The following is a 133466-nucleotide window of genomic DNA, read 5'->3' as shown; positions in this document are numbered from 1 at the left end:
CGACGAGGAAAATTAGTCAATTTTAAACACTAATTGCTTACATCGCGATACTCTGTTACTAGCAATATGCACAATGCGTGCAACATCTTTTCTTTAGACTCAATTTCAAAGCGTATTTAAACATGTGGGCTTTTTTTCTAAACGATGAAGACAATTGGTCATTTTTCAACATCAATTGCTTACATCGCAGTATTCCGTTAGGTTTTGATTGCTGTTCTGTGTTTCTGTGTAATTCAAACAAGTTGCATATTCTAGAACTACACAGGTTTCTAATAAAACCAGCAAAAGAGGACTCAATCAATATGCCAATATTTTACATCCAAATGTTTCGACCATTTGGTCCTACCAACTCAGTGTTAATTACAGTTCCACTGAAATAATACACATCAGGCCCCAAGAAGCGGCATTTCAAAGACTGGCTGAAGTCGTAAATTTTACAATGACCTCCTTGGGAATCAACTCGGAAATCTTTGATATGAAATCCACATTCCTTTGATGATGACTCGTAGGGGACGGTCGTTGTATTTTCTATGCCCAGGGAAATTGTTCGTCTAAAAGATGATTGCATTTAATATTTATTTTGCTTTTAGGAAAAACGTATGTTACACACAGACCGGGATAGTGGTTTTAAAATTTGGTGCTTTTGGGGAGTATAAGTAAGTGATGCTCCGTTACGCCTCGGGAGATGGCATATCCTGGTGCGATTGCATGTTATAAACTAGCAGGTCTTTTGTCTTGTCCCTTGCTGTTAGGCGCCTATTGTTCGCTTTTATCTTATCGTACCTCTGATCCCAGTCGTGATTACTCCCCAAAGCTCCTGAAGACGTGGGGGATGCTCGGCATTTTATTAGCACAATGCGAAAATTGTTCGTTACTGTGACTGTATTGTAAAGGGCCACAATACTCGTTTGCACTTGTTTGATATCCCGTTTTACTTCTGCTCACAGCGGAAGAACTATTCAATATTTACTCTGCCTGAAAGGGGTTGTGAAAGGGTGAACCATAGCAGGCATCCCACCGACCCCACCCCCAGAACCAGGTTCACTGAAAGTTCATGAAAAAAAATTAACCAGATCGATCTTTACTCTTCAAGGCTTCCTATTGTGATCACTATTTCTCAGTCTTTTTAAAGTCAAAAATAACCTGTACGAAACATATGATTATCTTTATTTAATGAGGTTTTTTTTTGCTTTTAATGCTTAAGGTAAATCAGTAAATTAAGGCGACGCGTTCATCTTGTCTTTAAATAGACTCATGGGTCAAAGTTCACTGTGGCACTGCATAAATGAATATTTAACCTTATTTTCGGGCTGACGCACAATTAATATGCCGCCAATTCATTGCGTTGGTGGAAGGGCGTATCACATGGGCTGTTCGCTAATTTCGATTAATTTTGAGGTTTGTAGTCCATCATAAAATATTTATCTAAATTGCTGTATATTGAAAGGTTAATCATTTAATACTAAAGTTTGTTACAATTAACTAATATCACATGGAGTGCATATTTCAGTCAGCGCTGGAGGGATTCCAATGTTTCTGCGAAATTTACTGCTAACAAAAATAATGCAATAAAGGAGCCCTCTGGCAAAGAAAGATTTGTCGCAGTGAAATATTGGATAGCCTCAGTCTACGGCAGTCATTCTCCGTTTTGATCTGAGTTAATCAGTGTGCCCGAATATAAACATGGTCCGCACATTCAAGGGCCCATCTTTTGTCGTTTTTGCCACCGGGTGCAGGCGATTACTAACAAACGCGTCTCCTTATCCTCCTCCTCCTTGGGCATTTCCGAGGGAACCTTTCTCATCGCAATCTCGCCAGCCCATTCTCCGGTCATTCGGGTCCTTGTGTGGCATCATCTGCTAAGATGGAATATCAGATATCGTGTATCCTGACTTCTCAACTGTCAAGGAGCAAACATGAGCAAAGATTTATCGCTACTTGTTCCAGATTCGATCTGTGCACGTGGCCCTTAACATGGTTGATGGGCCCAAATGGTGCAGTTCAGCTCTTATGTGTAATGTTCTTTTCTACATCATGGAGAATAAACACCTTACAGAGTACCTGTGCCAGCACTCTGAACTCTATATCGTCAACTGCAAACACTGCGCCCGCAAGATTCAGGATAAATGCCAAAGACTGGCATAGCCCCTCGCGTCCTTGCCGACCATTAAGTACCCATCCATACTAATTGGATTTCCCACATTGACCCTTTGCCTTCTATGCTATGACAGCTCAAGCGCTTGTCGAAATACTCCTTAAATATTGAGAGACTCTCTGTTCCGAATAGCTCCCCCACCCTTTTCCCCGCAGGCTCGCCCTCCTGACGGTCTGCTTTAGATTTTAATGCTTGCGGAGTGAAAGAGAATTTTCATGCAGTTCCATTTCAATCTCCTGCCCTGACATTAAATCCTCTGGTTTTAAGGGTAAGGGGAAAAGGCTCCTCCTTATCTACCCTCGTAATTTGGTATAACGCGGTTATTTTCCCCTCAGCTCCCTAAGTTCTATGTGAAACAAGGCCAGTCTATTCATGCTGGAATGCTTCATCCGAAACAAAATATATTGGAGAATACACTACACCTTTCACTTAGGCACTTATGGACTGTCCACTGAATTTAACAATTTCCCGTGAATCCTGTCCAATTGTTCTCTACTTAACAAAGATTAGTAATAATTCTACTTCATAATCATCATTTGTTTCTTTTATTCTTTCACACTGGCTCGTTCCTTTTTTATTTTAAGGTATTCTGCCTTGGACCCATATCTTCCTTCATTTTTTCAATGTTGCCTCTCTTTGCATCTGCACTTGTTTACAAGCCGTTACAGTTCTGATATTTCCCAGTTCTGATGAAAAAACATAAACCTAGAAAAATAGGTGTACTTCTCCTTCCAAGATACTGACTGACCGCTGAGCATTTGTGGCATTTTTGTTTTACTTTTATGAACACGTCAGTGTGTTTCTCAGAATGAAACCATTGGCTTGTGAGTATTTGATATCAACTTCGCCCGGGAACGAGCAGCAGAAGGTCCTCATTGGGTGCATAGTGTTTTAACATATAAATTATCCGCGTGACAACTGCTGGCCAATAACGCTCAGCGCTCGCTTGTATTGATGTTCATTGGAATATAATACTTTTTTGGGCAGTCCTTCAATACAATTTACCTCATTGTTTTCCTTTATGATTTATTTCACATAATACGTACAGAGACTGCAGGAAATTCAATGTTTTGACAGTTATTACATTATTTTTGCTCGTCGTCATCTTACATTTTAAATATTTTGAGGATGTAAAACTTCATGCAATGCTTGGATACTAGATAACATGTATGAATTAGAATTATGCGAATTTTAACCAAATATAAACCATTACAAAATGTATAGGCAAGGAGATCATAGCTTTGGAAAAGTGAGTTAAGAATGGCCATTCCCTTTAGCACGACGAGGATTTACAGAGGCGAAGTGTGCGTATTTTGTTGAATGTGACCCGTTCATCCTTTAGTTATGTGCTCAGGTATAGGAATCTGAATCAGGTTTATTATGAATAACATATCACGAAAGTTGTTGTTTTGCGGTAGCAGTATCTTGCAATACATAACATTTACTATAAGTTACAATACAAATATATGAAAAATAGTGCAAAGAGAGGGCAACACTGTAAGGTAGTGTTCCTGGGTTAAGAAATCCACCGTTAAGAAATCTGATGACACTTAACGGTCGTAAAGAAAACATCGATCGTACTGAGGTTTAAGCCACATTACTAAGCGAAGAACGCATTATTTTCCTTCTCTAAGATGCTTTCTAATTTTAAAAAAACACGGCCAATAATTGGGGCCGATTATGGAAATCAGTGAGGAAGTCTTCAAGCTTCAGTTGTTTTGGTCACGTTATAATAAATCAAAAAGAAGATTTGCTTTTAAGATTTAGCTAAATTTAAGAGGAGAATCAGATAAAGTAACAATGAATATTTCTGTCTTTGAGTCGCAATTTTGTTTAGATTCCTGGAAGGCTGACCTAACGAATGCTCCCGCTTATGCCCCCATTTCTCCCGCTTATATTTGACTTGATTAGAAAAGTATTAATTGCAGATTAAATAACATATTTCAAATGATAAGCAATATAACGCTGATACTTTAAAATAATTTTAGTATCCTAAAAATGTTGGAAGATGATTGAAACTTAAACGGGTGGAACTGTTACATTCCATGTAACTGTGTTCAATATGCTTGCAAACGCCCGTTCTTTCTATTCCAAATGTTCCATCAGAAACTTACATCTCAGAAATTCATTAGTATAAATCACTAGATTGGATCGAAAATTGAAAAATCAAGCTTGAAATAGACAATGAATGGGGGGGGGGGAATCACTGCATGTTTTCTGCACACTGCAGAATATTAGAAGACCTCTTGTGCACCAATCAACTTTTTTTGTGCTCCCGGCGCGTGTAGGTATGTACATCAGGTACCGAAGAAAGCCGCAGAAAAATAGTACAGTACAATGGAAATGCCGCAGAAATGGCGGCTCGTCTAATCGTGAATCCTAGAGCACTATTAATAAAATTCTGCCTTCAATAAGTTTCATATTTTCTTGAGCAAATTGTCTCTTTGGGGAATCGAAAACAGCGCCATTATTCGGAGAAAACAGGAAAGTCAACCAGACCTATTGTATTTGCCACTTGATAGTAGGGCTTAAATTACCCATCTTCCTTTCCCTTTTGGGGGAAGATGGCTTGATAGTTGAATAACGACATTTCCCTAGAATAGCGCGCCAATCTACAAATAAACGGTACATCAGAATATATTCTTATATAACTAGACACCTTTAAAAATTGGCCCATAAATTATCTTGAATTATATAGTCTGTCATTAAAGAGTTGTTATATTAAACAAGATCAAACAATGCCGGAATAGCCTACATTTGGTGAGAATGCCGTCGAGTTTTCGTTTCTAAGGCACGGTTAATATTTAAAAGTTAAATAGATTGAATGCATTAACTGCCGATTCATATTTCAGTTATAGTCTATTCAATGAGACACAACACTTTGGGTGAAAAAGGACTGCTTGGCGTACTTGGATAGGGTATGACTTACCGCCGCTAACACTGGTTGAAATTCAGTGCTGACAGAAGAAATGAATTTGTCAGTGTCAGTGCCCTAAGTGAGATTGGGCAGCCTCAATCTAGTAACTAGCTAACGTGGGCCTGCGGCACCAAACTCTCCAGTTCGGTACTAATTGACAGCTTCTCTCAGAGAAACCACATAGCTGGTGCGGTACATTTGTAAACAAATCACGTCACTACAACGCCGCATGTTGTTCGGGCCAAATAGATCCGAGCTTTGTACACGACCTGGAAGTGCTCGATGATGACGCCGGACGCCAGAAGTGGAATCAATTTAGTACCTCATCTGAAAGATCCGATTTATATCCGCAATTCTTAATAGCAGTAAGAAATGTAATTTTCCCCAGTTTACATTTCGCCTATTGCTTCAAATGCGCACTTTAATACATTGTCCATCATACAAAAATATTCCAGTTCTAAACTGTGCATTAAACGCATTTTACCATTACAGGTATTAGCGTCTTTTCGAATGTTTCAGTAGTTCCAGCTTCTAATAGATTGAAGATTTACATTCCTAACTACATTTACACGTTATTTTCTCAACGAACCAAAAGTTTAATGAAAGTAATTTCCAAATACACGAAATATAAAGCAGTTCGTGTAAATCATAGAATTACATATAAAATATGCTGGTTACTGTCACCTCTGAAATGTAATTATTTTTGGTTTATATGGCCTAATCTTAAAATATATCCTTTACCCCCCCCCCCACCGACACCCGGAACGTGTAGTCATGGGTGGATCGCCACAATTCTGACTGGTTCTGTTTAATACTATTTAATGCGTTGAGTTTAAATACTTGGAGTTTCGAAATGATAATAGCTTTAACAAATTATAACTAATCATTATTTACTCGTCATGAAATTAGTATGACACAAGGCCACTCGGCGCCGTCTCTAAGAGAACAATTATCGAGCCCCCTCCCCACCTCCACCCACGCCCATTCCCCAAAGACTTGCAAATTCTCCTCCACCTTATTACCTCTTGGAGGCCAAAATGTAAACACGCCAGACTTTTAGGTAGTGGATTCCTGATTTCAACCCTACGCTGTGTATTTTCTCATATCAGTTCTCTTCCCCTTTAGTTCATATGTATTGTCACTAGATCTGTATCCCTCTACCAACGGGGAAAGCCTCCCTCTATTCACTGTGCAGACCCTTCATCTTTCTATGTGCTTCTGGGTGGACTCCAAGCCAGGCTGAAACATAGAACATAGAATAGTACAGTACAGTACAGGCCCTTCGGCCCACAATGTTGTGCCGACCCTCAAACCCTGCCTCCCATATAACCCCCCCACCTTAAATTCCTCCATATACCTGTCTAGTAGTCTCTTAAACTTCACTAGTGTACCTGCCTCCACCACTGACTCAGGCAGTGCATTCCACACACCAACCACTCTCTGAGTAAAAAACCTTCCTCTAATATCCCCCTTGAACTTCCCACCCCTTACCTTAAAGCCATGTCCTCTTTTATTGAGCAGTGGTGCCCTGGGGAAGAGGTGCTGGCTATCCACTCTATCTATACCTCTTATTATCTTGTACACCTCTATCATGTCTCCTCTCATCCTCCTTCTCTCCAAAGAGTAAAGCTCTAGCTCCCTTAATCTCTGATCATAATCCATACTCTCTAAACCAGCCAGCATTCTGGTAAATCTCCTCTGTACCCTTTCCAATGCTTCCACATCCTTCCTATAGTGAGGTGACCAGAACTGGCCACAGTACTCCAAGTGTGGCCTAACCAGAGTTTTATAGAGCTGCATCATTACATCGCGACTCTTAAACTCTATCCCTCGACTTATGAAAGCTAACACCCCATAAGCTTTCTTAACTACACTATCTACCTGTGAGGCAACTTTTAGGGATCTGTGGACATATACCCCCAGATCCATCTGCTCCTCCACACTACCAAGTATCCTGCCATTTACTTTGTACTCTGCCTTGGAGTTTGTCCTTCCAAAGTGTACCACCTCACACTTCTCCGGGTTGAACTCCATCTGCCACTTCTCAGCCCACTTCTGCATCTTATCAATGTCTCTCTGCAATCTTTGACAATCCTCTGCACTATCTACAACACCACCAACCTTTGTGTCGTCTGCAAACTTGCCAACCCACCCTTCTAACACCACATCCAGGTCGTTAATAAAAATCACGAAAAGTAGAGGTCCCAGAACAGATCCTTAGGGGACACCACTAGTCACAATCCTCCAGTCTGAATGTACTCTCTCCACCATGACCCTCTGCCTTCTGCAGGCAAGCCAATTCTGAATCCACCTGGCCAAACTTCCCTGGATCCTATGCCTTCTGACTTTCTGAAGAAGTCTACCATGTGGAACCTTGTCAAATGCCTTAATAAAATCCATATAGATCACATCCACTGCACTACCCTCTTCTATATGCCTGGTCGCCTCCTCAAAGAACTCTATCAGGCTTGTTAGACACAATCTGCCCTTCACAAAGCCATGCTGACTGTCTTTGATCAGACCATGGTTCTCTAAATGCCCATAGATCCTATCTCTAAGAAGCTTTCCCACCACAGACGTAAGGCTCACTGGTCTATAATTACCGGGACTATCCCTACTACCTTTTTTGAACAAAAACGCAGAGGAACGAGACCCGTTCTATGCAGCATCTTGTTTGCAAATGTACAGTCGCTGGAGAACAACATTGAGGACCTAAGGGCAAGATTGCTATATCGGAAAGAAATGAGGAATTGCTGTATTCTGTGTTTCACGGAGACATGGCTCACTCCGGACATTCCGGATGCATCGGTAAGACCCGAAGGCTTCTCGATAAACAGGATGGACCGAACTGCTGATTCGGAAGAAGCAAAAGGGGAATGTGTGTTTGCCTTGATAAACTTTCTGTGAGACGGTTTTGTCGTAATACACATAAAAATTGCTGGTGAACGCAGCAGGCCAGGCAGCATCTATCGGATTTTCCCCTCCCCCTCCCACTTTCAAATCTCTTACTATTTCTTCTTTCAGTTAGTCCTGACGAAGGGTCTCGGCCCGAAACGTCGACTGTACCTCTTCTTATAGATGCTGTCTGGCCTGCTGCGTTCACCAGCAATTTTTATCTGTGTTGCTAAAAATTCCAGCATCTGCAGATTTCCTCGTGTTTGCGGTTTTGTCGTAGTCGTGTTCCCCTGATCTGGCATACCTAACGCTTAATTGCCGACCATTCAATTTAAGAGAGCCCCCCCCCCCCCACAGTGATCTTGACCGAAGTTTACATAATACCAAAAGCCGACGGTAATCAGGATTCGAGATATTCAATGCCTCCATATCCAAACAAGAAACAGTCCAGCCCGATGCATTTCATATCGTAGTAGGGGGCTTCAGTCAGGCTTATTTGAAGGAATCTCTACCCAAGTACCATCATCATAGTCCCAACACACTAAACCACTGCTATAGTACGATAAGGAATGTTTGCTGTTCCGTGCGCGGACCGCATTTCGGGAAATCTGATCACTTGGCAGACAGGCAAGACATTGCTAGAGAAAGACATTCTCCTACTTGCATATAGGTAGAGGCTAAAGAGCAAGGTTCTAGAGATAAGGTAGGAACAACAAGGAAGTGTTCTCGGAAGGCAGAGGAGCGGTTACGGGATTGCATCGAGTCGGTGGACTGCGACGTGTTCAAGGCTCATCAAAGGATCTGAATGAATACACCACAGTTGTCACAACTTTATAAAATCAGTCGTAAACGAGTGTGTCCCCACAAAATCATTCAGAGTGTTCGCCAACTAGTGCCGCGGATGAACCATGAGATCTGCAATATGCTGAGGGCCAGATCGGAGGCATTCAAATTTGGTGACCAATGAAGTTATAAGAGGTACGACCTCCGGAAGGCTATCTCACGGGTGAAGTGGCAGTTCTAGTCTAAGCTTGATTCATTGAAGGGCTCAACAGCTGTGGCAGAGACTCGAATGCTACTACCTCTTACAAAGTGCAACCAAATGGCATAGGCGACAACTGGGCTTCACTTCCAGATTAGCTCCATGCCTTCTAAACTCGAGTTAACCGTCAAAACAAAAAGGAATCTTCAAGACCTCCCTTGCCCCCGATGACCCTATGATTTTAGCCTCCGAGGCCGCCGTGAGAGGATAATTCAGGAGGATGAACCCCGGAAAGCATCCGGCCCAGAAGGGGTAGCTGGCCGAGTACTAACGACCAACGCTAACCAACTGGCTGGAGTGTTCACCGATACCTTTAACCTCTCGCTTCGGCAGTCTGAGGTACCATTCGGCTTCAAGCAGGCTTCGATTATTTCGGTACTTAAGAAAGTTATAGCTTGCCTCAACGGTGATCGTCTACCAACACTGACAGCCGCCATGGTCGTGTTTTGAGAGGTTGGCAAAGAAAACATAGCAACTCCTGCCTGAGAAGGGAATTGGATCCACTCCAATTTGCCTATCGGTACAACAGGTCCACAGAAGATACCACTTCATTGGCTGTTCACTCAAGCCAGGGACATCTGGGCAGCAAAAATGCATTAATCAGGATGATCTTTATTGACTTGATGGCCTGGCATTCAATATCGATACTGTATCGGCATTTCGATGCTCGGCATTCAATACTATCATCCCCTCAAACTAATCAATATGCCTCAAGACCTTGACTCAATACCTCCTGGTGCAATCGGTTCCTCGATTTCGTCACTTGCCGACCACAAGCCGTTCAACGACATCTGTGTTAGCCCCCCTGCTCTGCTCGCTCTATACCCCTGCCCGTGACGCTAAATGTAGCTCCAGTGTCGCAATTTAGGGTTGCTGATGACACTGCTATCGTAGGCTGCAACAGAGGTTTCAGCTTAAAGGAGGGGGATTGAAAATCGGTTTGAGTGGGTCACAACAACAACCTTTCACTTAATGTCACCAAGACCAAGGAGGAGGTCCAAGAACAAGTCGTCATCGGGGAAATCAGAGGAGGAGCAGGTCAGCATCTTGAAATTCCTCGTTGTTATCATGTCAGCGCATCTCTCCTGGGCTGAATGTGTAAGTGTAATTGCGAAGAAAGCACGACAGCGCCTCTGCTTCCTCAGAAGTTTGCTAGGGACTCGGCATGACATCCAAAACTTAGACAAACTCCTGTGGATGTGTGATGGAGAGTATATTGACAAGTTGCATCACGGCCTGGTATGAAAACACCAATGCCCCTGAACAGAAAAACCTACAAAAAATAGCGGATAGGGCCCAGTCCATCACCATCTGAGCCCTCCCTACCACCCGAGCACGTCTAGACAGAGCGGTGTCCCAGGAAAGCAGCATCCATCCAGATCCCCCACCACCCAGGCCCTGCTCTTCTCGCTGCTGCCATCAGGAAGATGGTACGGGAGCCTTAGGACCCGCACGACCAGGTACGGAAACAATTATTACCACTCAACCATGAGGCTCTTGAATCAGTAGGGACAATTTCCTTCAGCTGCACTCGCCCCATCTCTGAACTGTTCCCACAACCTACGGATTCACTTTCAAGGATACTTCATCTCACGTTATCGATATTTATTACTAACCTACGTATTTATAATTATTTATTTCGTTTTGTTTTGTTATAATCATTATTGTTATTTCCTTTTTTCTCTTTTGTATTTGCAGTTTGTTGACTTTTGCACACTGCTTGTCTGTCCGCTCTGTTGGGTGCGGTCTTTCATTGATTCTATTATATTTATTAGATTTACTGAGAATGCCCGCAAGAAAACGAATCTTGTGGTTGTATGTGGTGACGTGTATGTACTTCGATAATAAATTGATATTGAACTTTGAACTTCTTTCATATCTCTCCACAGACTTCTTCTTTGAAGGAAATACAACCCAACTTCTCCAAACTGTCTTGGTATCTGTACTCTTTCATTCTAACAACCATTCTTAAACCTTTTCAGGGCTCTTAAGACTCTTATGTCTGCAATAACGAAGTGACCAGGTTGGACACAAAGTTGAGACCGGTCCAAGTGTTTAAATACATCAGCAGAACTTTCGTACGTTTTGTATTCTATTTTTTTTTTGGTAAAACACTGAATTGTGTATATCTTATTAACCACTTTCTCAAACTGCTCTGTCATTTTCAATCATTTGAGCTTTCATAATTCCGGATTCTTCGATTCGCATCCTCTTTAGAACAATGCCTATCATTCTATATAGTTTCTCATCATGCTTCGTCACCTCATTTGCCAGGCGTCCTGGAAATTATGGTTTGTACTTCCAGTGGCTTTATCACTGATCTCTGTGCATTGCCGCTGTTCTTCCTCCCCGAGTCCGTGAAACATCGTGCCTCGCTGTCGTCAACCACTTGCTAACTTTGTACTCATGCTGTCAATTTTCCAGTTTTGTATGAGTTTCAACATCTCTTATTGTGACACCTTACCAAAATGAAAAAAATAAGCCACTGGAAGCCGCTCCCCCCTCCTCCTCCCCCCCCCCCGAGATAGTAGGGTGAGGGTTCATGTCTCACTGCAGCATTAGCAAGTTGCAGTACGGAGGGAACGAAGGATTATCCACCATGCATTCGTTTGGATTCACCAGTTAACAATGTACAGTGCACACAGCAAGTTCAATTCAAAAATATCCCCGTCTTCCCGGGCTCACTTGAAATAACTTTTGACACAACGTAGGCGCATTCTCCTGATTATCAACAGTCAAGCATTGGAATTAACTCATATATTTCAGAGCAAAGCACAAAATAAAGTTGGCTGTTGTTTATGGAACCTAACAATGACTATATTCGTTATTGATGTTCCTCACTTTACAACTATACATCATTAGGTTGTAGAAGCGCCATTAAAAACATTGCGTAAAATGCACATGAACAGCTCTTTTTCATATGTAAATATGGTACCTTAATTTGCAATGATTAATTCAAATTGGCGATTTATTGTGTAAAAATTCTTTTCTAGAACATTTTCGTGTCGTTCATCCTGAATAGAGTAGGTTTTGATGGACTACAATCTTTTGCATTTATATGAGATGAAAACTAATCCCTAAACATTTTACCATTCATTTGCTCCCTTTCCGTGAATTGCAGAGTATGCAGAAATGAAGTTTGCTAATTGGATTTTTCCCCTCTGAAACAAAAAACCACTTTCTTTCTATTACCCTCCAACCTGATGGCATGAACATCGATTACTGTATCTAGCTTCTGGTAATTTTCCCCTACCTCTTTCCTCTTCTTCAATTTCCTATTCTATCCTCTTTCCTCTTCTCCTCACCTGCCTATCACCATCCACTCTCCTCTCTTATCTGATTTCTTCTTCTCCTTTATCTTTTCCACTTATCATCTCTCAGCTTCGTACTTTGTTACCATTTCTCATTTTGTCATCTTTGAGCTCCTTTCCCTCTCTCACCTTCTTATTTGGGCATCCTCCACCTTTCTTTCCGGTCCTGACCAAGGCTCTCAACCTGAAATGTCAGCTGTTTATTCATTTTCATAGATGCTGCCTGACCTGCCGAGCCCCTCCATCATCTTCTGTGTGTTGCTCTGGATTTCCAGCATTTGCAGGGTCTCTTGTGCTTGTTCTTGCTATTAATTAAGGCATCCGTTAGTCTTGCAAGATCATGGATCTGCACTGGAAAGTCTTCACTCTCCAGCGCGCAGGCCTGGGCAAGGTTGCATGGAAGACCAGCAGTTGCCCATGCTGCAAGTCTCCCCTCTCCACGACACCAATGTTGTCCAAGGGAAGGGCATTAGGACCCGTACAGCTTGGCACCAGTGTCGTCGCAGAGCACTGTGTGGTTAAGTGCCTTGCTCAACGACACAACACGCTGCCTCAGCTGGGGCTTGAACTTAGGACCTTCAGGTCGCTAGTCGAATACCTTAACCACTTGGCCACGTGCCCACACGTGCTATTATTGCTATTATTTTTGCAATATCCCTTGCATTTGCCAACTATATCTGCAATGATTAACTCGTCGGCCACATTAACTGCTCACTCATATGAATGCAATTCACTTTGTGGACTTGCAGAACCCAGCTTTAAACCTCTCAAGTTGAGTCAGAATCAAAGTCTCAATCATCAGAGTCCTTTTCTCCAAGGTGGAAATGCCAAATACTAGTGCGCATAGAATTAAGGTGAGAGGGGAAAAGTGTAAAGGAGATTTTTGAGGCAAGTTGTTTTGCACAGTGGAGGTGGTTGGTGCTTCTCAGGTGAAGCTGTGGAAGCAGATATCACAACAAACTTTAAGAGGCATTTAGGTTGGCACATGAACAGACAGCAGATGAAGGGACAAAGGTTATGTGCAAACAGATGTGATTAGTTTAAAGCAACATTATGATTGGTTCAGACATCATGGGCTGGTGGTCCTGTGTCTGTGTAGTGTTGTTCTATGTTCGATGAAAGAAAGGTGTGCTAGTATTTTTCGCAGTAATTCTATTGAATTCAACTGTGTATTTCTCCTTTACTTTTTTAGGGCATATTCTGGAGTTAGTGTATATGGCAAATATTAATTTCAGCAGCAAACAATCTTCAGATTTGAATGTGAATTGCAGATTGAATTTAAAATGCAGCTCAGATCAATGAGCTTCCTGGAGCTGAAGGTTGGGGTCAATCGCAAACAAAGAAACACTCCACTTTGACTTCAGATGCCTGCATATGCATGGATGTGGCCTAAAGTCGGTGGGGATTAATATTCATTTTGGGTGTCTGGAGTGTGGGTGTGAAGAAGGAGGTGTTTGAAGACTATATGTAATTCAAAGGAAGCATTGTAGATACATTGTAACTATAGAATGATCCTGCTGTTTAAAAATGTCATGTAATATTGGGTCTAGCAGGCCTCTTCTTCCAACAGTGTCTCAAATATGACGCCTGTATACTCATTTTGCTAGAATAATGGCTTCTACATTCACTAGCTTCAGTGCCTCTCTGGTGACTTAGTTCACAGTTAAAACAACTTCAGAAATCAATATTAGAAAATTCAAATTTATGCACACAGTAAAGTTAGAAATAGTAAAATCCATTGCGGTTTTGAAAACATATTTATGTGTGTCCGAGCATATCCCTCACACTACCATTACAATCAAGCCAAGGGATCAATTCTAATTCAAAGACAAGTGCAGAAGGGCATGCTGGCAGCAGCAAAAGCATATCTACTGAGGTGTCAACCTACTGAAACCACAACACAAGGTGGTGTGTACCAAACAACAAAAACAACATGCAAAGCCACCTCACAATTAAATAATCAGATCAATCCTCAACAGCCCTACCATAGCTAATTACGAATGATCATGAACTGTCTGCAGGAAGATCCTCAATCCTCCAAGGCACAGCTGAAGAATCCATCAGAAGTACTGAGTAGACAATTCACCTCTGCTTTTTGTGAGATTTTAAGTATCAACCAAATTGGCCTGCAAAGAAATGACATCTAGAATTGATTGAGAATGGAAGGTACAGGAGTAATAATGGAACCAGACAGCATTGGCACTGAAGTGAGAAATTCCAGAGCAACATACTAAAAATGGTGGAGCAGGACAACAGGTTAGGCAACATCTATTGAAATTAATAAACAGTCATTGTTCTGGACCAAGATCTTTAATCAGGACTGGCTTTTCAGCATCGACAGAATCTCTTGTGTTTACAATATTTTTTTGCACTCCAGAACTTGAAAAGTCTTTGTTTAGCTGTTCCACTACAATTACAATATCTGCCTCCTCAGGCAGACTGGTGACACTCTTCAGGTGTGCTTCCCTAATTCTTTACTATTAAGCTTCAGAAATAAAATGCATATTTAAGAAAAAAGGTACGAAAAAAGAAAAAAAGTAGAGCTAATTCAATCTGGATGATTGCTGCTCTATCAGTCCACTGTCAGCAAAGTTAAAGGAGGTTTCACAAAACAGTACTGTAGATGGCAACCCTCACAAAACAGCTTACCAATGCTTACTGTATCTCAAAGGACCCCTTAATTGTAGACATTATCACACTCTTTAACTGAACATGGATTAAAGAGTTAAATTTCAGATTTCAGGTGAGAGTAACTGCCCTTGATATTAGGATAGCATTTGATGAAGTGTGGTATCAAGAAGCATTTGCAAAACCATAGTTAATGGGTTTCAATAGAACAACATTCTAATTGTCAGAATCAGAAATAGCTGCACTTACTGGAGATCAATCGTTCTCTGAACATCACTGCAGGAACTCCTCAGGGCACTGTCTTTGGCCTAGTCATATTCAGCTGCTTTATCAATTACTTTCCTTCCAACACAAGGTCAGATATGTGGATGATTTTGCAGCTCTCAATTTCATTTGCAAGCCCTTTACTTGCAAATGAAGCAGCCATGCCTACATTCAGAAAATCTAGGCAACATTTAGGTACTAGCTGATAAGCAGCAAGAATCATTTATCACACACACTTGATAGCCATTGACCATTTTATCAAGATAAATTTCTAATCACTTATCCCTGACATTCAATAGTATTGCCTGTGTGAAGTTCCCAACCAAGAACGTTCTTGCGGCTGCTAATGATTAGAATCTTAGTTGTATGAGCACATAACTATTTTGGTTACAACACAAAGTGAGTGGTTGGATATCCTGCAGTGATTGACACTACTGACAGCCAAAACTTGCACAAAGGCACAAGTTAAGATCAAGATGGAAACCCATCATAGCCCTGGAAGAGTGCAGCAGCTCTAAAGCACCTGGCGTTATCCAGGAGCTCCAAGCTTTTTAGAATCAGCAACCTGTTTGATCAGTCCCTTATCCACTACCCTAAACACTCATTCTGTCCATCACTGCTGCACAGTAGCTGCAACGTGTACCATCTACAAAGTGAACTGTAGTTACTACTTGTCTGGACTACTATAACTGCACCTCTTGAAGCCATGCTCTTCCTCTAAGGACGACAAGGGCAACAAAAGCATGGAAGTGCAACCACCTGTTCATGTTGAACTCCATCACAACTTGGAAATATGTTTCTGTCCCTGCATCTTCATGGCCAGATCCAAATCTTACAACTGCGCACTTAATGGCACCTCACAAAAAGGACTGCAGTGATAAGAAGATGGTTCATCACATTTTCTCATTGGAGATGAGCAATGCTGGCTTTTCTGGTATTATCCAGATGGTGAAAATTAAAATAAGGAATAAATGATTAAGGGGCTACAGTTAATTTCATAGAGTGTATTAACTGGTGTGCTTTTTCAACTGCTGCTAGTGAACCTATTTTAGGTTTAGAAGTACTGTAGGAAATTTCAGTTAGCTCTCTAGTAGGGGTAGTGAATAAAACTACACACCTGCAGTTCCAAGGAGCTCAAATACCTCATTGAAAACAATCCAGAAGACCTTTGTTATGTTTTGTAACTCCAGAAACTAATCAAAAGAAAAATCACAGGAGCCAGGATATTTATACTTATTATAAATATACACACATACATACATGTACACAGTATACTATATAATACAACTACTATATAGACATCCACAGCATAGTAAATTTTAAATTGTCCCAGCCAGGCCTAAAGATTTTATTGCTGTGGAGGCTTTCTTACTCTGGCGGGATAACGTCTGTCAAGTGGAGATGGGGTTGGGATCACTGCTTGGCAGGCGAACCTTGTGGCTGTGAAACAATCTCTGGTTCTGGGGTCTCCTCCGTGATGATCGTAGGAGTTGACTCTGGAACTGCAGGAAGTGTTTCTGACAGCTCTGGAAACCTTTCTTCTCAAACAATTGACTCTGCTCTCAACTGATGATGTGTCGTCTTCAGATGATATCAAAGACAATCTCTGGTGTGTAGGAGAGTGGTCCAGTGTGTAGTTCCGTCCTTAATTTTTCCAAGGACTTACTTCCGATCACCTCTGTAGCCCCTCACTAGGACTGCTTGTCCAGCAGTGGAACACCGAACCCCCATGTTTGAGGAGCCCTCCATTTCTCTTAGCTCTTTGTCCTGTAAGCACCTTCTGAGATGGGGTTTGAGGAGATCCAAGTATGAGTGCAAGGGACAACCCAAGATCAGCACGGCTGGTGAGTTGTTGGTTGTGGAGTGTGCTGCACTGCGATATGCAAGGAGGATATTGGTGAGCATCTAATTCAGTACTGTGGGTTCTGCTGACACTGCTCACAGTGCATTCCTTAGGATCTTGATAAAACTTTCTGCAAATTCAGATCCATTGTCACTGACACCAGTCCTTGAGAAGAGGCTTCTCAATATGTCTACATTGTGCGATGCTGTTGTGAAGGCCATCAGAACACTTCTAGCCACTTTGCAGCTGATCCACTGCTACCCAGAAATTTGTGCCCATGAATTGTCTGGTAAGATCCAAATGAATCCTCTGCCAGGGTAATGCAGGTCATTCCCAGGGATGGAGAGGCGCTGCTCTTGGCATCTTCTGGATGTGTTGGCATCCCACACAGTGCATGGTGAGCTGCTCAATCTGCTGAACCATCCCAGGCCACCCGACTGAGTTTCAAGCCAAACCTTTCATTTTGACAAGGCGTAGATGACCAGCATGTAGCACCTCCAACACTTTAGCTCTCTGTTTGGATGAATCATCTCTCAATTCCCACATAAGGCAATCCCCATCAAGGTCAATTTCATCCTATTGCTAGTAAAAATGGTGAAACTGGAATTTCTATTGCACATTCCAGACATTTCTTGTCGCCAAGTAGACCTCAGTCAGTGTGGGGTCTTTTCTGAATTCCCTTTGAATCAGCTCTGCCGTAATGGGGAGATTTTCAATTTGCATTGGGGAGAATATGTCAAGAGGAATGTCATGCTTTGTAACTTTTTTGGGTATTTACTTTTCCAAGTTAAACGGGACAATCCATTAGCATTTCCATGATTATTGTCCTCTCGAATATGATCTTGTACCTGCATCCTTTAAGGAACAGTGCCCAATGTGCTGCTGTTAGTGGAACACCCTCCTGTGGATTGAAAATGGACACTGTGGTTAATTATCGGTTATGAGGGTAAAATCTCTCCCATACAGGTACCAGTTGATACGTTTTACACCCCAAACCGGACTCAAGGCCTCTCTGTCAATCTGAGTGTAATTTTCCTCTGCACCCCTCCCCCCTCTCCTTTTCACACTGGCCACCTGTCCTCTCTGCACCCAGCCCTGATGCAGGGATTTGATCGAAAGCATCACAGACTGTGGATTTGCTAAGAGGATGTGGAGAAGGACGCAAGGGTCCTTGTCTCAGTTCAACCAAAGCAGCTGGTGTAACAGAGGACTCTTTGATCGATGTGCTGTTCCCAGGGAGACACAATGAGACAGTCACCAAGTGCCACTTGTAGATCATCAACTCAGTGAAAGGGACTCTTTCATCTGCCCACAAATTGTTGTTCTTCCAGCATAGCGTATTGTCTGTGAGGGAATACTGCTTACTGGCACATTCCAGGCTGAGGACCATGTGTGAAGGATGTACTGAAGCTTGTTGCAGCCACTGAAAGGATCTGTAGGGAAAGACTACAGTCTCGGGTCCTTCTGCTATGGACATGGAAGGAGGGGAAGCCCCTCAGACATTGAAAGGGCAATTCATCCGAGGGAGTAACAAGAGTGATAATGGTGCTATGGTTCGAAAAAAAGTGTCAACATGATTGAATGTATTGTCCAATGTCACAACTTATGTAAAAAGATTTTGCTCTTATATCTGAAAAAAACTCCCCCCCACCCCTCATAGATGCTGCTTGACCCACTGCATTCCTCTAGCAGACTCCTTCCTGCTCCAGATTCCAGTATCTGCTGTCTCTTGTGATAATCTATTGCTTGGCAGTGGATAGAAAGACAGAAGATATTAAATGCCAGGATGGAGTTCTATCAGTTAAGAAAATTGAAAATGACAGACAGACCTCCAAATTTTATTACACAGATTTTGTATGTTAAACTGAAAAGTCAAATGCATTGTCTTTTAAAGTCAATGGAATTCATGTGCATCCCTGTCCTCACACCCAACCCCCTCCCCGGTCAATATGTGGAGATTAACTCCTGTGAGTTCCCAACAAAATACTTGGACCATCAATAGACACGGACAATCCATGCAAAGCCTTGCTTATCAGTGAATTGTTAGATCCCCTGCACTCTTTGTACCTACCACCTGAAATGTTTTTTTAGGTTTTCTCTCGGACTGTAGGTTTATCCCAAGGATATCCCCCACCCTCACCTCGGATACTCAGACCACTTATCTGTTTTTCTAATCTCTGCAAACAGACCACTGGTTAAAAGATTCAAGCCAGTTCACAGGGAGATCAGGACCTGGCTAGAAGTTGCCACCTCAGCACTGCATGACTGCTTTTAAAGCGCAGACTGGAGTGTATTCAGAGAGGTAGCTACCTACAATCATCAAGTCAACATTGACAAATACGTGGAATCTCAGTGCAATGAGGATGTTGCCGTGATTAAACACTACACTACCAAGGACTATGAAACCAGAAACCATGTCTGACTGCAGAGGCTCCTGCACTGCTTAGGGAATGGGACTCTGCCTTCAGATCGAGGGACAGGACGACTCTGAGGTCAGCAAGAGCCATAATCTCCCATGCCATCAGGAAGGCGACGTGTGAGAATGCACAGAAAATCCAGAGACACCTTTGTGATACCAGGGACACATGGCACACATGGCAAGGTACACAAACCATAACTGATTACGAGTCCACCCTGCACGTCAACAGCAGCAGCGCCAACCTTCCTGATGGGCTGAATGCTTTCTATGCATGACTTCACCAATTGAATGATGTGACATTGAGGAAAGCCCCTTCTCTGCCTGAGGAATTGGCACAGCCGAGATGAGGAGGACTCTAGCCAGGGTAAACCCATGCAAAGCTGCAGGGCTGGACAACATAATTGGTCAGGTGCCGAGGGAGTGTGCAACCCAGCTAACAGAAGTCTTAATGTCGATCTCAAAGTTTAAAGTTCAAAGGAAATTTATTATCTAAGTACACATATATCATCGTATACAACCCGGAGATTAATTTTCTTGCAGACATACTCAATAAATCCAATAACCATAATAGAATCAATGAAACAGTCCACTGTCCCTGAGGCTACAAGACAGCCCTAATCATTTCGTGCCCAAGATAGCAGTAGTAACGGGCCTAAATGATTATTGCCCAGTGGCATTGACTTTTAACAATCATGAAGTGCTAAGAACAGCTGGTAATGGATTATATAAAATCTCACCTTCCACCTACCACTCAAACCAGTCCATGGATGACGCCATAGCCTCGGCTACCATTTGTCCTGTTCCATCTAGGAAACTATGCCTTGTACGCCAGGATGTTGTTCATCGACTTCAGCTCAGCATTTAACACGATCATTCCTCAGAGGCTGTTGGGTAAACTGTCTTTGTTGGGACTCAATGCCCCTCTCTTTAACTGGATCTTGGACTTCTTGATGAAAAGGCCTTAGTCAGTCCTAGCTAGCAGCAACATCTCAAGCTCCATCATGCTGAGCACTGGTAGAGAGGCTTTTCAAATAGTGTGAAAACAACAACCTGAGTCTCAACATGGACAAGATAAAAGAGGTGATTATGGACTTCATGAAGACACAGGTCAACCGCTCTCTATTGCATGTCAATGGCTCTGCTGTGGAGAGAGTAAAGAGCACAAAGTTCCTTGGTATGCAGATAATGAATGATCTAACCTGTACCCGTCCTCACTCGTCAAGAAGGCACAGCATGTCTACACTTTCTAAAGAGATTGAGGCATGCAAGGCTCCTCACCCTCATTCTAACAACGTTCTACAGGAGCACCATCAAGAATGTCATTGAGTGGTATAGAAGCTGAAGGGCATCAGACCACAAGACCCTGTACAGGATAGGAAAAAAAACACCAAGAGGATCACAGGGGACTCCCTTCCCCCTGTTTGTGAGATTTACCAGGAGTGTTGCAGATGAAGGGCCCAAAGCATTGTTGAGGATCCTTACCAGCCATCGCACAATCTCTTTGACCCACTACCATCAGGAAGGAGGTACAGAAGCATCAGGATTAGGACTGCTGGAGTGGGTAACAGCTTCTTCCCTCAGATTGTGAGACTATTGAATTATCCTGCTGCCACCAAGGTCTTGTCACTAGGACAGCGAGTTGTTTACTGTTTACCTCTGCTGCACTTTAGTACATGCATTTAAATTACATTCTGTTTATTTTTGTGTAGTAGAATATTTTGGTTTATGTGCTGTGTGTGATACATTGCACCGTGGTCTGGAGGAATGTTGTTTGGTTGCATATATACTGTATACACACACATACACACACAGTCAGATGACAATAAACTTGAACTTGTGTAAACTTAAAATATTTAGCAGAAAGATTATAATTGGTTGCACAGTTGTTTCTGCCATATTTCTGTTTCAAAAGTATATAGTAGGAATTGATATCCAAATTTCAATAATTGTGTCTTTAATATGTGAACGATTTCCTCTGAAAATGCACATGTGGACTTTTTATTCAAATTGGACTCACTGCTTAAGATTCTGTGCTCCCATTCTAAATATTCTTCATAATTTGGCGAAGAAAAAACATATATCAACAGAAACAACAATATTGTATGAAAGTAAACAAACAACCATCAAAATTCTGAAATCAAATGCAGTTAGATTTGACATGCAGTGGATTTGGCACAAAGCCTTCATTGGAGCAAGTGTCAGTTACGCCTGTATTTTTGAAATGCTATGCTTTTGATTTCGTAGTTTGGCGCATTGTCAAGGGATCTATGCTTTGAGGCATTCATTTAAAACTGTAGCACTTAAGATCTGTTCAAAAACTGCATTCTTCCATCTCTGCCCAGGTCAGCACCTGCTACTGCCCATCTGCTGTGGAACCTCTTATGTACAACATTTATTGTCAGCCTGAAACACTCTAATGAACTTATGGCACTCTGAATCCCTACCACCTGTGTCCCAAACCACATTAAGTCTCATCCACTGCATTTTAAAATTGTCATTTTTGTTTCGAAGTCCTTCCGTGACCTAGCTTAATGTTATTTGCATCGCAAATCCAGCAACGTTTCTCTTTCAGCTAAGTCCTCAGCCCCTCCTCCTTCCTTTGCTTCATCACTCCAGTCCTTTCAGCCTAAACGCTGCGCTTCCCTCAGCCTCCTCCTGTGTACCAGTCACATTGGCCAGGTTTTTAGTCAAACGTTCTTAGCCCAGAGAATGAGTTGTGAACTTTTCCTCCTGACTAAGGCATTGTATAAATACAACGTCCTCTCGACCTGATGAAACACCTTCCTTTAGAATCACCGACAACCGCTCGCTAACCGCGAAGGTCAGCTTTCCCCAACCCCAGCCTCCCACCGGGCGGGCGCAGTGCTCATGCGCACTCCTCGCGATAGGAAGTGTCTTCAGGCTTGCCGGAAGTGGCTCGCGCTGCGAAGTTGACATTGTGTGTGAGGGCAGCCGCAGCTTTTATTGGCGGAAAGTTGGACTGAACGGCGTTGCACCATGTCACTAGCAGGAGATGCGTTCGCTTGCCAGATGGCAGGTAATGATTTCAAAGCCTGTTCGGATTGTTACAGAACATGAATCCGGGAGAGTCGGAGGACAGAGGGGTAGTTTGGGCCCATATCAGGGGGGTGCAACAGGTGGACGCAGAGCGCTACCTCTGCGCTTCTTTCTCTCGCGAGAACTGGTGGGAGGTGCCGTGCACTGCCTTTAATTTCCGAATAAGATTGCAATTTTTTTATTGTCCCGTATGATTGCGTGTCAGGTTATCAGGGTCTTAAATTGTGCAACTTATCGCATTTTGCCGCCTTTAGGGCAAGAGAAATTGCTTGCTCGTGTTTTGTTGAAAAGACATTTATCTGTGTGCTATACTCGAAACGTGATAATAGCAGTAGCAGTAAATGTTTGAAATACCTAACAGTCCAGACAACAGCAGAGGAGAAATTGATTCCAGGTCAATGACATTTGAGCTTGGAGCAGCCATCGCAAGGGTTCGGCGCGGAAGGACCACAGTTTCGGGTTCTTCAGCTGCTGAACAGGGACTGGGAGGTTTTAAGAACTGTCATTGAGCGCTACTTAATGCCTTGTATGTGAATATGAGAATGAAAAGACTTTGCAAAGTTACTTCTTAGACACGCTTATTATGTAGTGTTTGTTTTGGTCAAAATGCCATTTCAAAGCAGCTGAGATATGTTGAAAATTTCTGTTTTGAACTCAGTTTTATGTGGAATTCAAAGATCTGAAATAAAAACCGAAAATGTTGTGAATAACAGGTCAGACAGTATTTAAGGAAGGGGAAATAGCTATCGTTTCAGGTCAGAGATCTGTTATCAGAGCAGAGGGAAATTGCCTTGGACATGAATAGTTATACCACTTTTTTCACAGACCTGCTGAGTGCTTTTGTCATTTTCAGTTTGTATTATGTGAGAGGAAACAAGTTAGTTTTGTGTTACAGAGAAGGTGAAGGGATAGATAAAGAAAAGGCAATACCTCTGATTGGATGAGGCTGTGAGGATTGGATGTTGAAGTTACTGGGTCAGTAGAACGTTTTACTTTTCTGTTATTGAGTGTCCAGTGCTTTGTCATCAATGTCCATTCAAAGGAATATTGTTTAAAGATGGATTAGGTAGCTTTATTGCATAACTTTTATAAGAGGTACAGGAAGCCACTTTGTTTCTTTACAATATTGCTAGTTAACCAACATTGAATCAGAATCTGGTTTATTAATATTTCAATAGTAGGCATCTGTTAGTCTTGTGAGACCATGGATTTGTGCCTTGGAAGGTCTCCAGGGCGCAGGCCTGGGCAAAGTTGTATGGAAGGCTGGCAGTTGCCCGTGCTGCAAGTCTCCCCTCTCCACACTACCAATGTTGTCCAAGGGAAGGGCACTAGGGCCGATACAGCTTGGCACCGGTGTCATCGCAGAGCAATGTGTGGCTAAGTGCTTTGCTCAAGGACACAACACGCTGCCTCAGCTGAGGCTCGAACTAGCGACCTTCAGATCCCTAGACCGATGCCTTAACCACTTGGCCATGCACCAACACATCTGGTTTGTTATTACTGATATATGTTGTGAAATTAGTTTTGTGATAGCACTACAGTGTGAGGCAAAATTTATTACGTTACAAAAATAAATACAGCAAAAGTTGAGTGTTGTGGTAGAGTTCATGGACCATTCGTAAATCTGATAGTGGAAGGGAAGAAGCTGTTCTGGAATGGTTCCGGATGATTGGAAAATTGCAAATGTTACTCCAGTCTTTAAGAAGGGAGGGAGGCAGAAGATAGGAAATTGTAGGTCTGACTTCAGTGGTTGGAAAGATGTTGGGGTCCATTATTAAAGGGATGAGTTTTTGGGGTACTTGGAGACGGATGACAAAATAGGCCAAAGTCAGCATGGTTTCCTTGAGGGAGAATTGATCTGACAAATCTATTGGAATTCTCTGAGGAAATAGACAGAATAGACAAAGGTGAGTCAGTGGATGTTTATTTGGATTTTCAGAAGGCCATTAGCAAGGTGCCACACATGAAACTGTTTAACAAGATAAGAGCCCATGGTATGGGACAGATGCTAGCATGGATAGAAGATTAATTCAAGAGGCAAAGAGTAAATAAAACGTGCCTTTTTTGGTTGGCTCTCGGTGACTAGTAATGCGCTGCAGGGGTCGGTGTTAGGACTGCTTTTCATGTTATATGTCAGTGATTTGGATGAAGGAGTTGATAGTTTTGTGGATGATACAAAGATAGGTGGAGGGGCAGGTAGTGTTGGAAGTAGGGTGTCTGTAGAAGGACTTGGACAGATTGGAAAAATGGGCAAGGAAGTGGCAGATGGAATACAGTGTATGGAAGTGTATGGTCATGCACTTTGGTAGAAGGAATAATGGCATGGACTGTTTTCTAACTGAGAAGAAAATTCAAAAATCAGAGGTGCAAGGAGACTCAGGACTCCTGGTGCAGGATTCCCGGAAGGTTAACACAGGCTGAGTTGCTGGTGAGGAAGGAAAATGCAATGCCAGCATTCATTTCAAGAGGACTAGATTACAGAGAAAGGATGTGATGCTGAGGCTTTACAAAGCATTGGTCATTCTGCGCCTGGAGTGTTGTGAGCAGCCTTGGGCCCCTTATCTAAGGAAAGATGAAAGGGTTAATGTATGAGGAGGGTTTGATGGCTGTGAGCCTGCATTTCCTGGTTTAAAAGGATGAGGGGAAATCTCATTGGGCTGAGTGGCCTAATTCTGCTCCTATGTCTTATGGAAATGGCGAGTGTGGGTCTTCAGGGTCATGGTAGTAACATGAAGAAGACCTGATCCAAATGGAGAAGGGTCTTTATGGATGATGTCACCTTATTGAAATCCTCTGTTGTGTGGAGGGTTCTGCCCCTGCACCCTCTTGCAGTCCCGTACATTGGAGGCTCCATACCAGGCTGGATGCAACCAGTCAGAATGATCTTCACTGCACATCTGTAAGTGTTTGCAAGGGTCCTTGGTGACATTCCAAATCTCTGCAAACTCCGAAATAGGGTCAAAACAACAGTTTTCGACTATTGGCTTTCATAAATCAGGGTGTTGGGTTGTTACGTTGAGATTATATACGATGGTGATGCGGCCAAATTTTAAGTATGGTGTGCACTCTGATCATCTACCTCCAGGAGAGGTATCAGTAACCTTCAAAGAGTATAGAGAACATTTATACAGTTGTATATGAGTTTGAAGACCTGAGTTAAGGGATAAGTTGAATCGGTTACAGGAAAATGATGGAAGATCTTGTATATTGTACTAAATTATGAGGGTATAGATAGGGTGAATGTATGCATGCTTTTGCCCCTCTGGTTAAGTGAAACCAGAAACAGTGGCCAAAGGTTTAGGGTGAAAGAGGAAATATTTAAGGGGATCCGAGGGATTGTGGAATGAGCTGCCAGTGGAAGTTGTAGATGTGGTTTCAATTGCAACATGTAAGAGAAGTCAGGTAGGAACATGAATGAGCAGTGGTGGTGATGAGGGGCTATGTTCCGGGTGCAGATAGATGGGACTTGGCAGAAAACAAGGCTGGCACAGACTTGATGGGCTGAAAAGCCTACTTCTGTGTGTAATACTCTGACTGTAATGTAGCGGAGCCACTGGTGTGCCTTCTTTACAATTGCATCAAAGTACAAAGTTCAAAGAAAATTTGTTATCAAAGTACACATGTGTCACCTGAGATTCATTTTCTTGTGGGCACACTCAATAAATCCATAATTAAATAAGTATCATAATAGAATACAGAAAATACTGCACCTTGGGCAAAAGATAACAAACTGGAAATACAAAAAGAAATAGATAAATAAGCAATAATTATCACGAACATGAGATGAAGAGTCCTTGAAAGTGAGTCCATTGGTTGTGGGAACAGTTCAGTGATGGACAAATATAGTTACCCCCTTTGGTTCAAGAGACTGATGGTTGAGGGATAATAACTGTTTCTGAACCTGGTACGATGAGTCCTAAGGCTCAAAGTACAAAGGAAAACTTATTAACAGAGTACTTACATGTCACCAGATACAACCCTGAGATTCTTTTTCTGCAGGCATACTTAACAGTCTATAGGACAGTAACTATAAACAGGATCTGTAAACTGTAAACAAATGGTGCAAATGCAGATAAAAAATAAATAGCAATAAATAACAAGCTTGAAATAGCAAGATGAGAGTCCTTAAACGAATGTAGTTATCCCCTTTTGTTCCTGTATCATCTTCCTGATGGCAACAGCGAGAACAAAGCTGTTGGTAGACGTCCCTGCTGATGGATGCTGCTTCCTGTGACAATGCTCTATGCAGATGTGCTTAGTGGCGAAGAGGGCTTTACCTGTGATTGACCTCATCCTCTACTTTTTGTAGGATTTTCCATTCCAGGGCATTGGTGTTTCCATACCAGGATGTGTTGTAGAGGGTCAGTATACACTACACCACACATCGATAGAAATTTGTCAAAGTTTTAGATGTCATGCCAAATCTTTACAAACTCTTAAAGGAGTAGAGGCACTGCCATGCTATCTTCATCATTGCACTCGTGCTGGGCCCCGGACAGGTCCTCTGAAATGATGACACCGAGGACTTTAAACATGTCGACCCTCTCTACCTCTGTTTCCCCTGACGAGGACTGGCTCGAGAACCTCCGGTTTTCACCTCTTGGAAAAAAAACATCTCCTTGGTCTTGCTGACATTGAAAGAGGTTATTGTTGTGGCACCACTCAGCCAGATTGTCCATCTCCCTCCTATATGCTGATTCGTCACTTCATTTGATATGGCCAGCAATGACAGCAAGTTTGAAAATGGCATTGGACCTGCACTTAGCCATGTGTAAAGTGAGTGGAGCAGGAGGCTAAGCACACAGCGTTGTGGTGCACCTGTGCTGATGGAGATTGTGGAGGAGATGTTGTTGCCAATCCAAACTGACTGGGGTCCTCAAATGAGGAAATCAAGGATCCAATTGCACAAGGAGGTATTGAGGCCAAGGTCTTGAAACTTATTGATTAGTTTTGAGGGGATGATAGTATTAAATGCTGAGCTGTAGTCAATAAAGAGCATCTAGATTTGCACATCTTTGCTGTCCAGATATTCCCAGGGTTGAATGAAGAGATAACATGATTTTCTTCTGCTGAGGAGCTGTTGCACCGACAGGCGAATTGGAGCTGATCCAAGTCGCTTCTCAGGCGGCGTTGATATGTTTCATCACCAACCTCTGAAAACACTTCATTGTTGTGGATGTCAGTGGTATTGGACTACGGTCATAGGGCAGATTACCATGTTCTTCTTAGGCACCGGTATAAGTGAAGCTGCTTAATGCAGGTGCTTACCTCAGACAGCTGAAGTGAGAGGTTAAAGATCTAAGTGAACACCCCAGCTAGTTGATTAGCACAGGTCTTTAGTACTCGGCCAGGTACCCCGTTTGGGCCAGATGCTTTCATGGGTTCGCCCTCCTGAAGGCGGCATGCATGTTGGCCTCAGACTGATATCGCAGGATCTTTGGGGGCTGTGGGAGTTTGTGATGGTTCTTCCATATGCTGACTGTCAAAGTGAGCATTGACTGAGGGCATTGAAGTCGTCTGGAAGTGAGACCCTGTTGTCACCTATGTCGATTGATTTTACTCTATAAGAGGTGATAGTATTCAAGCTCTGCCACAACGTTTGAGCATCCTTCATTGATTCAAGTTTAGTCTGGAATTGGTTCTTCCCCCATGAGATGGCTTTCTGGAGATCATACATGGACCTCTTGTAACTTCCTTGGTCACCAGACTTAAATACCTCTGATCTGGCTCTCAGCAGATTGTGGGTCTCGTGTTTCATCTGGCTGTGGAAGACTCTGAATTACTTAGTGGGAACATGCTTGTCTCCAACTGTTTTTATAAAGTCTGTGCAGGGCACAGGATAAATCCTCTGTGATGTTAATGCCCAGGTGCTTGAAGCACCTTGCCCTTTCCACCACTGACTCTACTATGAGAATGGCATATGTTCTGGTTTTAGTCAGAACTCAACAAATTAATGGAAATGAGCCTTGTCATGTTGTAGTTTATGATTTTAGTATTTAAAAATAAAGATTATTTTCCACCAACATGTGATGCACATATATCTATCCTACAGATCAGTTATGCATTGTTAATTCAGATATTAATCACTAAATTCACAAGTTTCCTTCCCAAGATTGTTTTGTTTATATCAATTATATGTTTTCTTTGTGCAAACCATGTAAATAATCAGTATCTGCAATTGCTATTCCATATTCATTTTTTTTTGCTCTGTGTAGTTGATAGCACTTTTGACTACGGCTTTCTTTATGTGGAGGATGTTTACACGGCAGACATTGCTTGCTGTTCCTTTGGATTAAACTGAAGATGTAGAATTATTGAACAAAAACAATGTACTGGGATTGCTGAAAATCTGAACTACGTACTGTAGTGGAAATGCTCAGCATGTCATGTGGACTGCAGAGAGTTATTAACATTGTTATATTTCATCATGGAATCATAAAAAGGTTATAAAGGAGGAGGCTATTTGGCCCATCATATCTGCATTGGCTTTCTCTAGGGCAGGGGTTCCCAAAACCCTTACTTAATGGTATTGGTCCATGGCATAATAAAGTTATGGACCTCTGTTCTGGCATAACTCTCTAATTTCATTCACTGGCTCTTTCTCTAGTTCTGCACTTTTATCCTACCATATGTTTATCCAATATCATCTTGAAAACCATAGTTGAACTTGCTTCCACATCAGCAGGCAAACTCCAACCACATGGTGTATATAAGTTCATTCCTTGTGTCACTCCTAATTGTCTTCGCCTGTATTTTGATCTTTCACCAGCCTCTTGCAATCCACCCTGTCCAGACCTCTCATTGTTTTGCACACTATCATCTCCCCTTGGAAGCCTTCCTCAATTATACTCCCCGACTCTTCCTTTGCTACATTGACAACTGCATTGGCACTGCTTCATACCACCATGCTGAGCTCATCAGTTTTATCATCTTTAGCTCTGACGTCTGCCCTGCCCTTAAATTCACTTGGTCCATCTCTGACACCTCCCTCTCCTTTCTCGATCTCTCTGTATCCAAACTGTCAACCGACATCTTGTATAAACGTACTGATTCCCACGGTTATCTTGACTATACCTCTTCCCACCCTATTTCCCGTAAAAATGCTATTCCCTTTACTTACTTTGCCTCCACCACAGCTGTTCCCAGGATGCGACTTTCCGTTCCAGGACATCAGCGATGTCCTCCTTTAAAAAATGGGGTTTCCTGCCCTCTAATAAATGTTGCCCTCACCCACATCTCCTCTATTTCCCATATATCCATGCTCACCCCATCTTCCTGCCGCCACAGTAGTGATAGAGTCCCTCTTGTCCTAACCTACTACCCCATCAGCTTCTGCAACTTCTGCCATCTCCAAAGATATCCCACCACTAAACATATCTTTATTTCGCTCCTCCCCAACCCCGCTTTCCACAGTAATCACTCCCTCCGTGATTCCTTTATCCATTTGTCCTCCCGACTAATCTCCCTCCAGGCACTTACCCCTGCAAGCAGCCTAAGTACTACACCTGCCTATAAACTTCCTCCCTCACTTCCTTTCTGGGCCCCAAACTGTCCTTCCAGATGAGGCAACACTTCACCTGCAAATCTGCTTGGGTTGTCTGTTGTGTCTGGTGTTCCCAATACGGCCTCCTTTACATTGGGGAGACCTGTCGTAAATTGGGGTCTGCTTCGCTGAGCACCTGCACACCATCTGCCACATGGGACTCCCTGATGACCAAGGATTTTACTTTGTGCCAAGACGAGGCCACCCTCGGAGTGGAGGAGCAACACCTTGTATTCCGTCCGGGTAATCTGTTTCCCCTCTCCCCCTACCTTTGTATTCTGGTCTCTTCCCCCTTCCCTCTCAGTCCCGAAGAAGGGCCTCAGCCTGAAACATCAGCCAACTGTTAATTTCCATTGATATTGCCTGACCTGCTGAGTTCCTCCAGCATTTTGTGTGTGTTGCTTTGGATTTCCAGCATCTGCAGACTTTCTCATGTTTACATCTCCCCTTTGCTTTCTCTTCTCCAAAGAAGCAATATCAGCTTTTCCAGTCTATCTGTAACTGTTGTTCCTTATCCCAGGAACTATTGTTCTGAATCTTTCCTGGACTCAATGTAATGTCTTCACATCTGTTCTACAAGGTGACAGCCAGAATTGAACATAATACCTCTGGTAGAAGCTGTACTTATATTTTAGAAAGGTACAGCATAATATACCTTGTATTCAATGCCTCTGTTGATAAGCTCAAAACTATGTAATAACCTCTTTAGCAAACTATCTTGCCACGCTCAAGAGTTTGTACATCGATGAACTACTGTCATTCTGGTTCTGTGTCCCTTTAAAATCAATTTCCTTTACTTTTTATTTTTTTATGACCTCTCATTCTTTCTACAAAATCTCCATATTGTACTTCACCTACCATACATTTGCTTCTTTCTCCAGCCCATATTTACCTTGCTATATTCACAGTTCACATGGTGAACCCACACCCCTACTATTGAGTTTAAAGTCGTAGCCGTGTGATTTGCCTGGTTCCTGGTCCCTGGTCCCAGTTTGGTTCAGGTAGAGCCCTTCCTCTCAAAACAGCTTCCTCCTCCGATCCTGGTGCCCATGTTGCACAATTCAAACCTACTCCCATACCAATCTTTGAGCCGTACATTTAGCTATTTGTTCTTATAAACCCTTTGCAAATTTGCACTTCACTCTGGTAACAATCTAGAGGTTATTACTTTTTTTGGATCTCTTTTAGTTTAGTTCCAACTTGCTTAAATTCCATCAGCAAAATATGATCTGAACCAGCAGAGTCTATTCCCTTGTTTTTCCTATGTCATTGGTACCCATATGGACCACAACCACTGTAATCTTTCCCCTTCACTCCAAATTTCTCTGTAGGATAGATGAGATATCCTGAGCTCTGGCATCAGGCAGACAACACAGCCTTCTGGACTATTGATCCGTGTGACAAAGAATTGTGTCTATTCCTCTGACTATACTGTTCCCAATTACAACTGCGTTTCTCTTTTCTCCCCCTCTTGAATGGTTCCCTGAGCTATGGTGTCATAGTTTGGTTGCTCATCCTTCCTACAGACCTCCCACTCTCTTCCTTTCAGGGAGCAGCAATCTCAGATCTGTTAGGCAAACTCTTGGATCCCCCTTCATGACTCACTTGCAATCACATCCTCTTGTCCCTGGCGACAAACTGATTTTGAAGTAGTTTATCTTATGAGTGTGACTGCCTCTTAAAACATAGTGTCCAGCTATCCCTCCCTTTCCATTGAGGCTCAGATTCTAGGTAATCAATTTTGAGCCTGATTTCCTTGAGCAATCAGCATTTGCTATAGATGTGGTCACCAGGAATCACAATGGGGTCCATCAACTCCCACATTGTGAGGGGATCCAGGAGTGCCCCTTTTAACTGTTTGAAGAGAGACAGGGAGAGACATTTATCATTGATGGTTTGTTTGGAAAGGAGAGAGAGACAGAGTTATTTATCACCGATATGTTGCTTTTAGAAAAGAGAGCGAGAGATGAAGATTAATGGTTGGACTGTCACTTTAAGGCATTGGAAGTAACTTTGGATTTCTACTGAGTTTGAAGTTGGAGACAGCACCGAGCAGCTCGAAAGCTGCTATGGTGACCGAAGGCAGTGTTATTTAATGGACACTCGATGTTATGATTTTCAGCTGGTTGTTGATGTTACTTCCAAGGACTTGTTGCCTGCTTGTGCACTCCTTTACAGACAAAGGAGGGAGGGACTCTTTGAATGACAGGTGATGCTCAGCCTGGTGAAATAAATGGGAGGTCAGATGATACAGACCTCAGGGCACATGATCTGGACACTGAATGAGCATTGTTGTGCCCGCAGGAAGAGTTGGTTTTGGAGGATCGATCAGGCGGATTGATCCAAATTGCTATTCCAGCGTAAAGAAGGGGTTGACTGGTGGGGAGTTGTCTATGTGTCCACCCTTGCCGGGGTGATAGCTCCACCACAGAAGACCGGTCCCGACGGCATCAGCTCAGCTGAAGACTCAACTCACTCACTCTCTCTCTCTCTCTCTACTCAACTAAATACCACGAACTGAACTGAACTTTACTCAACATCGTAAGACTGTATCTTTTTACCCCTAGACTTAAAGAAGCTTGGTTTTCATATATATATATATATATATATACATATATATATATATATATATTTATATATTCCACACTTACTTTTATATATAATCATTGCTAACCTGTTTGATTTATCTACATTTATATTACTGTGTTGTGTAGTTACTAATAAATATTATTAGTTTATAGCAATACGAGACTCCAAAGTGTTTTCCATCTCTGCTGGTTCTTTATCCCCGTCATGGGGTACGTGACAACATCATGTAGCTACATTACCTGATCCTGCATCCTTATTTAATTTGTTGTAATTTCGTATCTTTTTCAGTTATCTGTGTGATAGAAAAGAAATCCTTACCTGCTGCTCACCTGTGCCACATTGCCAAAGCCTCTCAAGCTAAAGATTCAAATCGTGGTCTCCTCTATCGGCCTACTCACACACTGGCTCATCCAAAATGTCCTCTGGGACTTTGGCCTCCGCCTTTTCGCTCCAGAACCTTAGGTGGACACTCTAACTTTGCCCTCTCCAGAAAAGGCCACTCCTGTAATGGCTGCTCTTCTTAAATTTTTTGGACCAATTTAAACTCTCACACAACAAGACTTGCTCTTTATAATGATTCCTGCTCTTGGCCAGGTCTTGCTTCTGTTACTCCAAGGGACTGCAATGGCCATTTTCTCCCAATATCTTATCACTTCTGCTGTGGCTGTACTGTCGGTTTAAAAGAAATTGTGATGGAAGAATTTGCAATATTGTTATTCTAAGTCATCATTTTATGTGCATGACTACGTGTGGTTATTGTTTGACTTGTCTGTGGAACAGCTGTCCTAATTTGGCTCTCTTACATGTTTGCAAAGATGATTAGGCTGCCAGCAACTTTGCCTTGTTCAAGCTCAGTGACTAGGGCAATGTCCCATTATATTTCTTCTCTGTGTAAAAGTATTGGTTCAACTAGTTGATTTGCTAAGCCACTTTAGATGGCATTTAAGAGTCAATCACATGGGGTTAATCTGGAATTGCATTTGGGCCAGATGGAGTAGGGATGGCGGATTTAGGAAATGCATGATGTAGGATATTACCAAATAATATTTTACAGTAGTCTGTTAGCTTTTCATAATTGCCATTGCCAACATTAATGTTTTTCATCCAAATTATTAGCTGAATTCAAAATTCATAGTTGCCATGGTGGAAATTGAACTTGTGGATAAAAATTATACTGTTTGGTAAATATACTAACATCTAATAAAAAAAATGCCACAAATTGTCAACAAATTTCTGGTTGTCAAGTAGTATCATTTATCCAAACTCAAAGACCTTGTGTAAAATGTAACTGATCACATCAAGACAAGTTGTCTGTGTTTTATTGAAAATGGGAGTATTTCTAAGCTATTTGGTCCTTTGATCCTCGCTGACGATCAGCACTGGTGCACCTCAGGGATGTGTGCTTAGCCCACTGCTCTAATCTCTATATACCCATGACTGTGTTGCTAGGCATAGCTCAAATATCATCTATAAATTTGCTGATGATACAGCCATTGTTGGTAGAATCTCAGGTGGTGACGAGAGCGCGTACAGGAGTGAGATATGCCAGCTAGTGGAGTGGTGTTGCAGCAACAACGTAGTACTCGATGGCAGTAAGACGTAAGAGTTGATTGTGGACTTCTGGAAGGGTAAGATGAAGGAACACGTACCAATCCTCATAGAGGGATCAGAAATGGAAAGAATGAGCAGTTTCAAGTTCCTGGGTGTCAAGATCTCTGAGGATCTAACCTGGTCCCAACATATCGATGTAGTCATAAAGAAGGTAAGACAGCAGCTATACTTTATTAGGAGTTTAAAGAGATTTGGCATGTCAACAAATACACTCAAAAACTTCTATAGTTGTACTGTGGAGAGCATTCTGACAGGCTGCATCACTGTCTGGTATGGAGGGGCTACTGCACAGGACCGAAAGAAGCTGCAGAAGGTTGTAAATCTAGTCAGTTCCATCTTGGGCACTAGCATACAAAGTACCCAGGACATTTTTAGGAAGCGGTGTCTCAGAAAGGCAGCGTCCGTTATTAAGGACGTCCAGCACCCAGGGCATGCCCTTTTCTCACTGTTACCTTCAGGTAGGAGGTACAGAAGACTCAAGGCACACACTCAGCGATTCAGGAACAGCTTCTTCCCCTCTGCCATCCAATTCCTAAATGGACATTGAACCTCACTTTTTTTTAAAATACTGTATATAGTATTTCTGTTTTTGCACTTTTTAAAAATGTATTCAATATATGTAATTGATTTACTTGTTTATTATTATGTTTCATTTTATTTATTATTTTTTCTCTCTGCTACATTATGTATTTCATTGAACAACTGCTGCTAAGTTAACAAATCTCACGTCACATGCGGGTGATAATAAATCTGATTCTGAAGAGTTAGGTAGGGAATTTATGTGGACCTATCTGAGAGGACCTGCAGAATGCAGAGGAAGTGACAAGTGATGTAAAAGTCATTCACAATACAGTGAGTGACAGTCATCTTCCTGGGACCAGTATGGTGTAAGCTAAGCAATAATTGTCAGAAAGGCAGCGGTGGAACAGTAGGGATTGCTGCAAACTCAGATTTAGTTGGCACTTGTCAACTGTAAATCGATAGTTCCAGCAGGGATTACTAAATAGAGATGAAAGGCAGTTTGTTTTTATTGTCCAGGAATTCCTTGGAGCTGTTCTAGCTCTACACATTAATAAGGTTTCCTTGCTATTGTAATATTCCAACAGTAGAGGGGAAGCTGTTTTAAGAAAATTCCCACCTTTTGTTTTCCTTCATGTACAATCTCGAGGGTGCTAAATTAATTTTACTTGTTGGGCATGTGTGCAAAACAATGTAATGATCCAATTTCTTCTATATTGAGAGATGATTTTGCCAAAGGTAAACAGGGTATCAGAAAATAATGAAATAGAAAAGGATTTAAAACTAGTAAAAGCAATGTTTGATTCCTTATGACAGCACCCCTGAAATAGCAAAATATATCAACTCAGAAATTAGATGAACAAGTAGTAAAGGTACAGTTGTTTTAAAAGCAACTTTAATGTTCATTTAGTTTAGGATAAGCAGGCAACCTGATTTTTTTTATATACATTTTCTTGTGCTTAGTTTTCTGTGGCATTGGATGGCCCTGCCCATTCCCTGTTTTTGCTTCTCGAAGGATGCCCACGATTGCATTTTTCTTAATAATGGCCCTGTGAGCAGCCTTGTTGCTGTGTCTGCAGAAACCTTTTGAAACAGTCGAAAGACATCTGAGAGACAGAATTCTGCAGATGCTGGAATCTGGATAAACACATAAAGTGCTGGAGGAACTTTGCGGGTTAGGTGCTCTCTATGGAGGGAAGAGGATGGTTGATGTTTCAGGTCCGGAAAGATGAAGTTTGTCTCCATCTCGAGACTGTTTATTCAGTAGTATACACTGTAAATGCACTGACTTCTACAATTACCTTGACCACACCTGCTCCCACCCTGTCACTTGCATGGACAACATTCCTTTTTCTCAGTTCATCCATCTCTGCTGCATGTGTTCCACTACAGGACATTCAAGATATCCTGACAACACGCTGGAGGAACTCAGCAGGTTGGGCAGCATCCGTGGAAACGATCAGTCAACATTGACTGATGGTTTCCACGGACGCTGCCCGACCTGCTGAGTTCCTCCAGCGTGTTGTGAGTGCTGCTTTGACCCCAGCATCTGCAGAGTATTTTGTATCCAAGATATCCTCCTTTTTCAGAAAATGGGGTCTTTCCCCATTGTTGTTTTGCATACTTCTGTCTTCACCCTATTATTACCCAATCCTTTCACCATGCCCCCCCTCGCCCCCGTGACATAACAGGGATACAGTTGCCCTGGTCCTCACCTGGATCCCACCAACCTATGCATCCAACATATTCTATGGAACTTCTGCCTAATACTCTGGGATGCTATTACCAGTCATATCTTTTCCTCTGCCTCCACTTTCTGCAGGGATCACTCTATTCATGTCTACTCATCCCTACTGACAAATCTCCCTTCCTAAGCACTCTACCCTGTAAATGTGCAAAAGATACAGCTGTCCCTGCACCTCTTCCCTTACTACTGTGACTTCAAAGTCCCTTCCAGATGAGTCTTTCTTTCACATGTGAATTATGTGGTGTTATTTATTGCAACTGGGGCTCCTGTTGCGTTGTGCTTTACATTGGTGAGAACAGACGCAGTATGGGATACCACTTCCTTGAGCACTTTCATTCCATCTGCTGTACTAGCCAGGATCTCCTGATGGCTAGTCATTTTAATTCCACTCCCCTTTCCCACACTGACACGTCTGTCCACAGCCTCCTTCACTGCCAGGTCAAATTTTCTTTGCTGCCCTTCTTAAATAAAGACACACCATTCACTATGCTCCCATCTTTTGGCACCTCACCTGTGGCTAACAATGATGCAAATGTTTTAGCCAGGGCTTCCACAATTTATTCTGTAACTTTCCATGATGTTCTTGGATATATCTAGTTAGGCCCTAGAGATTTTTTTGCCTTCATATCTTTTAAAACATCTGGCATCTCCATGCCTGCAAGACAGTCTATCCTCAAGACCTCCCTAATTTACTTCTCTTAGTTCTGAAGTTTTCATTGTCTTTCTCCATGGTATAACTAAAGGATATATATTCATTCAGGACCATCTGCTGTGGCTACACACAAAGGTATCCCCTTTGAGGGCCCTATTTTCTACATGGTTGCAGTTTTTCTTGGTGTGCTCATCTCTTTTGGATTTTCCTCAAATTTTCTAGCCAAAGTTATCTGATGTTCCCTTTTCGCTCCCTTCAGAAAAATAAAACCAGTAATGTTGATAAAACTTTTTAAATGGAACCTTAAGTTGTTTTGATTTTAGTGAAAATGTTTTGTTTTGTTAATGTCACATGTACAAAGATACAGTGAAAAGCTTGTCTTTCACACAGTTCATACAGATCAAATCATTACACAGTGCATTGGGGTAGAACAAAGTAAAACAGTAACAACGTAGAGTAAAGCGTGGAAGTTACAGAGGAAGTGCAGTACAGGAAAACTATAAAGTGGAAGATTATAACGAGGTAGATTTTGAGGCTTAGAGCCCACCTTATTGTCATTATTAGTAATTCTTAGGGGCAGGGAGTTTAGATTGAGAATGGCAGAAGGATTACATGTAGAAGTATTGAGAGGAAGTACAGGGAGCAGCTGGCAATGAGTCACCATGTTCTGGCTCCAAAGAGGTATAATGGCACTAAAGAGTGGAAAAATCAAGTTTTGCAAACCTATGGCATTTGTGCACAAGATGGCATGCGCCAAAATTTTGATGGCACACTACATGCAGTGCCACCCCTCGATTCTTTAAACTCCACCCATAAAGATACAGAATGATTATCTTTACTGCTAAATGAAGTAACAAGTGATTTTTTTTTAACAACTTGAGAGTAGGGAAATGTTTTCACAGAAAACATTTCAGGCGAGCTTGCCATCAGTTGGATGTTTGCAAGAGCATGTGACAATGGATGATATGTTTTGAAATCAGAATCAGGTGTAATATCTCTGGCATATGTCATGAAATTTGTATTGCAGCAGAGATACATTGCAATATATAATGAGAACTATAAATTACAATAACAAGTTATATACTTAAAAAAAGTTAAATTAGTGCAAACAGAGAGAAAAACATACTGAGGTTTGTGTTCATTGGTTCATTCTCCATTTATAAATCTGGTGACAGAAGGGAAGAAGCTGTTCCTGCAATGTTGAGTGTGAGTCTTCAAGCTCCTATACCACCTCCTTGATGGTAGCAATGAGAAGCGGGCATGTCCTCAGTGATGGAGATCATTAGTGATGTATCCTGCCTTTTTGAGGCATTGCCATTTGTAGGTGTCCTGAATGCTGGGGAGACTAGAGCCCCTGATGGAGCTGGCAGTGTTAACCACTTTCTGCAACCTTTTCCGATCCTGTGCAGTGGCTACTCCGTACCCACAAACTACGGACTCGCTTTCAAAGATTCTTCATCTCATGTTCTTGAAATTTATTGCTTATTTATTATTATTTCTTTTTTCGTTTTGTATTTGCACAGTTTGTTGTCTTTTGCACACTGAGCTGTGGAGTCTTTCATTAGTTCTATTATGGTTATTGGCAAATTGTAGCGGTCAGGTCCTTAGGCAGGAGTTGATTTTAGCCATGACCAACGTTTCAAAGCACTTCATCACAGTAGATGTGAGTGCTATTGTGCGATATTCACTGAGGCAGCTCACCCTGCTCTTAATGGGCACCGGTATGATTGTCGCCCTTTTGGAGCAGGTGGGAACTTCTGATTGCAGCAATGAGAGATTGACGATGTCCTTGCAACACTTCTATGGAAGTGAATTGACTTTATTACTTAAATCCTTCACATACATGAGTAAAAATCTTTGTTATGTCTCTGTCTAAATATGCAATTTACAGTAATTTGTAATAAAAAGTATGTACGATACGACAGTCAATATAGCATGGAAAATACGATTGTATCAGCGTGAATTATTCAGTCTGATGGCTGGTGGAAGAAGCTGTCCTGAAGCCTGTTGATCCTGGCTTTTATGCTGTGGTACCGTTTCCCACATGGCAGCAGCTGGAACAGTTTATGGTTGGGTTGACTCAGGTTCCCAATGCTTCTTTTTATGCACCTGTCTCTAAATGTCCTGAATAGTGGGAAGTTCACATCCACAGATGAGCTAGGCTGTCTGCACCACTCTCTGCAGAGTCCTGTGATTGAGGGAAGTACAGTTCCCATACCAGGCAGTGATGCAGCCAGTCAAGATGCGCTCAATTGTGCCCCTGTAGGAAGTCCTTAGGATTTGGGGACCCACACCAAACTACTTCAACCATCTGAGGTGAAAGACGTGCAGTTGTGCTTTTTCTCACCACACAGCCAGTATGTACAGACCACATGAGATCCTCGGTGATGTGTATGCCGAGGAACTGGAATAGTTTCTTCCCCCTTAAAATAGCCTTCCATAGGTCGCACGTAGACTTATTATACAGTTCCGGATCACTCTTCTTGAATGCCACAGATCTAGCTCTCTTGCAGACACTGAATTTTCTGGTTCATCTGTGGTATTTGGAGCTTGATCAAGTTGGTGACAACTGTGGTATATTCATTTCGACTCGAAGATAAAGCTTTGAATATTGCCCAGCCCATGGACTCAAAGCAGTCCTGTAAGCACTCCACTGTTTATCTTGACAATACCTTCTTGGCCCTCACCACTGATGTTGTGGTGTTGTCTCTTCCTGTACGCTGGGAGTAGAAATAGAGTCAGGTGATTGGACTTTCCAAAGTGTGGGCGTGAGATGATACAGTAAGTGTTCTTGATGGTGGTATACTCTGGTCAAGTGTGCTGGCTCCTCTGGTTCTAAAAGTGGTAGTTGTTCAGAGACTTCTTCAAACTGTCCTGGTTGAAACTGCCTGCAATGATAGGGAAGGCATCAGGGTGGGCAGTTTCATGCCTGCTGATTATGTTGCTCAGCTCCTCCAGTGCCTACCTGAGGTCGAATGTGCACCCTTATTAGGATCATGTCAGAAAATTCCATTGGCAGATAAAATGGATGACATTTGATTGCTAGGTGAGCAGGAATGAGACAGAACTGCCACGTTTGTGCACCATGATGAGTTAATTATAAATCATATTCTACTTCCTCTGCCTTTAAAAGACTCCGCTGTCTTGTCTTTGAGAATTTTGAAGCCATCGACATGCGGCTTTGCATCCGAAATGGCGAGGGATAGATATGTTTCAGTGAAACAAAGTACACAGCAGTCCCTAATGTCCCTCTGGTGTAGCAATCTTGCTCTGAGGTGTTCAATTTTAATTTCCAGACACTGCATCTGCCACCATGAAATCCTTGTGGTACTGGTGTAAGCATCAGTATTTGGATGGACAGAATAGACTTACTAAAGATATTAGTGCTACATGCATATTTCTCTAAACATCCAAATCCTCAATGAGAGTAAAGTGCATTTATTTTCCTTCATCTTTTATGAATATGCATCAGCTTATAATTTCACGTTCATGTTTCTTATGTTATACGTGAGATGCAGTAACAATACTATATAGAAATGTTATTTTTCAATTGTCTTTTAAAAAGATTGATATTAATTACTTTTCAACAGGTTCACTACCTCTGCCCAACACCAAATGGTTTTGATTCTTACGTTTTACAGGAATTAATTATGACTAATATAAATATCCTGTTTCTAATGTTCCAAAGGTCAGGAATCATTCTTCCAGTGGTGCTAGAAAGTTTGTGAACCCAGATCTTCACGTAAGCCCTAAAACTAGATAAAGAAAAATAAATAGCACAAAAACATTATACTTGTTCGTTTATTTATTGAGAAAAATGATCCAGTATTACATGTATTTGTTGGAAAAAGTATGTGAACCTCTAGGCTAATGCCTTCTACAAAAGTTATTTGGAGTCAGGTGTTCCAATCACTGAGATGAGACTGGAGGTGTAGGTTGTAGAGGTGCCCTGCTCTTTTTTAAAAAAAGACACACAGTCAGGTTACTGACAGAGCCTGCACTTCTTAAGAAAGAACTGTTTATGTGCACCATACCTCGATCAAAACAGCTGTCAGAGGACCTTAGAAGAATTGTAGCGATGCATGAAGCTGGAAAAAGCTACAAAAGCATTTCTAAAGACCTGAGTGTTCATCAGTCCACAGTAAGAGAAATTGTTTACAAATGGAGGAAATTCGGTACTGTTGCTATTCTGCAAAAGGGTAATACCAAAAGTCCTGCAGAAATCTCTAGAACTTGCTAAAGTTTCTGTTTCTGTGTGCATTGTAAGAAAAACACGGAACAAGAATGATATTCATGGAAGAACACCATGGAGGAAACCACAGCTCTCCAAAAATAAAACATTGAACTTTTTGACAGAAATACACATTTCTGTGTTTGGTGGGAAAAGGGCACTGCACACCAACACCAAAACCTCATTCCAACTGTGAAGCACGGTGGAAGGATCATCATGGGTTGGGGCTGCTTTGCTGTTTCAGGGTCTGGACAGGTTGCAATCGTTGCGGGAACAATGAATCCAAAATTTTGTCAAGGCATTTTACAGGAGTAGCAGTCCGTTACCTGAAGCTTAATAAAAGTTGGATATGCAACAAGATATTGATCTGAAAGACAAGAGTAAATCAACAACAGAATGATTTAAAAAGAAGACAAGTTGTGTTTTGGAATGGCCAAGTCGAAGTCCTGAACTTAGTCCTATAGGAATGTTGTGGAAGGGCCTGAAGCAAGGAGTTCATGCAAGGAAGCAGTTTTGTAAGGAGGAATGGCTGAAAATTCCTCCAAGCTGATGTGTAGGACTGATTAACAGTAACCAGAAACATTTGGTTAAAGCTATTGCTGTACAAGGGGACACACTAGTTAATGAGAGCAAAGGTTCACATACTTTTTCCAACATGTACATGAAATATTGGATCACAACAAGAGAGAATCTGCAGTTGCTGGAAATCAAGCAACACACACAAAATGCTGGAGGATCTCAGAAGGCCAGGCAGCATCTAGGGGAAAAAAGTACAGTTGACGTTTCGAACTGAGACCTATCGCAGGACCCAACAGTCGACGTTTTGGCCCAAAACATCGACTCTACATTTCTCCATAGATGATGCCTGGCCTGGTGAGATCCTCCAGCATTTTGTTTGTGTTACATACAATATTGGATCATTCAATAAATAAATGAAGAAGTATAATGTTTTTTGTGTTATTTAATTGGGTTTCTTTATTTTGTTTTAGGACTTGCATGAAGTTCATCACATTTTAGGTCATATTTATACAGAAATAGAGAAAATTCTTGTGTGGGCACGTGGCCAAGTGGTTAAGGCACTGGACTAGTGACCTGAAGGTCGTGAGTTCGAGCCCCAGCCGAAGCAATGTGTGTTGTGTCCTCGAGCAAGGCCCTTAATCACACATTGCTGACACTGGTGCCAAGCTGTGTGGGTCCTAATGCCCTTCCCTTGGACAACATTGGTGTCGTGGAGAGGGGAGACTTGCAGCATGGGCAACTGCTAGTCTTCCGTACAACCTTACCCAGGCCTGCACCCTGGAGAGTGAAGATTTCCAGGTGCAGATCTATGGTCTCGCAAGACTAACAGATGCCTTAGAGAAAATTCTACAGGGTTCACAAACTCTTTCTAGCACCACTGTATATACAGGAACATTTTATATGTTACTCTGCTATTGAAGAAGAGTGAGAGAGTAGAACAATTAATGAAAAATGGGATAGCTCAGCAATTGTTGGGAAATTATTGAATATCACATTAGGATAAATTGACAGAATGCCCTGAAAACTTCCAACTGCTCAGTGAAACTTGCCATGAGTTTAAAAAGGGTAGGTCATGCCTGACAGACCTGATTCAGTTTTTGAATTGGTGACACAAATTTTAAAGAGGGGAATGTCTTTGCATGTTTTAGTATGGACATCCAGAAGACGTTTGATAAAGCAAATGCTGGCTAAAATTTAAAGATCAGGATGGCAAAGCATTGACCTGGTCCAGAGATCATTTCCTGTTCTCAGCTAATGGATTATAAACTGGTCCTGCATAAAGTGTGTTAATTTTTTATAATTTTGATAATCAGCACGGTAACAGGCCCTTCCAGCCCAGTGAGCCCGCTCTGCCCAGTTAGACCCGTGTGTCTTTCGAGTGTGGGATAAAGCTGGGGCACCCAGAGGGAAGCCGTGTAGTCATAGAGAGAATGTACAAACTCATTATAGATAGTGGCAAAATTGAACGTGGATCACTGGCACTGTGATGGTGTTAGGCCAGTTGTCCCCAACCACCGGGCCGCAAAGCATGTGCTACCGGGCCGCGAGGAACCGGTATGAGTCAACTGCACCTTTGCTCATTCCGTCATGCCCACTGTTGAACTAGAACGCACGCGAGATCATTACCCACACGAGGACATCAGTCGGTCATTAACCTACAACTACTAGATGAGTAAAAAACAAACTTCGCTTGCGAGTTTCTTTGGAAGAGATGGTGGAGGACATAAAAGGCCTAACGATGATGATAACGCAGAGACAGCTGAGGCCGAGACTGCAAAAAACAGAAAGCTTCCTTCAACAGAAAATACGAGGAGCCGTACATAAAATATGGCTTTATTGCGACCGGTGACTTGCACGCTCCCTGTGTGTGATATGTGGAGACAAGCTGTCTAATGAGGCAATGAAGCCCTCAAAACTGCTTTGGCACCTTGAGTCCAAGCACCTTGCACTTAAAGACAAACCCGTTGAGTTTTTTGAGCGGAAAAAACATGAGCAAATGGGACAGAAGCAAGTGCTGAGAGCCAGCACCTCCACAGATGCTGCTGCTCTGAGAGTGTCGTACTTAGTGGCTAGCCGTATTACTAAGGCTAAGAGGCCTTTCACTGTTGGTGAAGAATTGATTCTGCCTGCTGCCAAGGACATGTGCCGTGAACTGTTGGGAAAAGCTGCAGCTAACAAGGTGGCACAGGTTTCTCTTTCAGCTACCACAGTTTCAAGGAGAATCGATGACATAGCGGAGGACCGAAGCACAGTTGTTGGAACGGCTTAATGGGCCTGGTTTTGCTACCCAAGTCAAAGAGGTTGCTTCTGAATGCCAGTCTACACACCGTGTCACACCCAGGGAAATGCTGGCTAACCGAAAAATGTCACTTGATCTTAACAGTGTATTGTTACGCAGGTGAGAAACTGCTAGAAAATTCAGCAGTCTAATGAACAAAGGAGGCAATTAAAAGAGAGAGAGGACTCTGACTTTGTTTTGATAACATTTTTAATCCTAGCCTTGAGAGAGAGACAGTACGGTGCAAGCTGTGACACGAGCTGGGAAGTCACCATGGTAACAGCTCAGAGTGATTGAGCTAAGGGACGCTGGAATTTTGGATGGATTATAAAAAGTTGATCCTTTGGTCTGATAACGGCAGAGGAAACACGACACAGAGAACTGCAGAAGTTACCCGAGAAACCACTGGTAGAATTTAAGACCACCACAAGGGTGGAGGCGACGGACCGATTAATTTCAGCCCGTGATTACCAATGCGGGTAAGAGTTTGCCTGTGGGGGGTCTGCTGTTAGCGAACCCGTGCCGTGGGTCAGTAGACTGTTCCCTAGAAGGGGCTCTGTCCATCTGTGTCTGTGTGGGAGTCACACCAAGTGACTCTGAAGACTTCGGAAGCAAGAACAACTAAAGCTGCCAACTTGAACATCATCTCAATTAACTCTCTCTCTCTCTCTTCATCAATTCAACTCGACACAACACAAAGTGAACTGAACTAGTTACAAAGTTACCTGACACCGTAAGACTGATATCTATCTCCTGGACTATTATTTATTTTTGTATCCACACACACATTTTATATATATATATAAAAAATAGTTTATAACCTGTATCGTATTATCCGGTTTAATGATATTAATTCGTAGTAGTAATAAATATAGTCTTAATTTATAGTAAACCACTCCAGGTGTGTTTCATTTCTGCTGGTCCTTTTCAACCCGTCGCGGGGTTCGTGACAGTATTGAATGACATTGTTGAAGTTATCAATCACGTCAAAGCAAAAACCCTTAACTCACATCTGTTTGAGCAGCTTTGCAAGGAAATGGATGCAGAGCACAAACGGTACATACTGAAGTCAGGTGGCTATCAAGGGGGAGAGCCCTGCCCAGGGTTTTTGAGTTAAGAGAGCAACTACAGAGATTTCTTTCAGGAAAAAAGTCACCACTGGCAGCACACTTCAGTGACGAGGAGTGGATAGCAAACTCGCTTATCTGTGTGACATCTTCAATCTGTTCAGTGAACTCAATTTGTCACTTCAGGGGAGAATGACAACTGTCTTTAAGTTGGCAAATAAAGTGTCTGCTTTCAAAGCCAAACTGGAACTGTGGGGACAGTGAGTGGACAGGGGCTTATTTGACATGTTCTCAACATTAGCTGGGAGTTTGGGAGAGACTGAGGCTCACAGCTGGTGCGCGATCACCTGTCTTCACTGTCGACAGAATTCGAGTGTTACTTCCCAACTGCAAATGACCCAAGATGTGCAAAGGAATGGGTCCATGACCCATTTGTGAATGTCCCCGGTGAATCATCCATGTCAGCGCGGGAAGAAGATCAACTCCTCGAGCTTGCAAATGACGGCGGGCTGAAAAGTATGTTTGACATTAGATCTCTGCCGGCATTCTGGATCAAAGTCCAGGCTGAATATCCTGACGTAGCCACGAAAGCACTGAAAACGTTACTTCCATTTCCAACATCATATCTCTGCGAAGCAGAGTTTTCTGCAATGAATGCAACGAAAACTAAATTGCGGAATAGACTGGACATAAGGAACCCCCTTATGACATAATTGACTTATCACGATATTCATGCGAGGAAAATATGCGCTGTTTAATATTAAATTCGTTAGATAGACCTTATTAGAAACAAAATTGAGTGTATTAGCCACTGATAAATGACTTATAGTTGACTTATCACCTATATTCCCGTTGTGATTAACACCCCCCTCCCCCCCCCACCCCCGGTCGGCCAGTCTGCAAGAATATTGTCAATATTAAACCGGTCCGCGGTGCAAAAAAGGTTGGGTACCTCTGTGTTAGGCTAACCGCTATGCTAAAGTGCTGTCCCCTATCATAATAGAATCATAAAACCAGAATCATAGAATGATGCACATAAGGAAGCCCCTTGGACCATAACATTCATGGCAAAAGTTTGTAGAGCAATGTGGATGATTCCATTCCTCTTGGACACTCTGCAACTATTTTCTCTGTAATGCATATTCAATAACATTTTGAAAGTGGCTGAAAGGTATCACAAATGCTTAGGGCCTCAGCTTTTCACTAGTTTGTAAATAACTTTTCACAATTCACAAATGTCATCAGTTGATGGTGTCAACTTGCTCATTGCAGCGTTTCTATCTAACGTGAAGTTATACAATCTATTTCCTATGGAAGCATTGTACTGATGGCCTTTTGTATGCTTGAAGTTAGCAGTTGTTGCAGCAGCACCTTTGGCTTACTGAAGTGTTTTGAAGGAGCTGTAATTCTCACTCTACTTTTTTTCTTTTCCTTTGTGTACTTTAGAAGACTGGGCTAATTTTAAGGTGTTTTCAAACTCCATTTAAAAGGAATAAGTTGATCCACTGCACTATGTGTCTTGTATTTTGAGCAACTCTTTTACCTAGTAAGTGCACTATTTAATGAATCTGTGATTGACAGTTGGCAAGGCTGTGTAACTTTACACAATGATTGTAAGGTTGTAATGATTTGCATAAAATCTGTTGTTAGTAAGGAATAATAGTGAACTGTATTTTCCCCTATTCCAGACATTTTTATTTCATGATTTTTGTGTTAAAATGGCAGTTCTTGCCTATTTGCACATTGGCTTTGGCTGCTCTTTGTCATCACAGTTAGGTGCTGTATATGTCTGAATCAACACATTGAATGGCCATCACTAGGGAAATTGGCCACTTCATTCTTGTCCATTGTTAATATCTGTACACCCAGTTCATTAGGTGTGGGTAAACTAAAATTAATTTTTTTTTACTCCCATTACCGACCGAGGGTACTGGAAGAATTGTAACATGTCCTGTACTACACTTATTTAGCTTACTGAATATTTTTGCCATTCATATGAATAGAAAACAAATCAGCTTGAATCTGTTTGAGTAAGGTGCCAAAACAACCTCTTGTGCAATATCAGCAAAACGAAAGAGCTGGTATTGAGTACAGGGGAAGAAGCTGGAGGTCCATGAGCCAGTTCTCATTAGGGGAGTGGAAGTGGAGATAGTCACTAACTTTAAATTCCTTGGCGTCATCATATTAAAGGATCTGTCCTGGCACCAGCACATATGTGTCATCAAAAAGAAGGCACAAAAGAGCCTCTACTTTCTTAGAAGTTTGCGTGGATTCAGCATATCACCAACACTTGAACAAACTTCGATAGATGCACAGCGGAGAATATCCTAACTTGTTACATCTGGCATGGAGAAGGTGACAGAAAGTGATGGGTACAGTCTAGTTTATCAAAGACAAAGCCCTTCCCACCATTGAGTACATTTACATGGAGCACAGTCACAAGAAAGCAGCATTTATCATTAAAGATACCACCATCCGGGCCATGCCCTCCTCTCGCTACTACCAACAGGTAGAAGGTACGGAAGCCTTAAGTCCCACACCACCCTGTTCAGGAATAGTTATTACCCTACGGCCGTCAGGGTTACCCACCACTGCTCTGAGCAAATACTATGATCTACAGATTCACTTTCTAGGGCTCCTTACAACTTATGTTCTCAGTATTATTTTTATTTGCAGTTTGTCTACTTTTGCACATTAGTGTTTGTCAATCTTTGCCTGTTTATGTACCTGTATAGGTTTTTGTAAAGTTCTATTGCATTTCTTTTTCCTGTAAATGCCTGCAAGAAAATGAATCTCAAGGTAATATATGGTAACATATTGTGTATGTACTTTGATAATTTATTTTGAACATGTTATGTGATGGCTTTAATTGTGAATGGTATGCACATTTTCTATTTCCCTTTGTATTTGATTAGCTAATTGGAAATTGCAGTCTGAGCTTGCATGTGAGTAATAAGTACCTTGGTGGCATAATGAAGGGCTCACTCTGTATATGTGGGAATATCCAGTGCAAAATGACGCTCTGCACAGCATGGAAGATTTAAAGAAAAATCAACTATTTTTAAAGAGAAGTGCATTGGGCAATGGCAAATACTTTAAATTATAAATTACAAAATCAGATTTTGAAATGCTACAGAGACCTCTGTTGGTGATCAGCAGACCTGAGGGAAATCACCTTTTATGTTCTGATGGTAGATGTGGTGAGCTACAAACTGCATACCATATGCTGCGGAAATGTGAACCCCAAGAATAAACTAGGTTTGATTCTACTGGAGATTTTTGCATCATAAATCACAGTGATTGATGAAAACAAGCTTGAGTGGTTAAGCTACATATAATTTTAATGTTTGATGATGTAAGAAATGTTGCACATGTTCAGTATTTTTAAATGCAGTGGATTCTGGTTAATTGTTTTGGGGCAACACTTATAGAACAAAAACTAATTGACAAAATAGCCAGGATTCCTTTTGTTTATTTGAGACACAATAATGTTTAATTCCAGCAGGAGACTGGAAGCATTCTTCTATTTTGCATCACAACCTGGTATGGAAGTGGTCCTGTCCAAGATCGGAAGAAGCTGCAGAAGATCATGAACACAGCCCAGCACATTACACAAACCAATCTTCCGTTCTTGGACTCACTTTACACCACGCGCTATCGGAGCAGTGCTGCCAGGATAATCAAGGACACGACCCACCCAGCCAACACACTTTTCGTCTCTCTTCCCTCCAGGAGAAGGCTCAGGAGCTTGAAAACTCATACGGCCAGATTTGGGAACAGCTTCTTTCCAACTGTGATAAGACTGCTGAACCGATCCTGACCCAGATCTGGGCCGTACCCTCCAAATATCCGGACCAGCCTCGGTTTCTTTTTGCACTACCTTACTTTCCCTTTTCTATTTTCTATTTATGATTTATAATTTACATTTTTACTATTTACTATCAATTTGTACTCCAGGGAGCGCGAAGCGCAGAATCAAATACTGCTGTGATGATTGTATGCTCTAGTATCAATTGTTTGGTGACAATAAAGTAAAGTAGCATCAGTCGCGCACACTTGTGTAGCTGTTAGATGCTACACTGTGCTTAGAGCGAACAGTTTTTAAATAGAGTCAGTGGTATGTGTTTGTGTTTAAAACTAAAACAGTGAATTTTGTCGCTGATAGTTATGAGATGTAAGCAGGAAGACAATTTGGAACTGTTTTGCTCACTGCAGTTTCAAGCATTCAGGCCTGGAGATGTGAGAAACTTCAAGTTAGGAACTACAAAAAATTTGAAGTTATCGATGGTCATCTTGAATATTACAATGAAAATGAAGATTTGGAGAATGCAGGCGTCGACAGCATTGTATAAAGGCAGTTCATTATCTGCACTAAGTGCCTGTGCTCATTTAGTTCATTGCATACATTGGATGAATTCTTTTGTCAATAATTATTAGCCACTAATACACAGTTTTAAAGTACTGTAGTACTATTGTTAATGTTCTAATTTGTTCTGTATTTCATTTAAATACATAATTTGTTACTTAGTTTGTCTTTTTTATACTTGTAACTTTTTCCATGAAATTTCGGCTAATTGGAGCAGCTGCTTAACTGGGCCAAAATTACTGGTCCCAATGTGTCCCAATTAACTGGAGTCCACTATACATGTTTTGAATAAGGCAGTTATTTTCACTGGAAAACAAGAATACAGCTGTAGCTGTCAACTGTAATAGTTACTACTTTATTATTTATTGGCCTTGAACAGTCTGTTAGTCATAAGGCTGTTGGTTAATGTTAAAGCATGGAACTATTTTCAAATTAAATCTCTACTTATGCTATTTAAAAATATTATGCAGTTCTGCAAGTGCAAGTCAAGATTTTATAATAAATAGAAGCATTGTTTTGCTTTATCCTCTATCTGAAAGGTAATGAAGAATTTGCATATAGCTGATGCTTAAACAACTGATGCCAGTTTCAGAATTATTTTCTAAATCTGCAATGCAATTATACCAGTAAATTCTGCCTTTTGAATCCTTTGTGGAAACCATTGCCTCATATTTTATTTTCTGTTGTAAGGGTGGCGGGGAATTTATCATGCCATCTGTAATCTGTTGAGCGAAATTCTTATTTTTGTGTTCTGTTATGTTTAAGCTATCAGAATGTTTTAGATTTAAATATTTACCCTGTAATGTAGAAAAAACTACAAATACATAGAAAATAGAACGTTACAGCATGTGAACACACTTCTGCCAGTGACATTTTTCCGAGCATTTAATAATCAAATTCCAAACCAAACTAATCCCTTCTACTACACAATGTCCAAATTCTTCCATTTCCTACATGTTCATATGCTTGTTAAGTGCCTTGTACAAAGTATTACTCTCCTATCACCCCCACCCTTGGCAGCATATTTGAGGCACCTAGCCATTCTCTGGGGGGGGGGTGTCTTGCCCCACACATCTTTGAGCCGATTCCCAAATAATAGTGGGTGAACAGTTCAACATTTTTAAAATTCTGCTTCACAATAGGAAGAGCCGACACTGAAGCATTAAAAAGCAATGTTTTTGTGAGCACTTGGCGCTCACAAGATAGTTATTACCGAGTACCTTTTCTGACAACTCTTGCTTAAATACAATTTAATGACTTGGGAAATACCAGCCATTTCTTCAAGCTAGCAGGGAAAAAATGCTATTTAAAATGTTGCTTTAGTCAGTGGTATTGGTAAGATGTCTCTTTCATGTGTAGCAAAATCACTTGGATCTACATCCTTGCCAACTTTGAATGTGATGAATTAAATGACTGCTGGTAAAACAAAAGCGATGAAAATCAAGGAAGTTTCCTTGCATTTAGATGTTAAATTCCTTACTCCCTGCCCATTGCAAAATATTTGTCATCTATTCTTATTTTAGATTTGCTTTAACATCAAACTAAAGACCACAAAAATGTGTTTCTTATCTCCTCCCACATCGGCTACAATGAACCATATAATAGGTTAGTTATTTCATTAATAGACAGAAATGTGCCATTTTGAACAAAATAGGTCCCAGTCAGACAAATGGCTAGACAAATTGCTTATGACACTGGTGATGTTAATAAAGGGAAAAAGGTTGGCCAGTCTACTAGGAGAATTTCTTTATCTTTAATTGCTGCTGCTTATCCTGAAAGAGCTAATACATGTGAGTCTTAATATAATCTGTAGGTGTGTGCCACGACAGTGATGCTGTGATCATGTTGTCACAAGCTTTTGTACATGGCTTAGTAGATCAGATATTTGACACGTGACCTCACATCTTCCATTCTCTATAAATTGCATTTCCTCCAGAATTTTGTTGCTTAATGCTATGATGCCAATCAGGATATATTGGCACTTCGGAATGAGTTTCAGGATCTTTACGCTTAATTTCTATTTTAAAAGCTATTTTCACTTTCATAATTAACCTCCAGGAACCTCTGCTCCACCAACACTGGCAACTTCTGCTCTGCTAGTATTATGTTTTTTTCCATTTTGCTCTGCTGTTGTTTGCTCTGTTTCGTGTATCTTCTTCCTTCTCTCAGGTTGTCTCCACAGCTCTTTGCACCATTTCTCCTTTGCTTATTTTTTCTAAGGCTTGTACTTTTTTTTTGATTGTATACCTTAAATGCATCATGGGTACATTCTTCCCTTAGTTTCCATACTAATTTATCCTTATCATAAAAATATCTTCTCATTGTCGAGATTTGGGCATGATTTTGTGCTGTAATGTAGAAGTTCCAACTGCTTTCTAATGGTGCGTGTTGTAGACAAAATAAATGGATAGTCTGCTGATGTATGACAAAAGGTACAATAACCCCTCTTTGAGACATTACACTTAAAAAGCAATTTAAAAATGTAGAAGCTATCATGCTCTTATCCATACATCACATATGTATTTCAAGTTTTTTTATTAAGCATTTTACTTTTGATATTTACCAACCTTTCAACTGAAAGGCCATTGTGATCACAGCAGCCTAAAATTTTATTTGCTTTCAAATTTAGAACATCGAACACAGCCCTTCACCCACGATGTTGTGCTAACCTTTTAACCTACTCTGAGATCAATCTAACCCTTCCCTCCGACAAGGCCTTCCATTTTTCTTTCATACATGTGCCTTTCTAAGAGTCTCTTAAATGTCCCTAATAGCTCTGCCTCTACCAGCATGCATGGCAGCATGTTCTCTGCATTCACCACTCTGTGTATACAGAAAAAAAATACTTCCTCTTTTCACCTTAAAATTATGCCCGCTCATTAGTGGGGTAAAGACTCTGGCTGTCGCACTCTATCTATGCTACTGATCTTGTACATTGCTACCAAGTTGCCTCTCATCTTCCTTCCTCATACAACATGCTGTCTGATCCAGGCACACCCTCCAAAGCTTCCTCATCCTTTCTATAATGAGGAGACTAGAACTGAACACAATACTCCAAATGTTGTCTAACCAGTTTTATGGAGCTGCAACATTACCTCATGGCTCTTGAATTTGATCCCCCAACTAATGAAGGCTGACATATACCTTCTTAATATGCTATCAACTTGTGTGGCAACTTTAAGGGATCTATGAATGTTGACTCCAGGATTCCTCTGTTCCTCCACACTGTTAAGAATCCTGTCATTAATCTTGTACTCTGCCTTCATGTTCGGCCTTCCAAAGTGTATCACTTCATACTTTTCTGGATTGAATTCCATCTGCCATTTCTCAGCATAGCTCTGCATCCTATCAATGCCCACTGTGATCTACAACAACCTTCTACACTATCCACAAAACTGCCACCCTTTTTGACTTCTGCAAACTTACTAACCCACTCTTCAACTTCTTCACTGAAGTCATTTATAAAAATCACAGAGCTGAGTCCCTGAACAGATCCCTGCAGAACACCAAGATTTTCTAGCATCTAATGACACACATTCATTAAGTAGGCTACTGTATTCTGGGTGATCCTCACTCTTCTGTCTCTCTGTCTGAAAAAATCTGAACAGGACTTTTTTTTCAGAAAGGGACAAAACGTACAGTTTTACTCTCCTGTTTCTTTTTATAATTGTCATTTCAAATACCCTAGATGTCTGTGACATGGAATAGATAATAATGGAGGAGTACTGTGAAGTTGATGTCCCTTGTGGTTGGTGTAGCTGTGGACAGTATTCTGGCTGTTGCAATTATCACAGCTAGCACCAGCCAATATAGTAGCACCTCTTAGATTGAAGCATCGTGCAGAGGTACCTGGCATGAGTGGGCTGCACTCAAGTAAGGGGAAAAAAATTGACTATCCTCCTATTGGTGAATATTTACTGCCTGTTACATTGCTGCCATTTAGGGCAGCAATGAAGGTTCTCCATCTATGGTCGGGTTCGGAGCTTCCTTCATCATGTTAGTAGCTTCCTGTCGGTTTTCACTACTGTCAGTTATGCAAGTCCTGGGTGGAGTCTCAGGAATACCATCTTACTCAGATGTAGAAGGATTCTTCATTGCTGTTTCCATTGCAGTTTTTCCAGTCAGGGTTGTTAGCCCTGAGCTGAACCCTGAGCCCGGAAGACTGATGTCGCTCTTAGTCGCTCCTCTACCCTTTAACCTGTTTGGCAAGGGTGACCCTACCAAGAGCCAAAGCATAAAACTCTGACTCCAGCGAACATAGCTCCCTGGGGCATTGAGGCACATAAACCTCCAGTGCATTTTGGAGGCATTGCTGAATGACTGCATGCTGTAAGACTGACTCTGAGGGATCTGTTGTGAACCATGAGAAAGAAATACCAGGGAGAGGGCTATTGGGAATGCATAGTGAAGCACTGAGAATGTTGTCTGATCCCTCAGACTGAGTGTGCAGAACGAATAGGACTGCAGAAATAATAATTTCTCGTGTTTTGAAGAAGGTTCAGCAGACCAGAAGTATTATAATGTACTCAGGCTATGATGTACACTTCTTAATCAGCTACGAGAAACACGCACTGATGAAGTAAGTTTCTACTTCTAAAGAGACATGGGTTGGGGTCCAAAGAGGGCTCCAGTGCAAGGAGAGGAATGGCACCGGATATTGCTGTAGCCAACATGGAGCAGTAGCTGCATTCTAGCAGATTTTTACTGTAGTTTGAGGGTTCTTGAGGCTGTTATCTCAGTAGAATGATCTGAGTTGAGTAGCTCAGTACATATCATCTGGTCCCTTGAAGATTTCCTGTGATAATGTAGAGCTTGAGTAACCTGTCTGTTATCAGGAAGTTAAAATTCATCCTTAGCCCCTTCTTTTGTGGACATTTTTCCAGATTGCAGCCGTACCTGAAAGAAGCAGAGCTGCCAGGACAAGTGATTATTATAATGTTTGGTCCGAATGAATATTTGGGCTAATTTTGATCTAAATGAATGACATTTTATTTTCAGATAAGTCATTTCATACTTGTATACTAAATAAAATATTTTGTTTAATTAGTCTATTTAATATTTTATAACAATGTTTATCTAGAACAGTCTATATAAAGTAGAAATAATGTATGTACAGTGTAGTATCACTTATGGGAATCGTGAAGACAGCGAGCACTCTGATGATGGTGTGTTAGACTGAGTCGTTGCAGGTTGGGTGGTGCAGTGGCCCCCACCCTCCAGGCCGCTGAGCGATACATTGCCGCGAAGAGTGCAGGGGTCCTGCGGTAGCCGGGAGGTACACAGCATATCTTTAAGAAAAAAAGCCAAAACAAACATACTAATTAATTAGGTGCCGCCCGTAATTGCCGGCCCAGATCAGTGCCGATTTCCGATTGCGTCGTCTCTGATCTGGGCCGACAATTACGTGTCGGTGGCACCTAATTAATTAGCATGTTTATTTTGGCTTTTTTCTTAAAGATGTGCTGTGCGCCTCCTGGCTACCTTTGCATTCTCCGCGAATCGGTATCTGTCCGTGGCCTGGGGGTTGGGGTGTCATCTCGTTGCCTGTTTCCATTAGAGCAGGCAGCTCATCTTCTTCTATCTCTGCCCGCCTCGATGTCGAAGGTTGAGGTTCGTCGTCTGCTGTGGCTGATGTGGAAGGCTTGCTTGACTGCTGAGCCTCGCGCATTTTTCTATCACACAATTTTTTAATAAGGACTTAAACCATCCTGCAAATATCCCCTAAACCGACGTACCCTTTCAAAATTAAAGTCGTACTTTATCATTACTCATTCGGTTTTGATTGTTATCCTTTTTTCTTCCAATTGCATCAGTTCTTCATCTGTCAGTTCTTGGTGATGGGATGCCAAAACCTCTTCAACATCATGTTCGTCAGCTTCCACAAGCCAAACTCACGTTATCCTTACTTCGTTCACCACGATCAAGATGCTTAATTATGTCTAGTTTTACTGTAAGTATAACACCCTTACGAGCTTTTTCAGGCTTTTCCGATACCATAAAACTCATCTTGCAAACGCTGCTCACAGGCACGTGTTAAAGCAAAGCATTTCTGAATCCGGGGGAGAGCGGCTGCTCGGGGCGCGCTGCCTTTATCACGCGCTGATTTTTTAATCGCGCGCTGAATTTTTTTTTCCGTAACAGTGAAAATAGCTTCTGAAAGTGAAAACAGGGTACTAATGTAGGTCTTTCGTAACAGTGAGGTTTCGTAAAGCGAACGTTCAAAAAGCGGGGGACACCTGTATATTACAAGATGGCCTGGGATCGCCATCATTTCTGCCTTTGAATTTATGTGCTACCAGTAAGCAGTCTTTGTGTCACGCTTGTTCAGTCATTAACAGTAAAAAAAATTATTCCATACCATTAATATAATGAAAATATAGTGTGTGCAGGGTTTCAGGTGCAGCACAGCACCATCGGGAGATTACCTGAATCAGCTATTGAACAACAACAAGCAATGGCAGGTTTTCAGTCTTCAGCTATGATACAGTGTTTTGATTAAAAGGCTACAGTATTTTACATTTTCTTTTTAGGTTTTATGAAAACAATCTGCATTGTGCCTTTTCTTAATTTTCTGCAACTAGCCTGCTGAAGATTCACAATTACTTTCAATTTTTAGTTTGTTGTGATAGATATTTGCTTGTTTCATGGTCAGCATACTGTTATTTGCACATGTTCACTCTGATGTGAATGAATTCACTCTTTCAATACATAATTGAGATCTTCAGTTTTCACTTTATGCAGTGGTTTTTCTATTTTTCATTAACTTCTGCTTATTACTTATGTGAGGTCATTTCCCGGAACTGTCTGTGGTGTGTAGAGATATGTGTATCACCTGGGTACCTGCCCAGCACCTTGTGGAATTTTTCATTTGTGACGTCATGTCAGTGCTCAAAAATATATCAGAGTTTAAGGATTTTAGATTTTTGGATAAGGGGTACTCAAGATGTAACAATTACGGCTGTGTCTAGGTCTAAAAGCTAGTATTTCTGGTGACTCAAAGTCTATTGATGGAGAGGGAAGGGTAAATCGCTCTACTCGTACTTCTGAACTAGCTTTGTGGAACATGTTCTGAATTCATAGTGGCCTTTGTTTCTATTGTTGAATTAGCTGTTGATAACAGTTTGCAACCTTTTGTTGCCATCTTCATTACTTGCACTTCTACCTAAATGTCATTAGCAAATCTGTAATCCATATATTGTATGACTAAAACTGTTTAATCCATGTATCATTGAAGGCCCTCCTTGATCCTTCTATAACCAATTCTAATTATTTCTTTTTGTAACGAATCCATTAAGGCATAAAAGAGATGGTTTAAAAATGGTAGATGTTCAATAAGTTAAATGTCATTTTTTTTAGTTTGTAAGTTGATTTGTTTTCTGATGTAATTAACTCAGTTCTTTAAAAAGTCAGATAAATAAAGTATTATCATTAAAAAAATCGGTTACAAAGTCATCTTTGTTTCATTATTTAGCTTTATCAGTTGGCCTTTTCAATGACTGAAATCGTGGATGTAGTATAAAATTCAGATCTGTGAGCTTATTCTATGCTGTTTCTTTTAAAAAGATACAGAAATATCCTCAGAAATTAGGTCAAACTGTTTTAAATTCAGATATGTGTTTTGTACCTGCACTTTTTATTTGCTGTAATAACTAAGCACCTTTGTATTTTTGCAGCTGCAGAACCTTGGCCTGAAAATGCAACACTCTATCAACCATTAAAAGGTAGATAATGTGCTTTGTAATCAGATTATGTAATTTAATATTGCAATATAAGAGCAGCAAGTGGCTGTTACTTTCCTTTGTAATTATGACTTAAGTATAAGATCCAGAACTTTGTGGTAAGTTTTAACGTATGGTGTCATTTCATCTTGCTCTGAAGTTTTAGTGACATCATTCTGTCAACATAGACAGTATATTCATGAAATCTGGCTTTCATAATTCATTATTGAGGTATTATATCAGCTGGTATAAGTAGCAGGGTGTAAAATGATGTGATAAGGATCCTATTGTTGGGTTTCCCAACAGTTGAGAAGTGATTTGTGGATATATCAGATATTTAAATGTTATGGCAAACATGGCTCTCATTTTAAAAAAAACTTAAATGCTTCACATTGGCAGAGGCAGTTCAGGTTCCCTTTAGCAGCTCTTCATATATCATCAGCTCATATTATGGCCCCCATTTGGGGCACGCAGCCTGCTCCAGTTGTCAGAAGACTGCAAAGTAATGAAGACTAATAGGTTGCTGCCCCAGTCCTCTAAACCAAGGAATTTTTATTGCAGTGAACTTGTCATCTTTCTTTCTTCTGACAGACTGAAATGTTTTATAATATTAGCTTCACACAGATTTCAAGAACAATATGAGAGACTTTTCCTGCTTCAAGCAGTGTAAAATAGATTGTGGCGTATTAATGAGGAGATACAGGTGATAAAATTACCTTGCAAATGACTTTTGTCTTCTCATTATTATGCAGGGGAACAGATTTTGCTGTCAGACAATGCTTCGTGCCTTGCTGTTCAGGTAGGAAAATAAGATGGTGTTCTTGTTATTAAAGGTCAATTAACCGGATCTGAGGCAAACTCTATGCTTTATTGCATAAAAACAAGATGGAAGGAAAACCAAAATGCATTGGAGTAGGATAAATTTGAGGAAACCCATTAAATCTTGCTTGGATACAAAATAGTGTTTAATTTTCAATGGTTTAAAAAAACAAAGCACAGCAATTAGTGGTGATGTGGGGTATAATAAGAAAGAAAGGTGGTCTCTGATTTGAACATTGTATACAATATCCCAGGTGTAGTTTTACATTTATGAAAAGGGGCATTCATTTCTGGATAATAGTGAAGTATTTGGGATATAAACTATGGTAAATCTTCAGGATGTTTTCTTAGTTGGGTCATTCAGCCCAAGATGAAGTTATCATTAGAAATTTTGCCGTTTTTTCCCCACATTGTCTTAAAGGAAGGTGAGAACATTTTCTGTCATATATTAGTAGGATCTGGATTTCAGTACCTGATAGATTGATAGAAACAGATTTCATTAGCAGTTTTCAAGGAAATTACTTCTATGCACAAAACGGAAATATTTGCACAATTTTCTGGAAGTAGCAGAGAAGTTTACTTACTGAAAAGTTCTTTTCAACAGCCAGCACAGCATAGTGGTCTAAATAGCACCCTTGCTGCATGATTCTAAATATAACTGAGTGTATTTTGCAATCATTGCTTATTTATAAATGTCATACAGTTTATATCATGCAGTTATTTATGTAATGGTGTATTTCTTTTGTTGAGTTTTCTGCTCTGGCAAATCGATTGTTTTGATTTATTTTCTAATGTAAATTGTTTTTAATTCATAAATTTCAAATATACATTTTTTGTTATTATATTAAAGCGTGGACCTGAATGTCCATTGCTTTTGTTCTCTAAGCAAATGATCTTTTTGATCTAGAAAAAATTGTGGTTTTAAGTTCAATCCCAGAATAAAAGATCCTCAAATATCATTCCTTAGGTAGACTGTTGACATTTTTAATATTCCTTTCAGGCAAAAAAAAAGAGAAAACTTTGTACAGTCTAGGCTTCTGGAAAAACTTCCCTTTCTGCTGAGATCTTATTGAATGGAAATCCTCAATTTTAGGATGATACTAGATCTTCTAAAACTTATTAAATCCTTTTGTGCTAAGGTAATAAAAGATAGAATTTGGAGCAGATGAGATGACTTTTTGGAAACTGTATGATCACGGCTAATCAATCCTCTTATCATATATACTTCCCTAACTAAATTGCTTATCCCTTGATCTTCATTAAGCATCCTCCATAATTGATTGTCTATAGACTGCAGAGAATGTAAATGGAAGTAAAAAAAACCACAAAAAATGTAATAACTGTTAAAAGATGTTATAAACTGCCTGTTAATGAGAAATTTAGAAAAAAGGACATATTATGTATTCAGCAACTCATATATTGGATATGGAAGGGGAAACATAGTTAACATGAGCCAGGAAGCACAAGGCCATTGAATGAGATGCATTGGATGCATTTTAAAAAGCTGTTGAAGGGAGATTAGACAAAAGAGGGAAGGCTTGTGGTAAAGCATATTGCTGTGTAGGATAATTAGAAATGATAGAACATGGAGAGAAGTAGTATTATCTGTTTTTACTCAAAATCTGAAAAATGAAGGTAAGCATGCTGGTAACGCCTGATAGCCACAATTATTGAAATGCATGTTGAATCTAGAAGGCTGAAATGTGCCTGGTTAGAAGATGTGGTGCTGTTCCAATAGCTTCTGTTGAGATTTGTTGGCACAGGCTTGGAGGCTTATGGCAGTTTCATCAGTGTGGGAACTTTGAAAAGGCAATTGGATATATCCTGGAAATTAAGTCATTTTCAGGGTTGTCAGGAAAAATCAGGAATTAACTAATTGGAAAGCTCTTTTGAAAAACCAGCACCATGTTCCAAATGACACTCTCTCTGCATGATTCTAATTACAGTTTCAAGTGAATTTATTATCAAAGTATGTATACAAAGTTCGAACTTCAAAGTACATTATTTATCAAAGTATGTATACATTGTACAACCTTAAAATTTATCTCCTTACAGGCAGCCACAAAACAAGAAGGCCAAAAGAACCCATTTAAAAAAAAAATCAACAAGCACTCAATGTGCAGAGTGAAAAAGTAAGCAAAATCATTTAGAATGAATCTGAGTCCTCTGACATGAAGCTCGGAGCAGACCCTCAGCCTCAGTGCAGCGAAGAGCGGAGTAAACATTGTGGAGTAGCGAGCAGGACCGGCTCGACCCTCCCCTCTGGTTGCCTTTTCAATCCATCTGGCCCAGCATTTAAATGGACCTAACACTGAGTTATTCCTCGCTCTAAGACTCTGGTCCTGGACCCTGCCGCCATGTTTCAGCCCGTACCCGCCCTTTCCAAATCAACCCGTATATATATACCATATACAACCTTGAGATTCATCTTCTTGCAGGCAGTCATCTAATAAAGAAGCACAATGGTACCCACAAAAAAAATGCACTGAACGAAGACCAACATCCAGTGTGTGGAAAAAAGAACAAATCATGCAAACAATAAAAGAGTAACATAAGCTGCAGAGTCCCCAGCCACCAAGCCAGTTCAGCACTGAGGCAAGTGAAGCTGGCTACAGGCGACAGCCATGGACCCAGTTCAGCACTTTTGCAATTCATTGTCTCTAACCCATACAGATCATATTGAGTAATTTATGTAATTCTTTTGCAAGTGTCATGAATCTGAAGCTTAGGGCTATCCATGTAAATTGAACAGGGGTGTTTGGCAAAGTGGCCACCCAAGCAATGTGTGATCTTAATGGTGTACTCAGCTAAAAGAAACAGTTGAATGACTGATTCATCTGGAATGTGTGTCTAGTGCTCTACTAGGTGGGAAAGGAGAATACAAAAGGACTGATGTTGTATTTTTGGATGTCTACAGTATTTTCAATTTAAGATTTTAGATTTACTATTCTGTTTCTCCCACACCCTAGTAAATTAAAGTGAATTTTATGTAAACTAGTGGTTAAATATCATTCAAAAATAATGTTGTAATTTTAGTTTGTAAGCATTTTGCATTATCCATTCTTCCAATAATTAATCATTTCCTTTTCTGTTTCAAAAATACAACCTTGTTGTAACTGTGTCTACTGCAGCTCTTGCAGTGTTGAGTTCAGTGGTGCTCATGGCTGGGACCTATGGCTTTCCCAAAGCTACCTTGATCATCCAGGCTTTCCCTTCCGTTCTGTTGCTATGTTAGGCTGTGAATACCTCATGAGAAAACTGACATTCAAATTACCAAAATTCTCATCTTCATATTGCTGGAATCCACAATATTATTTCCCTGGTGATTTCTTAATGCTAACTCTCATTACAGACTGCTTCTCCTTGTGCTCTCATCCTCCACTGTTACGTTCATTTGGGTCGGGGGGAGGGGGTGTTAGCTTGAATTGGTGTCATGTATTTGAAAGAATGAGTTAGAGTAGTAGCTATGTTGTATAAGTGCAGGAACTAGCAAAAGTTAATAATATTTGGATGTAAAGAACTTTGGTAATATCTTGAGACTGTGAAAGACTGCACAAATGTGTGTTGCTTGAAATTCCAGCATCTGCAGATTTCTCCGTGTTCACAAGTTATTTATCTTTGGCCAATAGAAATTAATTTATAAAAACAATGCTGAAATAACTCAGCAAATCAGCCAGCTTGCTTTGTGGAGGGAAATGATGCAAGTTGATGGTTTGGGCCGAGGAACCCACATCAGGACTGCGTCAGCATCTTTTATCTGTGCACATGTGTGGTGGTTCTTTATATTCATAGGCTATTCATGATTACTCATGAATAAGAGAGAGTAAGAGAGAGAAGGTGAGGTATGAATAAAACAACAATTTGGGCAGACACTTATTTAGTAAATGCAGTAATTTGCTTTGAAAGAATTTTTTTAATGCATGTATTGACTCGTCTCTCATTCTCAAAAGCATTTAAGAGAAAAACAATGGAGGAATATTGCACATCCACAGCTAAAAACCTTGAATTGGAAGGGGACAAGAAGCCAGAGGGATTTGTGGAGGAAAAGCAGAAGCAAAGATCAGGCAGCAGATTTTTAAAATTTTATTTAGAGATACAACATGGAATAGGCCTTTCTGGCCCAACAAGCCGCACCACCCAGCAACCTATCTATTTAACACTAGCCTAATCACAGTACACTTTATAGTGACCAATTAACCTATTAATCAGTATGTCTTTGGACTGTGGGAGGAAACAGAAGCACTTGGAGGAATCCCACAGGGCAAATGTACAAATTACTTACAGAAGGTGCTAAAATTGAACCCTGAACTCTAGAATGCCCCAAAATATAAAAGCATTGTGCTAACCATTACACTAGTGTAGCATGTAGATGAAAATAATGGACAGCCATGCTGGCAGTGGCTGCAGCAGAAAGAGATGGAGATTAAACAAACCAGTGGATTGTATTGAAATTTACCTGCAGTTGTCCAGGGCAGGATACTGACAGTATTTCATTTTGTATCCTGGAACATGGCAATAGTGTTTTGAATATATTATTCAGGCACTTGAGATGTCTGGAGGATCATGTTGTGAAAATATGAGAAATGTTGCACCTTCGAATGATTGTGATGTAGATTATAGTTTTGGAAATGCCAGGGAAGACACTTGAACACAAATGTGAAGGAAGGAAGCTCTGTTTTTGGTTAATCATATTAGCACACTTCAGGTTCTGTAAATGTATAACTAGTGAAGTATTGGGCAGAGGAGGGGTGGGGTTCATACTGGAGAGGTGATGGGCTAAAATGGCTTTTGACATCTAGACAGAATTGTTTGATTGCCATTCAGAGGGTCTTTATTAAATTGTGTATATATGGTTGCCCAACAGAAGTCTCAAAAAAGAAGAATGTGCATTATAGGTTGCATTCCATGTAGTGCTAATTGCAGGAATTAATACAGATTTAAAAATCTTGACTAACTTGCAATTTCTTTACTTATGGAATGATAATCTGTACATGTGTACTGCAACAGATGAGAAATGAAACAGAGCAATCCTAAAATTACTGGTGAATGTACAGTGTCTTCATTTATCATTTCAAAACTTCATTTGCACTAATACAGAACAGCATAAAGATTGCATTATACTATTTGTACAGTTCATAACAACATAAGCTAGATTGATTTCAAACATGATTGTAGCTTGATGGTAAATTGCATTCACACATTCAGGAAATTTGTAACATTGTTTAAAATAGCACTTAATGTAATTAGCATCTTAATTTGTGTTAAACTGCAAATAAAGCCATTAGAGTAACCAGATTAGGAATTTATTCTGACTCAGAAATGAAGAATGATGCAATGTGGTTTTCATTTGTAAGCATAAACATATTAGTGTCATTATTGTGCATATAATGGTAAACCTGAAATAAGTTTTGGAGAGGATTACTTGTAAGCTCAAGCTCTAAGGGAAAATAGTTTCAGAATTGAGTTTGATTTCTTGTTATTTTTGTACATCCAATATTCAAATACATTTTACACTTCACAACAGAATGGGTCCTAATCAGAATCAACGATCAACGTTGCCCTCAACTGCATCTCTTCCAATTCGCACTCGTCTGCTCTTACCTCATCCTGCTGCCACCCTACCAGGGATAGAGTTCCTCTTGTCCTCACCTACCATCACACCAGCCTCCATATCCAGCACATAATTCTCCATAACTTCCACCATCTCCAGTGGGATCCTACCACTAAGCACATCTTTCTCTCACCCCCACTTTCTGCTTTCCGCAAGGATCGCTCCCTATGCGACTTCCTTGTCCATTTGTCCCTCTATAGTGATCTTCCTCCTGGCACTTATCCTTGCAACCAGTGCGACATCTGCCCCTACACCTCCCTCACTACCATTCAGGGGCTCAGACAGTCCTTCCAGGTGAGGTGACATTTCACCTGTGAGTCTGTTGGGGTCATATACTGTGTCCAGTGCTCCCAGTGTGTCCCCCTGTATATTGGTGTGACCCGATGTAGATTGGAAGACTGCTTCACCGAGCACCTACTCTCCATCTGCCAGAAAAAGCGGGATCTCCTAGTAGCCACCCATTTTACTTCCACTTTCCATTCCCATTCCGACATGTCAATCCATGACCTCCTCTACTGATGTGATGAGGCCACACTCAGGTTGGATGAACAACATCTTGTATTCTGTCTGGGTAGCCTCCAACCAGAAAGCATGAACATCAATTTCTCGATCTTCCAGTAATGTCCCTCCCTATCCCATTCCCTATCCCCTTTTCCCTCTCTCTCACTTTATTCCCTTGCCTACCCATCTGGTGTTCCTCCCCCTTTTTCTTTCTTCCATGGCCTCCTGTCCTCATCTATTAGATTCCCCCCTTCTCCAGTCCTACATCTCTTCACCAATCAACTTTCCTGCTCTTTACTCCACTCCTCCTCCTCCCGATTTCAGCTATCACCTTATGTTTCTCCGTCCCCTCCCGTCCCCACCTTTTAACTATGACCTTTCTCCAGTCCTAATGAAGGATCTCGGCCTGAAATGTCAACTGTACTCTTTTCCATAGATGCTGCCTGGCCTGCTGAGTTCCTCCAGCATTTTGTGTGTGTTGCACAGGTTTATTATCACTGACATGTGTCATAAAATTTGTTGTTTCATGGCAGCAATGCAGTGCAGACTTAAAAAAAGTTAATATAAATTATGAAAATAGTGAAAAAGAGGAATAGCAAGTTAGTATGGTTTGCTGGACTATTAAGCAATTTAATGGCAGAGGGGAAGGAGCTGTTTTTAAAACATTGAATGTGGGACTTCAGGCTCCTGTACCTCTTCCCCGCTGATAGTAATGAGAAGAGGTCATGCCCCCGATGATGAGGGTCCTTTATGATGGATGCCACCTTCTCAAGGCACTGCCGTTTGCAGTTATCTTCGATGATGGGGAGCGTTGTGCCTGTGATGGAGCTGGCTGAGTCTACAGCCGTCTGCAGCCTCTTTCAATTCTGCACATTGGAGCCTTTATACCAGGTAGTAATGCAACCAGCCAGAATGCTACCTGACATGCATGTAAACATTTTTTTAGAGTCTTTAGTGGGGTACCAAATCTCCTCAAGCTCCTAATGAAGTATAGCTGCTGGTGTGCCTTCTTTGTGATTGCATCAATGTGTTGAGCCCAGGGTAAATTCCCTGAGATGTAGACTCCCAGGAACATGAAGCGGCTCAGCCTTTCCAATGCGACCCCTCAATAAAGACTGGCGCATTTTCTCCCTACTTCCTCTTCCTGAAGTCCGCAATCAATTCCTCTATTTTGGTGATATTGTGAGCAAGGTTGTTGCAACACCACTCAACCAGCCAATCTATCTTGCTCCTGTATGCCCCCTCGTCACCATCTGAAATTCTCCCAACAGTGGTGTCATCGCTGAATTTCTAGATGGTGTGTGAGCTGTGCCGAGCCACACCTTCATGAGGGTATAGAGAGAGTAGAGCAGTGGGCTAGGCATATGCCCTTGACGTGCGACTGTGTTGATTGTCAGCAAGGAGGAGATATTATTTGTGAACTGCACTAACTGCAGTCTCCCGATGAGGAAATCAAGGATCCAGTTGCACAAGGAAGGACAGAGGTCCAGGTTTTGAAGCTTGTTTATTAGTACTGAGGGGATGATTTTGAGTGTGTCTGTCTGTCTGTCTGTCTCTCTCTGTCTCTCTCTCTCTCTCTGTCTCTCTGTCTCTGTCTCTCTCTCTCTCTGTCTCTTTCTCTGTCTCTCTCTCTCTCTCTCTCTCTCTCTTTGTCTCTCTCTCTCTCTTTCTCTGTCTCTATGAAATTGACCTCATTTGAATTTGCTTTGAGTTTCTTCTAAATTTTCTTTGCTTGTTTTGTTTCATTCCACTGCACTGCTTGTAGCCTTGCAGGCAATGTTCAGAACCACCCTGTGAACATTCCAGGCTAATGATCTTTTATCCTCTTCTATTCTCTTTACTTTCTTCAAATGGAGTTGTTGGCTAGATTTTGTCAACAGCACAGGTAGCGTCAGAAACTCATTTAAACTATGGTGTCATTACTGTGTTGTCAAATTGTGACACTATTGATCTTTCAAATTAGTGGACATTTCCATTTTTTTTCTCTGAGCAGCAAGTATTTTGCTAAATTTATTGCACATAAGTGTGTTTCTGTCAGGTTTAATTTCCGGACATATAGAAATTAAATCACACATTTTCTAGCAAATTATTAGTTAAGGTTTTTTACTATATCTGAATTCATTTCTGGAGTATTTACTAGATTTGTTACTAGAATCTGGGATTAACTGGCAAAACTAGTCAACATTTATTATCCATTTCTAATTCCACGTGAAGCTGCCTGCTTGAACCTTTACTGTTCTGTGGTGAAAATTGTGCCTTACTAGACTGTGAAGAATCAAATATATTGCCGTGACACTTGAGTCACATATATGATGGAGAAGGTAAGGTTTTCTTCCCTAAATGTTATTAGTTAACCTGATAACAATCCAGTAGTTTAGTGGTCAGTATTAATGATACTGCTGTACGTTTCTTCCTCGTGTTGCAGTCGCATCCATTCAGTGCGAACCCCAAACCATCAGCCACATCAAGATCAATAGTATTGCTGCATAAGACTTTTATTCAAGAACAAAATAATTCCATCAAGGAATAAGTTGCAATTTTTCAGTGTAATTTCATTTGGGCTTTAATGATTTAAGTCAACTTTGGGGTGCAGGTGGGAAATCATTGCGAACTTGTCATGCGTAAATTACCTGAAAGAAAGCTGGCAGTCTTTGCAAGGAAGGAAGGAGCTATTTTAAATTGGGATACGTTGCCACTCAAGACATAACCTTCCATGTATCATACTTTTAAATCCGGTGCAAAAGAACTATTAGTGTTGCTTGATTGCATTGCCTGTGGTTGTCCTTTGCACGAATGACCTCAAAACTAGGTTTGCATGCAATAGGAGGTGAAAATCTTAGTAATTTTCTCATGTTCATGCTGATTCCAGCTAATATGCCATTTATATGATTGCTATATCCTTCCCTCGAGCATCTCCAAGAAGTAGTTCATTATTATGCCTTACCAAGCACCCTGATAAGCTAATTAGTTGTTGCTTTGATTGTTGCAGTTACTGCATCTCTGTATCTTACTCTTCCCAGATATGGGGGTTGAAGTTGTGTATTTGTGCATGCAAGATTTAGAAGTTCATCAGAAATACAACTTGCTCCTGAGAGTTTGTTGTAAAGTAGGCATACAGCCTTTTGGGTAATTTGTTGGTCAGGGCTGGCTACAAGGTTGGTCTGAATTATTTGCTGCGGAATAAAGAATGCACATTTCAAGCACAGAGTTATCATCAAGGATTTAATGATGTGTTCCCTCCAGCAGGTATTGATGGCTTCTCTATCCTTGAATAGCTAACCTCTGTTCTTGGCTCTAATGAGTGTAGACCCTTAGGTATTTGGTCCATTGCTGAAACATTTGTGCAGGTCATGGTTCATACAGAGTAACTTGACTTGCTGTGCTCATACCACTCATTTGATGTTCTTTAGATCATGGCTTATCTGTTGGACTTTAGCCTGAAGATGTCTCTAGAACTGTTTCTTTTCCCTTGTGGTGTGATGAAATTTCCCTCCAAGAATATGTTGATGTAACATTAATACCTTGCATTTATGGTTAATTAGTTTCTCAGTTTGTCTCCTGAGATACAGGTGAGGGTTTTATTTAAGATTGAAACATAATCCCTCCAGGCCACAGTGTTGGGACTTGTGTGATTATTGTAGTCTGATGCTTCCATGTCAGAATGAGTCAGAGGGTTGTGAGATGTTCACATATCGCACCAGGGCGGCTGCTGAGATGCTAGAGTTTTTCTTTTTCGCTGAGCAAGTGTACCTACAACTTTGCGGTTGCCATTATGTGTCTGTGAGATCACTAAAAACAACTTGAGCTGTCAGTGTGGTAAAGGACTGCCTTGCAGGTCTGTTTCTGTTGGGCTATCTATGATCTTGATACTCTGGGCCCTGAACTTCATATTGTAAGTGGAAATTGGTTCTGTATGATTTTCTGGAAAATGTGGAATGGTTATGACATACCATCTGATGCTCTGACCTAATGGAGTGAGGTCTTGAGACACTGGCCAAGGTGACTGGAGGCCAGGCTTTGCTGCATGACAATAAGACACATTTGCAGATGGGCAAATTAGCAGAGCATTAATAATTATATTATTACATTGGACAAGATTCAATAAAAGCCTTGTTGGTTGTGGAAAAGGATCAGAATGTATATCCAACATTTTTCGAGGACAGTCAAACTGTTGAAATCATTCTGCTGTTACTTAGTTTCTCAATTTTTCCATCAAGGTGGTACATTTTTTAAAACTAGGCAGTGGAATTTTCAGGATAACTAAAAGGTTGGAGTTGGAAAACTTTTTTTTACTGATGAACTTGTATATCTAGTACTTTTTGAATAGTTCAGTGAGATGCTTTGTTCTAATAGAGAGGGCTATGTATGTAATGGATCACATGCACATTTTTACCTGTTGGACTGTGTATGAATTAGATGCGAGATTTGTTTTGTTTCTGATGTCTAATGCAGGACTGCACTAATTGAGGGAGAGGTGGCTGCAGTAATAACTAATACAGGGAAAAGGAAGTGAATTTTAGAGAATGTGGTCTGAAATTCTAAAATTGAAATAATTTTTTTGACTTTGGGTAGTTGTTCTAAATGTGTCTTCTGACAACAATTAGCTTCAATTAAACTCCAATAATTTGTCATTTATTAAGTTTGGTTACACTGATTTCACACAATCACCAATACTATTTACTGCTTGATACTACAGTGGCGACATAAAGACAAGGTTATCTTCACACAATTCGGTATTAATAAGCTGCAGTGCTCCACAAAATTTTTGTTGATTTGAGAAAAGCAGTAAATTAGGTTTTTAATTATAGCTAAAATTGTTTTTGCCTGACATCAGAACGACTTGTATTGTGGCACTCCTTCGTATTCAATGATTAACTCAGTAGAAGTATAAGCCTGGATTAGAGGTATGAAAAATGGACTAAATGAATTTTGGGAGCGTCCTGCTAGGTGCAGTTTCTCCATCTGGGGTGTATAGTTCAACAGTTTTGAAGCCCAAGGCTCCATTCAGAAGGAAGCATTTCTAAAGTGTGTGAATAGAGAAGTAGTTGTAAAGAAGTCAGGTAGTCACCCTGAACGCTTGGTAGAGGGGAGAGAGGAAAGTTCTTTCTGGCATTGACTGATTGGTAGTTCATTCACTTTTGCCAAGTTTCATGAGTGGATTAGTTACCATAAAGTGAGAGTTCCTGATTTGATATTTGTTCTAACTATCTTGAACATATCTACACAATTGAGCTAATAAGAATAAATGTTGTATATTTGCACTCTTTATTTATTTTGTAATTTATAGTGATTTTATGCCTTTGCACTATACTGCTGCCACAAAACTACAAATTTCATATCATGTAAGGCAATGTTAATAAACCTGATTCTGATTCTGTTATTGGCAAAGTTGAAGTGACAGACATATTTGGTGTGCCTCAAGCAAGGATTTTAATAACATACTTGATTTAAGAGGCATTTTTGTGAATTTTGTATTGGACATTTAAAAATTACATATCTTGTAGTTGAAGTAAATGTGAGTTTGTTAATATAAATGCATTTTTTTCCTCAGAAATATTGTGGGGTCTAGCAGTAAACAAGAAACGGCATTATACGAATGACTCTATTTTAGAATGGCTGATAATGTGTGATTAATTACTATGTGTTTAACTGAGGTTATAAAAATAAGTTCACTGGAGATTGGCAAACCATATTCATTTACTGCTTTCTTTTAAACTTGCCGCTAATAATATATATAGTGTAAGCATAATCTGGGAAATTATTCTTTCTGTAGTTTAAGTTATGCCCTTTTTTATTTTGATTTTTGTGTTCATCTTTACATTCCTGGTCTCCCAGCCCACCACATTTGTTGGCTCCATCCTCAATTTCTCACACCAGTAACCAGTCTTACTTTTAATAAATGAGATGTTAATTATTAAACAAGACTGCATGCTTCAGGTTTTAACTGCTATTTTCACTTAGTAGTTTTGAAGGTAGTTTCCCACAGCTCTTTTTAGTCCTGCAATTAATGGGCAGCAGGACCTGTTAGATTCACTCATAAGCACTTTATCCAGTTTGGGTGTCAGTGACCAAAGAAGGTGTAGTTTCCTACTGCACTCTGCTAAGCTAATTCATGTGATCTGCCTCACCCTGATTCTTCCTGATCTGATGGTAGATGCTCTGGTGCTCAGGGTGGTTTCTCACTTCCCATCCTCCGTGGGGTCTTTGCAGGCGTTTCTGCCTGATAGCCAGCCGGTTTCAGATGGCTTCTTGTGGATGGGACACAAAATAAAATGTCCCAAGGTTCTATCAAATTCATGTTGCCCATACTTCAGGGGTTTATTTTCTATGAAAGGTTATCCCTGTTCAATCCTTGGGAAAAACCGGTGCTTGTATGTCCAGCATTGAGAAATATAGAACTGCCCCAGGTCAAACATCATTATTGTAATTTTGTTGCTGTAAATGATAGGACCTCTCACGAAGAATAATCATTCTGCCAGCTATACTCTATCCATCTATTTATCAAAGGTAATAACAAAAATTGCAATCAAGAAGTTAGAACAACAAGTTTTGTTAAATTGAGCATAAAACTCCGTTTCTGGTCAGATAATAACAAAAAAAGTAAAAACTGACAATACTCAGCAAATTGGATAACATTCAGTGGAAAAAAAAGTCAGTTCTCAGGAATTTCCAAGTATCAATGAGAGTTGTACTGCCTTATACCTTTGCAAAATGTCTTGTAGCATGTTTTCTGCCCATCCCACTTTTTTGCTGTTTGTCATGAAGCATCTGCTTTGTTTACAGTAGATTCTTCAAGCTAATTATCACAGCCTAAGTGCTGATATTTATTACTTCCTTATTTAAAAACCTTGACCTGCCAGCAAGCAAATATTCCAGGTAGAAATATAAGAGAAGTCATATAGCCCATTTTCTATTTTTTTTTCTTGCAAGTATGTGAACTAATACAGAGGAGTTTCATTTACTGTATTGCAGAAGAAAAAAATGTGTTCTAGTCCTTGGAGACAGCAAATTGACAATGCATTTATCTTGTAATAATATAAATATCCTGAGAATTCCTTGTTGGCAGTTTAGCACATTTTCCCATCCTCAAGTGTGCCACACAGGGCCAATGCAGTCAGCTGGCTGGCTGGCAGCGTAAATACACCAATGCTGAAACAGTGCTCCTCATACCCGTGGCAAGCAACCTGGTGACATAATTTTGTAAGTTTACCTCAGGCAAGTAGTCTTGAATACAGTTTGATTTCATAGACTGGTTGGTGGAAAAATTGAGACACGGTTCAAGGTTGGCAGCATTCATGCTGAAGCAAAGTGCCAACAAATTGTTTGTCTCTAACATTATGCTCCTGCGAGCCTTTGGGGAGCACACACAACATGCATGCCAAACTAAATAATGATAAATCTGTATGTCAAGCCTATAAATTTTGTTACTTTTACAGTCATATTTTCCTTTTTCAAACCTGAAATTATTTAGGATTGTATTATGAAGAACTATATTAGGATGCACTGTTTATAGTCCCAGCAATTAAGTGGAATTCTCTGTAGCTTTAATAGAAAATATAATCTCTGATTATAAATCTAATTAAATGCAAGGCAATGTTTTGAGTAAAATCTGCCATTGATAACATAATGAAATATGTGTTTCTATTTTTATTGTACATTAATTGTAAAAATACCATCATTGAAAGTGCAAAGGTTTTATTTCAGAGCTGTCAAAGGATTATTCATTAATTAATCTGCTCATTTTAATTATTATTTGTAAATTTATAGTTAATCCATTCATGTCATAAAAATACTGGCGCACAATGAACTTGATGCTCGTAAATTAGGTATTTTATAGAGTTATTTATATTGTTATGGTGGACAAGGGACAAATCTTATGATAACTGGATCTTCTTCAGTTGTTTAAATCCTACCTCTGTTCGCCATAAGTAAGTCGGCTCTTTTTCTTTGTCTATTTTTATACTCTGATTTTGAAAAAAATTGTTAAGATCTCTTTTATAAATGTATTTCAGGCATTTCTACGGATGTGCAATCTGCCGGTCCAGGTGATTTGTAGGGCAAATGCAGAGTACATGTCCCCATCTGGTAAGTCTAAAACTGACTTAAATTCCTGGAGGGATTGTTTTGTGTAATGCCATGGCAACATATCTAATCCCGTAGCCTGTAAAAAGCACTGTTCTGTCATAGGTTTTATTTCCCTTTTAACGCAGTCTTTATTTTCAGCCTTACTTATTTGAGGAATACATGACTATAAAGGTTACAGCTGTTTGGGAGTTTTCTTTCTGATATTTGTGTGAACTGTTACTGATTTGACTTATACATTTTGTAGCATATTCCAATAGATGGTTCTACTGTTAACAATTTGTTTAAATAGCTGACCATAAACTCTTATGTACACCTCCTATACTTGTTTTATTAGCAGAGTTCACAGCTGATTGCTATCCTTACTGCTCTAAATGAGAGAGAAGATTGTGTGGTTGATTCGTTCAGAATTCCTAAGACTGGCATTTGGATCTTAGTGATGTCTATGTGATGCTCTTGGTCTTTATTGAGGTTTCCTTTGTGCCTGAACAGATATGAATAAAAGCTCAGAGATCACTATGTTCAAAGAGACCTGCAATTCTTTTGTGAAACACTTATCGTATGGATGCAGATGAGGCTTTTGTTCATACATTTCACCTCATCTATTACCCTAAGGCTGCCTGCAAAGGCAATGAAGAATGAATCTATTCAAAAGAACCATGACGGAGCCTGCTGTTAGTGTGAACTGTATATGAACTGGCCTTAACAGCAGGTTTCATGCATTTGGGTAAAGCACTATTCCTTATCTTTTTCTTTCCAAGGTATGAAGCACAATATAATTTACATACGTTTGTGTGAAAGCTTAACTGGTATTTTTAAGATTTAGTTCTAATAAATACGATTTATCTAAATCAAAGAACGGAAAAATAGAAATTTACCAGAATGTCCATTTTATCCAACAACAGCCATTGTTCGAAACAAGAAGAAAAAATTGGAGGATGAAATCATTCTAACCGTACATGTATCTCTGAGCACTTGATTACTGACTAGCAAGTAAAGAGATCTGAAAGTAAATCAGATGCCTACCTACTTTCACAAGGAAATACTAAATTATAGAGAGGGCTGTAAAAGAGGAGCTGACAATGTTAGACCAAAGATATTTCGTTCTTTGAAAATATTTTTATGTTGTGATATTGCATTTTTAACAATATTAAAAAATTTCACAGATGTTTTACAAAAACAAATGTGAATTTGAAGGCCAAAGTTCAAAGTAATTTTTTTAATTAAAGTACATATATGTCACCGTATACAACCTGAGATTGGTTTTCTTGCAGGCATTCACAATAAATACAAAGAAATACAGTAGAATCAGTGAAAAACTACTCACAAAGGCAAATAACCAATGTGCAGATATATTAAAAATAATAAATTAATCAATGAAAAACTGGTTGTTTGTCAGTCTTGTTTTGTGCAATGTTCAAAAGACAACAAACTCTGCAAATACAAAATGAAAAAAATATATAATAAATAAGCAATAAATAACAAGAACCTGAGATGAAGAGTCCTTGAAAGTGAGCCCTTAGGTTGTTGGAACAGTTCAGTATTGGGCCAAGTGAAGTTATCCCCTCTGGTTCAAAAACCTGATAGCTAAGGGGTAATAGATAGCTAAGGAGTAATAATTGTTCCTGAACTTAGTGGTGTGGGTCCTGAGGCCCCTTTATCACCTTCCTGATGGCAGCAGTGAGAACAGAGCATGGCCTGGATGGTGGATGCTGCTTTCCTGCACTTAGAGCACTTCATGTAGATGTGCTCATTGGTGGTGATGGCTTTACCCATTGTGGATTGGGCAGTATTCACTACTTTTTGGAGGCTTTTCCATTCAAGAGCATTGATGATTCCATACCAGGCCGTGATACAACCAATCTATATACTCTCCACACATCTATAGAAGTTTAGCGAAGTTTTAGATGACATGCTGAAACTACACTAACTTCTAAGAAAGTAGAGGTGCTGTCCTCCCTTTGTAAGGGCACTTGCTTGCTGGCCCAGGATAAATCCTCTGAACTGATAATACCGAAGAATTTAAAGTTGCTGACCCCTTCCACCTCCAATCCACTGATGAGGACTGGCTTATGGATCTCTGGTTTGCTTGTCCTGTAGTTAATATTAGCTCCTATCAGGTCCTGCTGACATTAAGTGAGAGGTTGTTGTGACACCATTCAGTTAGATTTTCGGTCTCCCTGCTTAGTGCTGATTTGTCACCATCTTTTGATTTGGCCAACAACAGTGGTGTTGTGAGAAAACCAGAATATGTTATTCAAACTGTGCTTAGCCTCACATTCATGAGTATAAAGTGAGTAGAGCAGGGGATTACATACACAGCCTTGTGGTGCACCTGTGCTGATGGTGATTGTGGAGGAGATTTTGTTGCCAATCTGAACTGACTGGGATCTGCAAGTGAGGAAATCGAGGATCCATTTGCACAAGGAAGTTGAGGTCTTGGAGCTTGTAGATTAGTTTTGAGAGGATGATAGTATTGAATGCCAACTGTAGTCAGTGAAGATGCATCCTGATGGATGCATCTTCACTGTCCAGATGTTCCAGGATTGAGTGAAGAGCCATTGAAATAGCATCTGCTCTGACCTGTTGTGACAGTAGGCAAATTGGAGCTAATCCAAGTTCCTCCTTAGGCAAGAGTTGATGTGTTGCATCACTAACTTCTCAAAGCACTTTATCATAGTGGATGTAAGTGCTATTGGGAGATAGTCATTGAGCCAGGTTACCATGTTCTGAGGCACTAGTATAATTAAAGCCTACTTGAAGCATCTCAGACTGCTGAAGTGAGAGGTTAAAGATATCAGTGAACACTCCAGCCGGTTGATCAGCACAGTACTAGGATAGGTACCCCGTATGGGCTGGATGCTTTCTGTGGGTTCACCCTCATGTGGCCTCAGAGGCTGAAATCACAAGGTCACTGCAGGCTGTTGGTAGCTGTGAAGGTTTCTCCATGTTTTGATGGTCAAAGTGAGCACAGAAGGCATTGAATTCATCTAGAAGCAAACCCCTGTTGTCACTTCTGTCTGGTAGTTTCACTTTATAGGAGCTGATAGCATTCAAACTCTGCCACAGCTGTTGAGCATCCTTCAGTGTTTCAGGTTTGGTCTGGAATTGTCACTTTGCACGTGAGATAGCTTTCCAGCGGTTGTACTTGGACCTGAACCCAGGTTCTGTTGCAACTTTGTTCCTGCATTGTCTCTCATCAACCTATAGCACAGCTACTCACCCGCAGTCCATTGTGTTGACTAGTAATGGTTGGTTCCACTTGAGTTTCTTAAAATGTACTGTATTTCACTCACCTGTCCATTGTGTTGGATAAGAATAGTACTGGCAAAGGTACAAAATACAGGTGTCTTGTTCTAGTATTGAAACAAAAATGGAAATGTGCACTGTTGCGATGTACCGTGGAGAGCATTCTGACAGGCTGCATCACTGTCTGGTATTGGGAGGTGGGGGGGTACTGCACAGGACTGAAAGAAGCTGCAGAGGGTTGTAAATCTAATCTTGGGTACTAGCCTACAAAGTACCCAGGGCATCTTCAAGGAACGGTGTCTCAGAAAGGCAGCATCCATTATAAAGGACCTCCAGTACCCAGGGCATACCCTTTTCTCACTGTTACCCTCAAGTAGGAGGTACAGAAGCCTGAAGGCACACACTCAGTGATTCAGGAACAGCTTCTTCCCCTCTGCAATCGGATTCTTAAATGGACATTGAAACTGTGAGTACTACCTCACTTTTTAAATATATATAATTTCCATTATTTTGCACGATTTTTAATCTATTCAATGTATGTATACTGTAATTGATGTACTTATTAATATTATTATGTTTTTTTCTTTTTTATTGTGTATTGCATTGAACTGCTGCTGCTAAGTTAACAAATTTCATTATACATGCCGGTGATAATAAACCTAATTCTGATTTTGATCCTTCCATTGAATATAATAATTGTTGACCATTCAAATTCAATTCCCTATTCTTTCCAAAGGGCTTTCTGTCCAAGTTGTTTGGCATTGGCTGCTAGCACCATATTTAACTGCACCTTCAATATATCTGATGATTTCACTGGACTGTGTTCTGTGCTAGAAGATTCTATCAAAATTTACCCTTGCCTCTGTATCCTTGGGCTGTGAATTGTGACTTTGTACTTCCCTACCTGTGTCTAATCTGTCCAGATCCATCTGATTTTATAAGTTTCAGTGAGGTCTGCTCTTATTCTTCTTGGATTCAGTGTATACAAGGTCAATTGTCCCAGTCTCTCTGAATGTATCAGTGTTGCCATACAATAATAATCTGGGTGAAGCCTCAGTGCACTTTCTTACTAGCAAGAAAATCCTTCACGACACATGCCAGTGATAATAAACCTTATTCTGTGTCTGAAATGGTGAAGAATTTTCATATGAAAGAATTAGACATTGGTTCCTCAATAATTTATGTCGATAAATCACTTAGAGTATTGTGAGCAGTTTTGGGCCTCTTAGAAAGGATGTGCTGAAATTGGAGAGAGTTCAAAGGAGGTTCACAAAAATGATTCCAGGATTCAATGGCTTGTCATATAAAGTGTGTTTGATGGCTCTGGGCCTGTCTTCTTCTTCTTCATGTGCCTTGTGCGTTACACACTTGGGTGATCATGGCTCTCCACATCGAACGATCCCTCGCAGCGTCAGTGATACCTCACACACTTAGATCTGTTAGTTCTTTCACCGTGTCCATATATTTTCTTCTTTGCCTTCCTCTTCCGTGTTTCCCAGGCATACGGCCTTGTAGCGTAAGGCATTCTATTTCTCCCTTTCTGATGACATGGCCCAGGAATTTAAGTTTCCTCTCATTTAATGTTCTCATTAAAGATCTTTTTGTATGGGCATGTTGGAGTACTGTCTCATTAGTTACCCTATCTCTATATGATATTTTCAGCATTCTTCTAAGAAATCACATTTCTGTTGCTTCTAAGTTTCTTTGGAGTTCTGGTGCTATAGTCCATGTTTCGGAAGCATACAACAAAATTGACCAGATGTAACATTTTAGTAGCCTAAGCCTTGTTGTAGTAGAAATGTGTCTGTTGGTAAAAATGGGTTTCATTTTTTGGAAGTTGGTTTTGGCAATGGCAATTCTTCATTTTATTTCTACTTCTAGCATCTTGTGAAGCTACCAAGCTTATAAAGCTACCAAGGTAATTAAAGGTGGTGTTTTGTTCAATCTCTTGGTTACCAATATACAATTGGCAGTTGGGAGTATTCTGCTGTTTTGATATTACTGTACATTTGGTTTTTTTTACAGTTGATGGTTAGACCAAAATCTGCACTTGTTTGTACTACTTTGTCTAGGAGGATTTGTAGACAAATCCTGCAGCACTTGCTATTAGGGTGGTATCGTCAACATATCTTGTATTGTTGATGTTAACACCTCCAATTTTTATCCCATCTAGGTCTTCTATTTCTCTGAGAATCATTTCACTATAGATATTAAATAATTCCGGTGAGGCAACGCATCCCTGTCTAACTCCTCTTTGAATTTTAGTCCAACTGCATATATTATTGTCAATTTTTATTGCCGCCGATTGATTCCAATATAAATTTTGAAGCAGCTGTTGGTCCCTTCCGTCAATATTTAGTTTAGCGAGAATTTGAAATAATTTTTCATGTTGCACTTTGTCTAATGCTTTAGTGAAATCAATAAAATATAAAAAGACAACATTTTGATATTCAGTTGCCCTTTCTGAAAGCATTCGTAGTATGAAAATTTTGTTCCTAGTTCCTCTATCCACAATAAACCCATATTGCAGTTTAGAAGTTTTTAATTTGACTCAGAACAACTCTCAACAAAATCTTTATTATGTGACTCATAAGACTGATTGTTCTATAATTTTCGCATTCAGTAGTTCCAGGAATTTTTGGCAGAGTTACGAGGGGTGATTGATAAGTTCGTGGCCTAAGGTAGAAGGTTCACTCAGAGTTGAACTGCACGTGCATGTAATGAGAGCAGTATAACTCATCTCCTTCTGCCTTAGGCCACGAACTTATCAATCACCCCTGGTATCAATACTTTGTATTCACTGGAATTCAGAATAATGAGGGGCAACCTAATGGAAGCCTATCGAATGGTGAAAGGCCTTGACAGAGTGGATGTGGAGATGATGTTTCCTATGCTGGGAATGTCTCAGACGAGAGAACAGCCTCCGAGTAGAGGGGTGTCCTTTTAGAACGGAGATGAGGAGGTATTTCTTTAGCCTGTGGAATTTGTTGCCACAGGCAGCTGTGGAGGCCAAGTCTGTATGTCTATTTAAGGCAGAGGTTGAGTGGTCAGGACAGGAATGGTTGTGGGGAGGAGGCAAGAGATTGGGCCTGAGAGAAACAAAATAGATCAGCTCTGATGAAATGGCCGAGCAGACTCATGGCCTAATTCTACTCCTCTATCTTATGGTCTAAAATTAAAATGCAAAGCTTGGAGTTGTTCCTGAACATAAAATGTTAAAATAAATTTTGGGAATTTATTTAATGGTTTGTGCATAGAGTAATGTGTGTTATGTACAGTAATGTATTTAGCAATTGTCATGTAGTTAGCATATTTTTCCACTGGCATTACCCATTCCCCTTGCTTGCTGAATGGCTGAGGTTATACTATATTTTAATGCACACTTTTGTCAGTGATAGTAAGAGTCATCTTGTCCATTAATATCAGCACTTCAGACAAATAATTTGTGAAAACATGTTATAAAGGTTATAATTTGGGGAGTTACAGTGTATAGTCATTTTATTATACCTTTCCATGGATGGATTTTTATTGACTGATGGAAGTGCCTAAGGTGGGAGTTTTTGGTGTACAGCTAGTTGATTTTAGCTAGGGGACAGTGTGGTGTAGCAATAGATCAGAATGCTACAGATTGAGGATTTTTCTCTTGATCACAATCCATTGGTATGTTCTGGAAGGTGATAAGTTCAAAGTAAATTTATTATCAATGTACATATACAGTGCCCATAAAAAGTATTCCCCCCCACCCCCGAAAGTTTTCATGTTTTAGTGTTTTACAGCATTGAATCACAGTATAATTTGGTTTTCTAACACTGATCAACAGAAAAAGATTTGTGTTAAAGTGAAAACCGATATCTACAAAGTGATCTAAATTAATTACAAATTCAAAACACGAAGTAATTGATTGCATAAGTATTCACTCCCTTTAATATGGCACATCAAATCATCATTGATGCAGCCAGTTGGTTTTAGAAGTCACATAATTAGTTAAATAGAGATCATCAGTGTTTCATTTGATTGTAGTAAAGATGCACCTGTGGCTAGTCCAACTGCTGGTGGGTCAGTATCCTGGCAAAAACTACACCATGAGGACAAAAGAACACTCCAAGCAACTCCACAAAAAAGGTTATTGAAAAGCACAAGTCAGGAGATGGATACAAGAAAATGTCTAAGTCACTGAATATCCCTGGAGAGTACAATTAAGTCAGTCATCAAGAAATGGAAACAATATGATACAGCTGTAAATCTGCTAAAGCAGGCCGCCCTCAAAAACTGAGTGACAGTGCAAGAAGGGGCCAGTGAAGGAGGCCACCAAGGAGGGGATACAAGCTTCAGTGGCTGAGATGGGAGAGACTGCACATACAACAACTGTTAACAGAAGAGAGCATCCCGATATATGATGCAAGTTGTGACACCGTTTAGCCAGATTTTCAACCTCCTCCCTATATGCTGATTCATGACCATCTTTGATTCAGCAAAGTTGAATATGGCATTGGTCCTGTGCTTAATTATAGTCATAATTGTAAAGTGAGTAGAACAGGGGATTAAGTATACAGCCTTGTGGTGCACCTGTGCTGATGGTGATTGTGGAGAAGATGTTGCCAATTCGAACTGACTGGGGTCTGCAGGTGAGGAAATCAGAAATCCAATTGTGCAAGGAGTTATTGAGGCCAAGGTCTTGAAGCTTATTGATTAGTTTTGAGAGAATAATGGTATTGAATGCCGAGCTGTAGTCGGTAAAGAGCATCCTGATGTATGCATCTTTGCTGTTGAGATATTCCAGGGTTGAATGAAGAGCCAATGCAACAGCATCTGCTGTGGACCTGTTGTGCCAGAAGGCAAGGAGCAGACCCAATTCACTTCTCAGGCAGGAATTGATATGTTTCATCACCAACGTCTCAAAACACTGGACGTTATCTCTGTGAATGGAAGTGCTGTTGGAGAACAGCTATTGGGGCAGGTTACCATGTTCTTCTCGGGCACCAGTATTATTGAAGCCTGCTTGAAGCAGAGAGGTTGAAGATCTTAGTGAACACTCCAGCCAGTTGATCAGCACAGGTCTTTAGTACTCGGCCAGGCACCCCATTTAGGCTGGATACTTTTCATGGGTTCACTCCTCTAAAGGCTGGCTGCACGTCATCCTCAGAGACTGAAATCACAGGATCTTTGGGTGCTTTCGGAGGTTGTGATGGTTCCTTCATATTTTGATGGGCAAAGCGAGCATTGAGCTCTTCTGGAAGTGAAGCCCTGTTGTCACCTATGTTGCTTGATTTTACTTTATAAGAGGTGATAGCATTCAAACCCTGTCACAACTGTTGAGTATCCTTTGTTGACTCACGTTTAGTCGGCAATTGTCACTTTGCCCATGTAATGGCTTCCCCGAGATTGTACCTGGACATTTTGTAACTTTCTTTGTCACCAGACTTGAGTGCCTCTTATCTGACCTTCAGCACACTGCGGATCTCATGGTTCATCCATGGCTTCTGGTTGGAGAAGACTGAATGATTTTGTGAGGACACAGATGTCCACAACTGTTTTTATTGTCTGTGACAACCATGGTGTATTCATTCAGATCCACACATGAGTCTTTGAATATGGCTCAGTCTATTAACTGGAAACAATCCTGTAGCAGTTCCTCTCCCTTCTGCGACCATCTCTTTGTTGTCCTTGTCTCTGGAGTCTTGCTTTTTAGCCTCTGCCTGTGTGCAGGTAGAAGGACAGCCAAGTAATCATTTTTACCAAAATGCATTCTGGGCATGGAACGGTAGGCATTCCATATCTTAGTATTAAAGTGGTCTTGTGCATTGGGACCTCTGGTGATGCATGTTATATGCTGATAGTAATTGTGCAGGGATTTCTTCAAACAAGCCTGGATGAAGTACCTGACTATGATGTGAATTGCATCAGGTTGGACTGTTTCTTGTTTGGAGACAGTATCTGAAGCACTTGATTATAGTCAGCCACTGGTAGTATGTAAACTCCACTGTGAATCACAGATGCAAACTCCCCAGGTAAATAGAACGGACAGCATTTCATCGTTTTGTGTTCAAGATCGGGGGAAACATGAGTTTGACAAAACTGCCACATCTGAGCACCACCACGAGTTTACCATGAAACATACACTTCTAAATCAGCAGTTCAGTACATCCTGTGAATTGAGAAGCGTTTGGGTCTGATCACTGTATCTGCCATGTCTCAGTTAAGCATCAAACACCACAATCTCTTATTTCCCTCCAATACAGCAAGCTTGCCCTCAGGTCCTTGGTACTGTTCTCCAACAATGTCACAGTTGCTAACAAGATTCTGGGTAAAGGGGTCTGATTCCTCAGTGTTTCAGCCTGGCTTAGAGCCTCCCCTTCCAGTAATGGTGATGAGCTTTAGTCCACTTAAAGGTGCTATACCTGCTTGCTTGAGATTCAAGTCTGCTGAGTCCTTGAGAAGATCATGTAATCTGTAGTTCATTAAATCAATTTAAAAGTACTTTGCTTAAAAGGAAATTGTATGCTGCAGATTGTAGTGAGCATAATTCAAAAGGCGTATGTATATTTAGAAGTATTGTGTGTAGCCTGCAGAATATTGCCATGGTTCACTGGTGCCATCTTGCCAAAATGACCATTTTTTTGTCTTGGTGTCCAGTGTGTCCATAAAGAGGTAGGTGGTATTAGTCTACACTGAAAAGTATAACTGCTATTTTTTAAATTATAAACAAATAATTGCCGAGAAATTTAAGTCTGTTTGTCATGCTAAACATGCTATATAGTAACTTCATCACATTCTACGCTGCCTCTGAAATTCAATTCTATTGCAGTCAGTGGAGTGAATATTGGAGACAGAGTTAAATGTGATAAAGTTACTATATAGCACATTCAGTAGTAGTGATGATTATTTCTCACAACTTGTCTAATCTGTTCACAGTGATTTTCTGTAAGTATGAAATAGAAATTAAGTATGTCTATCTTTGCAATGAAAAGTAAACCATAACAAGAATGCTTAAGTAAGCCCAAAAAGCTCACAGTTAATTGAAAGTTGAAGATGAAAACAAAACAAAATGCTGATCCTGGAAATCTAACAAAAACAATAAATGCTTGAAATATTCAGCAGATGGGGATGCATCTGGAGAAAGAAATAATATTAACTTTTCAGACTGAAATACTGACGAGCTTTTGACCTGAAACATGAACTCTTTCTACAATGCTGCCTGATCTGCTGAGTATTTCCAGCATTTTACAGAAAATGCTAGAGGAACTGAGCAGGAAGAGAATGAACAGTCGATGTTTGGCCCAAGTGTAGAGTGCCCTCCTGCTTCAAAACATCCACCTTTGTCCCTGTACCTAAAAAGACCAAGGCGACTGGTTTCCTGTCACACTCACCTCAATAATAAACAAATGCTTTGAGAGGCTGGTCAAGGACTTCATCTGCAGCATGCTGCCATCCACTCTGGACCCTATACAGTTCGCCTACCGACACAACCAATCGACAGACCACGCAGTAGCCACAGCTGTACACACTGTCCTTGCACATCTGGAGAAGAGGGATGCTTATGTGAGAATGCCTTTCTTGGACCACAGTTCAGCATTCAACACTATAATTCCCTCCAGGCTCGACAAGAAGCTCAGAGACCTTGGCCTTCACCCTGCCTTGTGTAGCTGGATCCTGGACTCCCTGTCAGATTACCGGCAGGTGGTAGGAGTCGGCTCCCTTATGTCTGCCCTTCTGACCCTCAACACAGGTGCCCCTCAGGGCTGTGTACTAAGCCCCCTTCTTTACTCTCTGTATACCCGTGACTGTATTCTCCCCCCCCCATCCCCCCGCAGCTCTAATCTGCTAATTGAATTTGCTGACAACAATACACTGATTGGCCTAATCTCAAGTAATAATGAGGCAGCCTACAGAGAGGAAGTCATCACCCTGACACAGTGATGTCAAGAAAACAACCTCTCCCTCAATGCCGCAAAAACAAAGGAGCTGGTTGTGGACTACGAGGAATGAGATGGAATAGCCCCTATTGACATCAATAAATATGGGGTTGAGAGGGTGAACGTTCCTCGGCGTACACATCACCGAGGATCTCACGTGGTCTGTACATACCGGCTGTGTAGTGAAAATGGCACAACAGCGCCTCTTTCACCTCAGATGGTTGAAGAGGTTTGGTATGGCCCCCAAATTCTAAGAACCTTCTATAGGGGTACGATTGAGAGCATCCTGACTGGCTGCATTACTGCCTGGTATGGGAACTTATCTCAATCGCAGGACTCTGCAGATTGCGGTGCGGACAGCCCAGCGCATCTGTAGATGTGAACTTTAGATTAGATTTAGATTTAGATTATGAGGACACGCAGTCCTCTTTTATTGTCATTTAGTAATGCATGCATTAAGAAATGATACAATGTTCCTCCAGAATGATATCACAGAAACACAAGACAAACCAAAACTAAAAAAACCTGACAAAAACCACATAATTATAACATATAGTTACAACAGTGCAAAGCAATACCGTAATTTGATAAAGAACAGACCATGGGCATGGTAAAAAAAAAAGTCTCTCGAAAGTCCGATCATCTCACGCAGAAGGTAGAAGGGAGCAAACTTGCCAATGCAGCACCCTGGAAGCACCTGACTACAGCCGACTCTTGAGTCCGTCTGAAAACTTAGAGCCTCTGACCAGCCCTCCGACACCGAGCACCATCTCTGCCGAGAACTTCCCACTATTCAAGACACTTGCAAAGGCAGGTGTGCAAAAAGGGCCCGAAGGATCTTTGGGGACCTGAGTCACCCCAACCACAAACTGTTCCAGCTGCTACCATCCGGGAAATGGTACCACAGCATAAAAACCTGGACCAATAGGCTCTGGGACAGCTTCTTCCACTAGGCCATCAGACTGCTTAACTTATGTTGACACAGCTGTATTTCTGTTATATTGACTATCCTGTTGTACATAATACCTATTATAAATTGCTGTAATTGCACTTTGCATATTTGAACGGAGATGTAATGTGAAGATTTTTACTCCTCATGTATATGATGTAAGTAATAAAGTCACTTCAGTTCAAGACCCTTTTCCTTCTGAAAAGGAAGGAGAGAGGGGATGAAGGATACCTAGAAGGTAATGGGTGAAGCCAGTTGTGTGGGAATGGTAAACGGGAAGAGATGAAGGAATCTAATAGGAGAGGAGAGTGGACCATAGGAGAAAGGGAAGGAGGACTGGCACTAGGGGAGTTGATGGGCAGGTGAGAAGAGGTAAGAGGTGAGAGTATGAATAGATGAAGAGGGGAGGGGTATTTTTTTTAAACTGAAGGGAGAAATCAGGATTTATGTCATCGGGTTGGAGGCTACCCAGAAGAATACAAGATGTTGCTCTTCCACCCTGAGGGTGATCTCATTGTGGCACAAAATGAAGCCATAGACTTGCATGTTGGAACAGGAATGGAGATCAGAATTAAAAAGTTGGGCCACTGAGAAGTTCCACTTTTGGTGGAGGCTCCAGCATTTGCTGCTTTTGCTTCAGAGTTGGAGGCTACTGTTACTCTTCTTTATGGAATACCAATATTCCTACCCCTCTTGCATCATTTTCCATAATGCTGTGTGCCTTGCATAATGGAGATCCATGGCATTATGGATGCATGCTGTGTCTATACCTGAAACAATTATTTTAAAAAAGGATATCTAACTGATTAATTATTGTGCACTTTCCCAGAACCTGCAAGTTTTTCTTCTTGAGTATACATTCATTCCCCTTTTGTAAGTTACCAACGTTTATGTTTGTAACACCCTTTTGGCCAACTTATTATGACTTCTTTTTAAATTTGATACCTTTTTACCTACCTGTGCTTTCAATTTGCAAATCACCTGAAACCAAAACCATCCGTCAAAGAAGTCCCTCATACTTTTGAGCAACTCTTAAACTGCATAACCTCCTCTGTTTTAAGAGTAACAAAGCTTTCTCATCTCTTCAATGACTATAAAAATCCCTGTATCTTTGTGATTGCATTAGGTTTGCTGACTGCAAGGTTCTAAACTCAAAGACCTTAAACCCTTTCAGATATAAATAGCCATAAGTACTCTCACTAAAGGGAGAATATATTGTCACTACCCAATCTTCAAAGACTAGTTTACTCCCTGTTTATTCTCCATGGTGAGTTTAGCTCCCAATACCCACTATTCAAGTGGTGAGTCCCCTCTTCCTACCAAGAAGATACTTTCAGCTAACAAAGTAGTTTATAACAGTTCATTTATTTTCATTGATACATGTTTAAATCCAAACAACACACTTAAAACACATTTAAGGCTCAGTGGATTTCTATCTTAAACATTTCAAAATCACAAACAGTTTCTAAAACAGAAGCCGTAAAGTACAGAAGACTAAGAACAAACCATGCCCTAAGTGTAAAGCATTTCTAAAATACAAAGGATTTCCAAAACACAGGTACCATCCCTATAAACTAAAAAGACATACCAACAAGTTGCAAATGAACAAGTCATCTGTCGCAGAAACGGAAGCTAGAAGAATGGATTCACCCAATGTTTCTTTCATGTTTCTTGATGTTCCTTACCCTATTCCTGATAAGCCTGAACTACGCCCTACATTTATACCCATCTTCTCCTACTTGGATGACTTCATAAGTATATGATATTTCCTCAGATATCCTTTCAGCACAAATGGTCTAAAAGTATTTTGGGGACAAAGACCCCAGCAGGCTACCATTAATGCTGTAAAAGCTAACCTTTGAGTTCATAAACCTTTCTAACTAAAACACATCAGTTATGAGGGGTGATTGATAGGTTCGTGGCCTAAGGTAGAAGGAGTCAGTTTTAGAAAACCTAACACATTTATTGTTCAACATAGTCCCCTCCTACATGTACACACTTAGTCCAGTGGTCATGGAGCATACGGATCCCTGCTTTGTAGAAATGGTCCACAGCAGGGGTGATTGATAAGTTTGTGGTCTAATGTAGAAGGAGATGAGTTGTACAGCTCTTGTTACATGCACGTGCAGTTCAACTCTTTGAGTGTAAATGCAGAAAGTTTGAAGTTTCTCCTCATCTCCTTCTACTTTAGGCCATGAACTTATCAATCACCTCTGCTGTGGACCACTTCTGGAGGTCCAAGACGCTGACTTCTACAAAGAAGGGATACGTATGCTTCACGACCGCTGGACTGAGTGTGTAAATGTAAGAAAAATAAATGTGCTAGGTTTTCTAAAATTGACTCCTTCTACCTTAGGCCACAAACTTATCAATCATCCCTCATATTGGTATACTAAATCAGTGATCCCCAGCCATAGGGTCGTGGACCGGTACCGGGCTGCAAAGCATGTGCTACCGGGCCGTGAGGAAACAATATGATTTGGCGATATGAAACGATATGAGTCAGCTGCACCTTTCCTCATTCCCTGTCACGCGCTGTTGAACTTGAAATAACCTACCAAATCATACCAAATAACACGTAAAACCTAAAATAACACTAACATATAGTAAAAGCAGGAATGATATGATAAATGCAAACACGAGGATATCTGCAGATGCTGGAAATTCAAGCAACACACATCAAAGTTGCTGGTGAACGCAGCAGGCCAGGCAGCATCTTTAGGAAGAGGTACAGTTGACGAAGGGTCTCGGCCCAAAACGTTGACTGTACCTCTTCCTAGAGTTGCTGCCTGGCCTGCTGTGTTCACCAGCAACTTTGATGATATGATAAATACACAGCCGATATTAAGTAGAAATAATGTATGTACAGTGTAGTTTCACTTAACAGAATCGGGAAGATTAAGCCAAAACTGATTTGTAGAGAAAAAAAATCACACGTACACGCATGCGCACGTCATGTATGCGCACATTACGCATGCGCACACAGGTGCCCACGCAAGGCTTCATGGTCATGGTAGTCTTTCTTGGGGTAAACACAAGTGTCCTGTATTTGCCTGCTACCTTTGTCCCTTATTTGGGAGTGAGAAAGTTGGCAACCCTACTTGAACACACCTTCCCCCCCCCCCGCCACCTTCAATCAGCTGGTCTGCAAGAATATTGTGGATATTAAACCGGTCTGTGGTGCAAAAAAGTTTGGGGACCCCTGTGCTAAATTATACTATCTATCTATTGTACGAGCTTCCTTGAACCAAGCAATTTAAGAGTGAGCTTATCTATTTGAAACAACCTGAATTAAACAACCCATTGTCTTATACTACCTCAAGCTGTAAAGCAGGTGTAGTGACTAACATCTGCTCCTCACAGACAGAGCATCTTCAAAATATAGAGCTTGTTTGCAAACTTGTTCTATAGAAAGTTTTTTTTAATTTCAAACTGACTATTGCTTTCCATTTCCTTTTTAAGGATAGAGGGTTGACTGCAATTTATGTTCAGAAGGTTAAAAAACTGTCAGTTGGAAGTTTACTTCCAGCTGTTTCATCTTACAAGTGGCAGATGCTGCATTTGGAAAACAAGATTTGCAAACATAAGCCGTTAAATGAATACCTATCCCACCCTTACCCATTTCAATAAATTTTCTCTGAAGTATGGTACCCAGAATTGGACATGTTACTCCACCCTAAGACCTAAATGTTGATTTACCAATATTTCTTTATTTTTGTGTTCTTTGTTTCTAAACAATGAGATTGCAATACTTTTCAACATCTGTACCAATTTGTCCTACAATGTTCCAAAAGTTGTGCTGATGAATATTATAATCATTACTCCTATACCGCTTAAGTTGCTAGTTTTTATAGCAGCAAAATGTCAGTGTGGCTGATAAAATCACAATAAAGCAACTATGAATCTGCATATTTCATCAGCTATAAATTTAAAGATTCGCTTTATTTGTCATGTAGATTGGAGCGGAGGTCAAATATATGATCGAGGGCATGTTTTAAGAGCCTTAGCAAGAGAGCACCAATAGTTTAGAAGGGGTATCACTGCTCTTGGGACATAGAAAACTGAAGGCATAATTATCACAGATGAATGGAGGAAAAAAGGTGGAACATAAGAACAAAGTTAGTAGGAGGCAGGCTACTACAGTTGTTGAACAGCTGGGGTAGGATTTTCAGACAATAAGAGATGAGGCAATTAGTAGGTTTGAAGGGGATATAAATTTTAATTTGGATGAGCTGGGCAATGGACTGCTAAAGTAAGTTAGCAATGTCAGAAGTACTGCTCAATCAGCAATACTGCTGTAAAGGAATGTTGAAGTGCCAAACTGAGTATATTCCAACCTATTGATGTTTCATTCTGACAGGAAATACTTCTGAGGAACTTTTGTCTATTAGCATCTGCTAATGAAAATCTAGATTTTCATTGCCTCCAGCAATGTATTCTGAGTCACACAGAATGTTTTGACAGCTTTATTATGTGTATATTCAGACCTTCATGCAAGTGTGACGTCCCTAGAAGCAGTACACAAATATGATGAGAGTGCTTCACAATGCTCATAAGTTTTCTGTGCTTGCATAAATTGTCAATCTCTTCCATAAATATTACAGTTTTTCCTATTGCCTGATTGTGTATTCATAATTGAGAGATTTGTAGTTTTGTTTCTGTTTTGAAATTGGATTTTTTAAAGTACAGAATAAATGATGGAAAATATTCAGCAACTATTTGAGCGAAGCAAATCAAAGCCGTCACCTCAAATTTCATTATTTAGTTTTTTTGGCGAAAAGACCACATTCTTGCCCAAATATGTTCTTAGCAGTGAAGAAACGATTTCTGCTCTTTACCTCAAAAATAATTGCCTGGACACTCACATAATGAAGATTTAGCCAGGATAGATTAAAGGAGAAAGGTGGAAGAAAAAAATAAAGTGTCAAAATATTTCTAAGATCTGCAACATTGATTTCTTTTCCTAAGGAACTCAAGTGCAGAAGAAATAGCTGTTTGGACCAAAATGGAGCATCTCTGTGCTCTGTTTTATATATACATTTCATGTTTTATTGAAAGTCATACAATGTTTTAGAGCTATCTGTATGTATACTATTTTTTCATAACTGATATGGGGTAAGAATAGTACTTGCTAACAAAATTACAGTCTTAAATTAGAGGTTTAAGTTTGTTTTAATTGCTGTAATCATTAAGCATGGTAGCATAGTGGTTAGCACAATGCTTTACAGCATTGGCTGTAAAATTGGGGTGTGATTCCTGCTGCTGTCTATAAGGAGCTTGTATGTTCTCTCCATGACTGCGTTGGTTTCTTCTGGATGCCCTGGTTTTCTCCCACATTCCAACCATGTACAGTTACAGAGTTGTGCCATGTTAGAGGAAATCGTACTTTATACTTTATCACAGTTGGAAAGAAGCTGTTCCCAAATCTGGCCGTACGAGGCTTCAAGCTCCTGAACCTTCTCCCGGAGGGAAGGGGGACGAAAAGTCTGTTGGCTGGGTGGGTCGTGTCCTTGATTATCCTGGCAGCACTGCTCCGACAGCGTGCGGTGTAACGTGAGTCCACGGACAGAAGATTGGTTTGTGTGATGTGCTGCGCCGTGTTCACGATCTTCTGCAGCTTCTTTCAGTCTTGGACAGGACAACCTCCATACCAGGTTGTGATGCACCCTAGAAGAATGCTTTCTACGGTGCATCTATAAAAATTAGTGAGGGTTTTAGGGGACAGGCCAAATTTCTCTAGTTTTCTCAGGAAGTAAAGGCGTTGCTGGGCCTTCTCGGCAGTGAACTCTGCTTGGTTGGACCAAGTCAGGTCATTTGTGATATTGACCCCGAGGAACTTAAAGCTTTTGACCTGTTCCACTTGTGCACCACCGATGTAAATTGGGTCGTGCGGTCTGCTACTCCTTCTGAAGTCAACAACTAATTCCTTTGTCTTGCTGACTTTGAGGGATAGGTTATTGCCTTCACACCATGCCACCAGGTTCTTAATTTCCTGTCTGTACTCAAACTCGTCATTACCTGAGATATGGCCTACAATTGTTGTGTCATCAGCAAACTTATATATTGAGTTTGATGGAAGCTTGGCTAGACAATCATGGGTGTACAGTGAGTACAGCAGGGGGCTGAGTACATAACCTTGTGGGGCACCGGTGCTCAGAGTGATTGTAGAGGAGAGCTTGTCCCTTATTTTTACAGCCTGGGTCCTGTCTGTGAGGAGGTTGAAGATCCAGCTGCAGATCTGAGTGCTAAGGCCCAGGTTCCGGAGCTGGCGGCAGAAGCATTGGAACACTTGTAGGCTGTGTAGCACAATCTTTGCTGATTTGATGTAAAACAATGCATTTCACTGTATGCTTCAATGTACATGTAACAAATAAAGCTAATCTTTAATATGGTCACGAGTTCAAAGTAAATTTATTATCAAAGTACAAATAACACCATCTACAACCTTGAGATTCATTTTCTAGCAAGCATACTCAATAAATCCATAATAGAATAACCATAATAATGTAAGACCACACTAACTGGGCATTCAACCAGTGTAAAAGACAACAAACTATGTCAATACAAAAAGAAAATAAATAATAAATATTGAGAACTTGAGAAGGAGAGTCCTTAAATGTAAGTCCTTGGGTTGTGGGAACACTTCAGTGATGGAGTAAGTGAAGTTATCCCCCTTGGTTCAAGAGCCTGATGGTTGAGGGATAATAACTGTTCCTGAACCTGGTGGTGTGAGTCCTGAGGCTGCTGGTCCTTCCTGATGGCAGCAGCGAAAAAAGAGTCTGACCTAGGTGCTAGGGGTCCCTGGTGATGGATGTTGCTTTCCTGCGACAAATGTAGATGTGCTCAATGGTGGGGAGGACTTTACCCATGATGGACTAGGCCATATTCACTACTTTTTGTGGGATTTTCTGTTCAAGGGCATTAGTGTTTCAATAGCAGGCTGTCTATATACTCTTTACCACACGTATATATTTGTCAAAGTTTTAGATGATAAGTCAAATCTTGGCAAACTCATAAGGAAGTAGGGGCACTGCTGTGCTTTCTTTGGAATTGCACTTAGATGCTGGGGTCAGGGTAGCTCCTCTGAAATGTTTACACTGAGGAATTTAAAGTTGCTGACCCTCTCCACATCTGATCCTCTGATGAGGACTGGTTCATGGACATCTGGTTTCCTCCTCCTGAACCCAATAATCAGTTCCTTTGTCTTGCTGACGTAGAGTTAGAATTTTTTGTTGTGGCACCACTCAGCGAGATTTTCCATCTCCCTCCTATCTGCTGATTCATCACCACTTGTGATTCAGCTGGTGACAGTGGTGTCGTCAGCAATCATGAATCTGGCAAAGGAACTGTGCTGATCCACACTGACATAAGTGTAAAGTGAGTAGAGCAGGAGGCTACACACACACAGCTTTGTGGGGCACCTGTACTGATGGAATTTGTGGATGAGATGTTGCCAATCTGAACTAAATGGGGTCTGCAAGTGAGGAAATCGAGAATCCAATTGCATAAGGAGGTATTGAGGCCAAGGTCTTGAAGTTTATTGATTAGGTTTGAGGGGATGATGGTATTGAATGTTGAGCTGTAGTTGATAAAGAGCATTCTGATGTACGTATTTTGCTGTCCAGATGTTTCAGGGTTGAGTGAAGAGGCAATGAGATGGCATCTGCTGTAAACCTTTTGCATAAACCTTTTGCTTAAACCTTTTAAATGCAGCATCTCCATGTTTGCGGATGACACGAAGCTGGGTGGCAGTGTTAGCTGTGAGGAGGATGCTAAGAGGATGCAGGGTGACTTGGATAGGTTGGGTGAGTGGGCAAATTCATGGCAGATGCAATTTAATGTGGATAAATGTGAAGTTATCCACTTTGGTGGCAAAAATAGGAAAACAGATTATTATCTGAATGGTGGCCGATTAGGAAAAGGGGAGGTGCAACGAGACCTGGGTGTCATTATACACCAGTCATTGAAAGTGGGCATGCAGGTACAGCAGGCGGTGAAAAAGGCGAATGGTATGCTGGCATTTATAGCGAGAGGATTCGAGTACAAGAGCAGGGAGGTACTACTGCAGTTGTACAAGGCCTTGGTGAGACCACACCTGGAGTATTGTGTGCAGTTTTGGTCCCCTAATCTGAGGAAAGACATCCTTGCCGTAGAGGGAGTACAAAGAAGATTCACCAGATTGATTCCTGGGATGGCAGGACTTTCATATGAAGAAAGACTGGATGACTAGGCTTGTACTCGTTGGAATTTAGAAGATTGAGGGGGGATCTGATTGAAACGTATAAAATCCTAAAGGGATTGGACAGGCTAGATGCAGGAAGATTGTTCCCGATGTTGGGGAAGTCCAGAACGAGGGGTCACAGTTTGAGGATAAGGGGGAAGCCTTTTAGGACTGAGATTAGGAAAAACTTCTTCACACAGAGAGTGGTGAATCTATGGAATTCTCTGCCACAGGAAACAGTTGAGGCCAGTTCATTGGCTATATTTAAGAGGGAGTTAGATATGGCCCTTGTGGCTATGGGGGTCAGGGGGTATGGAGGGAAGGCTGGTGCAGGGTTCTGAGTTGGATGATCAACCATGATCATACGGAATGGCGGTGCAGGCTCGAAGGGCCGAATGGCCTACTCCTGCACCTATTTTCTATGTTTCTATGCATCGCGAAGCAAATTGGAGCAGATCCAAGTCACTTCTTACACCGTACTTACACATCTGGAGAAGAGAAATGCTTATGTGAGAATGCTGTTCTTGGACTACAGTTCAGCATTGAACACTATAATTCCCTCCAGGTGCAACAAGAAGCTCAGAGACTCAGCCTTCACCCTGCCTTGTGTAGCTGGATCCTGGACTTCCTGTCAGATTGCTGGCAGGTGGCAAGAGTGGGCTCCCTCACCTCTACCCCTCTGACCTTCAACACAGGTGCCCCTCAGAGCTGTGTACTAAGCCCCTCCTTTATTCTCTGTACCCATGACTCTGTCGCCACCCATAGTTCCAATCTGCTAATTAAATTTGCTGTCGACGCTACATTGATTTGGCCTAGTTTCACATAATAATGAGGCAGCCTACTGAGAAGAAGTCCCCACCCTGATCCAGTGGTGTCAAGAAAACAACCTGTCCCTCAATGTCGCAAAGCAAAGGAGCTGGTTGTGAACTAGAGGAGCAATGGAGACAGGCTAGCCCCTATTGACATGAATGGATCTGGGGTCGAGAGGGTGAACAGCTATAAGTTCCTCGGCATAAACATCACCGAAGATCTCACGTGGTCTGTACATACCAGCTGTGTGGTGAAAAAGGCACAACAGTGCCTCTTTCACCTCAGACGGTGGAAGGAGTTGTTATGGGTCCCGAAATCCTAAGAACTTTCTACAGGGGCACAGTTGAGAGTATCCTGACTGGCTGCTTCACTGCCTGGTATGGGTGGGACTCTGCAGAGAGTGTGCGGACAGCCCAGCGCATCTTCCCACTATTCAGGACATTTACAAGGACAGGTGTGTAAAAAGGGCCCGAAGGATCAATGGGGACCCAAATCACCCCAACCACAAACTGTTCCAGCTGCTACCATCCTGGAAATGGTACCGCAGCGTAAAAACCAGGACCAGCAAGCTCCGGGACAACTTCTTCCACCAGCCCATCAGATTGCTTAACTCATGATGACCTAGCTGTATTTCTATGTTATATTGACTATCCTGTTGTACATACTATTTATTATAAATCACACATTGCACATTTAGTTGGAGATGTAACGTGAAGATTTTTACTCCTCATGTATATGAAGGATGTAAGTAATAAAGTCAATTCAATTCTCAGGCAGGATATGATGTGTTTCACCATGAACTTCTCAAAACTCCTCATCACTGTGGATATAAGTATGTGCTACTAGATGATAGTTATTGAGGCAAATTACCGTGTTCTTCTCAGGCACCAATTAAGTGAAGCCTGCTTGAAGCAGGTGGGTACCTCAGATTGCCAAAGAGAGAGGTTAAAGTTCTCAGTGAAATCTCCAGCCAGTTGATCAGCACAGGTCTTTAGTGCTTGGCCAGGTACCCTGTCTGGGCCGGATGTTTTTCATAGTTTTGCCCTCCTGAAGAATGTTGGCACATCAGCCTCAGAGACTGAAATCACAGGATCATCGGGGGCTGTGGGAGTTTGTGATGGTTCCTCCATATTTTGACAGTCAAAGTGAGTATAGAAGGCATTGAGGACAACTATCAAGCATCCTTCATTGATTCAAGTTTAGCCCAGAATTGCCACTTTGCCTGTGAGATAGCTTTCCAGACATCATACCTGAACCTCTTGTAACTTTCTTGGTCACCTGACTTGATTGCCTCTGATTTAGCCCTCAGCCAGTTGAGGATCTTATGGTTCATTCAGGGCTTCTTGTTGGGGAAGACTGTGAATGAATTTGTGGGGGCACACTCGTCTACTACTATTTTTTACAAGGTTGGTGACAACCATGGTGTATTCTTTCAGATCCACAGATGTCCTTGAATATGGCCCTGTCTACCGACTTGAAGCACTCTTCTGCCTCTCATGACCACCTCTTTGTTGTCCTAATTTCTGGAGCCTTGCTCTTTAACTTCTACCTATTTGCAGGTAGGAGAACAACAGCCAAGTGATCAGATTTCCTGAAATGTGGTCTGGGCATGTAACGTAGGCATTCTGCAAGAAATCTCTTAAATTGAATGGGCTTCAGCCCTATCCTCAAGCAACTTTCAAATTGCAATTCCTGAGTACTGGTAAAGGACACTTGAAGATACTAGTTTAATCTTCATACCGGTTATCTATTTTCAAGAAATGGCAGTTTAAGTTTTCTCTTTGTGCAATAGGTTATCCCACTGATAAGCAACTTGCACAATCTTTTAATGTCCAGGTCATAAAGATGTTGAAAGTGGACATAATTGCAACAAAATTGTAAACTCTGTTGACTTTAATGAAGCGTTAATAAATGCCATATATATTATTGGCAAAAATAATGCGGGTCAAACTATCTAAATAATATATGATACATCACAATTAACAGTATGCTATCATTATTATATGCCCTTTTCAAGGGTCCATTCCATTATGGTGCCTGAAGTGCACAAGACCTTTGGAAAATGAGCCTTGAATTTAGGGGCTTATTATTCCTTTCCTCACATTCCTCTGGATCTTAAGATGTATTCCATTAGTCATTGGTACATTGTGTTCCTTCACTTTTATTAAGTTATCTGAAATAAATTGGTTTAGTCATCATAACTTTCTCAACCACTCAGCAATTCACCTTCCCTTTAATCTCCTTGGTAAGAGACCAATGCAAAGTACTTACTAAATACATGCACCCATGTTTGATAATCATGTATTTGGGTATCCTTTTCACTTCAGAATAATAATTTACTATTGCAGACATTGTTATGTTGTCCTTGGGTATTGAAATGTGTTTGAATTTTTTTTCTCAGCATAATATAGTTTAAATATCTCAATGCCAAAACCCTCCTGACGAAGGGTCTCGGCCTGAAACGTCGACTGCGCCTCTTCCTATAGATGCTGCTTGGCCTGCTGCGTTCACCAGCAACTTTGATGTATGTAGCCTCCACAGACTGTTTATTCTTTAGGATCTCACCCTAATAGTCATGACTTAAAGGGATCAAAAGTATTTTCCACTTATATTTGCTGTTCAAAGCCTTGTTCTGTTTAACTTTGATAGAAATTGGACATAGTTTTATGGTTCTTAATTATTTTGCATGTCTGTTCTAGTAATGAAATTACTGATTTATGGGGTGAATCTGGCATGTGTCAGGTACAGGGAAGCCTACAATAGCAATCACAACTTTTTTTTTTGAGCATCATGTATAGACTATGGCTTTAAAACATTGATACATTGAAAACTTATTAATTTTTGTTAAGGTATCCTGAAGGAAAGGATTGAATTTTTGCTGAAAACAAAATTTACTTGGTTTAATAAATGTGCTTATTGTTGTTGAATATACCAAGGTAGAGTGGATAACATTGTTTTGCATGCAATCCATAAGGATCGTTCCATCATATCAATATGTTGAGGTAGTTCAAGGAAAAAGCAATAACCGGAATCTGGTTTATCATCACTCTCTTGTATGACGTGAAACTTACTGCTTTTCAACCGCAGGAAACTACAAAAACATAAAATTACTGTAAATTACAAAAATAAATAGTGCAAACCAAAAGGAATAACAGAGTAGTATTCATGGACCATTCAGAAATCTGATCACGGAGGGGAGTACCTGTTTCTGAATTATAGAGTGTGGGTCTTCAGGTTAATCTCCTCAGTGGTTGTAACAGTAGTTTTACAGGTGCCATGCAGGCAGACAGGAGGTGCAAAGAGGTAGATTATGAGATTAAGAGTCAACCTTGTCACACAAGGGCACTGTTCAATAGTCTTTTAACTGTTCTTCAGCCTGGTAGTAAGTGTTTGCAGGCCTTTACTTCATCTCACCAGTGGAAGTGAGTGCGGTCTTTGATTATGTTGGTTGCTTTTCTGAGGCAGCAAGGGGAGGGGTGGCTAATTTCTGTGATGTACTGAGCTGTCTCCAGAACCCAGTGTAGTTTCTTGTGGCCTCAGGCAGAGCAGTTGCTATACAAAGCAATAGTGCATCAAATGAAATTGGTGAAGGTCACCAGGAGCATGCCAAGTAATTTTTATCCTGAGCAAGTAGAGGTGCTGGCAAGCTTTCTTGGCCATGTTGTCTATGTAGCTATTCAAGATGTTCACTCCTAGGAACTTGGCACCATTGAGATAAACACAAGCAAGTGCACTGCTCCTCTTCTTGAAGGGTGCGCCCAGCTCTTTAGTTTTGCTAACATTGAGAGGAAGTTTGTTGTCATGTCACCATGCCACTAGATGCTCTGTGTCCTTCCTGTAGTTCCTTTCATTTCTATATGAGATTTGGCCCACTACAGTAGTAGCATCTGAAAACTTGTACGTGGAGTTGGATTAAAATCCGGCCACACAGTTGTGAGTGTACAGGAAGTATAACGGGGCTGAGGTCACAGCCTCGTTGGGCACTAATGTTGAGGGTAATTGTGGTGGAGGTGTCACTGCCTTTTCTTATTGATTGTGGTCTGTTGGTTAGGAAGTCAAGGATCCAGTTGCAAAGGGAGGTGTTGAGTCCTGAGCTAAGGAGTCTTAAGATGAGTTTGTTTGGAATTATGGTGCTAAAGATAGAGCTGTTGGTCAATAAATAGCAGTCTGATACAGATGTCTTTTTGATCAAGATGCTCCAGTGATGAGTGTAAAGCCAGAGAGATGATGTCCACTGTAGACCTGTTTCAATGTAGGCTTGTTTCAGTCAGTGGAGGTTGCCCAGAGGCTGGAGTTGTGTGCTGTGACCAGCCTCTTGAAGATGTAAATTATTATGGTACCAGTGACCTTGGTAATATGTTTTAAGTTTTGTTTATTGTTGTATTATTTGTGTATGATCATTTTTTAAGCTCTTGAGGTTTCTAGCCAGCTCTGAATTTTGTAAATAGGAACGGATGCAATAATGTCTTCTGAGCATATTTTCAGAATCTTAATAGCACAAACACCACCATTTCTTTGTTATTGTGTTAATATTGCTAATGTTTAATTGAAAATAAAGTATGTGGACGACTCCTAACAATAATAGTAAATATTTAAACATATGAATGTGATTGTAAACTTTATAAAATTACGATGTGGAACTTATAGATACATGCTAAATGGGGGAAAAAAAAGCTTTTCTAACGAATCTGTAATCTCCCACTAGAACTTGCATTAGCTCAGTAACTAGCAGAAGGATACCGACATAGAAAGGACAATGTTTCTTGTTATTAGAATTGTTTGAGTGATCTTGACTGGATACTTTCAAAAGCATTACATAAAGCACATGTTAAATATAGCATAATATCTATAGCATTTTCAGAAACTGTCATGTATATTCAAGTTAAGTCTGCTTGATTACTTTCATTCTTACAGTGTAATTCTGGCTCTTTGAATTAGTTTATTATCATTATTCATGAAAAACATATGCATTTCCATTTATAAAATTGATGTAATAATCCATGTGATTTTGTTTTTTATTATTAGGCAAAGCGCCTTTTATTCATGTGGGTAATCATGTTGTCTCAGAGCTTGGCCCTATTGTGCAATTTGCAAAAGCCAAGGTAAGAAAACTTCCAGCTGTTAGTATACCTGTTAACTGCAAAGCATGTATTGTTTCAGATATCTGTAGAGTTATGATTCGATAGAATGCTTACATTTATTATAATATTAAGTGTTTCATACTTGTCGTTCTTCAAAATTATGTGCTTTTATGAAACTATGCTATAAAAGTTTCAAATTAATTGGAAACTTGCCATTTTAATTTGCCATGTTTATACTCTTTTTAGTTTAATAATGGTGTATGTATTCAAGGAATAGTTTTGTGAACAGAAGGTTTTTGTTGTGCCTTTTTATGGTATCTAGCACAATTTACAGGTGTTGAAACTGCTTTGACTTATATAAAGTTGGTAATAAGAGCATTTAAAAGATGATCAATTATGACTTATAAATTGTGAATTGACTTGCTATAAGCACTTACATCTGCATACCATATCTCCTTAGGGTCATTCACTCACTGATGGACTGGATGAAATTCAGAAGGCTGAGATGAAAGCTTACACAGAACTGGTGAATAATATGCTGTTGACAGCAGAGGTATGTCAGATCAAAGGATTATTATATTGCTTTGCATTGCTTAGAATTGTAAAGGAATGACAAACAGCCCTGTTGGTCTTGCCTATTTTTTGTGATTAACGATTGCATCTAAAACTGTCATGTTGTATATATATTTATATGTCAATTTGCAGTCATGTGTGATTAATTTTTGACTGAATTTGAAAATATGTTTTGTCCAATAGCTTTACATACAATGGTGTGATGACAGCACTTCAGCGCAGGTGAGAAATTCCTCAGCATTTGTAATTATTAAAAAAATGAGATGAGCCGTTAATTTGCAAGTGCAGCATTTTTGATGGCTTAGGTCATCCAGCAGTCATCCCTACAAATTCTATTTCCATTGTAAAAGCAGCCTTTGACACAAGTGCAGGGCACCTACATGTTATGGCTGTTTGGGTAACAGAAATTCACCCGACAGAATTTGAAGATAGCAACCCAGAAAATTGAGAAATAGAATAAAATTTGCTCTTACAGAATTTATGTTGGGGGAGTACAGTAAATAAATATAACTTTTAAAACTTGCTTTCTTCGTTGTTCTGTATGCACAGATGACATGGTTTGTGTTATTGAAAATTGCCATATAGACCATTTTCTAGGATTGCAACTCCTGATAATGCAGAGGTTACCTGTATTTTAATGGAGGTTAATTTATTCAGTATTCAGAATATTACTGAATGCATTTTGTGGAGATCAAGGGAGTGAGATTGCAGCATATCATTAATTTTCTATAAACCTAACTTCAGAAAGTAACCACTATGCCATCTCAAGAAATTTATAGTTAACTAAGTTAAGCTAGAAACTTGAATTTTATTCCTGAGATTCATATTCCATGTTTCTTCATATAACATGCTTGTATTAATATCAGTCATAGGCTTTAAGGTTGTCAGGTAAGTGGGAAAATAAAATTTATGGTAATAAAAATGAAAGCAAAGTAAAGATTATGATATAATTTTGCTGAGAGGATCAGTAAGCCAAGAATGCTCATGTTAATTAAGCATGCTGTATTCATTTATAATATTTTAAAATCTTCCCAATTGTTGTTAATTGTACTGTTGCTTTTAAATAAAATGCTAACTGCAGTTTTATGAATCATGAGTATTTACAAGTTTTAAAAAATAATGATCTGAACCTTTTGATCTTTTAAGATAACTCGTTCTAGATACGGGTCACCTTATCCTTGGCCTCTAAATCATATTCTGGCCTATCAGAAGCAATGGGAAGTAAGGCGCAAGATGAAAGCAATTGGATGGGCTGGGAAAACTTTTAAACAGGTTAGTCATGATGCAAATGTGTATTGTATTGCATTTTTAAATGTTGGTTTGCAAAGAACAGAAATATATATTTGAAAATATGCATTTCTGTTTAACATTGCTGAATAAAAGTACTTCTAATTTATATTCTACAGTTCCTTTTCCAATCTCCATTTATTTTTAATCATCTTAAAACTTACCTTTTTGACCTAGTGTCTAGTTACCCTTCTGAATACCTCTTTGCCTAATGCCTATTTTTGAATGATTTATGTATAATATTCAGTATAAATAAAAATATAGCTGCCTTCAATATAATTTCAAAACATTTTAACACCAGTGAATATAAAAATGAAAATACTAGAGTAAGTTATGTTGGTCACTTACAACTCCAAACTACACAATTGACTAAGGTAAACTTGCTTCTGTATTTACAAATACACAACAGAATCAAAAATTCTGATTTTACACTTAGCATTATATTGGTGCAGTTAGTCATATAACATAAATATATTTTTAGCAAATTTGCCATTACAATTTTAAATTCCCTCATGCTTTTGACTTTATAAAGTGTACAGTTATAAACTGGTCTTGCACTTTGATTAAACACTATAGCCTGTGGCCCTGGCTGCTAATCTACTGTGAAACTGTTTATTGCCTTCCACACTTCTGACAATTTATTACTTAACTGTGTAATATGATCTGCACAATATTAGTCATCACTTTATGGTTTCAGTGTGCCATCCTTTAACCTGTGATCTACAGACTCAGAAATTTTCTTCAGCATTTGTATAGTTTGTTAATTGTTTCCCAATAATACAGGGCATGCAGGTGTTTCTCTTGATCTTCCAGGACTAATTGTAGGCAGTTCAATGGCGTTTATAGAGTATGCCTGTCACCCTTTATTTAAAAATACATAGTACTGTATCCTTCACTACTTTACGTACTAGGGTTATGCTGAATTACATTTCCTCTGGGGCATTTCTTATTCTTCAGTTGCTCATTAACCTTAACTATAATTGTCTGTCAAATTAGTGTCATCTGTAAATAAACAATGTTGTAATTGTCTACGAATACAGTCAGAAGCTTCAGAAGTTGGGGTGAATCGTGGTATGGTGGGCAGCAGTGACAGTCACAAATTAGAGGATGTTATGTTGAGAGATTATAGTGTATCACTTGGGTTGTACCCAAAATACTATGTTTACTTTTGGTCGCTACGGTACAGAAAGAAAACTAAAACCCTGAAATTAAAACCATGGGCATGGCTTCTGTAAGAAAATTGAATGTTTAGGGAACAACTTGGAGACATAATTGGTTGTTGAGATTTCCTTCAAAATTATGCAGAAACAGTCGTGTTGAAATATGTAAAGTAATAAATAATGCATGGGTAAATATCTAAATCAGTTCAATGTAAATTGAAATAATAGAGCAACATAACAATACACAGTACTTTAAAACTGCTCTTAAGTCTCAGTGTGAGCCGTGGATTATTACAGAAGGCTGAAAATTCTGTTCTCATTACAGACTTGAGTACATAAGCTAACAAATTGTGCATTAATGGAAGAATGTTGCACTGTCAGAGGAACCAGTTTTCAGTCATGGCATTATATTATTACCCCAAGACCCTGTTAGTAGAACGTAAAAAGTACCATATTTCAGATGGAATATAGAGTAGTGACCCGGGCTAGATCTGTCAACATCAATGAAATTCATTATATGCTTTTTAAATCTTATTGTTATTTGTGAGATTTTTTTTCTCATATTTATCAGATGCATTTTCTATTTTCCTGTAGTGACTCTGCTCTAATAGTATTTTAGGGTATCCTAACGTTGAGAGTCTTACTTATGCAAACGAATGTCCTTCCCAGTAAATGTTGTGGGGGTTCTTTATAGTAAATCCTTTAAATTACAGATTGGTCAAGGTACAGAAAAGAACTTGGAGGGAGGGGGGAATCATTTAGAAAATAACCTTCCATGATGTAGCAATGGAACTTTCAGTGACGTTATGGTGCTTCTTCACTTGTAACTTTTTGACGTACAGAAGGACTTGTTACAGAAAGTGGGTGACACCATAATGCAACTAGTAGGACTGGTGCCTCTGGATACCAAAGTTCAATCAGAATCAGGGTTACTGATATATGTCATGTAATTAGTTGTTTGGTGGTAGCAAGACAGTGCAAGGTTTAAAAATTACTATGTCACATTAATAATAAATAAGTAGTGTGAAAAAGGAACGATGAGGTAGTGCCATGGACTGTTCAGAAATGTAATGGCAGTGGGAAAAAAACTGTTCCTGAAACATTGAATATGGGTCTTCAACCTCCTGTACCTCATGCAATGAGAATAGTGTATGTCTCATGCGATGAGGGTCCTTAATAACAGATGACACTCTCCTGAGGCACCAACTTCTCTGAACAACAATTTTTTTGAAAGTGTCGTGTTCTCAGAATTTTATTTTTGTTTATGATACACTGCTTGAAGTGGAACACAAATATAATTTGAGACTACTTGTATCATGTAGGAATTTGGAGAAACAAGAAATTAACTTTTATTAAATATAATGCATTTCATTGCATAACAGTATTGTCACTTTGTAATAGTTCAACTAAGCTAAGAATATTTTGATGATTTTCGTTTGTGCTCAGTGTGTGAGACTTTGTGCTTAAGTGTCTAACAATAATCAGCCAGCTTTGATGGATTCCAGTTGCCCTGATACCATTTCTGCATGACTGCAATGTCTTGGTGAAACCTTTCACCATGCTCGTTACTGACAGCACTAAGATTTGCAGGGAAGAAGTCCAAATGGGAATGCAGAAAATGAATATTTAGTGATATATTGCATTTCATGCTTTTGTGTGTTTGAAGCATGTTGTCAACCAGCTGCACATATGTTGGTGCTCTGTAGTGGCCAAGAAAATTTTCAACAACATCCTTGAATGCCTTCCATGTGATTTTCTCCGGTCCCACTAGAAGTTCTTGGATGACCTGTTTGATTTGTGGACTGACAAAAATGCCTTCCTTAATCTTGGCGTCAGTTATTCCAGGAAACATCTGTCTCAAAGACCAAAATCCTTCATGGAAACTTATAGCTTTTCTAAACCCTTCCCTGCCATGCAGCAGTCACCATGCCTGGACAAGATAGAAAACTTTTCTGTGTATGTTGTGGGCAACATTTGAATTGACTTGAATTTCATGGTGATTTTCATGATCAGCAGCCCAAAATCTATACGATATACCCAAAAATATTCAGGAAGCATATCTTTGTTGTCTAGTGCTTTTGAAGATGTCACTGATGGTGGAGAGGCTTGTGCCTGTGATGCAGCTGGCTGAGTCTACAATCTTCTGTAGCCTCTTTTGATCTTGTGCATTGGAGGCTCCATACCAAGCAATGATGCACCCAGTCAGAATGCTCTCTATTGTATATCTGTACAAATTTGCTAGAGTATTTATTGACATATCAAATCCCCTCAAACTCCTAATGAGAGTAACTGCTGGCTTACCCTCTTTCTAAATGCATCAATATATTGGGCCCAGGATAGATCCCTTGCGATGTTGATGCCCAGGAACTTGAAGCTGCTCATCCTTTCCACTGCTGACCCCTCAATGGTGTGTGTTTACCTGACTTCCACTTCTTAAAGTCCACAGTCAATTCCTAGGTCTTGTTGCCATTTGGTAAAAAAAAACAAGGAAGTCAAAGAAAGTGTATTGTCACTTCTTGTGTTGCTGCACATTTGGATTGCTGTACCAGACCATGATGTAACCAACCAGGATACGTTCAACAGTACGTCTGTACAAGTCTATTAGAGTATTTGGTGACAAGCTAAACCTCCTAAGAAAGTAAAGATGCTGTCTATGTGGAGTTTGTATGTAATCCCGGTGACCTCTTGGGTTTCCTTTGTGTGGTTTGGTCATCTCCCATGTCTCAAGACATGCGGGTTGGTAGAATAAGTATTTTATTTACTCAGGAAAAGTTTCTCACGTTTGACTCCCACGTATTGGTTATTGTAAAGTTCTATAATTGTTCCTATATTTTGGTAAGTGTTGCACATTTAATTGCTAGCCTTTTGTTAAAAAGGCCAAGTTTAATGCTAATCTTTTATTTGTTTTACTGACATAGCTGCTGTAAAATAGTGTTATCACATAATCGCTAGGACATTCAGTTGGAAATTATTTTGTGGTTATAAAATAAGTCTGATCCATCAACTCAATACTCGAAAGGTAGAGATAGTGCTTTGAACAGAATGATTGTTTTAGCCTTTTCATATTTTGAAGAATTTTTCACAATTGGAATTCATTGGTTTTCCAGCTAACAAAACATCTTGATTCTGAAGATTGACATGCATCAAAACTTGTAAGAGTGGGAACTAATCTGCAGAATGTGTCTAACTTTGGGCATTTCTGAAGCTCTTTTTAAATAATTGTTCAATATCAACTGAGGCTGTGGTGCCAGAATCAGTGGTACCAGAGAAATTGATAACGGTGATAAAATTTGAAGATGCATATTAACATCCGATAGAAAAATATGCACTGTTAAATAATAATTATTAGTAGAGCAAAGCTGACTTCATTCCCTCGAGTTTTGAAGGTTGTGGAGTTATTTAGTTAAGGCCGTCGTGCGCAACAGGTGGTATGTTTTCCTCTGGTATGCCTCGGGAGAGTGAAGGCAATCATTGGAACAATGAAAAAGGTTTAAATGGAAATACACTGGCAGGTTTGTGAAGGGATGTTTTGTTAGCTTTCACTATTTTATTTAGAAGTGCTGATTGTTGGGCACACACTGCTCTTGGCTAGAAGATAAAATCACCTGTGTTAGACACAAGATTTATTTTTGTTCTGCGCGTGGGTGATTTGCAGGAAGCTTCAAAGCAATTGGACAAAGAATGGCTTTTTATATATGTCCAGTAGCAGTGCTAGTGATCAGAAAGCCGTCCATTTTTAGTTTGTTGAAATACTTTGGTGTTCTCCCGGTTGTAAGGAATTAAATGGTTAATAGCAAAAAGATAGTGAAAACCTTTTGTAAAAATGCTTGAAACAAATAAAACGTCACAGTGTTCAGAATAATTTATTAAATGAAATTACCTTTAGAGAAAATTGTTACTGTACATTAGTTATCCAGTCCTTTATCACAACAGTCAGAACCAACACTAAGTACTTCACATACAATAATTTATTTTGTTATAATTTCAGTTTGAAATGAATTGATGTTTTGCAATTGGCTGATCTGAGTTACCAGAGAGTTACCAGAACTGCTGGGCAACTGTATTGTAGGTGGTACTTTGTGTTATTAGCCTATGCTATTAGAATCATAGAACACTACAGCACTGAAACAAGCACTTTGGCCCATCTAGTCTGTGCCAAACCATTAATCTGCCTAGTCCCATCAACCTGCACCCAGACAATAGCCCTCCATACCCATATCATCCATATCAAATTTCTCTTAAATGTTGAAATCGACCACACATCCAGCACTTTGCACTAGCAGCTTACTTCACACTTAGATTAGATTATGAAGACACGCAGTCCTCTTTTATTGTCATTTAGTAATGCATGCATTAAGAAATAATACAATATTTCCTCCGGTGTGATATCACAAAACACAGGACAGACCAAGACTGAAAAAACTGACAAAACCACATAATTATAACATATAGTTACAACAGTGCAACAATACCATAACTTGATGAAGAAGTCCATGAGCACAGTAAAAAGTTCAAAGTCTGTCAGATGTCCCACATCTCACGCAGACGGGAGAAGGAAGAAAAACTCTCCCTGCCATGCCCGACCACAGTCCGTCTCTGGGTCATCCGAAAACTTCAAGCCTCTGAATCAGCTCTCCCGACACCGAGTACTGAGCGCCACCTCTGTCTGAACGATTCGACCTCAATCTCGGTCGCCAGCAGCAGGCAAAGCTGGGGATTTTGAGGCCTTCCCTCCGGAAGATTCCCGACCGTGCAGTAACGACAGCAGCGAATGAGCGTTTCAGAAATTTCTCCAGATGTTCCTCTGTGCTTTCACGTCCGTCTCCATCAAATCAGAATTGTCCACGGCCCCTATTAAATGGATACGATATCATTTTTCACCGGAGGGCTGCGCATGCGCGGCGTGCTGCTCTCTCTCCTCTTGCCTGAGTGAAGACATTTCCCCTCATGTTCTCCTTAAAATTTTCACCTTTCATTCTTAACCCATGATCTCTAGTTGTAGTCTCACCCAACCTCAGAGGGAAAAGCTTGCTTACGTTCACCTTATCTGTACCCCTCAATACTCCAAATTAGGCCTTCTCAAGTTCTTATACATTTTCAACCTAACATCCCAATTCCTGTGCTCATACCTTTATTTATGAAGGCCAATGTGCTGAAAGCTTTCTTTACGTCCTATCTACTTGTGATGCCACTTTCAATCAATTATGGACCTGCATTCCCAGATCCCTCTGTTCTACAGCACTCTTCAGTGCCCTGCCACTCACTGTGTAAGTCCTATCCTGGTTGGTCCTTCCAAAGTGCAACACCTCACAATTATCTTTATTAAATTCCATCTGCCATTTTTCAGTCCACTTTTCCAGCTGGTCCAGATCCTGCTGCAACCTTTCATTGTCTACTTCGCTATCCACTACACCCCCTATCTTGGTGTCATCTGCAAATTTGCTGATCCAGTTTGTGACATTATCATCCAGATCATTGATATAGATGACAAACAATAATAGTCATAGTCATACTTTATTAATCCCGGGGGAAATTGGTTTTCGTTACAGTTGCTCCATAAATAATAAATAGTAATAGAACCATAATTTATGCCAGTAAATTATGAAATAAATCCAGGACCAGCCTATTGGCTCAGGGTGTCTGACCCTCCAAGGGAGGAGTTGTAAAGTTTGATGGCCACAGGCAGGAATGACTTCCTATGACGCTCTATGCTGCATCTCGGTGGAATGAGTTTCTGGCTGAATGTACTCCTGTGCCCACCCAGTACATTATGTAGTGGATGGGAGACATTGTCCAAGATGGCATGCAACTTAGACAGCATCCTCTTTTCAGACACCACGGTGAGAGAGTCCAGTTCCATCCCCACAACATCACTGGCCTTACGAATGAGTTTGTTGATTCTGTTGGTGTCTGCCACCCTCAGCCTGCTGCCCCAGCACACAACAGCAAACATGATAGCACTGGCCACCACAGACTCATAGAACATCCTCAGCATCGTCCGGCAGATGTTAAAGGACCTCAGTCTCCTCAGGAAATAGAGACGGCTCTGACCCTTCTTGTAGACAGCCTCAGTGTTCTTTGACCAGTCCAGTTTATTATCTATTCGTATCCCCAGGTATTTGTAATCCTCCACCATGTCCACACTGACCGTTTGGATGGAAACAGGGGTCACCGGTACCTTAGCTCTCCTCAGGTCTACCTAGTACTGATCCCTGCGGCACACCAGTAGTCATAGGGCTCCAGGTGGATAGGCAACCATCTACTACCACTTTCTACCTCCTCTCACGAAGCCAATGTCTAATCCAATTAACTACCTCATCTTGAATGCCAAGCAATTGAACCACCTTGACCAACCTCCCATGTGGGACTTTGTCAGAGGCCTTGCTAAAATCCATGTAGACAACATCCACTGCCTTGCCTTCATCCATTTTCCTGGTACCTTCCTCAAAAAACTCGTAAGATCGTTAGACACAACTTACCAGGCACAAAGCCATGTTGACTGTCCCTAATCAGCCCTTGTCTATCCAAATACTTAAGTATCTGGTTCCTTGGAATACCCTTCCAATGACTTTCCCACTATTGATGTCAGGCTCACTGGCCTATAGCTTTCTGGCTTATTCTCAAACAACGGAACAATATTAGCTGTTCTCTAATCCTCCATCTCACTGTGGCTAAAGATGTTTTAAATATCTCTGCTAGGGCCCCTGCAGTAGCCTGCCACAGGGTCCAAGGAAATACCTTGTCAGGCCTTGGGAATTTATCCACCCCAATTTGCCTCATGACCACAAACACCTTCTCTTCAGTAATCTCTATAGGGTCCACAACCTCACTGCTGCATTTCCTCACATCTATAAACTGTGTCCGTCTCCTGTGTAAATGCACATGCAAAAAATCCATTTAAGATCTCCCCTAAATAGTTTGACTCCATGTATAGATTACCACTCTGATCTTGGAAGAGGACCAATTTTGTCTCTTGCTATTCTTTTACTCTTAATGTATCTGTAGAAGCCCTTGTATTCTCCTTCACCTTGTCTGCAAGAGCAACCTCATGTCTATTATTGAATAACTAACTATTAGTTTCTGAAGGGTTCATATGCTTTCATGCTGCTTTGCAGATTGTTACCCTATGCCTTCATATTCCACTGCACCAATTTCTTTATATCCAATATGAAAATATTTGTTTCGGTGCCTGTACTTGTTCTGAATTACTGAAATGCAGATGTTACAAATTCCAGCATTTTAAGTTACAGCAAATACATATTGCACTGTATTGTGCTTAAAGTTTTTTCCTCATCATAGGCATGTTATGTTTTGTTTCTTGTTGAAGAAGTTTCCAAACCATGAAACGTGATCCTACTGAAAGGGGTCCTAATGTTGAGCCCCATTAAGAAGTTTGCATTTTTTCCTATTGTTTTCAAGTTATAGCCAGGTCAAAGTGCTATAGCCCGAAGTGTTTCTGAGTTGCTCAGAGATGCATAGTAATGGAAGGCAAGGATTGGGCTGTCATCAATGATTCTGGTGATAATGAAATGATGGGAGCTTCAGCAACAAGCTGGGATGCAGTGGTGGGGTAGGGGGAGCAGTGGAGGTAGCAATATTTAAGTAAGATTAGTAAAAGTTGCAGAATCAAGGCATGCATTTGGAATTGAGAAATGGATGAACCATAACAGTTGGAAATGTAGGCAAAGAGCAGGCAAATGGTCCTTAATTTGGAGAAGTGTAGGGTGTTGCACTTTGGGAGGTCAAATGTAAGAAGAAATTGTATAGTAAATTGTAGTACCTTGGAAGTATTGATACATAGAACCTTGATGTGTATGCCAGTAGCTCCCTGAAAGTGATAACAGAAGTAAATAGAGAGAGTGATAATCAAAGGTGTATGATATACTTGCCTTCATTGTTGAATATAAAAGTTGCAGCTGTATAAAGCTATGGTTAGGCCATATTGGAGTACTGTGTGCTGTGCAATGGTGGTTGCATTACAGGAAGGATGTCGAGGCTTTGGAGGGGGTGCAAAAGTAGTTCAGCAGGTATTGCCTGAATTAACGAGTATTAGCTAAATGGAGATGTTATTCTGTAGATCTATTTTCTTTTCTTATTTAAAAAAAATTAGTGGGGACATATAAGCTTTCCTCCAATCTTTAGGAACCATTTGATAATATACAGAATCTTGGATGATGAAAACCAAAATATTAACTCTTTCCATGGCTACTTCCTTTAGTACATTGGGATGTAGAATACTGGGCCCTGAAGAATTAAAGAGGGTCTCAGATTTTAAAAAAAAATTCATAAAGTTTGCTTAAATATTCCATTTTTTAATATCAGTGAAGTTTAACAAATCAATTGTTAAATTTAAATTGTGTTAACTAGATATCTAAAGAATAAAGTTAGCTTCTCCATTTAAGTAAAAGGGTAGGGAATAGCAAAAGCAGGCACTGAACACTTAGAATTTGAGAAAGTATAATTAACAATAGAGATTGAGGAAATGTCAAAATGTTAACTTTTAACAATTTTTCATTAGAAGATGCTAAAACTGTAGCCAAAATAACATACAGCAAATTGACAGAGAAGATTTAGGAAATCGGTTGATATCCTTGGAAGGAAAAAAAAATTAGGCAAAAAGGTGCCCTTTATCGTAGTCTTTCAAAATTTCCGAGATTCTGCTAAGATCCCAGCAGATATAAAGACAGCAAAGGTGACATTGCTATTCAAGAAAGCATGTGGCTTTAGGCCATTTAGCCTAATATGTGTCATTGGAAAAATGCTGTAATCTAATAAGACAGTGATTACAGAGTATGTCAAACATGATGTAATTTGGTAAAGTTGACATGGTTTTATGGAAGTTGTGCTTTAACAGATTTATTGGAACTTTTTGAGGGTAGATAAAGTGGATATGGTTGTATTCATAAAAGCATGCACCAAGACAGCACAACAGGTGGGTAAGTCTAAACTACAGCTGTAGTCTCATGATGAGCTAGCCATCGGACTGAGGTTAGAAGGAATTTCATCTTTAAAATGGCTGTGACTGTCTTGAAGTCTGTGTTCCACATTTCACAATTCCAGCATGTTTATTTTCCTTTATTGCTCTCATTAATCTTCCTCCTTTTACGTTCCTCCTGACAGATCAGCTATGATTAACAAGCCATTCATTTTGTCCTTTTAGGTAACACTGAAATCCATTCTGTCATGTGGGCAAATCTGGTTTCTGCCCTGCCATAGGCACTCCCTTGATTCCTTTCACTCCTCCACTTCTCTGCAACTCAAGATCTGTTTATTTTCTCACTTTTCCAACTCAGGGCAAAGATTATTGACCTGAAAAGTTAACTCTGTTACTTTCTCTTCACAGACATTGCCTGCTCTGCTAAATATCCTCAGCATTTTCTGCTTATTTGTGAATCTTTGGAATTTTCTACCTCTGAGCTGTGTTAGTTACATTCAAGACTGAGAGATAATGTGGACTGCATGGGAACTGAAGGTTAAGTGGATTATACCTCTGTTCTAAAGGGTCGTCCCTCACTTTAGAGGCTGTGGCCTCAAGTTCTGGATAACCTCACCATAGGAAGCATCCTCTCCACATCCACCCTATCTAGGCCTTCCAACATTCGGTAGGTTTCAATGACATATATCCCTGCCGCCCCCCCCCCCCCAGCATTCTTCTAAATTCTAGTGAGTACCAGCCAAAAGCTGCGAACTGCTCCTCATATGTTACCCCTTCATTCCCAGAATCTTCCTTGTGAACCTCTTCTCAACTCTTTCCAATGACAAAACATCCTTTCTGAGATATGGGACCCAAAACTGTTGACAATACTCCAAGTGCAGCCTGACTAGTGTCTTATAAAGGCTGAACATTATCTCCTTGCTTTTATATTCTTTTCCTGTTGAAATAAATGGCAACTTTGCATTTGCCTTCTTTACCACAGGCTCAATCTTCTGGCAGTCTTGCACAAGGACCCCTAAGTCCCTCTGCACCTCTGATGTTTGAACTTTCTCCCCATTTAGATAATAGTCTGCACTATTGTTCCTTTTAGCAAAATGTATTATCATATATTTCCCAACACTATTCCATCTGCCACTTTTTTGCCCATTCTTCCAGTTTGTCTAAGTCCTGCTGCAATCACATTGCTTCCTCAGCACTCCCTACCCCTCCACCTATCTTTGTATCATCTGCAAACTTTGCCATAAAGCCGTCAATTCTATTGTTTAAATCATTGACAAACACTGTGATAAGCAGCAGTTCCAGTACTGACCCCTGAGGAACATCACTAGTCACTGGCAGCCAACCAAAAAAGGCCCCTTTTATTCTCACTTGCCTCCTGCCTGTCAGCCATTCTGCTATCCATGCCAGTATCGTTCCTGTAACGCCATAGGATGTCATCTTGCTAAGCAGTCTCAAGTGTGGCATGTTATCAAACGCCTTCTAAAAATCCAAGTAAATGACATCTACTGCCTCCCCTTTGTCCACCCTGCTTGTTACTTTCTCGAAGAACTCTAACAGATTTGTCAGGAAAAATTTCCTTTTACAGAAACCATGCTGACTTTGACTCACTTTTCCATTAGTTTTGAAGTACCTCAAAACCTCATCCTTAATATTAGACTTCAACACTTTCCTAACACTTTCAGCCTAATTGGCCTCTAATTTCCTTTCTTCTGAAGAGGTTCTGAGAGAGAGGTTGCTGAAGAGATAACGGATCATTGGCCGTGATCTTTCAAGAATTATTTGATTCTGGCATGGTCCTGGAGGACTGGAAGATTGCAAATGTCACTCCACTCTTTAAGAAGGGAGGAAAGCAGAAGAAAGCAAATCGTAGGCCAGTAAGCCTGACTTAAGTGGTTAGGAAAGTGTTGGAGTCTATTATTCCAACATCTGGGATGTAGTCCATCTTGCCCAGGTGACAATCACCTTAAGACTTTTGAGTTTGCCTAGCAGTTTTTCGTTTATAATAGCAATGGCACTCAATCCTGCTCCCTGACACGCATGGACCTCTCCCACACTGCTAGTGTTCTCCACAGTGAAGACAGATGCAAAGTACCCATCAAGTTCATCTGCCGTTTCTTTGTCCCCCATTACTACCTCACCAGCATCATTTTCCAGTGGTTACAATATCAACTCTCACCTCCCTTTTACTCTTTATATCACTGAAAAAGATTTTGGTATCCTGCTTTATAGTATTGGCTGGTTTACCCTCATATTCATCTTTTCCCTTCTTATAGCTTTTTTAGTTTTCTTCTGCTCTGCTCTGCTGGCATCCCTGCCAGTATCCTCCTTCAATCTGCTTGGGCAAGCTCCTCTCTCATGCCTCTTTATTCCATTCTGATACAAATACATGTGAGTAATGCTTCTCCCTCTCAAATTAGAGTATGAACTCAATCAGGTTATGACCTAAGGGCTCCTTTACGTTAAGCTCCCTAGTAAGATCTGGGTTATTATACAACACCCAATCTAAGATGGCCTTTTGCCTGAGAAGGCTCAAGCACAAGCTGCTCTAAAAACCCATCCTGAAGGGATTCAACAAATTCCCTCTCTTGTGATCCAACACCAACCTGATTTTCCCAATCCCCTTACATATTGAAGTCCCCCATTACAATTGTGTCATTACCCTCGTAATTTCTTCTTGTTGGATCCCACATTGCACTGGCATTGGAAGGGCAATTAATGAAGGAATGCTTGATGTAAAAAGATTGCTGCATTGGTTAGAAAGAAGTAATATACTGGTTGTGCTTTTGTCGTAAATTTAATGTAAAAGTAAAGGGCTTTTTTCATTGCAGCAACTTGCACTCATGTAGGAGAAAAAAGTTATCTAATTGCAGAACAGTGCAAATAGGTTGCATCTTTCATGTCAGGTTGCTGGGGAACTTAAAATAATGAGGGCTACGTTTCTCAAGAATGAGATGACAGGCATTGAGACTTTGGGCATCCAAAATGACTACCCACGGTCTGTTAACTGCGAGAGAGGATCTGAAGACAGTAGTTGATGCTGGACTTTAGCTGCATCAGAGTGTCTTGGCAGTCTGCTTTCAAGCAGCTGGTACAACAGGCCCTGAACCTGCAGCATGGTAAGGATCCAGTAATATGGTTGTCATTGGACGGAATTTGGAATTTAGCTTTTGACAAAAATTTAGGCAAGTGCCTTAAAGGGGACAAGTATTCAGAATTATTCTAGCTGAAGTAGTGATATTCCTTAGCACTGTATCAAAAGTGTCAATTTCACAGCAGGGCTTTAAACTTGCAATCATCATCCTGTGGTTGTTATGGTTCGTAATTCTAGAAACTAATCAAAAATACCCAGGACCTTGAATATTGTCTACTTAGTTTTTCTTTTCCTTTTCTTTAGTGAGACTCTACATCTGATGTGGCATAATGACGCAAACTACTAACTGGTTTCTTACGTATAACCCATAATGAAGTATTTAAACAGAGAATGTGTTCAATTTTGGTCGCCTCAGTACAGGAAGGATGTAGAAAGGGTGCAGAAGAGATTTACAAGGATGATGCCTGGGTTGGGGAGCATGCCTTATGAGAATAGGTTGAGTGAGCTCAACCTTTTCTTCTTGCAGCGACGGAGGATGAGAGGTGACCTGATAGAGGTGTATAAGATGATGAGAGGCATTGATCGTGTGGATAGTCAGAGGCTTTTCCCCAGAGCTGAAATGGCTAGCACGAGAGGGCATAGTTTTAAGGTGCTTGGAAGTAGGTACAGAGGAGACGTCAGGGGTAAGTTTTTTTTACGCAGAGAGTGGTGAGTGTGTGGAAAGGGCTCCCGGTGGAGACGATAGGGTCTTTTAAGAGACTCCTGGATGGCTACATGGAGCTTAGAAAACTAGAGGGCTATGAGTAAAGCCTAGGTAGTTCTAAGGTAAGGACATGTTCGGCACAGCTTTGTGGGCTGAAGGGCCTGTATTGTGCTGTAGGTTTTCTATGTTTCTGTGTTAGAATGCTCAATCAAACAATATATTTACAATATTACTCAGCTATTACTGAAATATTGAATACACAACAGTTGTGTGTGCTGATTCTACTTGTATAGCATGTACTTTTCGTTTAAAGGCTCAGACATACCTGATAAATATGAAAGGGGTATTTTTAATTTGTATGGGCTCTGATATGAAAAGAAAAGCAGTAAGTTCTTGGGACAGTGTTGAATGGTGGCGGTTCAATATGAAAGAATCCTGATGAAGTGCCTCAGTCTTAATCGTTAGTTGTATTTCCCTTCATAGATTCTGACTGACTTGCTGAGTTCCTCCAGCTTTTGTGTGAGTTCCAGCATCTTCAGAATCTCTTGTGTTTTATCAGGTCATCTGTTGTATTGGAATTCTTTCGAGACTGTACTTAGTTCAGTAAGTAGAGACAGTCATCATGAGTCATATTTGACTGTATTCTGAATACATCATATTCACATCACCCCGGTCTTGTACTCTGCAACTGAAGCCTTACCAGTCTACTCATCTTGCAATTTGGCAGGATCTAGAAAATTACTTTAAAAAATTTGGCCCAGGGGTGGAACAACATCCGTAGAAATAGTTCGTGCAATTAAAATAGATTGAGTAAAACTGTCGCTTTACCATTCCCATGATGTACAGTATTTCCAAAGGCATACTGCTAGTAGCAGTTGTGTATTTAATCTACAATGGCGGAGAGGTGCGAGGCACTTCTGATCATGGTAGCTTGATATCCCACCATCATTTGTGCACTTTCTGGAGAATTTCAAATAATGTAGGCTGTTACATAATAAAAGCTGGGATCATGGGAATTAATGTGCAAAGTAAAAATTGTGTGAAACTGCCATTTATGCATTAGTGTCCCTTTCTCTTGATCTTCTGTTTGAATTGCAAAACAGTGGTACAAATGGAAAGACCTGGGAATCCTGTCAATTTTATGCTTCCAGACTGATAAAGGGAAGGTGTGGCTTGTTTAAAGGATGTCTTCCTGCAGTTGCTTGAATGTAACTTGTTGCTAGGAGCTAGCAATAGTATCAAGGAATGAACTCTTCAGACAAACAGAAGTCCAGGTGATGCTAATTGTAAGCAACATTCTTCTGGTATTCATAACAGCCAGTATCCTCCCTGAATATGAATTCGGAAAATATTATCCTTCAGGGGTGGCAATGTTGTATAGTGGTTAGCACAATATTTTACAGTACAGTCGACCAGGGGTTCAATTCCCGTTGTTGCCTGGAAGGAGTTTTTATGTTCTCCCCGTGACCGCATGGGTTTCCTCTGGGTGTTCCAGTTTCCTACCACATTCCAAAGGTGTACCAGTTGGTAGGTTAATGGTCATTGTAAATTTTCCCATGATTACGCGAGGATTAAAGAGGGGGAATCGCTGGGTGGCACATCTTGAAGGGCCAGAAGGGCCTATTCAGTGCTATGTCTCAATAAATAAATAAAATTAATTGGTTCACATCTAAATTACACAGAACTGTGGGACCAAAGAGATCCTCACATTTACAATATTGTTACCACAAGCTGTACAACAGCAGTATTTATCAAGGCACTAGAAGAGAGTAGTTGAATAATTGCAACATAATTGTATATGTTCTCCCCTGGTTACAGCAGGGCTTCGTACCTGTGAACTGTCCGGAAATAGAACAGTTTGCAATTTGAAAATGCGACTGTGAATGTACATACTTGTGGCAGAAGATGCCTGCACCAGCTAGCAATATCATCCTGCCAGGCTTCCAAATGCTCATTCATGTGTACTGGCTGTACATAAGTCAGGCATTCTTAAGATGGGGAGGTCCTCCCCGGTCAAAACTGCTACGCAAGTTAGTGTAAGGAAAACCTAGGCATTAAGTGTACATAAAAAAGAAACAAGAATATTTATTCAATATAGTGAATATAGTGAATATAGTGAATGTCATATTTTGAATATAGTGAATGTCATATTCCCTCATCTTCCTCATGATTTCAATGGGTAAGTGCAGTCATCTCTGTCTGAAGTTTCATTAAAGAAAGTTATGCATCAGAAAATTGGACGAGCCAGTTATCCTGTTTTGAGGCTTCCTACTAAGCCATCAGAACCTTGGGTTAATTTAACTGCTAACCAAATATTATTCTGTTACATTTTGTGGTTTCTTAGCTGACCTTTTTCTTTGTGTATCTGGGTGCACAGTTCTGTGAAATGCACATTATGGTTCTAGACCATTAATTATGTGGAGTTTAGAATAAATTGGTAGTATTCCACTCATTAAAAAGATGAGCCGAATATTGTCATTTTTGTTTTGATGTATTGACCTCAAAGTGGATAATAAGATGTGAACTTCCTGACCACTATTTGGTTGAAAATTACTTCTGTAATGTTGATTTTTCTCCTTCTGGATAATTATTAGGTACTTGAAGACGTAGATCGATGCTGCCAGGCTCTTTCCCAAAGACTGGGATCCCAGGCCTATTTCTTTACCAAACAGTAAGTTCCATTGTTAAAGTAACACACAGTACAGCAGTGAAGAATAGAGATGTTGTTATGACAAATGCTCTATTCACTTGATTTTCATGTTTTTTTTCTATTTCCATTTGTTTAACCATAAGCACAAAGGAATACCACAGCATCGGTGTCTTTGGCAGATAACATGCCCAGGAGCAATGTATTTTGCTATTTGAAGTGCAGCATTCTATTTTAATGATGGTTTTGTTATGCACAGTAGTTGCAGCAGGGGAGGCAGGTTTTTCTTTCCAGAGATGGACAACTATCAGTGGTTGTAAGACATACAGTATAAAGTTTTTGGTATATTTAAGTTGTGTTCTTTTGGGGAAAAAGGTAATTAAACTGTTAATGACAAGAATTTTGAGCAAGAGCAAGTACCTGTATAATAAATTACTGTAATAAAAATTAAGATGGTCTGCGCCTATGAAACCTTTAGAGATTGGCTTCATCTAGTTAAGAAATGCCAGCAGTTTTCGGAGAACGGAAGTCCTGTGCCAATATCCCTTGTAATGACCTTTCCTTAATCTGTTCCTTGTTATGGTATATAGCTACAGGTCTCAATGCTGCCTTCCAAAAATAATCATAACTAACCTTTCAATGTTTGTGCTGCAGGCCAACGGAACTGGATGCTCTGGTGTTTGGTCATTTGTTCACAATCCTTACAACTCAGTTGACCAACGATGCATTTTGTGAAAAGGTGAAAAATTATGAAAACCTCATAAAGTTTTGTAGAAGAATAGAGCAGAACTACTTTGAAGATCATGATCGAGAAAGTGCATTGAGTTCAACATCCCGGTGCTCACGAGGCTCTTCCACAAAGTAAATTATAAAAAAACAAAATAAGTTAATTTTTGGAAACAAAGTAATTAATATTGCATTGTTGCAAAAGTAAAACTGACGAGTATTCAACAAGCTGATTGCCAGATTTTAGTGTGTTCGTGCAATTAGTCTGTTCTTCTGTAATATTAGTGAAAACTATACAGATCTGATGATCTAATTGTTGGTATTATGTCCTAGTCCTTTGTTTCTATTGAATATATATGTAACAAACAACTTGATGGAGCTGTACTGACTTAAAATGTATTAAAGAATAATGTAGAAAATCTGAAAGTCCTGATTGTAGTGTTTGTAAGTATAAAGTAAACTCAGTGACTTCTGATTAATGAACAAAAGGAAACTGAATTTGCATTGCAGAGAGGATTACCATGTTTGCAGTTACAGCCCTAAATTTTCAGTCTGTTGTCTTTAGGATTTAACAACTATACCAAAAGAAGATAGTTGTATTTATAAGCTGATTAGGCCTGTTTCACTTGAAGGGTGGCTTTCTCCAGCAGTGAGCCAGACGGTCAGTTACCAGAAGCCACGTCCTTGTCCAAATTCAGTCAGTCTTATACTTCTGATGCCACCATTTGATTGTGGCATGCCTTGTACTAGATCTGGTTGGACTGGATAAAATTTAGGTAATCTCAATGATTTTGCAAAAGCTGGTCATTAAAACCTTTTAATACGATTTTAAAACATTGTGGTGACATTTAATTTACAAATGTATTTTAGCACACTCAATTATAATGTCTGACTCAAAAATGTCTGACTCAATAATACTGTGTAGTTGGACTTCAAATAATACTGAAGGTATGACTACAAAATAAGGAGCTGAGACTTGCATAGGTAACCTTTCTTCCTTTAGTATTAGAGAAATAACCATGGGGCTCAGTGATTGGTGTGATAGAAGTGGGTTCTGATTTCTGAGACATTGTTACCATTACTGGGAAAAGTAGGATATGTATTATTGAGATTCAAATCAAATCAAGTTTATCATTCAAGCCCTATAGCTGAAGGAGACAGCATTTCTCCGGGGCCAAGGTCCAAAACATCAAAAATATCAAGCAAGCATCAATAAAAGCAAGTAACAAATTCAAGGAAGCATATTCATTCAAAAAAAAGTGTGGCTTTGGAGCTGCGTGTCAGACATGGCTATAAGCAGCACTGGGGCCCCACAGGGGACTGTATTGGCTCCCTTCCTGGTTACCCTGTATACATTGGACTTTAGATTCAACGTGGAGTCATGTCATCTGCAGAAATTCTCTGATGACTGCAGTAGTTGGGTGTATAAAGGGAGGATAGGAGGATGAATACAGGGCCCTATTGGAGGACTTTGTCAAATGATGCAAGCTGAATCATCTGTAGCTCAGCAATTAGTAAGACAAAGGAGATGGTGATGGACTTTAGGAAGACTGCTCCCTGTTACTATTAATGGTGAGGACCTACAAGTACCTGGGGGTGCACCTGCATGAAAGACTTGAGTGAAGGTTGTGTTCAAGAAGGGCCAGAGTGGTCTTTACTTCCTGAGGAGACTGAGCTCCCTTGGAGTATGTAGGCCTTTCCTTCACATGTTCTACCAATCTGTTGTCGCCAGTATAATCTTCAATGCGGTGGTGTGCTGGAACAATGGCATCAACATGAGTGACCAACAGGCTCAATAAACTGATTAGAAAGGCTGGATCTGTTATAGAAGTCAAACTGGATGTACTGGAGGCTGTGGTAGAATACAGGATCTGATGGAAAATCCTGGACATTGTTTCTCAGCCTCCACATGCCCCCTTAGCTGAATAGAGGGGCACTTTTGGTAATAGACTTAAGACAACTGCGCTACTCCAAAGAGCGCTATATGAGGTAATTCTTGCCCTTGGCTATTGGGCTCTAAAATGAATCAACTTATAGCTAGGTAAGTGATGACCCTCCCCCCCTCCTGTATTATAATATGGCAAGAAACCCACATGGGAAGATAGAGCTTAAACAAATACCACATAACTAAAGAGTCAGTATCTAAATACGCAATAGATTTAAAACTAAACAGGTAGAACATGTAAAATAGAGACAAGTAGATGATTTGGCTCCTCAGGCCTACTCCACCATTTAATGAGATCGCATTTACTCTGACTGTAATCTTAATTCCACAATCTTGTCTTCCTGCATTAACCTCTCACTATATTTATCTTGTCTTTCATTCAAAACTATTCAAAATTTCTGCTTTCATTGCCATTTGCAGAAGAAAATTGTATTCAAATTGCATTTAATGCAGACAAGTGTGAGGTTTTGCACTTTGGTAGGACCAATCAGCATAGGTCTTACACAGTGAATGGGAGGGCCATGAGGAGTGTGGTAGAACAAAGGGATCTGGGAATATAGGTCCTTAATTCATTGAAAATTATTCCGGCAGTAGGAAAATCATAACTCTTGTGCTTCTTGATCTCATCACTTGAAATTCAGTGTCACGCAGCCCTGCTTTGATCTGGCCCACACCTTCATTAACCAGGTCCAACACTTGCCTTTATTGGTTCTTCCCCCTCCTTACACAAGTCATCGGGTTTGTGGGGGTGTGGCCAGGATCAATGGGGATGTGCTTAGGATAGAAAGACAAGAAAGCTTTGGCACATCGGCCTTCATAAATCAATGTATTGAATACAGGAGATGAGAAGTTGTAGAAGACGTTGGTAAGGCCTAACTTGGAGTATTTTGTGCAATTTTGGTCACCGACCTACAGGAAAAAAGTCAAGGGTTGAAAGAGTACAGAGAGAATTTACAAGGATGTTGGAGGACTTGAGGTATAAGAAAAGATTGAATAGGTTAGGACTGCATTCTTTAGAATACAGAAGATTGAGAAGAGATTTGATAAAGGTGTACAAAATTATGAGGGGTATAGGTAGGGTAAATGCAAGCAGGGCTTTTCCACTGAGGTTGGGTGGGACTACAACCAGAGGTCATGGGTTAAAGCTGAATGGTGAGAAGTTTCAGGGGAACATGAGGGGAAACTTCTTTACTCTGATGGTCATGAGTGTTGAATGAGCTGACAGCACAAGTGGTGAATGCCAATTGCATTTCAACGTTTAATGGAAGTTTTGATAGGTACATGGATAGGGATATGGGGGGCTATGGATAGGGCTATGGGGGGGGCTTTGGAAGTAGGCAGTTTAAATAGAAACATGGAAAAAAACCTACAGCGCAATACAGGCCCTCCAGCCTACAATGCAGTACCGAACATATACTTACTTAGAAATTACTTAGGTTACCCATAGCCCTCTATTTTTCTGAGCTCCATGTACCTATCCAAGAGTCTCTTAAAAGACCTTATCATATCTGTCTCCACCACTGCCACTGGCAGCCCATTCAGCGCACTCACCACTCTGCGTAAAAAAAACTTATCTCTGACATCTGTACCTACTTCCAAGCACCTTAAAGCTGTGCCCTCTTGTGTTAGCCATTTCAGCACTGGGAAAAAGCCTCTGGCTATCCACATGATCAATGTCTCTCAGCATCTTATACAACTCGATTAGGTCACCTCTCGTCCTCCACTGCTCCAAGGAGAAAAGGCTGAGTTCACTCAGCCTGTTCTCATAAGCATGCTCCCCAATGGTTTTGGCATGGACTAGATGGGCCCAAGGATCTGTTTCTGTGCTGTACTTTTTCATGGTTCTAAGAAAATTCCAAAGATTTGATACACAAGATTCTGCAGCTACTGGAAATCTCCAGCAACCTACACAAAATGCTGGAAGAATTCAGCAAGTCAGGCAGCATCTAAGGAGAGAAATAAACAGTTGAAGTTTTGGGTTATAACCCTTCTTTAGGACTGGAAAGGAAGGGAGCAGAGCACTGACCCACCCAGCTTTCCCCTTACCTGGTCTCACCTGTCAGCTGCCAACTTCTACACCTCCCCCTTCCCTACCTTTTCATTCTGGCTTCTGTCTGCCCTTTCCAGTCCTAATGAAGAATATAGCCTGGATTCCCTTTGATTATTTGGAAAATTATGGCACTTAATTAGGACAGGAGAGTGTTGCTGAACATTCTCTAACTAGCATATGTTGTGTGCATGTCATGCAGCTATTAGATACCACACTATGGTCAGAGCAAGTTTTTAAATGGCATCATTAGTATGTTTGTATTCAAAAAGCAGTGAACTTTGTCACTGATAGTTGGCGAGTAATAAACAGTGAGACAATTCAGAACTGTTCTGCCCCTGCAGTTTCAAGCAGTCAGGCTTGGAGATGGCAAAAATGGCTAGGAGTGAAAATGAAATAATTTCACTACTTCAACAAATTAGGAGCTATGAAAAATTTGAGGGCATCGACAATCATTGAATGTTACAATCAAAATGAAGATTTGCAGGATGCAAATGTTTTAAACTGTTTGAAGGCAGGCCATTATATGCATTGATTTTGTTCATTTACAGGCAATCAAAAGAACATGTCAGGGTACACAGAATGAATTCCTCTGTCGATAAATATTAGGAACTAATACACAATTTTATAGTACTGTAGAGTTACTGGTAGTGTTATGATTTTATTCAGTATTTCATGTAAATGCATAACTTGTTATTCAGTTTGATGGTAGTTAGTCTTTTTTTTATATCTTTATAACTGTTTCCATGAAACTTTGATTATTTGGGGCAGCGGCTTAATCGGGCCAAAATGTATTGGTCCTGGTGTGTCCCAGTTAACTGAAATCCACTGTAGACTAGGAAGAGCAGATGGGCAAAGGTAGCCTAGAAGAGAGGTCATGGATATTTGGAATTGTTTCTTGAAGTGGCATGTTCTGGAACCAAATAGACAGCAGGCTACACTAGTCCAGTGAATGTGCAGTGAGATGGTATTTATTAATAACCTCCTGGTAAAGCTACCATAGGCAACTGTGATCATAATAGAAATGAACTTTGCATTCTATTTGAGGGAGAGACGAATCTGTCCAAGACTGGTATTTTAAATATAAATAAGATCTATTATGCGTTTACAGAAGCAGAGCTAGCTAAACAGAACTGGCAAGGGATGGATCATTGAGGTGCAATGTCTAATATTTAAGGGGATCTTTTGGAATGCACAGAATAAATCCATGCCAATGAGGGAAAAATAATCCAAAGGGAGAATTTGCTATCCTTGGTTAATAATAAAAAGTATCAAAATTTTAAGAATAAATGCAAAGTTTTGCAAGGACAGATGATGGGTCATAAACTTGTACAGAATATGAACAGCAACGAATCTCTGAAGGATTAATAGGGATGGAAAAATTGAGCATATTAGACAGTTGGGTAGGAATACAAGGTAGGTAAGAAATTTTATAAATATTTTTACAAGTATTTATTAACTATATATAAAGGCATCCGTTAGTCTTGCGAGACCATGGATCTGCGCCTGGAAAGTCTTCACTCTCCAGGGCGCAGGCCTGGGCAAGGTTGTGTGGAAGACCAGCAGTTGCCCATGCCACAGGTCTCCCCGCTCCACGACACCGATGTTGTCCAAGGAAAGGGTATTAGGACCCATACAACTTGGCACCAGTGTCGTCGCAGAGCAATGTGTGATTAAGTGCCTTGCTCAACATGCTGCCTCGGCTGGGGCTCGAACTCAATTAGTCGAATGCCTTAACCACTTGGCCACGTGCCCACACTAACCATATATAACCATATAACAATTACAGCATGGAAACAGGCAATCTCGGCCCTTCTAGTCCGTGCTGAACTCTTACTCTCACCTAGTCCCACTGACCTGCACTCAGCCCATAACCCTCCATTCCTTTCCTGTCCATATATCTATCCAATTTAACTTTAAATGACAACATCAAACCTGCCTCAACCACTTCTACTGGAAGCTTGTTCTACACAGCTACCACTCTCTGAGTAAAAAAGTTCCCCCTCATGTTACCCCTAAACTTTTGCCCTTTGACTCTCAACTCACGTCCTCTTGTTTGAATCTCCCTCACTCTCAATGGAAAAAGCCTATCCATGTCAGCTCTATATATCCCCCTCATAATTTTAAATACCTCTATCAAGTCCCCCCTCAACCTTCTATGCTCCAAAGAATAAATACCTAAATTAAAGACCTTTATTAACGACCTGGATGTGGGGGTAGAAGGGTGGGTTGGCAAGTTTGCAGATGACACAAAGGTTGGTGGTGTTGTAGATAGTGTAGAGGATTGTCAAAGATTGCAGAGAGACATTGATAGGATGCAGAAGTGGGCTGAGAAGTGGCAGATGGAGTTCAACCCAGAGAAGTGTGAGGCAGTACACTTTGGAAGGACAAACTCCAAGGCAGAGTACAAAGTAAATGGCAGGATACTTAGTAGTGTGGAGGAGCAGAGGGATCTGGGGGTACATGTCCACAGCTCCCTGAAAGCTGCCTCACAGGTGGATAGGGTAGTTAAGAAAGCTTATGGGGTGTTAGCTTTCATAAGTCAAGGGGTAGAGTTTAAGAGTCGCGATGTAATGATGCAGCTCTATAAAACTCTGGTTAGGCCACACTTGGAGTACTGTGGCCAGTTCTGGTTGCCTCTATAGGAAGGATGTGGAAGCATTAGAAAGGGTACAGAGGAGATTTACCAGGATGCTGCCTGGTTTAGAGAGTATGGATTATGATCAGAGATTAAGGGAGCTAGGGCTTCACTCTTTGGAGAGAAAGAGGAGACATGATAGAGGTGTACAAGATAATAAGAGGAATAGATAGAGTGGATAGCCAGCGCCTCTTCCCCAGGGCACCACTGCTCAATACAAGAGGACATGGCTTTAAGGTAAGGGGTGGGAAGTTCAAGGGGGATATTAGAGGAAAGTTTTTTACTCAGAGTGGTTGGTGCGTGGAATGCACTGCCTGAGTCAGTGGTGGAGGCAGATACACTAGTGAAGTTTAAGAGACTACTAGACAGGTATATGGAGGAATTTAAGGTGAGGGCTTATATGGGAGGCAGGGTTTGAGGGTCAGCACAACATTGTGGGCCCAAGGGCCTGTACTGTGCTGTACTATTCTATGTTCTATGTTCTATAAATTGTTCAACCTTTCTCTGTAACTTAGGAGATGAAACCCAGGCAACATTTTAGTAAATCTCCTCTGTACTCTTTCAATTTTATTGACATCTTTCCTATAATTCGGTGACCAGAACTGTACACAATACTCCAAATTTGGCCTTACCAATGCCTTATACAATTTCAACATTACATCCCAACTCCTATACTCAATGCTCTGATTTATAAAGGCCAGCATACTAAAAGCTTTCTTCACCACACTATCCACATGAAATTCCACCTTCAGGGAACTATGCACCATTATTCCTAGATCCCTCTGTTCTACTGCATTCTTCAATGCCCTACCATTTACCATGTATGTCCTATTTTGATTAGTCCTCACTAATCTGTAGCACCTCACATTTATCAGCATTAAACTCCATCTGCCATCTTTTAGCCCACTCTTCTAAGTGGTTTAAATCTCTCTGCAAGTTCATCTGCATACTTACTAATCCAATTTACAACCCCATCATCCAGATCTTTAATATATATGACAAACAACATTGGACCCAGTACAGATCCCTGAGGCACACCACTAGGCACTGTCCTCCAATCTGACACACAGTTATCCACCACTACTCTCTGGCATCTCCCATCCAGCCACTGCTGAATCCATTTTACTACTTCGATATTAATGCCTAACGATTGAACCTTCCTAACTAACCTTCCGTGTGGAACCTTGTCAAAGGCCTTACTGAAGTCCATATAGACAACATCCACCGCTTTACCCTCGTCAACTTTCCTAGTAACCTCATCAAAAAATTCAATAAGATTTGTCAAACATGAGCTTCCGCGCACAAATTCATGTTGACTGTTCCTAATCAGACCCTGTCTATCCAGATAATTATATATACCATCTCTAAGAATACTTTCCATCAATGACGTCAAACTCACAGGCTGATAATTTCTAGGTTTACTCTTAGAACCCTTTTTAAACATGGAACAACATGAGCAATACGCCAATCCTCCGGCACCATCCCCGTTTCTAACGACATTTGAAATATTTCTGTCAGAGCCCCTGCTATTTCCACACTAACTTCCCTCAAGGTCCTGGGGAATATCCTGTCCAGACCCGGAGACTTATCCACTTTTATATTCCTTAAAAGCGCCAGTACATCCTCTTCTTTAATCATCATACTTTCCATAACTACCCTTCTTGTTTCCTTTACCTTACACAATTCAATATCCTTCTCCTTAGTGAATACCGAAGAAAAGAAATTGTTCAAAATCTCCCCCATCTCTTTTGGCTCCGCACATAGCCATCCATTCTGATTCTCTAAGGGACCAATTTTATCCCTCACTATCCCCTTGCTATTAATATAACTGTTGAAACCATCTGGATTTATTTTCACCTTACTTGCCAAAGCAGCCTCATATCTTCTTTTAGCTTTTCTAATTTCTTTCTTAAGATTCTTTTTACATTCTTTATATTTATATTTATATTTATTGATCTAGTAGAAAGCAGATTTGGAAATTCCATCAGCACAGGTGCACCACAAGCTGTGTGCTTAGCCCCCAGTTCTACTCACTTTATACAATTGACTGTGTGCTTAGACCCCTGCTCTACTCGCTTTATACTTGTGACTTTGAGGCTAAACGTAGCTCCAATGCCATATTTAAGTTTGCCGACAACACCATTGTCAGCTGAATAGGAGGGGGAATAAGGATCTGGCTGAGTGGTGTCACTCAATGTCAGCAAGACTGAGGAGCTGATTGTTGACTTCAGGAGGAGGAAACGAGGTCCATGAGCCAGTCCTTGTCATGGTCCTTGGGGTGGAGAGGGTCAGCAACTTTAAATTCCTTAGTGATATCATTTCAGAGGGTCTGTCCTGGGCCTAGCACAAAAGTACAATTACAAAGAAAGCACAGCAGTGCCTCTGCTTCCTTAGAAGTTTGCTAAGATTCGGCAACATATCTAAAACTTTGATGAACTTCTGTCAATGTGAGGTGGAGAGTAAACAACAGGAATTCTGCAGATGCTGGAAATTCAAGCAACACACATAAAAGTTGCTGGTGAACGCAGCAGGGCAGGCAGCATCTCTAGGAAGAGGTGCAGTCGACGTTTCAGGCCGAGACCCTTCATCAGGACTAACTGAAGGAAGAGTGAGTAAGGGATTTGAAAGTTGGAGGGGGAGGGGGAGATCCAAAATGATAGGAGAAGACAGGAGGGGGAGGGATGGAGCCAAGAGCTGGACAGGTGATAGGCAAAAGGGATACGAGAGGATCATGGGACAGGAAGTCCGGGAAGAAAGACGGGGGGGGCGGGGGGACCCAGAGGATGGCAAGGGGTATATTCAGAACTACAGAGGGAGAAAAAGGAGAGTGAGAGAAAGAATGTGTGTATTTAAATAAGTAACAGATGGGGTACGAGGGGGAGATGGGGAGATGGGGCATTAGCGGAAGTTAGAGAAGTCGATGTTCATGCCATCAGGTTGGAGGCTATCCAGACGGAATATAAGGTGTTGTTCCTCCAACCTGAGTGTGGCTTCATCTTTACAGTAGAGGAGGCCGTGGATAGACATGTCAGAATGGGAATGGGATGTGGAATTAAAATGTGTGGCCACTGGGAGATCCTGCTTTCTCTGGTGGACAGAGCGTAGGTGTTCAGCCTTTTATATATTGGCGAGACCCGATGCAGACTGAGAGACTGCTTTGCTGAACACCTACGCTCTGTCCGCTAGAGAAAGCAGGATCTCCCAGTGGCCACACATTCTAATTCCACATCCCATTCCCATTCTGACATGTCTATCCACAGCCTCCTCTACTGTAAAGATGAAGCCACACTCAGGTTGGAGGAACAACATCTTATATTCCGTCTGGGTAGTCTCCAACCTGATGGCATGAACATCGGCTTCCGCTAATTCCCCACCTCCCCCTCGTACCCCATCTGTTACTTATTTTTATACACACATTCTTTCTCTCACTCTCCTTTTTCTCCCTCTGTCCCTCTGAATATACCTCTTGCCCATCCTCTGGGTCCCCCCCCCTTGTCTTTCTTCCCGGACCTCCTGTCCCATGATCCTCTCGTATCCCTTTTGCCAATCACCTGTCCAGCTCTCGGCTCCATCCCTCCCCCTCCTGTCTTCTCCTATCATTTTGGATCTCCCCCTCCAACTTTCAAATCCCTTACTCACTCTTCCTTCAGTTAGTCCTGACGAAGGGTCTCGGCCTGAAACGTCGACTGCACCTCTTCCTAGAGATGCTGCCTGGCTTGCTGCGTTCACCAGCAACTTTTATGTGTGTTGCTTGAGGTGGAGTATATTGTCTGGTTGTCTAGAATGAAAGCAACAATGTCCTTGACTAGAAAATCCTACAAAAAGTAGTGAATACAGTCTAGTCCATTGCAAGTAAAGCCCTCCCCACCATTGAGCACATCTACACAGAGTGCTGTTGCAGGAAAGCAGCATCCATCATCAAAGACCCCCAACACCCAGGCTATGCTGTCTTCTCACTGCAGCCACACCCCTAGGTTCAGGAACAGTTATTACCCCTCAATCATCAGGCCCCAAACCAGTGTGAAAAGCATTCCTCGCCCCATTACTGAACTATTCCCACAACCTATGGATTCACTTTCAAGGACTCTTCAACTCATGTTCTTGATGTTCATTGCTTATTTATTTATTATTTTTTCTTTTGTATTTGCTCAGTTTGTTGTCTTTTGCACATTGGTTGTTTGTCTGTCCTGTTGGGTGTGGCCTTTCATTGATTCTATTGCATTTCTTGGATTACTGTGCATGCCTGCAAGTAAATGAATCTCAGGGTTGTATATGGTGATAGACCATATACGTACTTTGATAATAAATTTACTTTGAAAATACACTGATAGCAAGGGAATTAAGCAGATATATTTGAATCCGTATTTGCTGTGGAGCGAACAAATAACTCCCAGAAATAGCTTTAGTTGGGAATTGGAATGGATGGAGGAAGTTGGGAAAATTGCAAGCACCAGTAATGCTGTACTGAGTGAACTACTGGTTCTTTGAAAAGTCCCCAGTAAATACTTGGATTTACAGCAGGCATTTGATAAGATGCTGCATCAAAGGTTATTGCAATAATAAAAGCTCAGGTAGAAGGTAACCTGGATAGAGGTTTGGCTGGCTGACAGGAAGCAGTAGGCATGCATTTTTTTTTCTAGTTGGCAAGGTGTAACAAGGGCTCGGTTCTGGAAGTTAATGCTATAACCTGTTTTATTTTAATTGTTTGTACAAATGACCTGCTGAAGGCACCAAATAATGTTGTGAGGAGTATGTAAAGGTGTTGTAAGGGAAATAAGATAGGTTAACTGAGAAAAGATTTGGCAAAAGGACTATAATGTGAGGAAATATGAAACTGTCTGCTTTGGCAGGAAAAAATAGAAAACATAATTTTAATGATAAAAGAGTGCAAAGCACTACGATGCAAAGGGATTTGGGTATCCTAGTTCATGGTTCAGAAAGAGCTAGTATGCAGGTAGAGCAAGTAATTAGGAAACATAACAGAGATAATTTATTATTAAGGGAACTGAATGCAAAAGAAGGTGATTGTGCTTCAGTTGTATTGGGCATTGGGGAGACTACATCATGGGCACTGTTTATAGCATTGGTCTTATTTAAGGAAGGATGTAATTATGTTGGAAGCAGTCCAGGGTGTGTTTACTAGACTGATTACCCAGAGTAGATGCATTTTCTTTTTAGGAAAGCTTGGGTGTGCTAATCTTTTATTCACTGGAGACTTGGAAGACTGAAAGATGACACCCCTTGAGATCTTCTGTTTCAGTTACCAGGGTGGATGTGGAGATGACTTTTTTCCTTGGATTGTAATCTTTGGAAATCTCTTCATAGATCTATTGCAACAGAGTCTAACAGAGAGATTCTTGATAAACAAGATGGTGAAATGTTATCATGGAATAGAAACAATCTGGAGTTAATGTTACAATCCAATCAGCCATGGACCTTATTAAGCGATGACATTATGACACTTGCTTGAAGGGCATCCTTCTGCTCGTAATATTGTATGTTCATATTTTATTTCTTTTAATTCATGAGGCCAGAAGAGTTCATACTATTGGAAGTGCTGTAGCTTGTTATTATGATTGCCTGATTGCTCTATGTATTATAAAATCTATATTTTTAAAATAGGTAACCATAGGATAATTGAGGGTAAATATGCATGTTCAGATTTATTTCAGGTTAATGGAAGCCAACTTTCTAAACTCCAGTGTAAAACTTGGTTTAAAATCTACAGATAAATGATACTGGATTGAATAGTGTTTCAGAGCATAGTATCATACAATGTATCAGAATTGAAATGCAGCGTAAGATGTAAAAAATACAGTTGCCATCTATTGTAAGTTTAGTTCATTGTAAATACAAAATTTCAGAAGAAAATACATGAAGCAATTTAACATTTCAAGTAATATTTTTCTAAAATTGGAGCATTTTCCAAAGCTCTCAGTCTTATCTTCATGAACTGTTATGTACTGAGTTGTAAATCCTAGCACAATTTTACTGAAACCATTCTGTCTGTAGTATTATATTTACTGAAGAAAGGTAGTTTTGAAAAAGATCATAGTATGTAAAGCTACATTTTGTGAAGTACTTGTTCATATGTTTTGCAGGAATTATTGGCTATTATGCTTCATTTAATCTTGCATGATATAACATTTCAATTATGTATATAAGTTAGATGCTTTACACAAAATCTAAAGCCTATTTTACTACCAAGTAGAAACATGGTGATTTGAAATGCAAACTAGTATTTTGAAAATGATGGACTATTTCTTCTCTGTTTTAGATTTTGCCAAAGATTTAATATGTTAATTCAGTTCCAGCCTATCTTAAGTCTGCCACTATATCTCAATGACAAATTAATGGTACAAAATAATGGCTGAAAGATTATAGTTTTTGAAATGTAAGAAAATATTGATTTTTGCACAGCATAATTTGCCCTTATTAAAGGATATTGTCTGCATAAATGCTTAAAAGAGTAGTAAAGCAAAATCTACAGCTCAAATATCGAGAATCAAATTAAACATTGTCTAAGCAAGTAATAAACCATTTTGTGTAATACAATTTGATATCAAATTAATTGTAATAATACAGAAAATGTCAAGACGTTTTAATTTTAAGAACATTTAGACCTTTCTGATCCATAGGAATTAATTCCCTGGGACATAACATGGTGATTCTGAAGAAAGCTGCAGAATAACGATAGCTTGACTGTGATATCTCAGTGTAGATGTCTGCTGATCAAAGCTCCTGATGAAAAAGGGCATAATTAATAACAGTGGTTGTTGTTAGTATTGCATTTTGTGTTGAATTTTGCCCCGTGTTTGAGAGTAATTTAAATGAATTTAGGTCAAATATAAATATCAGCCCTAATGCAAACTTATTTTTGACCAATTGCTTCTGATGTACAATTAGGGGAGGAAAGAAAAGGGATGTTCAAATGATGGTGCTGGTGATGTGTCTCTAATGATGCCTCTTAGGATCAGCTGAGCTACTAGTGTGCACTTCATTTCCTGCAGCTTTTTTTTACAAGCAAGACCACAGCTCCCATGGCTCTCACAACAATTATCACCCACTTGTTCTTCAGGTTTTGGTTTTTACATTAGTCTGGTTTTGAAATTCACTGTATTAATCATGGCTGAAGTTGTTATTTATCACCTGCTGGGTGAGAAATAATAATTTTGGCACTAGTGGGGCAGCAGGCCAGAGGTAAGGAATTAAGTAAAACATCTAAACACCAGCAAGGATCATTTCTTTGATTAATGATTCACTACAGAGAAAAACTGCTGCTCATTATCTGGTCTTACAAATCCAAACTGGGTTAGGAGCTTGAAGAATTGTTTCTGCTGTTACCTCCAGACAGTGACAGTAGTTTTCTATAAAAGTTAGATATTTTTTGAAAAGATAAACCCACAAATATAATGTATGAATACCAACAGTCTAGCAGACACATTGTTTTAGTTAGCCAGCAGCAGAAGGTTTGTTCAAAAATCTATATTCCAAAATTACAACAGAATACCACCTCCTCACTGAATGTCAGAAGCCATCTTGCTGCGAATATCTCACCCATGTTGGAGCACAGCTCTAGGAACTGATGAGGTGAGGAGTATTGCACCACAGCTCTAAGCTGGTAATCACAGAACTGAAGAAACACATACATCATCTGCCACACAGCTTGGCGTTTAAAGTGGAAAAACCTTCAGATCATGTGCAGTCTAGGACAAATGACAGCCCTGTGCACGTTCATCCAGTGCAGATTGCTCAGCACCCAACTATAGGAAAAGGCTGACTTCAGCCTTTTTTTCCTATGGCGTTATCCTGGCAAACGGTTTATGCGCTGGCTTCAAACAGTGGGAAAGTAGTGACTCAAGTAATTTGCTAATGCTTCGAGATTTACAGGGCATCATTTGCACAATAGTATAAAAATGTCAGTTTAAGATATCCGCAGAGACACTGCAGTTTGCAACAATTCGGAAGGCTTTCAAGGTTGTAACCTGTAGTATTTATCCCATTTGTGCTAATTTTCCATGCCTTTTTTATAATATACAACCACAAATATTGGTAGATGAGGCACTGGTTGAATTAGATGGTAAGGAAACTACTACTACTACCACATTGACTCAGGCCCAGGGGGCTGGCGTCGGGCAAGTAAGGAAACTACATTGGTGTTAACCTCAAACGCTCAATAGAGAGACAAAAACTCTCTGTTGAAGATCCAGAATCAGACTGCAATTCCGTCGTGACAATTTAGCTGAGGCTTAGATATTTTCAAACAGCAGATAAGTAGTGACACAAATAACTTGCTAATGCTATTTGCTATTAGCTATTTCTTTTCACTACCACCCAGAGGCTAAAACCTGATTCCTATCACAACAAAATAAGAATGATGTCACTTAAAAGAAATACAATTTCAGAATTATCAAAGTTTTCAACACTTCTAGGAAGTTATAATCTGCTTAATTACATAATTTTTTTTACCATGCCCATGGTCTGCTCTTATCAAATTACAGTGTTGCTTTGCACTGTTGTAATTATATGTTGTAATTATGTGGTTTTTGTCAGTTTTAGTCTTGGTCTGTCCTGTGTTTCTGTGATATCATACTGGAGGAACATTGTATCATTTTTTAATGCATGCATTTCTAAATGACAATAAACGATGTCCTCATAATCTAATCTAAAAAAACAGGAATTATAGGTGTTTCTCTCTAAAAATGAGCAATTTTTAAAATAAATTAGTGGGAAGAATCTATCAATATGTTGATGGAAATTATTAATATCAGAACTATGCTGAAGGTGTGTAAAATGTTCAATGGAAATGAGTAGGAATATTTAGGATGTTTGCAAAGTATTTTAATTTTGCCACAGTTGGAGTTCGGTCTCTATCTTAAGCAATTGCAATTAGGTGTCTCAAAAACTCTTTAGATACTTTGCAAATCTTTGAAATTAAAGATGGTAACTGTTACAGTAAACATTCTGCATTCTTGAGTTGAGAGTAATGATAATGTGAAAGATGCAGGGCAGTACTGTGTCCATCAGATCTGTGACAAATGTCAAAATCAGTTGTACATCATATCTATTCATTTCTCTGCTTCTTGGACCTAAGGGAATGGAAGTAG

General features: G+C 40.3%; 1 protein-coding gene across 1 annotated transcript; it reads left to right on the top strand.

Moving 5' to 3' along the window:
* Positions 1-22363: 22363 nt before the first annotated feature.
* Positions 22364-118532, top strand: mtx2 (metaxin 2). Its single transcript, XM_063050095.1, has 10 exons — positions 22364-22511; positions 57327-57374; positions 58124-58170; positions 72315-72387; positions 98552-98628; positions 99068-99160; positions 99364-99402; positions 100327-100452; positions 116951-117027; positions 117658-118532. The coding sequence occupies exons 1-10, from the start codon at positions 22472-22474 to the stop codon at positions 117866-117868; spliced, it is 831 nt and encodes a 276-aa protein (XP_062906165.1). The 5' UTR covers positions 22364-22471; the 3' UTR covers positions 117869-118532.
* Positions 118533-133466: the final 14934 nt, after the last annotated feature.

The sequence above is a fragment of the Mobula hypostoma genome, chromosome 6, assembly GCF_963921235.1.
Source record: "Mobula hypostoma chromosome 6, sMobHyp1.1, whole genome shotgun sequence".
Classification (NCBI taxonomy): Eukaryota; Metazoa; Chordata; class Chondrichthyes; order Myliobatiformes; family Myliobatidae; genus Mobula; species Mobula hypostoma.
This window is presented reverse-complemented; position numbering and strand designations above follow the sequence as displayed.

Bases quoted from the DNA above. Each gene is read 5' to 3' on its own strand.
- mtx2 (XM_063050095.1), top strand. From the start codon at position 22,472: ATGTCACTAGCAGGAGATGCGTTCGCTTGCCAGATGGCAG. The intron at 57,375-58,123 runs GTAGATAATGTG...ATTATTATGCAG, and splicing joins ACTCTATCAACCATTAAAAG to GGGAACAGATTTTGCTGTCA. The intron at 58,171-72,314 runs GTAGGAAAATAA...AATGTATTTCAG, and splicing joins CTTCGTGCCTTGCTGTTCAG to GCATTTCTACGGATGTGCAA.